The 144,179-nt window shown below is 42.7% G+C and overlaps 3 protein-coding genes, 2 long non-coding RNA genes and 2 other non-coding genes across 8 annotated transcripts; 2 read left to right on the forward strand and 5 right to left on the reverse strand.

The window, feature by feature from the left end:
- Positions 1–3,520: 3,520 nt before the first annotated feature.
- On the reverse strand, positions 3,521–12,148 carry HMGB1 (high mobility group box 1). The gene is made up of 5 exons (XM_066313139.1): positions 11,989–12,148; positions 9,084–9,246; positions 8,659–8,804; positions 7,511–7,685; positions 3,521–5,500 (listed from the first exon to the last, which is right to left on the reverse strand). The coding sequence occupies exons 2-5, from the start codon at positions 9,231–9,233 to the stop codon at positions 5,324–5,326; spliced, it is 648 nt and encodes a 215-aa protein (XP_066169236.1). The 5' UTR covers positions 9,234–9,246; positions 11,989–12,148; the 3' UTR covers positions 3,521–5,323.
- Positions 12,149–21,674: 9,526 nt separating this feature from the next.
- Positions 21,675–41,602, reverse strand: LOC136357668 (uncharacterized). Its single transcript, XR_010742930.1, has 3 exons — positions 41,359–41,602; positions 35,940–36,083; positions 21,675–22,822 (listed from the first exon to the last, which is right to left on the reverse strand). It is a non-coding gene; the product is annotated as an uncharacterized lncRNA (long non-coding RNA).
- A 184-nt stretch (positions 41,603–41,786) lies between these two features.
- LOC136374207 (uncharacterized) lies at positions 41,787–54,394 on the reverse strand. Its single transcript, XR_010745857.1, has 3 exons — positions 54,002–54,394; positions 43,641–43,815; positions 41,787–41,878 (listed from the first exon to the last, which is right to left on the reverse strand). It is a non-coding gene; the product is annotated as an uncharacterized lncRNA (long non-coding RNA).
- Positions 54,395–54,538: 144 nt separating this feature from the next.
- Positions 54,539–71,537, forward strand: USPL1 (ubiquitin specific peptidase like 1). Of its 2 annotated transcripts, XM_066313140.1 has the most exons (9): positions 54,539–54,676; positions 58,870–59,036; positions 59,584–59,712; positions 60,949–61,603; positions 63,723–63,809; positions 64,225–64,354; positions 65,574–65,699; positions 66,355–66,515; positions 68,057–71,537. In XM_066313140.1, the coding sequence occupies exons 2-9, from the start codon at positions 58,938–58,940 to the stop codon at positions 69,955–69,957; spliced, it is 3,288 nt and encodes a 1,095-aa protein (XP_066169237.1). In that variant the 5' UTR covers positions 54,539–54,676; positions 58,870–58,937; the 3' UTR covers positions 69,958–71,537. The 2 variants fall into 2 exon arrangements, with proteins under 2 accessions (XP_066169237.1, XP_066169238.1); XM_066313141.1 differs by lacking the exon at positions 54,539–54,676 and having other exon boundaries at positions 56,395–58,965.
- A 2,771-nt stretch (positions 71,538–74,308) lies between these two features.
- TRNAV-AAC (transfer RNA valine (anticodon AAC)) lies at positions 74,309–74,381 on the reverse strand. Its single transcript has one exon. It is a non-coding gene; the product is annotated as a tRNA-Val (tRNA).
- Positions 74,382–74,628: 247 nt separating this feature from the next.
- TRNAN-GUU (transfer RNA asparagine (anticodon GUU)) lies at positions 74,629–74,702 on the reverse strand. Its single transcript has one exon. It is a non-coding gene; the product is annotated as a tRNA-Asn (tRNA).
- A 6,453-nt stretch (positions 74,703–81,155) lies between these two features.
- Positions 81,156–88,826, forward strand: ALOX5AP (arachidonate 5-lipoxygenase activating protein). The gene is made up of 5 exons (XM_066313142.1): positions 81,156–81,278; positions 84,762–84,861; positions 85,840–85,910; positions 87,233–87,314; positions 87,950–88,826. Exons 1-5 carry the CDS (start codon positions 81,209–81,211, stop codon positions 88,110–88,112), a joined length of 486 nt encoding a protein of 161 aa, XP_066169239.1. The 5' UTR covers positions 81,156–81,208; the 3' UTR covers positions 88,113–88,826.
- The last annotated feature ends 55,353 nt before the right edge of the window (positions 88,827–144,179 follow it).

Consider the following 144,179-nt stretch of genomic DNA (forward strand, 5'->3'; position numbering starts at 1 on the left):
GTGTCTCCCCAACACCAGGAGTGAACTGGCAGCAAGGAGGGAGCTGCTGGGACTGACCCCTCCCAGTTTCCATCAATGCTCCCACACCATCTGTAGTGCTGCTGGCCAGTGTTTAGGGGATGCACATTTTTCCCCTGGGCTAGGATGAGGAAGAGTGTGGTCAATCCCAGCATTTTGGCAAGGGAGACTTTTTCCCTAAAAGGCATTATTTTCATTGTTTTCTTACATTTCATTTTGGGAAGGAGCAGAAGGGGTCAGCGATGTCTTCCCAGACATTTCTTCAAAACCGCTTTTATCCTTGGTAACAAATGCCCCTGCCAAACACAGCAGCACACGTCCTCGGTTTCCCCTCCGTAAGCCTGATTTTTTGAATGGCTTCTTGGAAAAACCATTTACGTGGTGACCTCTTGCTGCTGTAAGATGTGCAGGGAGATGGGTCCTTTCCAGGCATTCAAGCTGTAGTGCTTGGTCCTTCCTGTTTTTACTTAGGAACTTTTGGGAGGTCAGAAATACATGAATTGAGGTTTTGCTGCCTTAATAGGTGAAAGGCTGCTGGAAGCACGTGGATAAACTTCCTCTGTACCAAATGACCGTCATTTAAGTCAAACACATTTTAACAATAGAAGCAAAATTTTAAAAGGTGTAGTTTAAAAAAACCCCACATTTGCCTGTCTGTCCTCCTTGCTCCATGCTGCTCTGCCTCTTGCTGCTTAGCTTGATCTCGAGCACTCCTGCTGCAGGGAAGGCTTGAGCTTCTGATGTGGCAAACAGGTAGACTAAGCTAATTTATGGCTCAAGTCTTTTATTCCATCACAGAGTGGCAAAAGGGAAGCCTCGTCTCTCTTGTGGGTCACCTCTAATAACAATTGCTTCAGCAAGATGGATTTCAAAATTAGGTGTTCTCGAAGCAGAAGCCACACTGTATTTTTCAGCAGCACAAAGCAGCTGTAAGAGGAATCTGACCTTCATTCTTCATAATAAATTCACTGGGGAAAAAAAAATCCATCTTTGTTTTTCAGCTTGAAGTACTGTCAAAAGAAAAGCCAGGGCATGCCACAACATACACAAAATAAAAACACAAGACAACTTCAGCAAAATGATAAAAAACTCAGAGATTTACTTTTCCTGTTTTTTCTTACTCAGAAATTGGAATAGAGTCTGACAGCTTGTCTGCAAGTACATTGTTTTGGAATAAAGGCTGGTGTTAATTTCAAGTGGATAAACTAGGCTAAATTAAGACCACATCAAAGCGTTTTAAGATGTAGAGTGCAATCCAGTAGCTAAGTCTGGGGGAAAAGTTTATCGATACACACCCACATTTAGGCACTCCGTTGGACTTAGCACGTTTGTAAAACGTCCTTGAATGTATTTCAGGTGCTAAAATAATGTCTGCTGCAGCCTGCCAAAGGAAAACGTCACAGTTATTTTCTGCTAAAGTGCCCCAAAAAGATGCGATCTGCAGTCAAGTACAGACTCGTAAGCTAAAAAACATAATGGAGGAATGCTTGAAAATATTTGGCATTTTACTGTTATTAATAACATGATTGGTACATTTGAGTCCTAAAAGCCTGTAGCTGATCAGCTGCCACTGGCGCAGCCTGGAAATGGTGAAAATTAATCATCTCTTGTATTAAACGCTATCTTTGTATTTTGCCATGTCTCCGTTACAGACTGTATTGAATAACTCATTTATAACCCAACACAGCACATTGCCTTTATTCCTTTAATCTCCTGTCAGGCATAGCTGGGAAGGCAGAATGGGAATGTTTATTCTAACGAGCAGGTCTAACCCTTAGGCTAGCAAGAATTAGGAGAGGTTTTTCCCAAGCTCGGCTTGTCCCGCATTCAGAGAACCTAATGCTGTGGCTGCAGTCCACCCGGCTCCTCTTCTGGAGGAGTCACTCAAATCCATCTTCCCACTTCCTAGTAAACCTAGACCCAGCTGTTACTCAGCCTTTTCTCCTTCAGGATGGGCTGGTTACACTGATAAAGGCAGCTGTAAAGAGGCTCAGTTGCAGCAGCACCCTAATTAAGCTGCAGAAATCAGCCACTTCACATCCCTTAGTTCAGGTTTCCAGGGGCCCCTTGGCCTGGACAAAACATTTTGTTTAATAAGCTCAGCTGTTTGCTAGAGCTGGTGTCACCCACCACTGAAAGCTCATCAGAAGGGATGAACATTGTCCATGCATTTAGTTAAACCAGCTTAAAATTACAGAGCATATCTAGCATATCTAGGTGGCTTCAACTGCAGCTCCTTTCAGGACCAACTCGAGATTAACAACCATAAAAATCAGTCTGGCTTCATTTAGCATTCAAGGTATCATAACTCCCACGTATTAACATTCAAGTTCTTTCCAGACCAAATTTTTGTTGTTGTTTGGAATAGCAAAAGCCTTTTCTTTCCCTCTACAAGCATTTATGTGAAGGTTAAAGCCCTCAGAGATGCTTTTTGATAGCAGTATCAGGGCTGTCACTTCCCCTGTAGGGAGCCACTACCTACAACAGTCGCATTTTCACCAATCACGATTCCTCTCCTACAGCAAGCACCCACTTTTTAAAGATCAAGGGGAGGCAGATTCGAGCTGAAGTGTCAGCAGCAACTGACCTCAGATCAAGTAATCTTGGAGTGGCCAAGTCTGACCTATCAGTGGAGAGACTCAGTTTTGACCAAGAGGATTAATTAACCACTGGAGCTTGCAGGGGAGCACAGCTTCAAACAGCAAGGTCCATTCCAGCAACAATCCTCAGCAGCTCTTCTTTAAACAGGGGAATTAATCTACCTATGGCATTCCTCTTCACCAAAGGATACTTCCACTGTTCCAAAGGGTTTTATGGCAGACATAAGCAAAGGCTTCGGTCCTGATATCCACACACCAGCTCAGCCGAATTACAGGAATGCACCAAATGCTCCTGAGAAAACGGCCACTCTGGAGAGCTGGGGAAGCTTTGGAGCATCTCCCAGCCAACACCAGCCTCTGCAGCGCGATACAGGGGTTTGTTTTCCTCAGTAAGCAGCACTGATAATTACATTACCTACCCTCCTCAGGCTTGAGCACACTGTTTGTTACCAAGGTGCTAAAGTCAAAGGCAAGGCCAAGGCCATGCCTGGCTGCCAGGGAAGCGCTCGCTACTCATCGTTTAAGTTCAGCTGAATCCTCTAGGTTACTTCTGTCAACATCAAGCACCGAGAACAAAGGCACAAGATTATGGGGATCTCATTAAGTATGCTTGTTCCAAGAACAAGTAATGTGTCTACTTTCCTCTGAGGACCTGGGGAAAACAAAAAAAACCCTTCAGCACAGAAAATTTATTTGTCACCAGTTACGAGCATTTGAATGTGCAATATCCAGTTTAAGGAGACAAATACGTCTGTCTGTCCTACCCTTTCTATATTGAGACTTTGCAAATAGCATCATTCTTCTGCTTGAAACAGAAAGCAGGGATGTACATATCTGAGAACACCAACACACACAAAAACCCCCAAATCCTTAGGGTATTAAGTGAGCCATTTAACTAAGTATTTAAAACCTCTGCAATTATTAGTTTATTAGTATCATCCAGGATTTCAGATGTTCAATATTTCTCCTGAAGTTATACATAAATGCAAATTGAAATAAGAATCTGAAAGTCAAAATTGTATAACAAAACAATACTCCATCACAAAAGCGTGTAAAATTACAAGAATGCTTTTTTTTTTGTTTGTTTGCTTTTAAACACTGGCACTTAAGAGAACCATAATTTTGTAACCACAAAATCGCCGAATTGTCCCCCAAACTGGTAAGCAGGTATATGTGAAAATAGTTACAGCTGCCAGCACTTGAAGTTTTACTAAATATGCAAAAAACCCCTTAGCTTTGGTTTTGGAAGAGAACTGTATTTGACCAAATTAGACATTGTTGGTATAACCATAAACATTTAACTTTTTAATGCAAAATTTAATAAAATGTACTTTTCCATACAACTATATTTAACTTAAAAATGGGCAAACATCAAGAGTGCGGTATAAAACCTAACAGGAAAAATACATCTTATCTCATTTTCAATTTGAGACAATATACAACTTTGTTTAAAGGGCTAAAACTAGAATTTCAAGAATACAAATATGAATTTACATAGATTTAACAAATAATAATGGTACCATTTATAGAAATCTTAGAAAGAAAAATCATTTCTTGTGGGCCCTTTGCTACCAGGAGTCTCATGGTATAAAGCCCATGGCCATCACCAGACCTGTCACCAAAAAATAATATGGTCATTTCATGCTTTTAACTTTACACATTTTAGGTACGCTCATCACTCCCAGGTGTTCAGAGATTTACAAATATAACTTCCATTACATGGTAACAGAGTCACACCTGTAAATTTCTCTACACCGGATGGACATACACTCTTCCTATGGGTCCTTCTAGGACAAAATTTAACATTCCCTCCCTCCCCACCCCCCAAAGTATTTAGTTTCTGTAAAATTGAACTCTGTACTTCTCAACTCTCCAAGACTGGTAAACCCATGCAACGCAATAGAATATTACATTTCACAAAAATCTGAACAAGTATCAGTTTGCTGAGATTGAATTTTTGTTGTTTCCAGTTATGGAAGAATATTTTCATCATATGCCTATATATTTCTTTTCTTACCCTATCATGATAATGCAGGGTATGCAGATCAAAGCTTTGTTTATCAGCTGGTTATATGAAAGATGAAAACTGTAATATTCCCGTGATCCCATACGGGCATTCAATAAAGCAAAAGATGAGTTCCCCTCAAAAGAAAAAAAAAAAAGAAAAAAAAAAAAAAAGAAAAAAAAAAGAAAAAAAAAGTATGATTCTCAAGGGCACCTATTAAAAGGACAACAATACTAATAAAAAAAATTGTATTTACTTAGAAGCATTCAGAATGTCAACAAAACAGCTGCAACTTTTTTTCTTCCTTTTTGCAATTACAGAGTGGTATTCAGTTAACAGAACAACAATTATTTTTATGATGCATCAGAGACAACTGAAGATGAGAAATGAACTACATCCCCAAATTTAACTAAATTTGTGCTGTGCACCAACAAGAACCTGCTTTATAACTCCCATGCCAATTTACAACCCCCACACTGTACCAGGCAAGGTTAGTGGCCATTGAAATACCACTAAGGACAGGGCTATCTAAAGACACATTCGGTAGTGTGTTAACTATACAAAAAAAGAGACACTGTACAGTTTAAAAACAAATCTTACACAGCCTTACATTTCAATTTTTTTTTCTTTAAAAGGAGTGAGTTGTGTACAGGGGGGTTAAATGCTTTATAGACAAGAAAGAAATTGCTCTAAAAGAGACTTATTCATCATCATCATCATCTTCATCCTCCTCTTCTTCCTCCTCTTCATCATCTTCATCCTCTTCATCTTCATCCTCATCCTCCTCCTCTTCCTTCTTCTTCTTGCTCTTCTCAGCCTTGGCAACTACTTTCTTGCCTCCATCAACCTTCCCTTTGGCCCGATATGCAGCAATATCCTTGAAGAAGAAAAGCAGGAACAATCTCTCAAAGATTTAACCAGCCAAGAGGTCTGAGCAACCTCCACAGAGCACTTGTGGCAGCAGTCACCCAGGTACCTGCCCCTTCTGCACATCCACTGGGGTAGGACCAGGAGCTGTGGCTTCTGCTCTGAGGTGAACTGGAGCCCAGGAAACAGGAACCCTCTAACACAGGAATTACACTGGCATGCTACTACACACTGCTTATGGCTGCTGAGGAATCCCCATTGTTGGGCTTCTGGGAACAGGCTGGAAAAGCTGCTGCCTCTGATGGTAAAGGCACGGCTGAGCCCACTATCCCGTAAGGAAATGAAGTAGGGAGACCTCTTAAGGTCCCTTTCCAGCCCTACCTTTTACAACACCTACAGAAACTCACAGGAAAACCCCCGTTTGAGGCACAAAACCGGGGTTAGCCACCCAGAACACATCAGAATGACCCAGTCTAACAGCTGCAATGTTATGCCTCAGCAAAGAGCAGTTCGACTGAACTCTGCCTAACAGAAGTTTACAAAATAAAAGGTATAAGAACTCGATTAAAGGGTAGACAGTGCCACCTTCTGCATGCAATAAATTTATCCTAGTCATTTGAAATGCACAAAATTCAGTTCCTGTTACAGGGAAGTCAAAACTGTACCTGGAAGGCAGAGTCATAAAAGCAGTTAAAACTTCCCAACTTTGTGCCAAAACAATAAAACAATCAGGCAGAATTGATCTATAAAGATTACACACACCAGTTACAGAGAAACACCAACACATTTACACCGATGGTCCAAATCTTCCAATATTCCCCACCTAACAAACACTACACCAACTAATCTTACTGTTCTCTTGGACTCCCTTTAAAGCTTAGCAGAAACTTTGAGAAGATATGATATCCACTAAGTCAAAGGCCAAGCAGTGAAATAGTGAAGATTACTGCACCTTAAAATTTACACATTTAAGTGTAAGACATGCAAACATTACTACTTAAAATTTAAATATCTGCAAATAAAGATTAATAATTCTATGATTTACAAAACATCCGAGTTGCATTGGCCGTGTGTACAAGCTATTACCATGACACTGTACAGAAAGCACCATGCGTGAAAGCTCAGAGACCTGCAACTTCTCTCTGGCACATCAACAGGGCTCCAAGGTTCCACTTTGCACACTACAGTCCAAAAATTTTGAACCTGGATTTGTTTGCCAGCAGAAGAAATACCCAAAGGAAGGTGACAGCTCACAATGGACACAGGTGCTGTCTGTATATGCCAGCTATAGGTGGTTGCTGACCCCTTGTGAAGCATCATCAGGGGATAGCAAGGTGCATCCCTCCCCTTCCCCTGGCTTCCACATGCTGGGATGGGAATCTGCCTCCAGTAATAAAACCACGTGTAGCACAACCCTGTGCACACAACAAAATTCTACAACTCTAATTATGATCGCAGGGTTTAGCCTTAATAATTTAAAAAACTGTATTACAAGCTCCTTCTTATGCATAATTAACCAAATTCATTACTAGAAAGGACATGGATACTAAGTAGGTCCAAGAAAAACACATGCCTAACACTAGCATCTCCTTTGTGTTTTGTCATTTTCCCAGGAATACATTTTAAAAATTATCTGTATGTTATCACTAATCCAAACATTCAAGGATGCTCACCAGTATGTCCAAAATTAGGGAGAACCAATTCATTCCTTACCAGCATTGATTGCTGCTATCAACTCAATTCAAATTCTGCTGTGACCTCTGGATTATGAACAATGCAGAGCCCACGGTATTTATTAAAGCACCAGTGACAGCTCAAAATTAGAGACAAATGCAAATAGCTCAAGTGTTATGCCAATGAACCATTTGCTCCTGTATACAACCTTTTTCAACAAATCTGATGAAGATGCCATTAGCATACTGTAATTTGCAACATCAGGTATCAGGGTACACAATAAGGAAAAAATTGTCTAAACTGAGGTCTGACCTCCTCAAAGCATCTCCCTAAAGGTCAGTGTTACCTTTTCATACTTCTCCTTCAGCTTAGCAGCCTTCTTTTCGTAAGGCTGTTTCTCATCTGCAGCCGTGTTGTTCCACATCTCTCCCAGCTTCTTTGCAACATCTCCAATGGACAGACCGGGATGTTCTCCTTTGATTTTTGGACGAAACTCGGAGCAAAACAAGAAAAAAGCCGAACTACAAAGTAAAAATAAGAGAAGATTATTTAAATTTTAGACTTCTCTACAGCAGCAACTTTTGGCACCTTTGCTGCTGCTCCTTAAGAGCATTTTGGAAAAAGCACCTAAATTTAGACAGATGTTGGTTACAATATTAGAACTGAACAAGCCACTTAGCAAACTCAATGCACTCTTTTCTCTCAAATAATGCTGCACATCTGGTCCCATATTTGGCAGGATCCCCAGATAGGCAGATTTTATATACCAGACACAGAGAAAAGCTTTAGAAATTAGAGTAAATGAATGATACTAGGGCAGCAATGTTACATCAGAACTGTTAAGAGGTAGGAGGCTGCAATATTTGTTAGGAAAACAGCATTTCCAGACCACAGCACCAGCCCAAGCAAGAACATTCGCTTGTGAAAGAACTTCCCTGCCCCTTTCAGCATTAGCTCAGTTTAAAACACACACATAATACAGTACTGGTGTCTAGCAGGAGGTGAATTTGAAGCCAGTTGTCATTACAGTGTGGCTAAAGTTTGAATTTTCCAAGCTGGTTTTGAGGAAGATCCGGCCACTCACACCCTGTTCTGTATAAAAGCCTCCAATTTTAAACGGACTGCCAATCAAAAATTCTGCTCAAACCAACAGGTGATGAGAGCAAGGCCTGCAGTACTTTACTGCCATATTACACTAGAATTATCCTCTTAACAGACATTAGAAAAATCAGTCAGAATCACACATAGTCCATTTTTTTCATCTATTTTTGCATTTTAAAGGCTGCCATTACTCCAACTTTGATATTGGGACGACCTACCTGAAAATAAAAGCTTAGCATTCGTAACTAAAATTTCAATCTATCTTCACACTACTGGTGAGGAAGACCATGTAGTCTTGTATTTCTGAAGCTGCTGGATAAAATTACCACTTCCTAGATACACACCAGTGTGATGGTCCCAAACAAGACAACCTAAAGCCAGGAATCTACTTACGGAGGCCTCTTCGGTGCATTTGGATCCTTGAACTTCTTTTTTGTTTCCCCCTTAGGTGGTACATAGTTTTTCATTTCTTTTTCATAACGAAGCTTATCAGCCTTTGCCATATCTTCAAACTTCCCTTTCTCCTTAGAAGACATAGTCTGGAAGGCAATTAGAATAAGAGGATACCTCAGAAAGGACACATAAGGATCAAAACTATTTTAAGATTCAAAAATATACCAAAGTCCATTCCAAAACTTCAGCTGGGGGAGCTAAATATAAGACAAGGACAATGGATAGTTACCACTTATCTTATAACTGCACTTCATACTCGCCCCAAACCCAAGCTTCTAAAGAAATAATCTACCAATCTTGACTCATATGTCACAAGAAACAGTTTTTTACGGTTTTGTGGGATTTTTTTAAGCAGCTATTCCTACCTTCCATCGTTCTGAGCATTTTTTTGAGAACTCTGAGAAGTTCACTGATGCATCTGGATGTTTCTTCTTGTGCTCCTCCCGACAGGTTTGCACAAAGAAGGCGTATGAAGACATTTTACCTCTCGGCTTCTTAGGATCACCTTTGCCCATTTTTGCTGATTTTCTGTAATGAAGCAAATGAGACACCGTAAGAACATCTACTTTTAACGAACTAAGGCAGAAAGCAAGTCACGACCAAGGATCGTGCCAAACAAGACCTGCTGGAGCAGTATTCTGATACCACACAATGGGAAAAAGATTATTTTCTAGAAAATTTACTGAAGATTTCTGTCAACCCTGTTTGAGGTGACCTGGATGCCAGCAACCTGAAATCTCAAACAGCCTTTAAAACATGCAGTTATGGTCTCCTGCAAACAAGAACTATCCTTCCAAGCAATCAGAAGGCAAGTACTGCAGTGGAGACTGCACACCATGATTATTACTGGTGTATTAATCATAAGCTTGGGAAGAATAAACTCTATTGAAAAGAGGAAAAGAGTACCCAAGTTTCCAGTCTCAGTGGCATTCTGGATTACTGCTTTCTTTTTACAGCCCATGTTTCTGCCTCTTCCCTGTAGGACCTAGGTGCTTATTTACAAAATAGACTTTTTTATTATTTTCTATGCCATGTGTCATGACCCATCTTCATGTGTACTGCAAAAGCCTACTCTTTGCAGGTATACTTTGAAGTACAGGAATGAAACAGCTCACTTGTTCAAATGGCTGTAACCTGCACAGAGAGAAACACAACGTTTACGTACAGCCAGCAGAGCTGTGCTCAGCAAGAGCACTATCTGACACTTTCAGGGACTGAAAAATACGTTCCTGGAACTTTCACACCCAAGTCAGACATTCGGAGTATTTCTTCATAGCTCCCTGGAAAAAGTCACTCGCACCCTGACAAGCTCTGCTCTTCAGCACAAATTAAAAGAAGGGGGGAAAAAAAAGCGTGAAAGGGAAAGAAAAAAAAAGGGCAGGCGGTGCCTGCCTGTATTGCCACAGAAGCTGTATTTCCTATCGGTTTGGCGGATAGACAGAAACAGATTTCTGCTCTGTGACTAAACACGTCCGGTTTGAAGTTTCTATGAAGTAAACAAGAGGGCTGAGGAGGCAGAAGGCGCTGCTGCCTGCCATGGAGCCGCTGGGGCGCGGGCGGGCGCGGGGCTCGGCCGGCCGTGGGGCAGGCGGCTCTGGGGACACGGCCCGGCACCGCGACCCCGGCGTTTAAAAGCCGCCTCCTTCCCGCCATTTTGGACGCTTCCCCTACGAGGGGGGCAGAGGAAAACTTCAGAAGTCCCTCAAGAGACCTGCTGGGGGTTGGAGGGAAGAAAAAAGAAAGAAAAGAAAAGGAAAAAAACAACCAAACAAAAAACTAGTCCTGTTATTGGGGAGAACATGTGTAAGTTTTATTCCGCGTTCGGGCGAGGGCTCGCACGGCGAGCACATGCCCAGGAGCCGGACACCCACCGGGGCGCGGCTGCCCGCGGGCGGCGACCCCCGGCCCCGGCGGGACAAAGCGTTCTCCCGCCGCCGCCCCCGTCCCCCCGCGGCGGGGGGGGCCGTCCCCATGCCCAGCCCTGCCCGCTCCGGCCGCCATGAGGCGAGGCGGCCCCGGCCTGCGCTCCCTCCCTCCCTGCCGGCCGCGCCGCCGCAGCGGCGGTGTCGGCGGGAGCGGCCGCCATGGCGCAGGCTCCTGGCGGAGGAGGTCACCCGCCGCCGAGCCTCCTTCCATTTTGTGCGCCGAGGAGCAGAGCCGGCCGCTCCCCACCCCCCAGCCGCCACCACACCCCCCGCGGCCGGGCGGGGCGGCGAGCCCGGGCGGCGGGACCCCCGCCGAGAAGGGCCGCGGCGGGGCCGGGCGGCGACCCCCGCCCGCGGGGGCGGCGGTGGCGGCGCAGCCCGGGCGGCGCGGAATGGCCGCTGTGGCGTCGCCCGCCGCCGCGCAGAGAACATGGCTCCTTCCTCCCTTCCCTTCCCTTTGTGTGAGCGCGCCGCTACCCTGGCGCACACGCTCAGCCATTGCAGCCGGGGGAGGGCGGGCGGGAGACGGGGGGAGGTGGGTGGGAGCGGGGGGGAAGAAGATGGGGGAGACTAGCGCGCTTTCGGCGCCCGCCCAAGCCCCGCCGGCGCGGTAGAAGCCCCGGCGGGGACCCTCCGCTCGCTCCCTCGCCCCGCCGAGCTGTGCGGCCCCGGGACCGCCGGCCCCGCGCCCGGTCGAGCGGCGGCTGCTGGAGAAAAAAGTTCCCCCGAACTGCGCCCCCGCCCGCCCGAGCGCCTCCTCTGCTGCTCCGCGCCGCTCGCCTTGTTTTCTCGCTCGCGGCTGCCGTCAGCCATGTTACAGCCGGGCGGCCGCGGGGCCAGCAGCGCCCCGGCCCGCGCCCCGCTTCCCCGCGCTCCCCACCGCCCCGGCGGCGCGCCGCGGCCCGCCCGGAGCCCCCGCCGCCCCGCCGCCCGCCCCGCCGCCGCGGCGACGGCTACGGCGAGGCACCGTGTAAGCGGCTTACGGCGGGGCACGGCGCGGCCCTCGCCCCCCGCGGCGGGCGACCCCCGGCCGCTCGCCCGCCTCCCTCCGCCCGCCTCTCTCTCCCCACCTCGCCTCCTTTGCCTCCCGCCGCCCCGCTCTCCCGAAGTCGCCCGCCGCCCCCGCCCCGCCCCGGCCGGGGGGCTCGCCGCCCGGGAAAGGGTCTCCCGGGCACAGCCCGGCTCGCCTTTGTGTACGGGCGTCCGAGCCGGCGCTGCCCCGCGCTCCGCGGTCATGCAGCGGCGGAGGCACGACGGCCACCACCGGCTCACCGCCCGGCTGCGAGCGGGCGGGCGAGCGGGCGAGCGCGCCCGGCCGGCCCAGCGGCCCCCGGCGCGCACTCACCCGCGTCAGACAGAGTCGGCACGCAGCCCTCGCTCGGCCCCGAGCCCCAGAGACGCTCCCGCGGCCGCCCGCCCGGCCCCAGCGCTGGCTGGGTCGCTGTGCAGCCCGGTGCACCGCAATGGCTGAGCGCGGGATCGATACGCAGCCTCCTCACACTCGCGGCGCTGGTAACATTACTCTCTGCACAGCCCCGCGCCCATTGGCCGCCGCCAAGCCGAGCGCCGCGCCGATTGGCCCAGGCGCTCCCATTGTCCTGACCAGAGCGCGCCGCGGGTTGGGCGCGCCGCGGGACACGTCACGGAGCAGGGAAAGGGCGCGCAAATATAAAAGTGAGCGCAGGGAGCCGGGCGGCGGCGGGGCCCGGAGAGCGGCGGTGGCCGCCCGGCGCTGCGCCGCCGCCTGCCAGGGCCGCGGGCCCCGCCGCCCCCGCCGCCGCCCACGCCGCCACGGGGGCACCGCGGCGGCCGCCCCGCGGTGAGGAGCACGCCGCCGCCGCCCCCCGCCCCTGCGGCCGCGCCGCCCGGGCGCGGAAGCGGGAGCTCAGCGGGGAGCCGAGCCGAGCCCGCGTGTCTCTGCTGCTCCTGCCCCGTTCCAGCCGGCGCACGGGGCTCCCCTCCGCTGCCGCGGCGGCATGCGCGGCTCTGCCCCCTCCCCGAGGGTGGGGGACGTTTGTTGTTTTGTCATTTCGTGGGTTTTGGGTTTTGGTTTTTTTTTTTTTTTTTCCTTTCCTTTTCCAGAAGTGGCTTCAGCACCTGTATGAACAACAGTCGGAAGATACTGGCTTTCTCCATAACCTCCTGCGTGACAAGGAGCAGTCCGCAGGGGTCAGGCAGCGCCCCCTAAGTTCTCAGCAGTGGTGCAGAGAGGGGCCGGCGCCGTCCCGAGCATCCCGGTGCTGGGGCGCGCTGAGCCACACCTCACCTGGCCTTCGCTGTTGCTCCTCTCTCTGCTTTTTTATTGTCATTTGCACCACACGAGGCTGCTGTACAGGACTAGCGAACAGGAAAAATACCACTTAACAGCAGCTTCGCTGTTTACACTACTTTATTGGTGCAAACAACGCTGGGAGGAGCGCTGCAGTGAAAAATCCAAAACCACTGCTCTGCCCCGCAAGTCAACGTCAGCGCACTTGCTGTAGTAACACAAACTTGAGTGAAGACAGGTATACGCTGGTTACAAATATTCGAGTGTAAATAGCTGATTTCGACACCTACTTAATTACCATCTCTCTCAAATCTATCCCTGGAGTTTTGGAAGGGTCTGTGGTCTGACACACAAGGGATAGCAATAGTTTTGCAAGGCATGGAGCTTCATGGAAGGCAGAGATCCTTCTAAATAACAAGTGTAATTTCAAAACGGCCTCATTTGTAAAGAAGTGCTAGTAGATACACGAAGACAGTGATTCTGCTACCTGAAATCATGCAAAAATACATGAATAATAAGGAACACTGGAGTTTCAAGGAAAGTGTTTGTGGTTTCAGGTTTTTTTCTGATTCGCATTTAAAGTTTAAAACCTTTATATGGAACAGAAGAAAACTAAAAATCATTAGTATTTATGAGGTCTAGTGTGCAGAAGCTGATAGCTTTGCACATGCTGAACTTTAAGGTTTCTTCTGTGAAAACCAAACCTGAAAGGAAAGCAAAGTAATGCTTTTATTTCTTGCTCTTGTCTAGAGCTGAACCTTCAGTAAAAGGCAAGTGAGGAGAATTTGATTACATTATACACTCTTGTAAGGGTTTTCCTTCATCTCTGTTATATGCTCAGGCCTGTACAGGTTTGCATATTCCAGTTGGTTTCTTCTGCAACCCCTGATGACAGAAATACAAAAGAATTTACTCATCACTTGCAGGCAGTAGCATTTTTTTACGGAAGCAATATATGTTTCTTCTCTTGTTCATGCTGTGCCACATCCCTTCTGATACTTCACAAACATGCCTTCTTCTGCAAACCTCATTGAAGTTTAAATCTGTTTTAAATTACACTCCACTAGACAGGTGCACTCACTTGGATAACACAAAACACCTTTGACTTCTTGCACATAAGCTCTGCCCACAGAACATTTTGGTCACGACTGCTCCAGGAAAAAAAAAAAAAAAGTATGTAGCTGCAGAGGAAGTTTCAAAACCCCTGTTTAGTAATTTTGGTGTTTTGCAAACTAGAGTATACTTTGGGAAAAGACACACAGATTGGTTGTCATATTGCAAAGCAAGAGTAGAACTAGGATTTCTGTTAGATATGTGTTTTCAAACACTTCAATTTTTAGGATACCTGTCTTAGCTACTTAATTGCAAACCAGTAGAAGTGTTTGTAAGGAGGTTTTTGGTTCAACTTCTTTTCCATGTAAGGCAAGCTGGACTTCAATGCAAACATCAGCTATACATTATCGACCTTTTTTTTAAGCATCCTTTTGTTCTCCAGTTTTCTTTAGAGGTAACAGAGGAAGGCCTTTCCAAAGATAGGACTGTTCTTCTTAACAATGTTTTGCTGAGCAGGAATAGAAAAGTTCCAATGAATGATGAAACGCTTTATTAACTTTTCCTCTCATTTACTATCATCCCCATGTAGCTCACACCCAAAGACTTCTAACATGAACAAGGATGGAGAATTCCAACAAATACAGACTACCTGTTTGGCAGTGGAGCCTGACAGAGAGAGAGAGGCAGAAATCTCATTCTCCCCTATTCCTAAAATAACTGTGAAACACACTGGTGACACTACTCCAGCAGAATATTTGATGAAGTCACAGTATATAAAGAACCTTAGAAAGCTTCTGCCCAGCTGTGGTTGCTGACAGAGGTGGGAAAACACACTTGCATCAATTCCAGAAGTCACAAGATGTGGGGCAGCACACCTCCCCTGGGGCAGGAACGTGGTTCTTCTGTGCCCCCATCTTCTTCTGCAAAATGTGTGTTCTGTGAAGGACACTGCTTACTCCCCAGTGGGATCTGGCAAGAAAGCAGACGATTTCATAGCTTGCTTTGACAACGAAGAGATTCAGTGTCATCACAGGACCTCCAGATTTTGTCACTCTGTCCTCTCTCCCAAGGAATAAGATCATTGTTTCTTTGGGTCAAAATTACTAGACTATTACAGTGAAAATGCCATAGTAACAACTAGCTTGTCAATCAAATCCAAAGCTACTATTAGGCTATTTTTAACAAGATCTGAAAGCCCTTCTCAACAAAAAAGTTACATTTTCAGTTCAAAATGAGAACAAAACATCTGTGGAGACAGGGCACCTGGGCACATGTACTTCTGATGGAGCTGCTGGTAATGTAGATTGTCACTGTTGCTTTTGAACACTTCTATCCCTACAGCGGGCAGGGGTTTTGCAGCGTATTTGAAATAAAAAAAAAGCCCTGGCCATATTTGCCCTTTTCCTGAGGCTGCAGTGCCAGCCTGTGCACAGCCCAGATGAACACAATTCTGTTTCTTATTAGATGCAGACTTGCAACCAATCTTTTCCTCTGGTGTCCTACGTGAAATCTTCAGGAGATAGAGTTAAAATATTTCCTTAAGATCATTTCTGGAAGAGAAAGGCTCGGTTCAAAGGAATGAGATCAGCACGTCTGCAAACAGTATCAATACAAGGAACCTGATTTGCTTTACCTTTCTCTTTGGGTTTGCTCACGTTGTGTCAAGCAATCTGCAAAGGCTGCTGGCCCTCTTCTATCAGTGAGCAGGGTTTCAAGTGGCTTTTTGTCCACTCCCCATGAAGAGTGGCTGACTGACCCAGGTGTGCAAGTGGTAAGTGTGGAGCAGTGGCAGACAGGCAAGGTAACCTCGGCTGACTAAAGGCGGTCTGGGAGAGGCAGGCAGGGAGCAGGGATGGCACCGGGGCCGCTGCAGCATTTTCCTCGCCAAGCTTCACGTGTGAACCAGCTGATTTTTGTTGACATGTGAGCCCTGAAGACAATTCCATCGTTCCTAGAGCTGATACATTCTTAAATCAGGGTCAGTACTTACACAGTGCTTTTATCCACAAAATGGGTATCATCATGAAAATTTGTACACTTTTTGTGCAATTAGCAGATGTATGGCAAAGTACTCAAGCAAACAGATTTTCATAGCAAAAGCATATACCCACACTGTTCAGCTCAGAAAGATAGCAAAGATACATCAGTATGGACTTTTCCTCTGATGACCAGTATACCGTGAACATTTTTTAAAGTGAATATGTGTATAGAATGTAACCATTTTATGGTAAGATTAATAGATTTACTCTTATGAAATACGATTCCTTCAGCATCTTATTCCTTATGCATAAGTACATAACTTCTTTAAGTGCCTCTGTGAAGCTCTCAATGTGCAGTTTCAGACAGATGGAACTGTGTTCAGCTTCAACAGCAAAAAGGAGTTCAAAAAATGTTCTTTCAGGACTATACTATTTCTGAAATCGCTGACCTACTGAGATGCTTGCTTTGCTGAGAACACAACATGCCGTGTGACATCCACTTATCTCTTCAACTTTCTGGAAACATGGCATCAAATATTCAGTCCCCTCCAAAATCTCCAGATCATTTATGTATTGTACACTCAAGCCTACCACTGAGATAAGAGTTATCAGCTACTTCTAATAAACCCAAAATGCTGCTGTCCATTTTCACAGACACTGCTCTAAAGGTGTTAGTACTCCATCTGCCTCAGTCCAGTCTAGAGGTGGGTAAGCTTCTGATGCTGACACCACTGTTAAGACTTCTACACCTGAACAGGCAGAATCCAACCAGGCCTAAGGTTGGATTCAAAACAAAATTTTTATTTCAAAAATATTTCAGACAAAATACCTGAGATGCCCTTTCTTCCTATTTTATCCGGCCCAGAAGATTCAACAGGATATACTTTCTCCCAGCCAGGACTCCTTCAGACAGTCCTCAATGCTCCATGTCAAACTGGAGATTCCTAGAGCTAGGTATAGTACTGGGACAGAGCTACTATCTCATATCTACATGTTTTCTGAAGATACACAACAATAAACATCACCTGACCCATACTCTGATCCTTTATACAGGATTGCGACACAGACTAAAATACCATCTGCTTCTGGTTATGAAGATGACACCTTAATGCCAACACAGTCCCTGATATTAGAAATCCTAGCACAGTCTTATTTCCAGAAACCAAGAAAATAATGTGAATTTCTGGGCTGCTGATATCCAAAGAAACAGGATGCAGCACACACCACTCTATCTATTAACTACCCAGGGCCTATTGTGGATGTAGACTGCGTACAAGCAGTTACAGAACTGCTGCAGGAAACAACCATTTGCTCACAGCTTCAAAAGGGGAACTTGCACAGTTTAACGGGACACTCTTACCCTTTTGCTGAATACAGCCAAGGGAACATGGGTGTCACTGAGTAGTGTCTGTCTCATCCCTTACAATGCAATGGAGTGTTCTGCATTCATTCGAGGGGTTATCCACATACTCAGGAACTTTATAAACCTGCTAACTTCCCCTGGAGATATAGTGCTCAAGGAAGAGCACAAGTCCTACAAGTTATCAGCATTTACCGCTCACTAGGGAGGGCAAAGAACATATCCTGGAAGAGCAGAAGCAGCCTCAAAAGACTCTTATCCTTTCTCCATTTCTCTCCTTTCTGTCCTCTTTTCCTTCTCTCCTTTTCTCCACACTCCTGTGCAAAGATAAGCTGAAAAATGCATTCTGGCAGACGTACCTGCTCACCAAACAGTCATCAGTAGCATTATTTAATGGGAAACTAATTTTATAGCCAGAGCCCCCTCCCCCCACTTCCAAGACGGTTTTCCAGTATGTACTGCACTGCACTGCGTGCTGCATTGGTCAGACATCTACCATTACATGCAGCCATAGCAATTTATTACTAGCTCAGGAAGGAGGATCACCTCTTAATCGGTTGTTCAGAGAAAAGAACTTGTTTTAGTATTCTTATGAAGACCATCTCCAGCTTCTATCATAATAATCCTGTTTCTTCTACCATCTTCTTTCCCAGTGATGTCATCTCCTTATTTAATGGTTCTATTCCAAGATTTCTGAGACTCAGAAGAAGAAACTGAGGCAACCTAGGATGTAAGAAATCACATACTTTACATTGACTAAGCCTGTGATACCAAAAAGCATTCAAGGGAATGCCCACTTCTCTTGCCTTTTCCAACAGCATATGCTTCTACTGTAAAACAGGGCTCTGTGAGCACATCATTGCACAGGGACAACTTCTACCCCAAGGCACCCAGTGTTACCAAAATCTTAGTAATAACATTTTCATTAACACACACAAACTTGTAGTCTAAATCTATTTAGCTCAGTACTTTCTTAACTAGAGGCCATTTGGCTTTCTATTCAGTTCTCATTCACCTTTACATCTTTTCCCCAAGTTTTAGAGGACTGTAAGTCTCTTGCATTACTTTTAAATCTCATTTCTTCATAATTTACCATATTTCCACAAACTTCCATTTTGCTGAAACAAATGAAGACCCTTGTGGAATATGCCCCAAATTTCCCAGAGGGCATGCTGCCACAATGGAAAGATACATTTTTTTTCAAAGTCAAAACTCAAGTCAGTTTGGACAGAAGGTCAATGTGGTGACCTCAAAGTTTTGTCAGACACAGCATTAGACAAGTTTGCATTAAACTAATGGCAGCACAGAGAGTTTAAAGAATCTGAAGTTGAATTTAATGAAAATTTGATGGTTTCCAGGAGGGATAAGTGTGGGGCTGGGAAGGCAGATTCAATTCAGATGCTTATATGCATGATGTGCATGAAATTCATTGGGTAGGCTGAGATGTTTTGACCAGACAGGCATCTGATTAGTCTCCTTCGTGTAAATTTAACTTAACCTTGTTCTGAAGTATTGATGCAAATCAAAATAAATAGCCACCCCTTTGGAAAGAAATACTGAAGCAATAAAACTTTGAAGAGCCTCTTTGAAGCTCTGGATTTTGATTGTTTGAACTTTTATATGATTGAATAGTGACAACTTTTATAACAACAGGAATTCTTAATACTATGTTATTTCTTCTATTTCTGTGATAACAGATCACACAACTGTTCTTGGGGTTTCCAAATATAAGCAAGTGTCTACTTATAGTATTAAATCGATGTATGGGATATGCATATTCACATCCACTTACAGTCTCTATTTCCAGTAACCCACAACAGTGTGTTAATAACAAACATTTTTCATTCAATCCTACAACATTTCTGCACGTATGTATTACTATGCTAAACACAGCACTTACGTTTCGATGTATTATTGTTGATTTACAATTAAAATTATTTTTATTTTCACTTCTAGCTCCTTAAAAACCTTAACATAAATACTTTTGGTATCCCTCCTGCACACCCACTCTTGCTGATTTGTGGATCACCTAAAAATATTTTAATATTTTAAAAATCATCCTTTTCTGTCATCTAATAACTACACTCAGATGTGTAGACATAGACATATTAGGTAGAGGTTTTTGTATCTGACCTAGCAATAACATCAATTTCTAACCATACTAACACAAGAGGAACTAAAGAAGTAATTTTACTTCAGTGTATATGACTTGTAATAAAGTTTTATGGATAGAAAAGAGCCACAAAAATCATCCAGGAATGTTAAAAAATAATGAGAACCCTAAAAAGCTCAATCTGTTTAGCTTTTTCTTAAAACAAACAAACAACAACAAAAAAAATTGAGAAGTAACTTGATTATAGGGTAAAAGCACCTTCCTGGGGAGAAAATAGTGAGTCCTAAAGAGCTCTTTAATCCGTCAGACAAGGCATAACAAGAATCAATGACTGGAAGCTGAAGGCAAACAAATGCAAATTAAATAAGGTAGAAATTTTTTAGCAGCAGGCATGATTACTACTTGTATTATCCTAGTACCTGGAAGCCAAATCATGGATGGAGGGTCTGTTAGGTGCTGGTAAAAAATCCCCAACCCCAAACCAAGACACCTGAAACAAGAAAAAAACATTGATTCCTGCCAAAAGGTTACAAAAAGCTGAAGATGAAGTAACATAATAAATCAGTGCTAATAATACCTGATATGACAGGCAGCAGTTTCAGGCCGTGGTTTCACGATACAAAGTGTTGAGCTGAGATACAGACTTAAGGTGATTCTGCTTATCAAGATTGTTTTGTCCTATTCCCACCATTTCTCTACAGCTATGAAATGTTGAAGACTGATCCTTATTTTAAAACAAAATCGGTACTAAAATCTGGGTTTTCATTTTTATTTTGCAACAAAATGCCAGTGAATACTTTTGCAAGTATTTTGTTTTTTATGAATTTCAGTGAATGGTTTGACCAAATTTTCCCTAACAGCATTCCCACCAGTCCTTTTTACAGGAACTTGCTGCATTACTTGTGAGAAAAGACTGCATATCCCAGAGAAAAAACTGCAAAAGCAAAGCCTGAGATTGTTTTGTTTTCATCATAGCAAATCACTAGGCTTGGTGACCAAATCTCAAGCACCACACATAAAGCAGACATTAAGAAAAACTGAAACTCAGACCATGGTCTGGCAAGGTTTCTCTGAAAAAAAGTAAATATGCTACCAAATTCTAACATAAAAGATAACAATATGAGCTTGTGTTCCCAACACAGTTGCTCTGGCACTGGAGCCTACACACCCACCCTTGGCAGCTTACAAACACAGTAGGTCACTGCAACTTGACCGGGAAGAAGATTAAAGGTGTAAGCCAAGAGCAGCATTTTCTATTATTAAAGTTTTTACCATCTATTTGTGAGATCAAGGATCAGAAAGATAACCCCTGAAATTCATTGTGGAGAGAACAGGGAGCCTCTCTTATTTTTCAACAAGAAAACATAGGAGAAAAACCCACCTTTGATTTCTGTTTCTTGATTTAAATTGTTAGCAGACTACAGCAACACCCCCAATGTCTATTGCACTGAGAAGCTCTGGAGGAGCTAATTTTTGGGGGTGGGAATGCTGAAGAGAAAACAAAAGCTAAAGAGCTCGGGTCAACACTCCACAAATAGTCTTTGAGACTTGGAAGCAAATAGGATATATCCATGGTGCAAAGCAGCCATCCTTCTTCCTTCCCTTCCTTCCTGGAGGTGGCCAGCCTCCTCCCATCAGCTGATGTTCTGCGTTTCCCTGAGGTGGATATTCACATTCACATGCTAGAAGGGAATCAGTTACAACCAGGTCTAAAAGCTTCAATTTTTCTCTTGTTCCTTGTTAAAAATACTTCAAGCTATAGCTACAATAAGTGACATCAAAAGAACACCGCTTCATAGCAAGGTTTAAACACTTCAGAACCTTACTCTGAGGCCTTGTGCACAGTGCTGAATTTTTCCACGGGACTGCAGCTGCTCCGTGTGTGCAGGACACAGCTCAGGAAGTGAATCAGGGCTGTGCATCAAATTGGATTATTTATTGGTTGGTGTATGTGTTGTCTTTAGGAGTTAAGCCAAGAACAAGGCAGAGAACTACAGGAAGACAGCAATGGGCATGTGGTTAAGGCAGTTGAATGCCACACAGAACACTCAGTTCTGCCTCTGCCTTCACCAGCAGCTCCCGTGAGCAAGGAGCGAGTCAGACCTCACACCCTGGCAGATGGCCAACCAACCTTGTCTTCCTCGTTTTCTGGGAGTCCAACCAGAAACACCTTGGACCTTTCACACAGAAATGCAAAGCAGATGATGATAATGGAAGGTTTGGGTACTGAGGGAAAAATGGAGCCGGAGGCACAAGGTTAAAAGGCAGGAGAATCCATTTAATATCATTGACTTTACTACTGACTAAACAAGTGGCTCACTTTTCTCCTTGGTCTAACAGGACAATGGCACTTTTCATATTCTGGGAATATGCAAAAAATATGCAAAAATTCATCCAATACTGTGAAGCTCCTGAATATCATTGTAATAAGCCTACAAAAAAAAAAAAAAAGTTTTCCTGATTCTCTATATGAAAAGGAAGTTTGGGATCTTTTAATCTCTTAATTATCATATACTGCTACATACTTGCTAAAAAATATATATACAATATCAATACATGTATAGAGAACATGTCTGTTTTTCCTCTCACACTCTATTTGTGATCACACTTTATATGTGATTTTTCAAAAGTCCTTTCCATAGCGTCTCTCAGGGCTTTAACTTTAGTATTCACTGAAACTGCAACATGGAATAGGACAGGGGACAGCACTCATTGTCCAAAAAAGATATTCACTGGCTTACAAAAAATAAAAATATCTTCACACTCAGTTGCATTTTGTGTAACCACAGCCATAGGAATAGAAAAGCAACAGGAGAGCTAGTAAAAGGTAGTGTCTTTTCCTACTTATTTTATTACATCAGAGTATCATCACATTGAAAGCTTTCAGTAACACTGGGCTACCAAGTTTGCAAAATAAAATATTATACTTTGTGTCAAGCAAGAAATAAACAGATCTACCTCCATCTTTAAAAATAACCTGAACCGTTTCAACAATTACTCTGACTTAAAAATCCGAGTTAAGAGAAATACCACAACAATTGCAAACACAGGTGATGATCTCCTCCATCTTAGGTAGAAAGCCACTAAACCTAACACAATAATCCGAGCAATCATTAGGTTTAGGCACACAACAGAACAGAAATATTTTAACAGTGTCTGACAACATCCCAAGCATCCAGTGTCTGGACACTACTTGAAGTGGATGTGCATGAGACTCGAAGACAACACCATTTTAAAGGATGATTTTCATCATTTAAGAAGCAAATACAAGGAGAAGGAAATAGAAATTTAGGTTCAGGCCTACAATCAGATCTTCAGAGTGAGAACTTGCAGAATCCCATGAACTTCATCAGGCCTCCAGGTTATTGAGGTCCATTTGAACAAATCCTGTTGCAGAAGTAGGACCTAAATATGTAAAGAGAAAAAGATTGAAATCAGGTAACACAGCACACAGATCTAATTAAAAAGACACCAAACTAATCACAGAAAAATCATCTGAGTGCCTAGACCATGACAAGATCTCTATTTTTACCCTAAAATGCTGCAGCTACAGCAATGGCAACAGTGGTATCTTACACCAAGAGATTTATAGAGCATTAATTGATCACAGCACATTCCCCTTCAGGCAAACACAAGTCCCTGCAGTGTGTTTGCTCACCTCCTGTGTGCTGATGCTTTTTTTTTGTTGTTGTATGTAATTTGTTTTATTATTTTTAATAAAAGAAAGTGGTCTAAAATCAATAAAGGTGATGTATTTATCTTCATCAGCTCTCCATGTAGATTTTCAGCCTCTTATAACATGACGGCCAAAACTCAAATGAGATAATCTCCCCATATTTTTAAACACTGCAAAACTGACAGAATGTAAATAATACTTCTATAATAAGTGTCATTATTATGCCTATCTGAAGGTTGTGAGGAGTTCTAGCTTGGCAGTGTGTCTTCCTGAGGTTTCAGTGAAACCCTGTGGTAGCACCTAGCGTCACCCAACTGCTAATGAGAAAAGAAACTGTAGCAAAAAAATGCCTACTTCATAGTGAGGTTTGCCCACTGAAAGATAGACTTTAACACAACAGGAGTGTGTGACAGAAGCAGTGAAGACACCACAGGAATATCAAGTTTATGGTGGCACGTGGAATCACAGACTACACCGTGGAGAGCTGTGTCATCCAAACTTCCACACCAGCACTTACCATCCAGCCCTGGAAGGGCTCCATGCTTCCTCTCTACCTAAGGCAATCTCTCAGCTTGGGAGGCCATGATGGCCAATTCACCACGCCTGTAAATGTCAGCACTGCACCTTGTACCTTCACTAGCATGAGCTCTTTGAGACAGCCAGATTAAAGACAGAATGAATCGTCCAGGAGTACATCATCATCTTTCCTGTTACGAGAGCAGAGTTATGCCTTCAGAGACCAGCATGTAACCAGACAAATCAATATAAATACACCTTCTACCCCAAAAAATGTTCAAGACAATCAACAATCTCTGATTACTTTTGTATCTCCTGTAGGATGGCTTAAGATGCACCAAGATCCTTTACATAAAAAAAAATTAAGAAGTCTGTAAATTAATTCAAGATACATGAGGACACGAAAATGTTAAATTTACTGAGACATTGATTTGCCTATCGCACTCACGGAGAGATAAAGACTCAAACAGCTATTATTTCTAGATAGGAAAAAACAATATTGCAAACAAAGCTTTCCATGCACATGGACATTAAGAAGCCTTTTTTGCCAAGATGACACTGACTTAGACCATCTATATATAAGGAAATTCATAGATATGCAAGGCAGATGAGATTTCCAAAATTTGTGAAGAAAGGAAATGTCTTTGTCTTTTTAGAATTGATGTTAGGTCAGGACAGATACCAAAATCTTTACTCCCATTTTAATATTGAATACCCAGTTATATCCCATATGTAGGTCTGAAACTGGCATGTGGTAAAGAATCTACAACACCGGACTTCAAATATAGTGTCAGATTTTGGTTATTTTATCTCCAGAGAGTTACAGCCTCAAACCTGGGGTGACACTTAGGCACATGGAGACTTGGAGGGAAGACGCAGCTGGCAGGGCTTAGCCTTGTGCAGGCAGAGGTCCCAGTCCCAGGGCCCAGTGTGCCCTTGGGGCATGTTTGCCCAATAAACTTATGATTTCAAAATATTTTAGCAAGCAGATATTAATTTACTGCCATATCTGGCTATCACTGCTCTTTCTTTGGACAACCTGAAAGTATTGATAGTCCATTAATATCAAATTCCTTGCCAGAGTGACATTTCCAAAGAAAGGCAGGTTTTAATTTCTTTTCCTGAAGCTTTATCTTTTTAATCTGGATGCCTAACTACTCCACACCTAAGAATACCTTTCTTCTTGCTCTTGCAAACATACATTAACAGTTGAGATTTCCACACCTGGCAGAAACTCATTGAAAAATAACAACAACAACAGCAAAGCTGTTTGGATTTTTTTCTTCAGGTTATGCCTCCTTGATACTAAAGCTGCCTCATCTCTGGTTTAAGTCAGAAAAGTACAGAAACCATTCCAATTCACACCTCTTTGCTACCATGTCCACACAACTACACACCACTGGAAAGTTAGCCAAGTCCAGATGTATTTCCTCTGTCCTTTCTCAACTTGTGAGTTCTGGTACATGCTGAAGGGGGAAGAAAAAGATGACTGTGGCTGGTATGGGACCTGGCTATAAAATTCTCAAGCAAACTGAAAGCTTCCTCCTCCTGGGAGGAATTCTTATATCATCAGGCAGAATCAAAATAAGGAACAGAATCAATTAATTATTAGTGAAATTCTATGGAGTATTGTTATTAGAGGACTTGACTTCATAATTTAATTGTAAGGAAATTACTGCATCTGTGTTCACAAAATTAAAAGATCAGTGCCTTCCCAGCAAATGCAAAATACATCTTTTCATGCTAGGAACCCCACTGTGACATTACAAATCAAACTCAACAATTAATGTCCAGTCCTTTGTGGCAGGTGGGGAAATATTCTAAGCAACATTATGTGGGAAGCAGTTGTAGGAGTGAAGAATGTCAAATAATAAATAATACAATTATATTTGAGGACAGATCTTTACAGTTTTTCCTATGAATGACTTAACTGTTGGTGACACACACAAAGCTGCACAGCTACATCATCATCCTGCCTATTGATCAACATGTAACTCTAGCATCACCTTACATCCCAAAGATACTCCCAATCCCAAGACTGATATTCATAATTTGCAGATACTTTCAAAGCAACATTTCCAAGATGGCATTTTACTTAATCCTCCCAATCAGCTGAAGTATTCAATCAGGTTAATCATCATCATCATCATGATGTTTTGATTCAGCAGGATTTTGCTCTTTGATTTAGCAACATTTTTTCTCTCTGTTTTTGACAAACACAGCCCAATATCACACACATTCACTCAGAGAACTGCTGCAAAGACCCTTTTCCTAGTCAATCACTTGGAGAACATGTCAGTATCTCCACAGTTGTCCCTGGCTACTTCTGCAGCATCTACCACTGGTCTTCACTTTCAAGGTCCATCCTTACTTATCACCACCACACCTATTGCTCCTTAATCCTTGCCAGGAACCACAGCTGTGGTTTGCTCATGTTTGAAACCAGGCCAATGTTCATAAAACATAAAGCTGAAAAGACCATTAGATCATACTGTCTAATTTGATTATTATGTCATGTTTGGCTAAAACATTTTAAAAAACCTCCACTTCTTACTGATAAAAAAATAAAATTCAGGGATGCTTCTTGTATCTCTTCCCTTGCTATTTCCCACCTGCCATTCAGTGTCAGGAGTCCAGTTTCCAGCTCCTCTCACACCCACATGGCGTATTTTCAAACAAACCTCTTGTGCCTTTTTCTGTTTTACACCTTACACTTTATGGAAACTCCCTTAAATATCTGAAAACATACTGCATTACTGCTGTTCAAAGCTTTCTCTAAAATTCAGCTTACTAACATGCCCCTACAGCCCCTATGAGCAAAATACTTGACAAGTAGTTATATACACATCACCTGTTTTCAAATGTCTAAAGTAAGCAAGAGTGGGATGTAGGAGACAGATCCTACCCTACAGTAAATACAGAGAGGCTCCCTGAGAGAGATTCGGTTGAAGGAACTCCTGAAACACTGCAAAATGTCCTGTGAAGGAGTCTCTAAATATGCTGTGGAAATGGCCTAAGGAAATCAGTCTTTTGATTTAGTTACGTGAGTTGGATCCCTCAAGTACGAATGTTCCCTCTGACTATTAGCATTTCCCTTCTCCTCTGTGTATATTTTCTACTTTCAACTGTATTATATTTACACTGCTAAGATTTAAAATTGCAGACACTTTTCCAGCACGTCTGTGTGATGCAAAGCATCATTGGAACTAGTTATTTTACAATTATACAAAAAACAATCTTGCACTGCTATACAGTATTTTATTAAACAGATCCTGACCATGCAATTATCATTGCATTACACACATATGCCTGGTGGATGATGCACAGCTCTGTGCACTAACTTCAACTCTGGTATTTACTAAATGCCTCAATCCTATAATAAAGACCTGGAATGTGTTCATGGCTGGCACCAGCTTTTTTCTCCCCACTGTGAATGATGGGCAAATCCTCAAGAAAAATCAACATAGCTAAAAAAGCAGAGAAGGGAGAATAGGAATATTAGGAAGAGTTAGGATATCAAGAAGAATTTAGTCACATAAAGGGTGTTTAGACATTGGAATGGGCTGCATAAACAATAATCAAAAGTCATACCAGGCACCACATAAAAAAGAAAATAGAACAGAACAACTGCTACTGGACATGATCTAGTTCTTGCTCCAGATAACAGAAAGTAAGGTCTTTCAAAGCCCAAAGTAAGAGAAAAATGCCTCCTGAAGGAAACAAACAAAAAAATGAGGACACTGTCAGTCACAGATCCAAATCTGATCAGGGAAAATACTGAATTAAATTATTTGATTTCATTACAATAAATGTCATTAGTAGCAAAGAGTTAACCACAAGATGCTGAAAAGGACATATTTGGTCCTGTATTATGGTACAGTCATTAATAATTCAGAAACTGGGACAACTATCATGGCATAAAATTTGCAGTTATTTCAGTTACTCAGAAACAAGGAAAATTATTAATCTAATCAAAATCAGTAAGTGGACCCCAGAAACACTAAATCAAGTTTAAATGATGATAGATAATTAACAAACACGTAATTCGAATAAACTCATAAAAAACCCAGTCTGTTCTTTATGAGGTTTCAAATTAAAGACACAACTGTAAGGAACTTGGTGAAATAAAATGTAATGTATTCGGCACAGGGAGAGTAACAGTTACGTACAAAATCTCCAGATAAATTGTAATGTTAGTCACTAACATTTAGTCTCTTATAGATTTAATTTACTCACAGTCTTACATTCGCTTATTCACAAGCACTGACACTTATCTGTTTAAGGGTCTGGCCAAGATAACTTACATGAAAAACAAAAGACAAGCACCATCAGCTGTGAGGTCCTTGCCCCATTTCAGGAGTTGTTTTAATTACCAATATCAATTAGACAAGTCATAGAATCATAAAATGGTTTGGTTTGGAGGGGACCTTAGAGATCATCTATTTCCAACCCTTCCTGCCATGGTTAAGAACACCTTTCATTGGACCAGGTGCTCAAAGACCCATTCCAACCTGGCCTTGATCACCTCAGGACGGGGCATCCACAACTTCTCTGGGAAGCTTTTCCCAGTACCTCACCACACTCCCAGTAAAGAATTACTTCCTAACATCTAATCTAACTCTATCTCCTTTCAGTTTGAAGCCATTAACCCTTGTCCTATCACTACATGCCAGTGTCAAGTGCAAGCGGGTGGTAGGATTGCATTTGTTTAATGGAAGTCAATCATTAGACCGGTTATCCCATAATGGGAAAACACACCAGTTGCTTTGGCCCCAGGAAGGAACCAGGAGCCACTTCAGCAGTTTAGTTAAAAATCTCCGCTCAACACATCACTACAATAAAAAACAAAACAAAAAACCCAAACCAAACCAAACAAACCAAACCCCCCACCCAAAAAACCCCAAAACCAAACCAAATCAACCACCCCCCCCCCCCAAAAAAAAAAAACCACCCAAAAAAACCAAACAAAAAAGGCAGTTTAAACAATGCAAGACAATTAGAAGAAAACTAGTGAAACAGAATTATAAAAATCAGTGCTGTGACCTTACCAGAAAAAAAAAATCCCATATGAGGTACAGGTCACTCTTTCTCCAAAAGGATACTAAAGATATGGACAAGGTTCAAGTGTGAACAGTAAAAAACATAGAAAATATCCAATGAAGAGGAATTAGAAAGTTTCAAATAGAGACTATTATGCATGGACATGTAAAGTAATTGCTCTAGAGAGACCAGATAAGACATCAGTATGCTTGCTATATTACAACACAAGAAAAAATACAAAGAAACACTGAAAGTGTGGAAAATTCAAAACTGAGCAGAAGAAATGTTTTTTCACATCATATATAATCCATTCATATTGACTATCATGGAAATTCAGTTATTGATCTAAATAAAATGTCCCTATCAATGACAGTATAAATTAAAACAGTTATTACATAGAGAAGTCGGGAAGCAACTCATTGTAGTTAACATCAGCTGAAGCATTAGGTGGTGTTTACTAGTCAAACAGGAAACTGTATTATGGCTTAAGGAAATATGATAACCCCTATGTAAAAATATAAATTAAAAAAAAAGAAATAGCAACTTGATTTCATTATCGAAATTTTATTCACAATCTCACAGTAACTCTTCCTACAGTTTGCATGAAATACTATTAATAGCTCATTAGCAACAGTCGTTGTCTTTAGAAGGTCTTGAAACAATTAAAGTTTGGACACATTGAGCTTTTATGTGAGCAGTAAAGGCAAATACCTGAAAAATTAAAACCAGCATGATTATGAACTTGTTTACTCCATCACTGCAGGTTCCATCTAAAATACATTTTTCTCTCACTTCCAATGACAGCCAGTTTCTTAGAAGCTTATCTGTTTTTCAAAGACCTGATACAGAACAGGGTTCCCTTGATCACTTTTTTAAAGAGTTATTTTAACAAGGATTCTTACCACAGATCTTGCTAACAAGCACCTATGAACTGACTACTTACTATTCATCCACAGACAAGTGAGCTAGAATTAGCTTAAGCACTGAATCCTTAGCACAGGACAACTACTGCTTGGTTATCCTGATTAGATCATCCTGGTTTAATTTGAAATGCCCATTGCCACTGCACATACTAAGACCCACACTGCCCTGTTGTATTAGCAATTACAAAAACACATAAAACATTATAACCTGTATAAAACATATGCAACATTTTAATTTTCTATCAAAGAGCAGAGTCTTAATTTTACTAGGATAGGCATGGTAAAAATGAAAGAGAGCATAAGGATGTGGATTCATATATTTTGGTTGGTTTTTTTCCCCAACATGTCTCGGAAGGTAAAGAGAATATTATATTGTCTGGAGGTGGGGGAGAAGGAGAGGCTGTCAGCACTGTCAATGCAAGGTTGGGCTAAGTCAGGGGCTGGGTCAGGTAAACAGGGCAGAAGTAAAAGGATGAAGCATCACACAGTACAACAGACAGTAAAAGTGAGGACTCATACATCAATAATCAAGAGAGCACAAACAACCTGCACAGGCAGAAAGCTTGCCTGGGAACCTGTTCTGGGATAGAGAAAATACAGCTTGTACTAGGACACAAGAAATGGAGAGATTTAAAGAGCTACATGAACTTTATATGGTGATACTTGAGTGTAGGCTCCGGTTTTGGTAGAGAAGGGAATTTCAATCCATGGGCAGCTGTGGGTCTGAGAAGACCTTACTGCCAGCAATGACAGGAAAACCGTCTGGAATAAAAGCAATGCAACAGGCTGCAAAAAGGCTGTATAAAAATTCTGAACCCAAAAGGCAACATCATCTGTGTTCTGAAAGCAGCACACCATTCACCACCAGAATACTAAGAACATAAAAATTATTCTCCTTGGTTAACTTACTCTGTTTTGCCGTTTTCATGGGCTGTGTATTTGAGTGCAAGAACTGTCACTTGGCAGATTTACCTTTCAGTTGTATAGTTTCCACCTATGATCATTTTAATAACATGTCCCATTAACAAATACTGTCATTTTCTAAAATAAAAGGGACACTTTGCTTTTCTAAAGCTACTATATGCTTGATAGTATGTTCTGAATGTGCATAACTGGCAATATACCTCATTGGACATTTATCTGCAAAGCTGCCCCACACTTTTTTCCTTTTAAGTAGAAGGTGGGCAAGACCAATAAACTAAACTCATGGGAGAAAAGGTGTAAACTTACTTCATTTAGATGTAAAGGAATTTCTAGTTAAGGACACTTCTTTGCTCATTCCAACAGTACCAAAGCTATTTATTTGGTAATAAGAGTTTCTGGACTGAAACAGACATTTCTCAACTTGTTGATGATTAATGTACAGTTTAAGAGAGCCATTACTTTGTGACAGGCACTACAGAAGCCAAACGTCAGATAATATATCAACTTCTGCTCCACTCTAATTTAATGGTTAGAATTCTTTTTCTTACGGTCTTGTTTCAAATATACTCTACAAAGAGTTCAGCAGGATACACAGTAGTTCCTGTAAGTCTTGTAGTGCGAATATCATGTAGGCATTTAAATTCGACGTATGTTAGCATTAGCCAAAGCACGTTTTTGAATGCGAACACGTGCCACCATCCCCTGCCTAACCACGGGAGGAAGAGCTAAGTTTCTGCTATGACTGAACAAAAGAAACCTGACATGAAGCCAGCGCGGAGCGGCCGGGCGGCGGGCAAAGGTCCCTCCAGCCCCGGGCGGCCGCCAGCAGGAGCGGAGAGGAAGGCACGACCCGCCGGGTCCTAACGCCGCCGAGCCCGGCCAGCAGCCTCCCGACCCGGCCGGCTCAAGGCACCGAGGCGATGCCCGGACCATTCCAATGCAGAAATTCCCGGCCGCGCTGCCTCGAGGACAGATCTCACGGGGAACACCGTAAGGCCACCTGGACGTGCTCATGTGCTACACGGTCCGTGTGCCGGTAACGAGCAGAGCTGAACACTGCCACGGGTGACATCGCCTCCCCGAGAGAAAAGCAGCGAAGGATTCCACGGGAAAAGATAGAGGATGGTATCAGCAGCCCGTGGCATCGATGTTCCCTCTATATTTGTAAGAAACCCTGATCTGTTCGTCAAAACTCAGCCCCTGAGCTTTACCTGAGAGCTGCTCATCTTCCATCACACAGCACAGGAACAGAAAAACGCTCTGGAACAGGTGAGAGAAGTGAGAGAGCAGGACTAACACTGCACATGCTGCAGCAGACACAAGCACGATTCCAGGACCTCTCCAGGCAAACAAAGGAAGGCTCTTGACAAGCCAAAAACAAGGAAGAGAGAAGACTGCAAGAAGTCCGGCAAGGCAGCTTTTACACCTGTCGATGTGGAATTCACCTGCATGTCCACTTGCCGGCTTGCTCTTGTTACTGTGGTATACTAAAAGCAAATGCAGCTGTACAAGATTACCATCCTCTGCACCTTCACAACATTCTTTCAAACACATCAGCCTGGCCAGAGCAGTAATTTCTGATGTATTTTCACTTTGCTATCTCCTTCTTCTTGCCTATACATCAACATCACTTGAAGATAAAACGGCAGAATTGTTGTAACTTTATATGTTTTAATAACCATTTTAGTGCGACATCCTTAAGTGACCTGAGATGACTTGGTCTGGGAGTGCTAGAACGGCAAACAGGATTGAGACAGTTGCTTTTATTGCCTTCCAGTGTTTCCTGTGGAATTGTGATCAATTTTGTTAGCAGTTGCACAGTTTTCATTAATGTGCCTGGTCTTGCTGCCAAAGCTCACAAAGGGATGGGACAAGCTCCCCATCTGTTAAAGTAGAGCTAGGTGAGCAGTGACAACCTCCTCAGGAAAACAAGCAGGACAGAAAAAGTTGCACCCAATATACAGCCATGAGTAATGTTGAGTGAAAGTTTCATACTAAAGAGTGGTCTTCCCATAAATGCATCTGTTCACTTTGGCATAAAGTCCTCCACTACATACTGTGCATGACAGAACATGACCATTATTTAAAAGCCAAAATACCTGACTTGTGATATGTTTTATCTATCCTGTCACAGCAATCTTTCTTACTCCTATCAAAACCACAAAACAAAACCACAGAACAAAAAATTCTGAGCCATACACATACTTTCACTATATAAATCAATGCAGGCTAAGAGTTAACGCCACTATATGGCACATGAAAAAAGCCCAAACGTCCTAAAGACTCAAAACAATATCAAAAAAGTTTTAATTCATATACTTTTCAAAGCCTTTCTTCTCACTGCTCTGAGTGCACATCCCTCTCCCTATTACAGATACTAAAGAACCTGCTCCTAGCAGCATTCTGATGTGAAGCTTCTGTAATGTAAGTGATAATTTGTGTGACTTCATCAATAGGTAAATCTGTTTAATCTTTCACATTCTTATTGAACAATGAAAAATCAAATGAGTAAGAAAGCCAAAATTCAAGGACAGCTAAGGTAATCGGGTCCAACTGGGTCAATCTAACACTAATTAGTGTTTTTACAATGTGGAGAGCATTCTATCTGTGCTATCAACTTCCAAAATAAAACAATTTCTGAATCTGCCAAAATACTTTAAAATATGCACAGGTGGCAATGCAAATCAGACACTTTTGTAGCCTCTCATCAAATAGTCCAGAAATGAATACAATGAAACTGTACCACCTTGTTAAAAGACAAAAAAGACAGCTAAAAATTACTATTTCTCAGTTCCAACTTGGGCTCACAAGACAGACGTAGCTTACAAACTCAGCAAATCAACAGTGTGAGAAAGAGCAATCAAAGAGAGTAAAACACAGCTTTTTGAAAGAACATACATTGAGTAATTACTAGCGCACGCGTCCGAAAGTGCACAGAACTTCCCAAGGATTCAAACGGATATGAGCATCTTCCACATTTTTATGTGCAATGGCATCAAGTTTCACTGAGGGCTGCAGTAGCGAGGGCATGCCTTGAGGCTGGCACATTCATTTAACATATGAGTCATTCAGTGTGGAAACAACATAACAGAAATATCCACAAACCAATGAATTGTGAAAGAACTGTAACATCTTCCCCCTCAGGCCTGCACCTACTAAAGTGTCACAAATAAAGTTAATATCACAGAAATGATTCAGCAAAAGAGGAATTAAGCCGTAAATGACAGGCAACTCTTTTACAAGTCAATAACTTGACTGTTTTGATTTGAAACCATACCAGTCAGTACAGTCATCTTAGAAAAGATCAACAAAAAAGACACTCCAGACTTGACTCTTATAACTACTGCAACTACAGGTAAGATAACTCTAAGACATGGAAGTTGCAAACTAGGTTTTTCTTCACTGATATGCTCCTTCAGAATCTGAGGGAATTTAAGAACTTAATCACCACTCCTTTAGACCCCTCTCCCCCCACCCTTCCCCCCTAAAGAGCTGGTTTAAAATATAAATGAGACAAAATAATTAACCAAACACTTGACATGCAATGAACCTGAGTGAAAGATTAGCCTGGCAAGAAAAAGAAAAAAATTATAAGCAGCCTAGCTTCCTCTCCATTAGCTTCTTACTACATTAGCCCACAGAATTACAGCAGTCAAAAAAAATTATAAGTACATCAAAGCGAGTATCTAAATTTACATTCATATATCTAACATGCATATTTGTCCAAGTGCAGTTAAGGGAACCTAGTATGCCCCTAAATTTAAGTTCCTGATTTGTGTTTCGTATCTTGGCACTGGAATGTGCACACAGTGCTTTGAGGGCCAGATTTTTTCTCCCTCCCACCTTGAAAGTAAAAATGAAAAACTGAGTAATACAGAAAGGGATATCAAACAGTCACTCTCAGTCAACTTCCTTGCCAATCTAATTTCAAATAAGGAGATTGCTTACATTAATCTTTTTAGGTCTAACTTAGGCACTTCTATCAGACCTTTGGAGTGTGGCCACAGACCTCTCAGGAGCTCACCTACCAGGCATTCTCTGTCCTTCCTCCCCCAGTATCTTAGTGAGGATGCTCTGTCTCAGTGAATGCTGCCCTGGGTATCTGTTATGATGTACATCTATACTGTGTAATGGAGTCCAGAGCAGCTGGGCTCTGTCAGCTTGGCTGGTGCTCACCCCCACGAGAATACAGCCCTGTTTTCCTGCTCTCACGGTGCGTCCATGGGAAGTATCTGTGTTAGCACAAGGATGTGTCTGAGCTCTTTATCCTTGCCTCTCAGCAGGGCTCAGGCCTGTGACAGGCCCGGTGTTACCACTCAGACAGGAACCACCACCCCTCTGACCAACACAGCCTATCCGATTAACGCCTAATCTGCCCGTGAATCAGCTCCTGAGCCACCGCTGCCTCCTGCAGCCCGGGACAAAATTACCAGTTCCCGAGGTGTGTCTAAACCCTCATTTCACTGCAAGTAGCACACTCTGGAACAGTTATCTCAGCTAAGAAACTGGTTCATCAGAAACATGGGTAGTGTCTGTACTACTCTTTACTACAGAGCACACGCACATCCAGCACCTCAAAATACGCTTACCAAGAAGCTCTAAGAACTACCAGCTGCCATCAGAACAGTTCTACTTCAATATAAACCACCAGTGGGACTCAAAGAAGAAAAAAAAGACACACAAATGCTTTGTTAATTCAAGAAGTCAGTATATACACAGATAAGAATATCGTTGGTTTTGGTGAAAACAAGAATTTTTGCTTAGGAAATTGCTGGCCTAAGTAATTTCAAATACTTAAATTTAAAGGAAACATTTCTACTACACTGCAGTTACAGTAAAACTTTCACTGGTGATTTTACTTGCACTTTCTAATTGTGTACATTATTTAAATGGTGTGAAACTTCCAACAAAGTAGTACCAGTACAATAAATAAGCATGCTGTCAAATTTTTTTAACCAATACGAGGATTAAAAGTTTCCAGGTATGATTAGTTCATCAATAATTACATGTTTTGTATCTCCTGCAAAGCTGGATGCAATGCCTGTTAGAATATTCTCATGTGTAGTGATGAAATATGTCATGAGAGATTATACTCTAAGTGAAAAAAGCCCCCTTTTTAAAATGACAGCTCAAAAATATTCAGTTCTAAATATTCAGAGAAACAGGCTCACAAACAGTGAGCCATAAATGGCCACTAACTCCCTCTCTAAAATAACTTACTTTTCTAAAAAGATGCTTTTCCTATTTTTATATGCAAGAAGTCAATGCTAAGTAAAGTTGTTGTACAATGCTTCAGAATTTAAAATACTTCATGATAAAGAGCAATCCTCCTACTTTTCACATTTTAGAAGGAAATTTCATCAGACAAATCCTCAGAGAGACACAAACACATTTTACTGAGAACTATCACGTAGTGTTTAATAAATTACATGCAAATTCTTACCAGAATGCCACTGCTTTTGAAGATGCCATATCCATTGTTATCCTTCAGATATCTATTCTTATTCATCATTAGTACCCTGCTTCCTTTGCACTCAAGTTTCGGAACGGATTTCTGACAAGCAACCCACACCTACCAAAATGGTTTCTAGAAAGCAAATTATATAGCTGTAAGACATGGAAAACAAACTAGCAATTTGCAAACCACTGCAAGTGCAATGCAAACACAGCAGATAGAAAATTCAGGCTGAAATGTTCATCCTATTTTACTGGACACTAATATAACCACAACTGTAACATTATACTTTTAAATCACTGGTTCACCTATAGAAAAATTGCAAGAGCAAAATTCCTTTTTATCACATGGAATCTCATATACTTCATCTCACTTGGGGGTCATTTACTCAATGATTTTTATAAAAGAACAGGATAAAGGAACACTATTCTAAACTATACTTGAGGTCTTCTAAGGACTTATGAAAACTGAAGTTCCATTTATGTTGGATAGAGCAAATACACAGAACAGTAAAAAGTCCCTGACCACATTAAAAAAAACAAGTCTCAACAGGTAAGAGAGCACAGGGGAAAAGTCCACACACAGCACAAACAGCAGGACTGCAGTAAATATAACAGTAGCCCTACTTTGCAGGTGGCTTTTGCTTGCAAACAGCATAGAAGGAGGTACAGGGTAAGGAGGGCACATTGGGTGGGAGGAAGCATATGTAGTATGCAGGAACAAAGCAGAAGTGAAGAGGCAGAATGGACAGCAAGAGGTGGAAGAAACAGTCAGCAAGCACAGAACAGAGATCAGCTAATTAAACTTGGGAATGTTCACTGAATGGTCAAAGGTCCCTGGGCTTTTGGCTCTTTCTGTTCCCGCGAGTTAGTCTCTGGCAAGGTCCTTTCTTTACTGCTCCCAGGCATAGAGCAGTATACTTGGACTTATTTTATACTTATTTTCAGTTCTTTTCCTCTTCACAATCCCCTCCCCCCATTTTAAGATGGGATCAAAGACGTCTCCCTCACTTGTAGCTTTTAAACAGAGACAATGTGAATCTACCCAGCAATATTTGTATACAACAAGCACATGCAGGTCAGCCCTATTTGCAAGTGATCCAAGTTCTGACACTGTGACTTCAGCCTTCCTAATTCTTTCTTAGATAACACATAGTGGATAGCAGAAAAGTGAGGCAAGACCCTGATCTATAAAACAGTAGTTGAAAGTTGATAAGAGTACGTAAAACATTATACCCAATGCTGAATAACAGAGTTGTTAGGACTTGGGAGGGCAACAGCTGCTCTATAGGCTCTGGTGCACAGAGCCAGAAGGAAATATTCTAACCTTCACAGTAAACTGTACTTGTTCTAGTGTCAACTGAATAGATTAGGCTTATATTAGAATAGAAGATGCATTTTCATTGTCAAAACACTCACTGTTTAAATCCTTTAGCATAATTAGAGATAAGTCAGTATAAGAGCAAGTCTGCCTACAAAGGTAAATCAAACCCGTGAAACTGAAGGGCTGTAATTTTTTATGGGGCTGTATGGATAAGGGCAAATAAACTAGACTGAAGTCACTTTCATCCGGTGCAATATCTCCAACAGGAATGGTTTATACAGGCATAGAAACTGTAATATAATTAAAAACAATTTCTGGAACTGGGCCAGTGCTCCTAGGTTGTTTCCTTCTATGTGGAAATAAGCTACCAATAGATACAGTTTTATACTGATACAGCTCTATTCACACCGGGAAAAGGTGGCTGATACTTTAATTATGCCGGTACAGATAAAGTAGAGAAACGTCTGATAGAAAACTGACTGTCATAGATATAGTTCTTTTACCTACTGGAAGATAGCAACAATGTTCCTAGTGCAGGAAACACTTTAGAGTACTAATTCTTAACTTAAAAAATAATCCCTCCTGTGTCATTCCCAGAACATCATCAACCTTTGAAATGCTAATGGAATTACTAGAGACAAACCAGACTTTGAATTTCTGCCAGATTCTGTCAGGAGTTCATCTGACAAAAGTTTTCTCTGTGCCACTCAGGTGTCACTATTCTCTTCATACCTCCTTTTCTGTTAAAATGAACTATTTTTTTTTTTAGCAACAATGCTGTGGTAAGTTTGAATCTTTGCAAAAACACTGGCAAAAGTAAAGTGCGTGTATTGGCTTGAAAAATACACATAAAAGCAATTATTACTCCTCTGCCAGACTACAGCTCTGGAAATTACCTGCAACTTGCCAATGACAATAACAGGCAAGTAGTTATCCAGCAAAATTCCTTTAGTTCAGCTGCACAATAGCACTTCCACACTACCTGTACTTTACTTGGTTGTTTGAAACAGCATCTGCCAATTTCAGCTGTACTGTTAAAAAAAAAAAACACAACAAAACGTTTTTGTTTCTAAAGGAACAAAGTTTAGTCATTTATCCAAGTATTCTTTAAAGGAGAAAACAAAACAAACAAACAAAACACACACACAAAAAAAAGTTTTAACCACTGTGTTGTCCCTGGGACAGTATGAATGCTAACTCCGAGACAACAACGTTGAGACAACAGAATCCCCTGATAAAACAAGAATGCATTTTCTTCTTTACTTGTGACTTCTTTACAACAGCTTCCAAAACAGACTCAAGAGAAATGCATTGTTTTTGTCTCCCTGTCTCTGCCTCCCCCTAAAATAAGACCTCTGCTCTCAGGAATCTTTGGATAAAGTGAAATATCTACAATTGCAGCTTACTTATCAAAGGTGAACTATATGTGCCTCACTAAGAATAAGAACTGCAGTGACCATAATCTAGCACATGTACTGGTAGGTATATTAGTTATTGAAAAAAAGGTAAAATATTTACTTTTAATAGGATAAATATTCTCATCTCAGGGATTGATCTGTGAAGAAAAGTGAGGTGCTTAAAAGTAGGTTTTTTTTGTTTGCTAGTTGATAAACCACAGTAAGAAGAAAAAACCTGAAAATAAAACTTAACACTACAATTCTTGTATAGCATAAATAAATGGGAAGGGCATACTTATATAGAAAATCTTGTTAAACAAACATTATAGCTCTATTTAGAAAAATTCTTTCATTGCAAATAGTTAACAGAGCATTTTAAAGACTACCAGCAAATGTAGTCCATCATATACAGAAATTATAATTTCTCAATACTCTGAAATTCTCTAAAAATTAATCTAAAATACTTTTAACTTACAGAAAGCATCTTAAAGGATGCAATAATTAAATCTACTCCTTAAAAATCAACTTCACTGCTCTTTTTGATGGTATTCCATAACATACACAATTACAATTCCACAGCATGATAATGAAGTTAATCTTCAAAGCACTACATAGGCTTCATCACTTCTTCTTGGTGAGCATGTCAGGGATGAGATATCCTCTCTTGGAAGACCCTGAAACTCCCATAGCTGTACTGCAGATAAGGCAACAGACTCTCCTCCTTCAAAAATATAAATCAATCAGCTCAATATGACAACAATAAAAGAGTGGGGCCCAAGAGGAGAGCATTTAAGCTGGATGATCATGACCAGGACAACAAATTCCTGGGCCTGCTCTCAAAAAAATGTCATGATGCTGGGACCCAGAATCAATATAGTACATTGGGTGGTATCCAGTCCTGCCACTGTTGCTAAGCCCTAAGGTAAGCTACACATCAGCTCTCACATGAGCCCTCTCTTAGACAGTCTTGGAACTCAAGTCCCAAGAACAAGCTAAGATACGTCCTTCTGAGAGGGCAGGAAGCTAACTGTGTTCCAAAGAACAGGGGAACAAAAGTATTCCATAAAACTAATACATCAATGGGTTACCCAAAGACAGAGAGAGATACACAGCTTATGTATTGCTCAGATAACTTCTATTTTGAAGTGCTAACAGCACAAACTTACCTACAGTGGTATGAACTGTCTCTTAAAATACTTCTCTAAGATTGAATGTGCTGGCTGCTACAATTTTTTTTTTTTTTTTATTATGAAGAACCTTTAGTAACTGTTGCTCAGATTTTCTGCAACTTCAAGAATCCAAGAGGCACAGGAATTTGCCCCTAGTTGTTTAGTATATTCTGTGGAAAGAATCAGAGATTACTCATTTCTATAGGGCAAAAAAGCCCCAAACCTTGTATTCTTCACTGCTTGAGAACATGCAACTTACTACAAGCATGTGATACTCCTTCTACTTACTTAAATGAATCAGGAAGCTACTATAAAACCACTTGTATTTTAATAGGGTTTTTTAACCAATTGCTTGGCAGGAATAGTTGCTCACTTTCTTAAAGCAGATGATCTATTTCAGATGCAGCTGTTTCTCTCACATTCTATATTGCCTACAGAACTGAACATAGAAAATCCTGAATAGACTTCATTGATGTTAACAGCCCAATGAAGTTAAATATCTTAAAAGGTAATACATGTATTTCTTTGATTTGTTGTAATCTTTTATCTTAAAATACTCTCAATTTTTATTCTTGATTTTGATCTCAAAATACTGATCATTTTATATTATCTTCCTGGTTTTGAAGGTGGCAAGGAAGTAAGTCTGTAGTGGAAATTGGGTAAGTCTTAAAAATAAATACCCAAATCGGTAATGTTTTCTCTTTGAAACACTATGGCAAAAGAAAAACTTTTTGTTTATTTAACAAGGAAAACTTACTGCTTTTTTTCTAACAATTACAGAACTATTTTCCACTTTTTCCTCCTCATCCCCCCCTAAAAAAGCAGAGCAAAAGAGGACCCTGGATGATGAACTAGGACAAGCTACTGAAGATGCCCAGAACAGCTCCTGCTGCCACTGCTCACCATTGCTCTCCAAGTTTCCTGCCTCCAGTACTGAGGCAGCAGCACCTACTACACCACTGTACTTTGCAAGAGCAGAAAAAAAGTACAGCAGCACCAGTTCTGGGTGACTTTAAGGCTCTCTGTTACAAACTACACTGAGCTGTCACAACACAAACTGAGTTACCCTGTCCTTGGAGAAAGTGGGGACTAGCTGAAGCAGGAAACAAACCAAGTTAATCCCATGATTTGAACAGAGTCCCTACCACTTACTCTAATATGGAAGCTGTTAGTTCTAAATTACACATTCATTACCAAAAGACATCTCTGTCTTTGCAAAATGGAAACCACAGTCGTTGGACCAATTACACACATGTTGGAAAATGTGATTAGAACTAGATATTCGTGTTTTGTGTCAGTATAGAAGTCCTCTTTAGAAACAGTACTGCTGAAATGTTAGATAATTATATAAGGCTCAAACTGTAACTAAGAAATCCTCTCACAAATATAGACATGTCTATTTTAAATTAAATGTTAAGTGGGAAATATTTATAGTTTAAGTTGCACACTTTGCTACTTAATTATCATAATTTTAAAAAGAAGACACCTTTAATTTCCTCCTCCAAAGAAGTTATTTACCTGATTTGTAGCTTGGGAGTCCCCAGTAGTCAGTTCTGAGATTCTCATCCCACTGAATGTCAAGGACCTAGCATTTCAAGGATGAGATTTCAACATCAGTTATTGACAACTTCACTTTGCTTCACCAAAGATAAACCAACCTTCATTCCCACTCAGGTCAGCTCATTGATTTCACAGAAAACACATTTAGAAAGCAGAGCTGAATGCTTTCAGAAATTCCACCCATGAGATAAAAAAGGGGAAAAAAAAACCAACCAGCAAAAAGGATATAAATATATATATGTAAATATATATTTATAAAATGTTTGAGACTTCTTGATGCATGATGAATCAAGTATTTTTGTATATTTGTGTGTAAAGTAACAAGTGACTGAAATTACTGTTAACTGCTCGCTGAAATGATATCATCTCAAATATCTTACCTTCTTTTCAAATACAGGACTCTGTTCTTTGACAAAACCCCAACTTTATCCCAGTACCAGAGGTTGCATTTGGAAAATAACAGTTCTGCTGTAAGAGTCTGGAAAAAAAAATATCCACTTGCTGCTCTCAGTACCTCTATTATAGACACCATAAGCATTACAATGAATAATACTGGACTTAGCTTCTGTTTTACTCTTGTCCTACTTTGGGTTCAATGGAACGGTGTTCCATTAAAGTTTGGCTTCATGTGCAGCTAGAAAAGATTCTCACTAACAGGACTTATTAAATTTAAGAATAAATATTGTTCTTCAATTACATTAAAATAATTTTGGAAACACCAAAGTTCCCAGTTTTTATAATTTTGTATCATTAAAATAAAAAGTAAAATTTTATCTGGTAAACACTATTCATAGCATTCATTCCGCAAAACAGAATGGACCTGAAAATATAAGCACTATCTCCAGAATTAATCCTGATTTGTGACGATTTTATTGACATGCATTTCAAATTTTAGAAGTACACTAAAGCAACAGCCTCCTTTTCACTACTGCTGTTCCTATTTGGAGCACATTAAAGTTCAAAAGGTTTTTTTAACTGGTTTCTGATTTCTAATTATCCATTACATTTATAAAGCATTTATTTAAAACAGTATCTTCATGTTTCCTATGTATGAGGGGACTAAACAAAAGGCTTACACTCAGTGATGCTCTTTCTATGTCACCAAAGTTCTCAGCATCAGTACTCTACCAGGAAGGCACTGATAGGAAGTCAAACATGCATGAAATCACACAGAACAGGAGCCTCTGTTTCCAGACCCAAAAAGATACCACAGTAATATATTTGAGAAATTTAAAATCCATTTAATTCTGCAAGATTTTAAGCAAGACAAATGATACTGTTAAGGCTGCTCAGATCACATATGCATCTAGAAAGATGCAAGTGATCCAGTAATTTCATTAATAATTTTTCTAACAAAGTAGACAGATATTATTTATAGAGTCTTGATTTGTGTACCACCAAAGAGGCTGAAAACCTGTACTCTACCTGATAAGAAGCATTTGGCTGTTGGGGTTTTTTCCCAAATTATCATTTATTTGGTTGCTGGTTGGAACACCAAACCCATTGCCAGCAAGAGAATCCCCACAGTTTGCAATGAGAACACAATAAATTCAAGTGCTGTTTAAACAGTCACAATTGTTTTCTTAATTCACTGTTAATAGTTCTTATTGAATGTATATTGCACACAGTTCCCATACAGAACGTGACTAGAAACCAATTTGTGTTGTGAAGTCATTATTAAGTCCTAAAAATAACTGGATGCCTTGAAAAAAAATAAACACAACACAGAGAAACATTTAGTCTAAAATCAAATCCTATTCAGGTGTTACAATACCAAGATTTAAGGACATATTTTAGAAAAAAATAAAATCAAAATAATTTTTTAAAAATTCCAAAGCAGATTTTTTCTAACGTAGAAAATTTTCCAAGTTGTGAATACCTAACTGTGACTTGAGACCTAATAACAAACATTTTGATTCAAAACAACAACCCAGGCTTAGGAAAACGTTGAATTTATATAATAAACACATACAAAAAGCCTGAAAAAGGGAATTGTGTCATTAAGATCCTAATGCCCATTGACAGCTACTCCAGAGATAATAAACGGTGCTAGAATTATCCTCCAGACTATTTCCCTCCATTCATCTCCTAAGTATGTGTGCTCCAATATGTGCCTTTTAATTTCAACATCATGTGTTAAATGACCAACACAAAGGCTCTGACAGGACACAGCATATATGCAAATGTAAACGAAATGCTAGCATACCAAACCCAAGCCAGTACAATTTGAAAAAACTTACCTGGACTTGAAAAAGCATCCTTGAACTGCATCAGTGCTAATTCCTAAATGAAGACTCTTCCTTGCAAATAAGTGAGCTTTCTTCAGATCATTATTCTGTGGCACAGGCTCCTCCAAATGGCAGAATGAATGTATTGCCATTATTGAAAATTTACAGATCATCTGAAGAAATGGAACTGAAAGCAAGAAACACAGCAACTTTATTTTGTGTAAAGTGACTGAAAATGCTTTACTTAGTTTTCAAGAACTTGTTACTTAACAACAGCATTTAAAACACATAAAGGATATGTATATGCAGTGTTTGATAAAGGGCAAATGAATTCATTAAACCAGATGGACAGTTCATCTAAGCAGAGATGCCCAGATAAGAAACATCCATTTAATGCTACTGCAGAACATCATTTCAATACATTTTAGGGATGTTTCTTATACATTATAGACTTCTTCCCTTCAAAGAAGCTTTCACCTGGGTACCTATAATGATCCATGTATTTTTGCAGAATATTTGCTTGTAATATAGAATTATCTTCAAGTTACTCCTTCTAGCATGAATTATTTTGTAGCTAGAAACACCAAATGTTATCTACCACCACTGTGCTAATAAAGAGAGCTTTAGAAGAACTGACTTCAAGTTTCTCACAACTTTCGCTGATTTTAGAGAATGTATGCAGTATTTTACTTGGGTTGCTTTCTTGAGGGCAAGATGAGTCTCAGATTCTAGAGGCATAATCTGAGGAGCATCTGTTCTGGTAAAATGCCAGTTCAAAGACAGAGGACCCTGCTGCTTGTTCTGATCCTTGGGTCATGATCCTGTGTCCTGGTGGAGCCACCCACTAGACCAGAGTGAGGAACTAGCTTGGGTTAGAAATCGCTGCTTGCTACAGACTCCCCTCGAAGTCAGGATCGATATTCTGATTCAAGTCACTGCATGATGGCACAAATCACTGTGCTAATACAACAGGAGGGAAAGTGAGGGGACAAGACCACACAGCTGATTGCAGCTACATATGTCAGCACTTAATAAACTGCTGTTGTCACCTGAGTGTACATTCCAAGGTAAATCACAGAAAGCAGCACAGCATATACTGCTGGACTGCTTTAACTTTCAGTTCCACCTCTACACCACTGGTCATCCTCCCCACAATGGCATAAAAAATGAAGACTTGTAGAGCCTCACCAAAATTGCCTGGGGTACAATTTCCTGTCCAAGACCATACACTGCAAGTTTAAGGTGGGATGAAGTAAACAGGATGGTGTGCAAATTCCAGCTCTGCTCTTTGTGTTCAGTTTAAAAGTACAGTATGTACAGCACTTGACAGCTTCCGGTCTTCTGGCACAGCCTCTCAACCTAACGAGATGCATTCTTCTTAGCAGATCAGCCACTTCATCCTTTAGAACCACTAAATGAATGAATAGCATCAAGTCCTTGTGACTTAGCAGTCTTTAGCACTTTATTCTAGCATTCAGTCTTCTGCTTCTCTAATCCCATAATCAGATAACAGCCAATCAACATTATTTGAAAAGAATAAAATGCCCACAACATCCCTGTGGTGAAGAGCAGCACAAAGAAATAAGTCCACTCCTTCCTAGAACCTCTTATTCCTTTTAGTTGCTTTCTATACTCCCTAAAAGCCCAAGAGACCTGCCAGGTCCTTAACATATTACTTGTGATGTTATACTCCTTGTATTTTTAAATAAAAGCATACAACCATGTGTTTTACTGAAATACACTGTTACCAATAAGACATGACAACAACTATAGCCTGTGACTGAAATTAATTCAAATATTGGGAGGCTTAAAATGTTACATAAAAATATTTTCAACTGCATGCAAGTGAAAGTGATTGGCATTTTCCAGGCAGCAGTTTAGAGATTTCCTCTCTTATCACCAACTTCTTTCTTAAAAGTAAGTAATTAACAATGCTAAATGAGAACAGTTATAGAAGTATCAATGGGTACAAATTTTATCCAGACAGAGGAAGAAAATCCATATGATTCCCTGCACATGAGAACACACACCTCAACTACACATAAAGTTTCAAATTTACAGGCACTCTACTCTGGACTAATTCTAGAACAAGTCAACTGTATGCTAGGAAAGAAATCATATACTAAAGAATTCAATCTGACATAAAACTATACACAAAGAATTTGAAGCTACACACAAAAAAAGGTATGAGTGTATTCCTCTTACTGTTTTAAATCTTAAACTTGGGTGAAATTTGCAACTCCATGCTACAACGTGATGCTATTAGGTAAAATAACGGCAGTGACTTACTGGAGTTTAGCTTATCCAATGGATGGATTTCTTTATAAAGGAAGTATCTATTTGCATAATACAAGTGTGATAATCAAAAATCATTCTAGTTAGAACAGGCCTCAGAGGTCATCTAGTTCAATCTCTGCTCAAAGCAGCATTAATATGTGAATTCTCATTAATGATACAAGTTGTACTCTTAACCCTGCAGACCACTAATCACATGTAATCCTTAATCAAAAGCACTCAACTGCCTTTGATAGGATTACTTATCTGCAGAACGGTTTGTGGGACCAGTCACTTGCCACACATTATTCCTAAGCATGGAACATTATAGCACTTCCATCTCTACTCAGAACCAGTACCACACTTGCATTTCACTTTAAATGTCTTCTAATCAGGTACTGTTATGAGAGCAGTTTTCCAAGGGGATGTGCTGTACAGGAGTAGATTTTGATAGATGACAAAAGGATGGAGTGAAGTAGGGGGTCATGAACCCCCGCCAAAGCAAGGTAGAAGCACAGGGCTGGGTCCTGGTTTCAGGTAGTTCAACTGAAATAATCCACAAGCAATAATAAAAAAGGTTGAAATATTTGGTAAAACCATGGTTACCCAATGACACAAGCTGAGTTACAAAACAAATTTTCTTTATATTTGCTCAGTAATGTCCTCTGTTCTGAAGCATGAAACACAGTGACAATTTATCTACGCTGTGTCACAATATGTGAACTCTGCCAAACAAATAAAAGAATAAAGAAAAGTTAATCTTCTCAATAATGATTTCATTTGAACATTTAACCCCTGCTATTGTAATTAACATAAAATATTAATACTGTGGACACCACTGTAAACAATATAGACACTATTTAAACGGTAACAACAGTAACAATAAATAAATAGCAAAATATGTAGGAAAAAAAAGGAATTTACTTTAGCAGCTTTGTTAACCTTGGTCTTAGGACCACTCAAAAGGCATTTTAAAACACTGAGATCTGGGGTATTTTTAAATATACTCTAAACCTTTTAAATTCTACAGTTCCAGACATTATTTACATGCCTTCCCCAAGCATTCAATAGTAGCCACGGCTGTTTGCTAGCCTGCATAGAGGGCCTGTCCCTATCTGACCTCTTTCACTTAGACTACAGGATTATCCAAGAATTTTCTCTTACATATCCAAAAAAGAGTTGAATTACCCACCAGTGTTTAAGTGGCAGAAGTTAGGTCCCAAGATGGTACACCCACATCAACAACAAAGCAATGAAAGAAAAGGACATGGTTCAAAAATGCAGGTAGGAAACAGCAAGAGACAACAAATCAAGCTAGCCATTCTAAAGCAAAAAACAAGAGATCAGTCAGACTCTCAAACTGACAGAGCATCTTTGCCAGCAAATTTTTACCTTAGATATCTTTATTTTATACTTGCTTTAAGAAACTTCAGTATTTTTTCTAATCAATACAGGTGACTGATTGATTCTACTAAACATCGAAGTTCCCTTTTAACCATAAACTACATTGCTTTTGTGTTTTAGAAAGAAAATAAATTACTTCAGAATAGTTGCTTGCCACAAGAGGAACCGCATTTCCATGTTTGCAGCCTTTTATAGGAGTGTTGTGTTTGGCATTCTAAGCTGAGAAAGGAAGGTCAATACCTGACTGCCAAGCAACAAGCCCCTGTCTGGGCACCGTGTCTGAGGGAAGAGAGAACAAACCGCAAGGAGATGCTCCGTGGTATGCCCACACCTTGCTAGGTGCTGCTGCAGTGTAAAAAGCAGATGATTGGTTTTGAGTTCCGGCCAAGGTGCAAAATTACTTTACTGAAAACAGGTTTTGTGTCAATTATACCATATTGTGCACAGGGAATGACATCAGTACACCATAAAACTTCTGCATTAGCACAACACAGGTTATATAAAAATTACCGGTGTGGCTAGTTAATAACATTTCTGATGTAAGGAAAAAGCACTATCAGACTGAAAATGACAATTATGGCCATTCTCTTCTGTTCCAAAGGCAAAGGTAGAAATTATGCTTCATATAGAACAAGTACTGAACAGTACCATAGCTTTGGAACATCTCTCTAATTTTCAAATACAAAGAAAGGTTGAGAGATTGACAGGGAAGGAGACATACAATTAGATGCACTTAACAGGCCAATGGATTGCAACACTTGAGAATGAGAGGGGCGCTAAATTTACTTCAGCAAACCCAAACTCAGCAATATTTAATTTCAGCTAGGAGTTGAACAATTGATACTTTAGCCTAGAGGGAAAAAAAGGTAGTAATTTTTGGTCACCACCATGATCCCATTCATCCACTCCTCACACCCCCTGTCAACAGAGGGTCCAAGAATTACAGAAAAAAAAACCCTCTAAAAACAGTTTGGAGATTTAAAACAATAATTTATTTAGAAAAGGGCAGTGGTCACCAGGCCCAAAATGTCTCCTTTTTGAGGGTGAAGGACTACATGCATTCTTCAGCAACTAGCATGATAACAAACTCATGATAAGGTGATTCAGCACCACAAGCAAATAAAAACTGTCATTTAAAAACATCTATGTCCTACACCTTTAATAAAGACAAATTATTTTCTTCCATTAGCCCTATCTGAGAAATGACTTCATATACATACACATTTTTCAGACATTAAAAAAAAAAAAAAAAAAAACAGAAACACCGCAGGATAATTCAGAGACAGGAAAGATTTTGCAAGGGCTTTAAGCTCCACAGAATTAGTCCTACCAACTTTAACAAACTCTAGGCTCATGCAACTCTGAAAAAATCAGGGAAGTATGCAATATGCTGGCAATTCCAGAAAGAGGAGACAGGACAGGCATTTAAAACTCTTCAGAATAAGCATCAGTCTTTCTTTGCATTTACACAGCACTTATTCAAAAGAGATGCAAGAAGCTGGAGTCTCTGTTCACACAGTGTAAAGTGGCTGTAACAATACCAGCATCCTTACAGAGGACATTTAACACCAAATGAGATTGCAGAAAGCCAAATCCTCCAAGACCAAATAAGAAAAGAATCGCAAGATAACGGTGATGAAATGTAGCTCAAGGGCTTCAAGTACCAGAGGGGAAAGTCTCTAATGGACAAGTAATGCTACATCAGTATAAGATTAAATAGATAAGGAAGAATGGAAAATCTGTCACTTTCAAACTTCATAAAATAGATCATTGCTCTTTTTTACTTTGTCAAAACCAACTGACATCTTATGAACTTAGAATCAGTCTGCTTGAAAAGACTCCTTCCTTCTGTACCGGAATACATGAAAAATATCTTGAAGAACATCATGGGATGTAAAAAGAACTGGCCAATTTCTTGGACAGCGAGTGTGTTACTTAATATTCTTTGCTCTGCTAACACAGGAACCAGATTCTGCAGGCAAGATATTTAGAAATTTTTTTTCCAATATTTACAAGGGTTCAACTTTAACGAATATGTTCGATTATCCCTTCTTTTTTCAAGAAAACAAAACAGCCTTTGAAGCTACTTTGAAGACAGAATGAAACAACTAATACTCTTTTTAGAGGTATTATTATATTAATTATTATTTACTTGCATAGATATGATTTGGTATTCACTTCTGTTTTATAAACACACACACACAAAAGAGTGATAGCACCTTTTACACCATCCCAGTTTTCCTAAAATCCAGTACAACACTGTCTTTAGCAGCTATTGCTGAAAATCACTCTTCTCAAAACGAGCAAAACCTTACTGATAATACATCTTAGAATTCTGCTATAAGTCAGTTATTAAGCCTAAAACCACCTTAGAAATTCCAGACTTTCATACAGAGAAAGAGAAAAACAGTATAAAGGCCAAAGAAAAAGGAGAGTCAAATACAACCTGCCTAAAAAGAGCAATTAATGTATGAAACCAAAAACCGGCATATCACATTTGGCAAGTATTAACTATTTGTTCATTTAATTTCAAAACACTTGGCTTGTTGTAATCCTCCTTACTTTGTAAGTCTTTTAACCAATGCAACTCCAAACTTTCACATCAGTTTTTCAAGTCCTTAACATCAAGCTAACCAATATCTTTGCCCTACAGAGACACAAATTATGTTTGACTGTTGTAGTATTACCTCATGCTGAGTCGGATCCAAATCCTTCCATCAACATAAAGCTGTATTTTCTATTTTCGCAAACTTTGACAAGAGTAGCAATGCAACACCACAATGCCACAGAAAGATAACCTAAAAACTGGAAGATTCCTAAGGACACAAATGCACAACATAACCACCGTGTTCATATCAGATATCACCCAGCTTTCCACACGTTTCAGAAACATTTCATCATTGATATTTTGCCTCTAGAAATAATTCTGAAAATACAAGACATACTAAGTTAACTCTTGGCTACTGTTCCCTACTAGAATGGGGTCAGATGCCTATGGGCTGTAGGAAATGGAGGTAAAATAACTTTAATAGTATGAAAATTAAGAAACTATTTCTGAAGGCCAGTTGGGATTTCCAAATGGAAAATTTTGCAGTGATTCCTGAGAGCACTGCATCAGGTGTCAAGTGTTCAGCTTCTCTCTTTCTACACAGCAAAAAATGCACTCCTGTTAAGGATGACAAAATAAGAGACACTCTTATAAGACCCAAGAAGAAAAAAAGTCTACCTTTACCTCAGAGCAATATATAGATTTCTCCTGTTCTGTCAAGGCTACAGGCACTACAGCAGGGAAAAAATGCAGCACTTCTTTTTTTTCCCCTATACTTTTGAAAATGAGTCATAAAATAGAAGAGGTTTTTACTCCAGAAAATAAAGGGTTTAAACAGGCAGCAGCTGACAAAACTACCTGGCCTCTTATTTTAGCTGCTGATTTTAGAATCTCAGTCTTAGAAAATATCTCCCTCCCTTTGGTTAAAATACAGCAATGCAATAGCCAAAGGATTCTATGTATACATATCAACATCAGTAATGTTACTAATGTGTGGACCTAAAAACAGTTGAGGAATACAAGAAAGCTCACAATCACAGTCACCTTGACTTCATACACAAAAAAAAATTGTGTAAGTCAGACAATGGCTTTCTTGTGGTCTGTACTTGAAAAAAACCTAAGACATTTAAGCATTAAACAGAGAAAAAGAGGTACATATACCATTAGTTACTTTATTATTCTTACACTAAAATTTAAACTTGCAAAGTGCCATTTTGGAAATGTTATGTTAGGTTTTGGAAAAAGGAGGAAAGTTAAGTGAAAGTAAAATCCAAGAAACAAAATCTTCAGAGCAAAACTTTTCAGCTGGTACCTCCCAATCCATTCTCAGTTTCTCAGGGACCATCATGCAGCAACAACATGGTTAGAACTGAACAGCCAGGGGGTGTGTAATTTGCATGGGAAAATATTTTTAGAAGACACACATGAATAGCATATGCTCTCAGCCTGAGTACAATTTTCTAAATATATGCCCTGAATATTGTTTTCCCAACATTCTTAACTATGTTCCAGATAATGGCTTCTGGTATACAGATTTGTTACTCTTTGAAAGCACCACATATATATATCAAGCCTTAAACAACACTCATTTCAAGAGTTCATCTTGGGGTTTGGGAGGAGACCCTGAGTCTTCACTGTGTCTGCCTAATCACAAAGTTGGCAAATTATGCTTGAACAGAGTGCAACAAGAGGATGATTACCTGATTCAGGAAATTAAATCAGACATGGATGTTCATTCATTCACTTGACTGAACCAAAGAAGCTTCAAAAATTGTATCTTAAAACCATCCTAATTATTTCTATGCTATGAAAAAAGTTCCAAAAGGTAGGTAGAAATTGATAAAACAAGAAATAAGCCATGTGCTCATGCACTGTTAGTTAAATCAAACCCAAATCTAGTCAAATCAACACAACATGTGAGACAAAACTCCATTTGAGCAAACAGCAATCTAACTAGATCCCAAAGTCATTACTAGTCCACATCTGGAACACTCAAATAAATTCCTAGTGACTGTGGACTTGGCATCATGTTGTTATTATTAATATAGGACTGTTTTGTTCAGGAAAAATGAAGTTCTATGGTAAAATGAGATGAAAAACATCAGTTTCTTTTCTTTGCCAACACACAAATTCTATGCCTCAAGCATATGGAAAAACTCAGGTTCTGGATTCTGTCTTTGGCACAAGCTTTCCTTTAATCAACTTGAATGTCAAGGAGGAAAAAAAATAAAGGACACCAGTAAATCCTACTGTGGTACTTAAGAGTATATAAAAAATACCTGAAATCACAGAATACTTTGGGTTGGAAGGGACTTTTAAATCTCATCTAGTCCAACCTCATGCAATGAGCACGGATATCTACAAGACCAGGTTGCTCAGAGCCCTGACCAAAATGACCTTGAGTGTTTTCACGGGTGAGGCATCTACCATCTCTGGCAACTTGACAGTTTTTCACCACCCTCATTGTAAAGTATTTCTTCCTAGACCCTGCTAAAATGTCTGTCCCCAAATATAGGTTAATACACAAAAAAAGTTGGAGGTGGGAAAGAGGGAAGGAGGAGACAAAGAGAATGGAGGCATTAGGTAGCTTTAAAAATGGTAACAATATTGAGTCATGAATTCTACCTTATCACAGAACTAGGATCTAGTACTATAGCTTTTTCAAAATCAGCCCATGCTAACAGGCAGGAAAAACATCTATTTAATCTTTCTGATGCTTTGAGGGGCTACCTAGCACAGAGGCTAGACAGACTTACAGGAATAAAGTAGATATTTATTAAAAAGGCCTTCAAAGGATACACTTTGGGCAGTACAGGAGCCTGGCCAAGGTTACACCCAAGATGGACAATGGGTCACACACTTTCACACTTTTGTAAGTTTTGATCTATTTACATTTTGAGGTTAATTGTTCAATCAGAGCTTCAGGTTATGAGGTCCCATCCTCTCAGATGGCTCTCCTCAATTGGCCACTGTTTAAACTTTTGGGCCTGAAGCTGCAGGTTCTCAGGTTGGAAACAGATTGTTTTATGTAAAATACATTGTGAAGAGAACTTGCTAACACTTTATATGAAGTTCAGAGTTATATACCAATGAAGTACAGAATCTGGAAAATATGAAAGCTAAAACTTAAGGCATCACTTCCAGAGCACAAACACACACACCTTTTACCACATTATCTCTTATGCTGTATACACTTGAAACAAATGTTTGTGGGAGGCCAAAACAAAACAGCAGACTCTAGTCACCCCTGGGAAAAGGTAAAACTTACCTAGGAGAAGTTAAAAATTTGTTATTGAAATTAATAAACAGACCTTATATAAACTTTCATATTAATGTACAGAGCTTATATTAATTTTCATATATCCACAGTATTGTAATCATAAGTAAGTACTGCTAGGGCTAAAACCACAATACTCTGAGAGTCCCAAAAATGCCAGGAGAAAAATCACTGCGTATGTACAATTACCTAAGGAAACTACTACATGATATTATTAGGTAGACTGCATTATTTTACCAGATTTAGCAGCTAAACAGAGCCACTGGAAAAGAAATTAAATACTTATCAAATGCACTGCGTGTACGTAGGAATACCCATCTCAATGACCGCGGAGCAACTGAGTTACTTCTCCTACTCAACATACCCAAAAGTGCCTTACACTCCTGATGAACGTACACAGAAAAACCCCCACATTCTCCGCCATCAAAGCACTAATGAAGCAAACCTCAACACGAATCTAAAAATAAGTACTCGTGACATACTACTTCGCAAATTTCACTGCAGTATTTCTGCAGTCGGGCATAAAACCTCTGCCAATAGAAGAAAATACTCTCAAACATTAATTCAACCTCCACAACATTGCTGCACAAATGAAAGGAATAACCACAGCAAAAAATTAGATTACGGATGTTACGACAGACCCGTTATAGCAGCACATCATTTCACAATGCAAACCATACAGTGCTAAGCGCTTTTAAAAAACGCGACCGGCAGCAGCGTGTTAGGAAAGCAGAGGCAGGCACAGAGGGAAGGTATTTTCTGTGCTATCACTAGAACAATCTCCTGACTCACTCCCTCCCGCAGCCCGGGGAGCAGGAGGCTGCGGCCGCTCTGACAGCTTTCCTGACGCAAGAGAAGCGGAGCACTGACCTAAATGCCGCAGCTGCTGAGCTCCTGGCAGCTCAGCTCGAGGGAAAGGGGCCGGCACGGAGTCAACGCCAGCCACAAACACTCGAGCTACTGCAGCCCGAGTCTGCTGGCGCAGAGACGCTCGCCGAGACCCCCGCATCACCTCGACCTCTTGAGCCTGAGACCTCCAAAAACGACTGCGAGGCGAGCTCTAGGCTGAGATTTAGAGCAGAGATTTTCAACAGGGAGCTGCGCATCCCCGCAGCGCTTCGGCGGCAGCAGCAGAACCGACCGCCCCAGGCTCTCGGGCAGAGAGTCACACGGGAGGCACCGAGCCTCGGACAAGGTTAAACCCCACCCCGGGCGCGACTTTAGGCAGGTATTCAGTGCCCCGCAGGTTAATCATCAACCCGCGGCCCCTCCCGGCCCCGCGGCCAGCGCTGCCCGGCCGCCGCCTCCCGGCCCCGGCCGCGGGGGGAGCAGTGCGGGCCCCTCCCTCCGCGCCGCCCGAGTGAGGGAGCGGGCGGAAGGGCGCGGAGGAGCGGCGGGCTGCCCGCTGGCTGCCGGGAGCGGGGCGGGCCCGCATGGCGGCGGGAGCGCGCCGGAAGCTGCGCGGCGGCCGGGCGGGGGGCGGCGGCGGCTACGCGCGCTGGGGTCCGGGGCCGCGGCGGGAGCCGGGAGCGGCGGCGGCCGCAGGTGAGAGCGGGGCCGCCGAGCGCAGCGGGCCCGGGCTCGGCCGGCGGGGAGCGGCGGGCCCGGCCTGTCCCGGTCCCTTCGGGGCGGCCGCGGCGGAGAGCGGGGGGGTCTGGCGGGTCCCGAAATGCCGACTGAGTATTTCATGTCACTAGCAGCGCGGGGAAGGAAGGGCGCGGGCCTTCCGTGCCTCGCTCGTCAGAGATGCGCCCGGGGAGGGACCGCGTGTGTGTCCGCACGCGTCCGCCCCTGGCACGGTGTTCTAGTGCTCGGCGATTAACTCTGTGAACGCCTCTTTTCTTCTGCGGTCTTTCCGTAGCGTGTGCACCGCTCTGGATGTGGAGTGGGAACTCAGGAGGCAGTTTACCCTTAGGTTTATCTGAAAAAGCCGAGCACGTTTCGTGTGGCAGGGAGGGAGAGCAGCAGCCCCGCGCCGGGCCTGCCCCGACGGCTGGTTAGGTGGCATCCACGCCCCGTGCCTCTCATTTCCACTGCCGTGGGACACAGACCGCCTGCCTTCCTCAAATCTTGCCTCTTAGCTGCAGCTATAATAAACTGCGCTAGTTTAGGCGGTGTTTTTCCTTTTCGCGTTTTTGTTTCGGAAGGACTGAATGATGTGCCGGCAAAACGTGGTCCCTATCCCCATATGGGTCATACACCCATAAAAGCATTTAATGTATGGAGATCTCAGGGAAGTCTGCCTGTAAAAGAAACTCTTAGAACAGTGGAGTAATGATGTTGCACTCTGGTTCGTTTTGCAATGTCATTGGCTTTATCTTTATTTGCTTAGTCTATGTTAGGCTATTTTCAGAAAAGGAATTCATATTGCTCCCACACCACGGAGCCTTGCGGTTCTGCCCAGTACTTGCAGGCTGTGCTGGAGAGACAGTTGCTTTATCACAGGAACGATGTTACTGTAGCGTGTAACAAAATACATTTTGTAGCCAAAGCTGTCAATTTTTCAGGTATGGGCTGAGATTTTGATATTTGTAGTTATGAACTCAGATAAAGAAAAAAACCTTAGTACTTTGATTTTTTACTGTCTAAAGAATGGAACAGTAACTAACAACTTTTTTTTTTTTTTCATATTTGTGTCTTTTAATCTTTTCAATATCCCCTTGATGAAGGAAACGACTTGTAAGGTGATTTATCGAAAGGTTATTTTTAAATGTCCTTTTAGCCTTTGAAGAAGGAGATATTCTCTTCACCGTAGTGTAATCACTGTTGTTGCTTGCCTTTTGCAGTTTGTAACTGATTTTAGTTCATAAGGTACTGTTTCACAAGGTACAGTTATGATCAAAAAGGCCCAGGTCCCTTTTTCCATAGAATTGTTTGATGTGATGGTTTGGACTGGAAGAGACCTTTAAAGATCATTTAGTTCCAACTCCCCTGCTGTGGGCAGGGACACCTTCCACTAGACCAAGTTCTTCTAAGCTCTGTCCCACCTGACCTTGAACATTTCCAATGATGAGAAATCCACAGCATCCTTGAGCAACCTTTCCCAGTGTCCCACCATCCTGATTGTAGAGAATTTCTCCCTTTAATCCAGTCTAAATCTGCCCTCTTTAAATTTAAAATCACTGCACATGGTACTGTCACTACAGATCCCAGTAAAAGTTTTTTTTACTCTTTAAATCTCTTCCTCATAACCCTTTTTTAAATACTGAAAGGCTGCAGTAAGAGAGAGCTCTTCTCTCTGGAATCTGCTCTTCTCTAGGCTGAATAGTCTGAGCTCTCACAGCCTTTCTTCATAGGAGAAGTGCTCTGGACTCGCTCCAGCAGGTCCACATCATTACTCAGTTCCCAGCACTTCAGGTGGGATGTCACTGGGGCAGAATCCAGATCCCACAGGCAGTCTCTCTTTGATGGAGATAATAAAGTATTGGCCCCAATATGGGCCCTTGAGGGACACCACTGATTTGTGCTTGATACATTGAGCTGAATCTCTTTGGATGTGGCCATCCAACCAGTTCCTTAGGCATGGAACTAGAACTGTTGTTCTATTTCAAATCCATATGTCTAATCCTCCAACTTCTCCTTACTTTCTATCTGCTGCCCTCCCTAGGTCATTGGAGTTTTCATAGGCAAATTTAATTCCCTGGAATAGCAGAAAAACTGGTGCTTTACTAAGTTTTCTGCTGTTTTGTGAGTTCATTTAGTTAATAAAAAGTCTGATGAGGACATGAGCTGTCAGGGAAAGTGGAGGGAAGGGAAATAAAGAAGTGATGCCCCTATTCTGCAGCAGCAAGTTGTTAGATCAACTCATCTACACAAGGAAGCTTAGCCAGAGCATAACGATAATTAAGTCACATCTGTAGCACATTTTGCATTACATTTTTCAATATTCAGACTTAAAGAAGGAAAGTAGCATTAATTGTTTAGAGCACTACCTAGTAAGGTTGAGCATGCATTCCCGTGTACTTTCCCATCTGTAATGCAGTTATTGCACGTGGCTACAATGCAGCAGTTCAGTTGTTGCAGTACTTGATGCAGCAGTCTTTTACTTGGCTGTTCTTCTTGGCGCTGTTGATCTGATGCGCAGTGTTTGTACATTGTGCAAGAATCACCAGTACCTTCCTGTACTGTTAGAAACTTTGAGGAGTACAGGCAGGCCTCTTGGTACCACTCTGCATATCTAATACTGGCAGACCCATTTTATTTGCTCGTTATGTTTGTCTTTGAACTAAAAGAATAATTAATTTTTTAAAATTATTACTGAATTCGTAAGAGAAATAAAAATTCTTTATTTCAATATTGTGGTACTATTGCCTGGGTGATTATAGCTGGGGTAGGTCTTGTACCTCTCGGAACATCTTATACATCACAGTATTTAAGCTTTGAAAAGAACAGAAGTAACAGAAACGGAACACAACCAGAAAAAAAACAAACTTGCTTTCCTTTTGAGAGAGCTGTTAACCTAAACAGGGCCTTGCAAAGAGATAAATATGTTTTATAAAACCTAGGGGTGTGCTTAAAATGGAATAACCTCAGGTTCTTAATGTTACTAACCTTTTGAGTGTGTGTTGAATTCTTGTGGTGGGAAATTTCTCAGGAGTTTTTGTCATGTGATCTGTTTTTTATTTACTCTGGAGCGCTGAGACTGCTTCCTGCCAAGGAATTGACTTAAAGTCCCTTGAAAAATAAAGTTATGTATCTTAGTCTGATATATCCTATGATAAAGGTTGTTATCTGTACAGCTTGTATAAAACAACTCAGCTTCCTGGCTAGACTAAATACATGATAACAGAGTTGAGATGCAGTGTGATAGTGCTGCTGCCACTGTGTGAAAAGTCGAGGTGCTTGTCTTTCCTTTATCCTCCAACAAGCTTGTATACCTTGAGCTAATTCATTAATTTTCACCTTGCATGAGCCCTGGATCATGCTGTTTCTTGTGTACCCTACAACATTACTTTGAAAGCTAAACGTGCTCTAAGGCACATGGATTGATATTTTTATGTTCGTGCCTTCTATTACAACCATTAGTTTCATACATCAGGAATAATACTGTCTGTACAAGCTGCAGCCTGATAATTCTGAAAAGTGCTGCTGGAAACACTGGAAGTATCAATAGGATATCACCTAATTTTGACCCACTCTTAAGTTGCCATGGGGGGTCTGATTTGAAATCTGAGTGGTTGTGTTTTTCTGTTGTGCTTTTTAAATTCATGCTCTGTTGGTTTTTAGCATTCCATGCAGTTCTGTAGGGTCTCTTGCCAAATATTATGAGTAGGTTCAGGTTGAACTAGTATTTACACTGATCTCAAGAATGCCTGGAAATTTTTTCTTTCTTTGTAAGCAGTTATTGCTGTACTGTATAAAAGGGTTGGAAGGACATCATGGTGTGGGAGAGAATGTTTTTCAGTGAAGTAATGAAAAAGGAACAGTTGTGGCTGAAGGAAAGATACTACATTGATTACTTTGCAATTCAGGAATTTCCTCATGCATTTTGAAGAGATGTATATTTATTCTAGTTAGATTCAAGTCAACAGGAGTGGGATTGGGTCCCTGTAGTTTTTTAATTTAAAGTTTTGAGTTCACAGTCTGCACTGGAACAAAAAAAAAGTATTTTCAGTTTAGAAAATACTCTTCTGAATTAATTTCCACAAATTATGCAAGCTGCATTGTTGTTGGTATTTTTTTCCCCAAACTTCAGTCTAATTTTTCTTTAATTGTTTTATTCGCTTCTTATTTTTCAGGAGTCTTTGAAAAATCCTTAGTGGTCATGACATTGTTACAAGTGACATAAATTAGCCAGTGACTCAGAATGATGGATACCCAGAAGACTACAAATGGTTTGCAAGTGATTGGAGAAGGGACTGGTATAGGGAATTCGACACTCCACATGGTGGGGTATTTGGGAAAAGTCAGTTGACACTTGTTTTACATATGTGCAAAGTTCATATTTTTCTCTGTTTTGAGAGATTTTTAATTGGTCTTAATTTTACAAAAAAAAAAAAAATCGAAATTATTTTCCACGGAAATCTATAACAATGGCGAAAGATTATTCTAAGTAAATATGTGCCTATGTTTTTTACTGGCACTATTTTTACAATTGTTTGCATTCCTATGAAAATTGATTTGTCTTTCAAAGATCTGAGCTTGTGTTCCCTGACAATAAGGTTCCTGTGGTTCAATTCAAGTAGAATAAAATGTGCATAATTGTGTTGTTAAAGACACCTTATTTGAATATTTAAGTAAAAATATATATTTGTTTAAATCATGCTACCATACAAATATATTAAAAATAATAAAGAAGAAACCAATGTGGTTTGCTTTTTTATATTGTATTGTAATGTATCTGGGAGTTGAACAATGATTTTGTATCTTGATAAGTATGTCTTACCTTGGGATAATGTATGAAATACATAAACTTAGGCTGCTTTATCTTTCTTGGTTTGTTTTTATTTTAGAACTGTAATCCTGCGGAAAGAACTGCACATGAGTATTGTCCAGTCTGCAAAGAGAAGGGTCAGATCCAAGGTTTACGGACTTACCGCCTTAATTTTGAAGAGTCCATTTTCCTTTGTGAAAATCCTCAGGTATTACGTTAATAAAGAGTTTTATTTATGCAGAGGCCTTTACCTTCAGCAGTTACACCTCTCTAAGCCCATGATTTTGTTGGTGGTAAGCAGACTGTTGAAATAGGACCCCTCTGCATCTGTATGCTGCAGGATTTTTCTTACCAATAGGGAAAAACAGAACTAACCTGTTCATATGCAGTGTTTGGGCACTAAAGTAGCTACCCTAAAGGATTAAAAGTGTAAATTAAAATGAAATATAGGAGGGTTCTTCTCATGTAACAAGGGACCACAAGTGGTACTAAATAAATTTTTGTACAAGTCAGAGTAGAAGGTGAATATTAGATGATCATGTAAACAGTGCATAAATCTAGCAGATCTGAGTCTCCCATTTTCCCTTCTTTAAGTCTGGGTATAGGTTTATAATTGCAATTACAATGTTTTTCTTTCTTTACCCCCCCCCCCTTTTAATTTTAACCTTAGCTGTATTTCTTTGCTGCTTAATATTTGAGTTGTGATTTTGCTGCCTCTCCCTTCACTGCTCTGTGTGTGGGGAGAGTAAAGTGATCCCAAACAGACTGGTGCTCTTAAATTAGTAGAAACTAGACTAGGTATGGGTCTCAGAGTTGGTTTTCCCATTCTTTCCTGCTTTTAACTAATTACAGTATAGTTCTGGAGATTGGTAATAGGGATTTATCTATGTTCTGGTTGCCATCTGGTCATTGAGCTAGCCTGAAAGATACCCTGCCAGTTTGGACACCAGTAGTCTCTTAGGCATGAGATAATAATGTCAAATCTGTACTCTAAAGGAATGGATTTAGCAGAGTAAGACAAGAGGACTTCCCTTAGCAAAATTAAGTTGTTTGCAGAGGTTGGAGGAATTTACTTGAAAAGTAGTGTTGAAATGTCACTACTGATACATTTATTTCACAGTTGTTTATAAGACAATGGAGGGATAACTGACCCTTCCTGTCATATCTATGTTGAATATATGTATTGATTTAATTAAAATATCACTTTACAGAAGTCCCTGTGGCTGGTTTGGATGGGGATCTAAGCAACTTGGTCCTTTAGAAGGTGTCCCTGCCCATGGCAGGAGGTTTGGAACTTGATGGTCTATAACGTCTTTCCAAACCAAGCCATTTTATGATTCTGGGATTCAACTGCATTTTAAAATTATGTTTTGTACTTTCTTTAGTTCTTGTTCAGCTGAAAATGCTTTGTAGATTTCACTGTAATCTTCTTTCTTTCCTTTAGTGTATCTACCCACTTGGTTATAAACCATTAAACAGCATAATTATTTCCACTGATTCAGAAGATCATCAAGTTCCAGCTACTCACAAGAAAAGAAAATTGAGTGATACCAGTGACTTTTCTACTGTTGAATCAGATCCAAAAAGAGCAAGAACTAACAATGTCAATGTTGAGCACACCATTAATGCAGACTCCATTGTGAAAGGCTACCAGAGCAGTTTGTGTATTCCCAAGGCAAGCCTACATGATGTATTACAAAATGACCAGCAAAACTCTGGCAACCAGGAGGGATCCTGCATGCAGAAGGTGGATTTTGAAACAACCACCAAGACCAACAACTACCAAGAAAGTCCACCAAAGACTTCTAGTCCCAAAACACAACTATTGCCAAATTCTGAGCTTTTATCAACAGCATCTGAAATTTCACTCAAAGAGAGTAAAGATTCCAGTAATAACAGAGATTTGTGTCTTCAGTGGAGAGGCATACATAATCTCTGTTGGTTAGATTGTATTTTGTCAGCACTGGTGCACTTAGAAACATTGAAATCTGCTCTAACAGAAGAATACAACAATGGAAAATGTTTACTCCAGAAACTCGTAACAAAGTATAATCAAGCATCTGTTCTTCTGAATACCTGTAAAAGGAGTAAAGTAAAAGGTGAGTCAATTTAGCTGCTGTTTCCTCATAGTCAGACTGATTAGCTACAAATATGTGGAATTTAGCACAGTGCACTTATATATGCCTCCTTTCTATTTCAAGATCACAAAAAATACAACTATTACCATGAGTTTGCAGAATAGTGTGTTTAATCTAGCAAAATCCTGGTAACATCTGAAATTGTTTTTCTTGGGGCAGACATGCACTCTCTAAAGGCATCAAACACCAAGCATCTCTTAAATTTTTTTCGTCATATCCAACATAAGGATAGTATGAATTATTTATGTAATTCACTCTAACTTTGTTTCCTTCCCCTCTGTTGGTTAATGTGTTAGGTTACTGTTCTAACCTTGATCTTCAGAACAATTTCTGTTGTGGTTTATATCCTTGTGTAAATGGGCAGTTGCCTTGTTGCACAAAAAATAGTAAATTTGAGGACGTAAGTTCTTGTGTAGCTCAGCTGTGCTCATTGAAGGAATGCTTCCCCTGAGGTCTGCAAGCTGCTGTAGATGACAGTGTTCCCTAACCTGCTTCAGTCAGAAGTAGTCTAACACATTAACCAGGATCATATGGTCTGGAAAGGGTTAGTGCGTGCTCAGTAACCCTTAACGGGGTTAACAGGTCAGCTCAGCTTAACACATTGGAGGACTGTAATTGAGGAGGATGTGTCACTGTATTCTACTGGTGTGGCCTTTGGTCATTTTCTGTTCTGTTTAAGACTCCTAACCTAGGATCACTATTTCTCTTGGACTGGACTTTTGGTGTCATAAGTCTAAACTTGTAAGGTATGATCTATTACAGAAGGAATAAAGCTCTCTGGTTAGCCAGTGCCTCTCCTGAATTTCAGTGGACATTTGCTTGGACTATGTGTGTTTAAGTATATAAACCACGGTCACAGAACAGCCGTAGGTAACTTGAATAAAGTTCTGTCTTTCCTGGGAAAAATAATGTGTATCAAAAGTGGTTTAATCCATGTTACAAAACAGGGAGAAAACCCCAAAATATTCTGGATGATTTCATGTACTGTGCTTGCCAGGAAGTCAGGCTGCTTGAGTTTAGGTGTTCAGCTGTTACTGGGAAGCCTTCTGCCATCCTAGAACCTGTCTGAGATGTTTTTCTTTGTTGGACTGTGTTTGCAAAGGAGCTCTGGTGTGCAGTAAGCCTTAAATGGGAATGTTAAGTGTTGGAATACAGTGTTAATTTGAAAGAAATTAAACCTTTTCATTTCAATTGCAGAAAAACAAATTAGTTTATTCAGGTTAACAGTGGATAGGGAATTGAATGAAGAGTATTTTTGTGGAGAATAAGTGTAGAATTGGTTCTGCTCTTCTGTGTAATGTTATAGTGTATTTTGCATACAGCTTTTTTAAAAAGCAAAAGCAATATAGCTGCAAGAAACTTATTTTCTTTTTTCTATGTGAGAAGAAGTCCACATATAACTTATGTGGTTTATATGTAATTAGCAGTTTCAACAGCTATTCTAAATATTTCCTTTAATTTCTGCAGGTTATGATCATGATTGTGTAGTAGAAGTTATGTTCTTGCTTGTGCCTAAAGTATGTACTTGTGTTTAAACAACGAGCAAAATTAAAATACTAAGATATATAAAGTAAGAAGTTATTTTTAGATTTAAAAATATTTTTACTATTTTAAAGACTCACTTAGGAAATTGGTATTTAATCTGAAACAATATATTTAAGTGTTTTATTTGAACTGTATAACCTTAGAAAGCATGTAAGCAAATTTTTGTGCTTTTAGTCTTAATGCTTAAGTTTTAAAGTTTTAATCTCTGAATCTTCAGGATTTGTAATGTGTGGTCACAGTATCCTTAAAAAAAATTTAATTCAAAGCTGTTGGCACAGGCTCTTAGTCATAATTTAAGTCAGAGCAAGTAGTTTTTAGTCAGCAGGCTGCAGTAAACTGTAACTTGTGTAAATTCTTCTCTGATTTTCAAATCTATTAATACCAAGAATTGGTTGTTCTACCAACAAGTCTTAGGCAAGTACGGGTCAGTATGAAAGTCGTGGGTTTGCAGAGAGGAAGTGCAGGCTATACATGTATGTAAAGGCGTGGGGTCTGTTACACATGACTACGTTAAGACATGTATTTTTTTCTTCAGATGTTCTTCCAAAAGCAGAATCTCAGCTCAATGAAATCAGAAATGTCATGTTTACAGAACTTCAGCCTCAGTTGAGGTGTGAATTGGGTAAGTAATTAGAGCAGCACCTCAGTAATTACTTTCAGGAAACCCTTGAGGTAAAGCTTTTTATGTCATACATAAAAGTATGTGTGCATGTATGCATACAAGAAAGTTTAGAGACACATTTGTTTCTATTGGTGACTTGCACATACTCTACAGTATGATCAGCTGTTTTGCCCTTTGCCCATTTTGACTTTTTAGAGAGCAGGTAATCTTTGTAATTATGCCATAGTTGTGAAATTGTCATTGATAACCACCTAATAACATGGATTAATCCCTTTGCTGTGAGAATTACAAATAGAGCCTTGAAATAATAACTGAAATTTAAATCATAATAATAGGCTTATCTTCTTCCTTTTTGAGGTACTGAAAGGTGATTTCAGATATTTAGTGACCATTTTTTTCTGCTCCATCTTTGAAGGTAATGTGGAGAATCCAGTGTTTGCACTTCAGCTACTCTTACAGGTGGATCAGCAAGCTGAGAAATTATTCTTGCATTCTTTTTCATGGAAGTTTGAATGTGTAAATTGTGGCCACAAATATCAGGACCGGTGAGATTTTTATATAGCTGTTCTACTTTACCTACCTTTTTAAGTCTGTATATAGTAGTTGGTTTTCTTCAGATTTCCAGGTTTAAGCTTGTTGTTGAAGTTTTACATGATCTGCTTTTTCATTTGCAAATAGTTCACTGCCATTCCATGTCTTAAGCAACCATGTTATCAACTAGTTAAGAAAGAAACAGTAGGTAACCATGTGAGTCTCTGGACATTCTCACTCTGATATTTTGCTGAGAGTATAAAAATTGTTGGGGTTCTAAAGAATGTATGCCTAGTACACTTCTGCTTTTGAGAAATATCTGGAATATTCACTTGGGTTTCAAAGAATCAGAGATTCTCTAACATAGGTTATCTATTTTAAAATAGTATTACAGGGGATTAATTTCTTGAGAATTGATTTAGTTCTGTGTAGCCACAGGTACAAGCTTGTCATTTAGGGTCCTTTTAGAGTCAGCAGGAAAAGAGAGACACCTTCAGAAGACAGCTCATTTTATTTGAAAAACATCTGTTTTCCCTCCACTGTATTAGGTTTATATAATAAAATTTTAGATCCCCAAGTAAAATGAGATTAATTCTGTTAGTCTGGAAAGTAAATATGTAGCCCTGGCTAACAGGATGTCTTCAAGGGCCTTTGTTACAGTCTGTGCTTTCTTATAAGATTAAAACTAGTTTTGGTTGAATGTAGAGGAAGTCCTTTCTGTGGCTAATGAATGAATAAACTATGTTACTTCACTGTAATATCCCATACATTGTATTTTTGTACAACGGTGTAACCTCTGTGTAATCTGCTGTGAACGTACTGGTTTTTAAAAACAAGACCTTGTATGACACGGATTCTCAAGTAATTTGTTGCTGCTTTCTTCTCTCCTTGTGATTCTGTACTGGCTAGTAAATTATGCAGATTCTGGTACAAGCTCTGTCTTATGTAGGAAAGGAAACCAAGATAACTTTAAAAGGGAGAAAAAGCAAATAATGTGAAACTGAAGGCCACAGGGCTGCTGAAAACAAGTGACTGATGCTGTTTGGCAGAACTGAATTCAGGGCTGACTTGGATGTGATGCTGTCACAGTGAATTCCACACAAATGACATGAACAGGAATAGAATTTGGGTTTGCTATAATATTTTTATAACTTGTTTCCTGGTAAAGTATGCATATTTATTGTTTTCTGATCACAAACTCAGTTTACTCTTTTAATGTGTGTGTGTGTCCAGATTGAAGAAAACACTAACAACATTTACAAATGTAATTCCTGACTGGCATCCACTTAACGCTGTTCATATTGGACCATGTAATAACTGTGGTAATGCATCTCAAAGGCGACAGATGATCTTGGAAAAGTAAGTTTGAATATGTAAACGTAAAAGTAACATACATAAAGTTCTGAGACTTCATTTATTGAACCTATGACTTTTGAAACCAAACTATTACTGTGGGTTTGCAGAGATTCTAAACCTTAAACTCCAATCAGTACTCACTTTTAAAGATTTTAGATCATTCTTAAAAGCTGAAATAGCAAATTGTGTTTACTAAACACATAGCAGTGCTTAACATGCTGATCAGCACACGTGTCTGAGCTAGGTCATAAATACTTAACTATCAAGTAGTAAATAAAGACAACTGATATCCAGTGTCAGCCTTTTCACAGCCTCTGCTGTGGATATAAGTTGTTTGATCATTTGTTTACTTATTTGACTTGGGAACAATGTCCCTTGCTACTGTGTTTATGGCACAGGGTAGTTTTTCTTCAACTTTTCCTCACTCTTCAAATCCCTTATTTGGTGTTTGTTTTTTCTCCCCTAATCTGTAATTAAATGGAATATCCAGTTGGGATATTCTTTTCCCTTTGTGCTTCCTGTGCAATCTGAAGAGTCTGTGAGGAAGCAGAATAGTAAGGGCAGAATTACATACTCTTAGAGATGTCTTACTTTTTCATTAGGAACTTTTGCCACTGTTTTATTGTAATAAACTGGTTCTTTATTGTTTCTTTATCAGACTACCCTCAATATTAACATTACATTTTGTGGGAGGCTTGCCACATAACAACCTGGAGAAATATTCGTTTCAATTTGAGGAAGTCACCTACCAAATAACATCTGTTGTTCAGTACCAAACAGATAAGAAGCACTTCATAAGCTGGTCTTTGAATCCTGATGGTAAGAATCACAGAATGGGTCGGGCTGGAAGGGACCACACGGGGTCACGGGGTCATCCAACTTCCCTGCTCAAGCAAGGTCATCCCAGAGCACATGGCACAGGATGGCATCCAGATGGTTCTCAGATATTTCCTGTGAGGGAAATTCCGCAGCCTCTCTGGGCATTCTGCTCCAGTGTGTGCTCACTGCACAGTAAAGAAGTTCTTCCTCACATTCAGGTGGACCTTCCTGTGCATCAGTTTCTGCCCATTGCCTTCTGCCCTATTGCTCAGCACTGCTGAGCAGAGCCTGGAGCTGTCCTGACACTTCCCTCTGGATACCTACAGACACTGATGAGGTCCCCTCTCAGTTGTCTTTTCTCAAGGCTGAACAGTCACAGCTGCCTCAGTCTTTCCTCATAAAAGAGAGATAAGATAGATTTTATGGTTCTTATCTACCATAATATTTCCTGAGTCTACATGAAACGTTTTATGGGTTACTGCAGTAGTCTCAGCCGTTGATATATAATAACAAAGATTTCTTTTGTCTGCATTTTAACCTTCATATTAAAATGTTGTGAATAACTGGAGGGACTCATTTCTCAGAGTGGAGATTTTCAGTTGGTTTAACTGCACTCTGCTGTCTTACAGTGCATTTACTGAGGAAAGTAATTTGGCTGTAGAGTTTTTTTCCCTTCATAACTTCATAAAAGTTTAAAAATGCAGTCTGACCATGATTGTGGAATAAATAGTACTGTTTATTTTTAAACCAGTGATTCATCCATTCTTGGCTGGAAGCAAGGTAACCTATGGTACTATGAGCAATTAATGAAGTTATTTTTATATGTGAACTTTATGGCACCTCAGGGGTGGGAGGCACAAATCCATGCTAGAAACATTACTAATGGTAAGATGGTTGTACCACTGGTAGAAGATCCATAATCAGAGAAGGTGGAAGGCTGATATTTTGATAATCATGGCCCTGTAGAGAGCATGGGGTACAATCTTATGAAGTATTGTGACAACATGAAAATTGTGTAAATCATACTGCCAGAGATAAAAAAGAAATGTGAAGAGGAAACAGCTGGGAAATGCCTAGTTAAGAACTTCCTATATGTCATATATATCTGTTTTTAAATTCTTGAAGCTGTAAAATATTCTTTCATGATCTATGAACAGTTTGCAGGTGATGAGACAAGAGTGTTAAAATGAGCAGTCCCTCCTACCCAGGCAATGAAAAGGTCTACAGAGAAACTTAATTTGAGAGGTGGTTCTTACCTCAGACTTGTGAGGGTATTTTCAGACAAGATGTTTCAGCCAAAAAACACCCTTAGCTAGCTTTGTTTTATGGTTGACCTACTCTGACCTGTAATAATATTGCTGCAAGTTCTTCTTGTATTTGATCTTTTTACAGTGGAAGTCTCCCAGTTTTCTCTGGAGAAAAAAACAACTCTATTTTCTGCTTGTCAGGGGAATGGGTTAATAAAAATACTTGACAGGTGTGAGGATAGTGACTTCAATTTTAAGAGTCTCTGAGTCTCTGCACTGGTTGCTATTTTTCAGGAACTTGGCTCGAATGTGATGATTTAAAGGGTCCGTATTGCAAGAGACATAAAAGATTTGAAGTTCCTCCTTCAGAGATTCATGTTGTTATCTGGGAAAAGAAAGCATCCTGTGTGCCAGAAGAACTGAATTCACAGTTCCAAAGTAAAAATAGTGAAGATTCTCCTCTTAATAATGTACATTCAAATTCCACGGTGTTGCATTGTGGTTTTGATAACATTGTCAGCAAAGCACCTGCAGAACACTCCAAAGAGGATTCTGTGAGGGCTCCAGAGAATAAACAGCAGCACGTAGCTGAGGACCAAAGTGTTGTTCATCATGGTTTAGAAAATCTGGCAGACGGTGATCTTGTAAGACTGATGCTTGATGAAGTTCTAGTTGACTTGGAAGATAAATCACTGCCTAATGGACTGATGGTAGGAAATAACCTTCTTGATGGATGTGCCACAGCACAACAGCAGGAACCAGCTTTTTCACTTAGCACTCCATATACAGAAGAATTTGCTGGAACTAGTCTAGCTATGAACAATGAATCTATGTTACATGAAAATTCCAGTATTAGCTTACTTCTAGAAGAGTTGAACCCAGTAAATATTACTCTTCCTGTGCCCAAGAAACGTGACCCTGATTCATCTGACTCATTGCCTTCTCAATTAAATGATGGAACTAATTTAGCTAACAGAGAACATGGATTAAATTCAGAACTACTGCTAAACAAGAAGATTTTAGCAGTAGAAAATACTATACAAAAATCACCTGACTTGAAAGATGCAAGCCAGGCTGTAATTAATTCTAAAGCTGGCAGTTCTTCTGGTGCCAGTAATTCAGTTCAGCCTTCACACAAAGACCAAAAAGGAGGATTTGTAGGAAGCTGGGTAAAGAAATTATTAATCAAGAATAGTTCTTTTATGCCTTCAAGTGCCTCAGCTCTCAAGAATGAGAGAAATTGCAAAACTCCCTCTGTGCAAAAAATAAGTGACGTTCGGCTGCCAATTAAGGGCGCAAGTAACTTTGGTGGATTTCAAAGCAGAGGTATAAAGACAACAACTGAGACCCCAAAGTTACTGACTCCTCAGAGTAATAATACTCATCCTTTATCAAATTTCAAAGGATTTTCTCAAAGCACTTGTCTTCCAATAGCAAATCATACCACTACTGTAGGTCCAACTTGGACTAAATCAGAAAGTAGGTTGAGTACCTCGGGTAAAGTGACTCAGTTTCCTTCACCTGGCTATAACTCTGGTAAGGCAGAAGAGTCAGACAGTGACAAAACAAAAAAACTTCGCCTAAAATTGTTAAAAAAACTTAATGCTAAAAAGAAGAAGTTGGCTTCACTGGATAGATTAGTGGAACAGATGAAACAGGAAAAACCTGTGAGTGGAGACATAAACACCCCATTGCAGACAGAATCTCAAAATGACAGTGAATTATTGCAGAGCTTTTTAAGGGAGCTGCAGTATCAGATTGATGTCACAGGTAATCAATCTGAATTTAATGCAAACTCTGTGCCAGGGTGCACCGGCCATGATAAGGCTGATGAAATACTGGCAGAATTACTGTCCCCTGCTTCAACTGGCTCTTCCTTGGAGGCTCCAAAGAGCGAAGATGAGCGTACGTACATGGAAATGGTGCACAGCAGCGTGGCCACGACCGTGCCTGATAGGAACACCAGTGTGCCACAGGCAGCAGTGACAAGTGAGGACCACAATTACTACAGTCCTGTAAAGGACACTAATTCTGAGCTTGATGCAATGAACAAACAATGTGTGAAAAAACTTGCTTTTGAAAGTCCTACAAGAAATGATATCCTCGAAGACCTGTTCTCAATTTCAGCACCCAGCTCAATGGCAGCTGACATAGATTTACCTCATTTTGATGAAACTCTGTTTGAAACTTGGTAAATACTGAGTTTCTTGGGTGTTTTTTTCAGTATTATGTATATTTTGAAACAAAGCACTACTAAATTATATTTTTTAACTAGTTTAATTGCACACTGGCTGTACTTGAACAATTTACATTTGAGGGGTTTTTTTTCTTAATGTAACAAGTAAATCAGGGTTTAATGAATTTTATTTTTCTGTAAAGCAGTTATTTTAGCTGTCAGATATGATGATGATTTTTAATTAAAAGCTCCTATGAGTCTTAAATTTTGCTGCTTTTTAATACGAAAAACTTCCATACTCTAGTGCGTTTGAAAAATAAAGTTCCGTAATCTTGATGATGTAACAAATACTAATTATGTAGCAGTGATTTTACAGGACCACTCAAGTCCTGAAGTTATTTTGTCCAACATTAAAAAAAAAAATTAAAAATTACCTTCTGTAATCAGGGAATTTTCCATCCTCTGATAGGAAGATTCGTAACATAAACATGAGGCTGGCATTCTGCTAGGCATTCAGCTCCTTACAGAATTACTGTTCTACAAGCTCATGCTGATGTACACATGCCCCTTGGATCCAAGAAAAGATGGATACATGGTAGAAATTTTCCTTTTTAAAGTTACAGCACCTACTGAGTGTTCATCCTGGGCAACTGCAAATATAACATGGTCGAACATCTTCTGAGCCAGGTTATTTTTTAAAGTAGAATTAGTAAGATTGGGTCCAGCGTTTGCATCACTAAGAAAGAATATCAGATGCACATGTTAGTTTTTCACAGCTGCAAAAACATTTAATAAAAGAAAGGGTTCTTAGAAACAATTTAACTGTAAGTTAATGCCTATTACTGTTGTCACTTGGAGTTTTTCGTGACTCAGGCATGCACCCCCAACCATATGTGAGATGCAAAGGAGAGGCAAGGTCAGTAGGAAGAAAGTAATGGAAGAAAATGGCAAGACAGCAGTGAGTAAGCAGAGGGATTCACACCTTGGTGTTTCTGGATTTGTATAGCTTTCATTTTGCAAGATTGGAGTCTTTTTTTAAATGCATAGACACAAAGCTGAGAGCATTCTATGCAAAATTGTATTAGCTGTATGTTGTTCTTGGAAATGAGAAGGATTTTATCAGCAGGTCTTTATATCAGACATCTTTAGAGGCGTTCTGTATTTTTTCATTGTTTTAGATCCCAAGTTCAAAACACTAATGCTCGGTCTTTTTTTTCCAGTAGATGCAGTTGAACATAATGCTATTACAAGGCATGGCTACAGATTCTAATGTTTTTGGATTGTTTGAACTAGGTTTAAAAAGTGTTTGAAAGACTACCAATAGCCCTGAACTCACAGTGTCAAACTTATTTCTGCTGCAATTGGGTACATTGTTATCAAACTGGTACTTCCAGCAGCAAATGTTTTCATTTTTGAAATTGAAGTTATTGTGAAGAATTTGAGTTTCTTTGTTTTAAATACTGTGCTAATGTTACAACAGGAAAAAAAAAAAAAAAAAAAAAAAAAGAATGGATTCTGAATGTTAAGGGCTGGTGTACTGCTTATGAAATGTTTGCCCATTTGTGAATTCCCTAATTAAATCAAAAAACCTGACCAAAATGAGAGTATGATTTATCTATGAATGGGTTGCGATGACCTGCAGCTGTGACATGGGAACTCCTTCTCCACTGGCTTAGGACACAGCACAGACCCAGGGGTGAGTAAAGCAGCGAGGCAAGGGTTGCTGGTGCAGAATGCACAGGGCAACAGGAGGAAGAGACCCTGCTAGAGGATGAGGAGGTCCTGCTGGAGAGGTTTGTAACAAGGTTCACGGCAGAGGAGGGAGGGTGTGGGGGCACACCTGCTGTGCAGATATACCCAGACAGAAGCAAGGACTTCTGGTCACTGCTGGCACTCCCTCCACAAACTTGAAGTTGGGAGAGTTTGGTCTGCAGCTGCGTGGGATTCACTGTGGGTACAGGTATATATAGAAACCCTAAGAGCAAACAAATATCACTTGAGATTAAACTAGGTATGAAAAGAAATCTGTAGGTGCTCTGTGTTCCTGGCTGTCTTTTTTTCTGGAACGGAAAACTAAAGATGATGCAGTGCAGATTTGTTTGTTTCCATAAATGTTTTACTGCCTCCGGTCCTGTGCAAGTGAGAATTCAGCTGAGGTTGAATGAAAACCCCATGACTGAAGAAGCTGGTTAGAATTTGAAATGTTACTGGGTTTTATATTAAGGGTAATTTTTAAATTAAGCTCTTAATTCGCCAGGAAGAGAATACGAAGTATTGTAGTGGTTTTCTGTCAACTGGAAATACACCAGGTGAGCATGTAGGAAGTACAGGTAGTGATCAGAAGCTGGCCACTGTATTATGGAGATTTTATCAGTGTTCTAGAGTATATTTCCCAAAGTCTAATGGCTTTGAGCACTGTCATCTTCACCACTAAACCATGTCCCCAAATGCCACATCTGCATTTTTTGAACACTTCCAGGGATGGTGACTCCACCACTTCTGGGCAGCTCTTCCAATTCCTAACCATCCTTTCAGAGAGGAGTTTTTTCCTAACAGTCAGTCTAACCTCCCATGGCACAACTTGAAACCATTTCCTCTCATCCTGTCTCTTGTCTAGGAGAAAAGGCCTGCCCCCACCTGGCTACACTGTCTTTTCAAGTAGTTGTAGAGAGGAATAGGGTCCCCTCTGAACCTCCTTTTCTCCAGGCTAAACACCCTCAGCTCCTCCACATCTTTCACTCCAGACCCTTCCCCAGCTCCTTTGCCCTTCTCTGGACATGCTCCAGCCACTCAGTGTCCTTATAGTGAGGGGCCCGGAACTGAACGCAGATTTTGAGGTGTGGCCTCACCAGTGCCGAGTACAAGGGGACAGTCCCTGCCTTGGTCCTGCTGGCCACACTATTGCTGATCCAGCAAGGATGCCATTGGCCTTCTTGGCCACCTGGGCACAGCTGGCTCATGTTCACCTGTCACTGACCACTACTCCCAGGTCCTTTTCCACTGGGCAGCTTCCCAGCCACTGTCCTCAGTCTGTAGCACTGCCTGGGGTTGTTGTGACCCAAAGGCAGGACCCGGCACTCGGCCTTCTTGAACTTCACAAAGCTGGCCTCAGCCCTTCAATTCAGCCTGTCCAGATCCCTCTGCAGAGTCTTGTTACTCTGTGTCTTCTGATTTGGGAAAGGCATAAAATCGTGGCACTCAAGAATTTGGAATCTTGAGCCTGCTCTGCAGATGTTGCTGTGATTCAAATCTTACTACTTGATGACACATTCAAACACTTCTTATAACACAGTAAAGGGTGAAAAACAGGGCTGACTTTTTGCATCCTGCCTACAGTATACCAACACATCTGCAAAGGAGCTGCCTGGATAGATTTCTAGCTGTATAACTGCTAGAATACTGTTCAAGAAATCTACTGTGGTGCTGATTACAAATCTGATTTTTATCTTCATATTTTTCATGGCTGGGAATTGCCATTTATTCTTCCATCACTGTTTTTTGCTTTAAATAATTATTCCCTTCCTGACAATATATCAGAGAGATCCATTGTGTCTTGTCTGTGTTCCTTCAGCAGCTGCTCTTGATGTGAGCCCCTTCGTGCTCAGAGCAAAGCACATTACCCTTCGAGCAGCTCACGCTCCAAAGTGTGTGCTGTGCTTTGAAGTCCACCAGGATTCAGTCTCGAAGGGGAAGAACTTCCAGCCTAAATATAGATCTAAGACAGCGTGCAGACAGAGCAGGAGAGAAGGTTAGTGGGGTAACAAGGCTGATGGAGTTTGAGGCATTTTTAGTTTTACGCTGCTGTGCACAAAGGAGATGTCGTTGTTTGCGAGGGAGATGCTGGAGCTGCACAGCCCAGGAGAACACCGCGGAGTCACAGGGCCCACAAAGAAGAGGAAATGCTGGGAAAGGAGTGTAAGGAAGTAGGGACTGCGTATCTCCAGCATATGTTTTCGCGGAAGAGGCCGAAGAAACCCTCAGATGCTTCTCCCCTGGGTCACCTGGGTCTGTATCACTCTTTCTACGGAAGTTAATATCTACAGCGGCTTCTGTAACACCCATGGCAAGTGCTTGTAGTTTTTCTCAAGTTTCTGATGATGTTCAGACCGTATCAGCTGAGGCTCCTTTCCCCTCCTCTGGGCGATCTTTCCAGGGAAAAACGCGTTTGCCGAGAGGTTTGTGCATGGGCCTGAAGCAGAGTTTCAGCACAGCCCTCAGGCCTGCTCCTCCCTCCGGCCCCGCCGCAGTCCCGGAGGCCGCTCGGCCTTGTCCCACCCCGGGCGGGGATGTGTCCCATGCGGCCGCCGGCGCGTTCCGAAGGAGGAACCAGAAACGCGTCCGCGGTGACCCGGGAAGGGAAAAAAACGAGGTGTTTCCGCCCGGTTTCGAACCGGGGACCTTTCGCGTGTTAGGCGAACGTGATAACCACTACACTACGGAAACTGCCGGTATTGGGGAGTGATCCGGCAGTCCCCCTAGACCAATGGACGGAGCACCCGGAGCCCCGCTGTGAGCGCACACCGCGGGTGAGACTCCTCCCGGCGGGGCAGGAGCACCGGGGTCACCAAGCCAAAAGTGGGTCACCGGCAGTTCCAACCGGCATAAAGGCGGCGCGGACCGCTTACAGCCGCCGCCTCCTGCGGGAGGGAAGGAAAAAAACCGCACGCTGCACCACAAAAGAATTGCTCTGCGTCCCTGGGTGGGCTCGAACCACCAACCTTTCGGTTAACAGCCGAACGCGCTAACCGATTGCGCCACAGAGACGCGCTGCGAAGAGGCGCCGCCGAGCCAGGGCTGATTCCCGCGGCGGCTGGGGCGGGCTTTGTGTCCCTTTGTGTTCTCGCTGCTCCCCGCTCCTTCTGGGGGCTGCCTGCTTCGGGGTTTTTAATCACCAGCTTTGGGGCTCGATTGCTTTCTTAATCTGAAAAACGGTCCTTCCTTTGCTTTCCTTTTTGTTTTCTCTGTAGGCTTTTCTGTTTGCTTTCCTGAGGGCTTGGGAGTGGACAAGCAGAAAAAGGCAGTGTTTGAAGTTCTGCCTGTTGATGCAAGTGGGAGCCTGAAAGCTGCTTGAAAGCTGCTCTCCGGGACAGCTCAGCTGGCAAGAGGAAGCTGATAGTATGTGCCAAGGATGAGGAAGGCAAAAATTAGCATTGCCCTGTTATTAAGGGGGTCATGGGATCCAACATCTTTCCTTCTGATAATTACAGTACCAAAAGGAGTGGTTGTGACCAGAGACTTGAAGAACAGAAGACAAAATTCACCCCACAGTGATTTTTGATTCAAAGACATTTGATAATTATTTCAAGAGCTAATGGAAAGCAGGAACACTTACAGATACGAGACAGGGAGAAAGAGATTTCTCAAAGCAGAGTGGAGAGAAAGATCTGTGAATCTGTTGCCCAGGTAGCCTCACCTCAGCTCTAAACAGTCTATATAATGAATTCTTAGTCAAATTGTAGCCACCTAAAAGGCAATAAGGTGATAATGGCAGCAAACATGAGCTACAAAAAACAAATCAGTAAGGAAGATATACCCTAGATGTATGAGGGCCAAGTCTGGGAATACTTAAGCAACCTGCATGTACATAAGTCCATTTGCCCTGGTGGGATATACCCACAGGTGCTTAGAGAGGTGGCAGATCCACTGCAATCTCTGTCAGCTTTGATCAGTCATGGCAATGAGGGGAAGTACCCAAGGATGGGAATAAAGCAACATCACCCTCATCTTTCAGAAGGGCAAGAAGGGTAACTGGGGGCACTACGGGCTGGTCAGCTTCCCCTCAATCCCTGAGAAGGTAATGGATGAACTGATCCTGGAAACCATCTTGAGGCACATCAAAGACAGTGAAATCACCAGCAGTTCAGTATGGCTCAGACAAGGGGAAGTCATGTTTGACAATTTGCTAGACTCCCATGGTGAAGTGATTGGCCTGGTTAGAAGAGAGGAGGGCAGTGGGTATTATCTGCCTGGATTTCATTGAGACCTTTGACACTGTCTCCTGTGAGATCCTTGCAGAGGAGCTGTTGATGTGGGTTGGATAAGCAGACAGTGAGGTGGATTGAAAAGTGGTCAAACTGTTGTGTCCAGAGTGTGGTGACCAGTGGCATGATGTAGTTGGATGCCTGTAACTAGCAGTGTACTCCAGTGATCAGTATTGCACAACATTCCATTAATGATCTGGATGATGGGTCAGAGTTTACCCTCAGCAAGTTTGCAGACAGCACCAGACTCACAGGAGTGGCAGACAGAGCAGAGGGGGATGCTGCTACCCAAAAGGACCTTGACAGGTTGGAGAAATGGGCTGATGGGTACCTCATGAAGTTCAACAAGGAGAAGTGTGAAGTCCTGCAGCTGTAGACAGAAAAACGTCATGCACCAGGACATGCTGGGGGCACTCATCTAGAATTCAGCCTGGCAGAAAGGAATTTGGGTATCCTGGCAGACAGCAGATTGAACACAAGCCAGCAGTGGGCCTTTGTGGCCAAGAAGGTGAATGGTACCCTGGGTCACACTAGACAAAGCACTGCCAGTGAGTCAAGAGAGGTGATTCTGCTCCTCTGCTCAGCTCTGGTGAGGCCACGTCTGAAATACTGTGTTAATTTTCTTGGTAGCTGGCATGTGGCTCTGTTTTGAATTGGTGCTGGAAACACTGCTGATCATAAAGGGATGTTTTAGTCACTGCTGAGCAGGACTGATGCAAAGTCTAGGCCTTTTCTGCTTCTCACAACACCCCACCAGCGACTGGACTAGGGGTGCACAAGAGTTGAGAGGGGACAGAGTGGGGACAGCTGACCCCACCAGGTCCAAGGGTTACCCCATACTATATGGGGTAACCATATGGTATGGTGCTCAGTGTATAAAGCTGGGGGAAGAAGGAGAAAGGAGAGAACATTTGAAGTGATCGTGTTGTCTTCCACAGTAACCATTATGTGCCGTGGAGCCTGGAAATGGCTGAACACCTGCCAGCCTGTGGGAAGCAGTGAATGCATTTACTGTTTTTATTTACTTGCATGTGTGGATTTTCCTAACCCTTTTCTCAGTTTTATCCTTCTGATATTTGCTTGCATGTGTGGATTTTCCTAACCCTTTTCTCAGTTTTATCCTTCTGATTCTTTTCCCCATCTCACTGATAGGGAGTGAGCAAGTGGCTGTGTGGGGCCGGGTTCCGGCTGGATTGAACCGTGACAATGGGACACAGAGGGGGAGGAGGAGGCTGTGCCAGGGGACCTGGAGGGACTACAGCTTCTGTCTTCCAGCTCTGTTTTGAGCTGAATTTGTACCAATGGAATATGAAGACAGTAAGTGAAAGGAAGAAGCCTGTGAAACGTGGAGAAGGAGGGGATTTTGAGGCGGTGCTCTGTTGGCTCATTCTCTCGGCTGTGCAGAATGAAAGCAGCATTTTAAAAACTGCGGCACTGCCCTTTTCTTCATGCTGCACTTCACTATTTCCAGCTCTGTTCATGCGCTCTGCTGGGGTTTTGTCAGGGTTCAGCAAGGATGCGATGCTGAGACAGCTGATGTGACAGCAGGTAGTCACTACATTTGATGGGGCTGTGGGGCTTTAAATTTGCAAAATGCTAATATTAACCAGCCAGTCCAAGGGGCGTGTGTCCCCTTGCATTTATGACAAAGCATGACAGCTGGGTGTCACCTGGCATTCATATGTGGGAGCTTCACACGAGCAGCCTTTATTTTATCAAGAGACACACTTTCCCTGGAGTCCTTTCAGCTGAGCTCTGATCAGAGTGCACAAGAGGAGAGATGAACATCCCACGAGATATTTGTAGATCTGTGTTCCTAGTCCTTTCCTCTTCACCGTGAAAGCAATTCTACAAAGGGATTATTTTGACTGGCTGTTCAAGATTCCACAGGAGGAGATTAATGTGCAGGAAGCCTCGCAGTGCAACTGGAAAAGCTCGCTGGCTCTGCACATTTTCGTGAGCTTCATGGCTCACTGTGTCAAGGTTATCTTCCTCAGACAGGACGATGTGGATGTCAAACAGCCATGCAGCAAAAGGGCTGGGTTGTGACAGCAGCTGCTGAAATGCTGAATTGCCTGTGCCTGAAGGGGCCTGACCACAGCTGGGGGCTGCAGAAGGCGGAGGCACTGTTCTCCAAGGTGTGTATCCCTCCCCCCACACTTTTTTTTTTTTTTTTTTTTTTTTTTTTTTTTTTTTTGGTCTGCTCAGGAAAATCCCTTATTTCAAATGGAGAAGTGAGATATGATGGAGGTGTTTTGCACTGATATTTCTCCCAGGTAGATGGGGTTTTCCAGTGGGGCCAGCTTTGTCTTATCCAGACAGTGATCCTGTGTGTGTTTAGGTCTCAGGGAGAGGGAACCATTTAGCGTGTAGACATGGAAAAAAAACTGTTTGCAGAGTCATTTCAGCCCTCCCTTGCCAAGACAATTCCCCAAATTGCAAAAATATTGCTTGAATCTCCTTATACCCTGCAGGTATTCCAGTGCCAAGGGGTGTGAGTGTTGGGGAGGATATATTCCTCCCCACAAAGGAGGGCTATACAACAGTGTTGCCTTGCCATGGTAAAAGGACTTCTTCCATGTCTCACATACCATCTTGATTTCCTTGTTTCTTCTCAGGCAGAGTCCTCAGAGTGATGCTGCACTTAAAAAAACAACCAAACAACAAAAAAACCCAACAAAATAAAACTCAGCCGTTCGTTTTTTAAGGCAGCCATACCAAAGAGGTTCTTGCTGGCAAAGCTTTTTTCTCCCTGAACACCAAGAAATCATTTTAACAAGCCCTGTAGTTGATGTCATGTTTTTTTTAACTACAGGGAGGAGTGTGAAACCCTGCTTTCCTCCACGCATACATGTGGGATGGCTTTGGAGCAAACCTGGATAAGAGGAGGGAACAGGCAGGGTTTCTAGAAAAGCACTGGGGATGTCAAGTGCCAAAATGCCAAAGCAGGGCCAGAGGACGGGGAAATCAGAAGGGGCAAAGCAGAAGAGCAAAGTGGGGATGAATGTGTGGTGAGAGGCACTGAGCAGCAGCAAAGCAAAGAACTGGAAAACAAGGAGCAGGACAAGGAGAAAGTAAAGGCATCAGCAGCTCATTTCTCACGATGCAGCCAGCACACAGGGAGAGGGATGGGAAGTTGGGTCAGCCAGCTGGAAAGCCTGCTGGCATAAACTCCTGGTGTGTTGTGGGTTTTTTGTTGTTGTTGTTGTTTTTTGGCTTTTTTTTTTTTTTTTGCATTACGGCAACTTCACACCTCAGCAGCCTGATTCCTACCCTCTTTTATACAAGAGTTCTGCTGAACAGAAGTCACCTCTGGGAAGTCTTTGCTAGTAGGGAAGCGCATGTGTTTTCTTGGCAAGTTGGTGCAGGCTCATGTGCTTGTACTGCCACTTGTAAATCAAAAGCAAGCTGCAGGCTGCCTGGTGGGTTTGCACAGGCACAAAACAGGTAGCAGAAAGAGAAGGCTCAGTGCCTGCTGCAGGAGGATGACTGGGAATCTTCCTACCACAGATTCCCTGAGGACCTGCGCTGTCCCCTTCATCCTCTCCTGTCAGCAGCTTCCTCCTGCTTGTCCATGCCCATGCGCAGCTCCTCTCTGTACAGTCATTACCCTGATCTCTGCTTGGACAATATTCTTCTTTTGACTTAATTCAATAATGGCTTTTCGGTGATGGGTTTTTCTTCTCAGAAGATTAGTAGGTGCTTAGCATTAAATACCATCCCTAAATACCAGCTACAATCCTGTGCTCAATAGACCACAAAACATAAACATGGATGTTCAAGTAGGAAATACCATATTCTGGGGGAAAGGAGAACTTTAGCCTGAATAAAGGTATTCTCAAAGAGCTGTTGTGCATCTCTTTTTGTTCTTGAATTTGACGTTTTTTTACAAAGCAAATCTGGCAAAAGTTAAAAATCCGAAGAATAAAAAAAATCACAGCCTAAATCTAAATCTTGATATTCTTTATGGCCTTGCTTCTCACACAGTCGTATCTGTATGGACTGCAGAGAAGGCATCCCAGGAATACAGCCTTTTCCTATTCTGATAACTATGTCACAGCTCACAGTGTTAATCACATACCTCTCAGCCAGTTCATGTCTGTGTATTTGTTTATACGCAAAGTATATGATAATTTTCCATATGTAAGACTATGGATTATAAAAATTTGCATGATAGAGAGACTGGGTGAAAACACCATTGTAAGTAAATGTGTCCCCATTGAAAAAGATGGGTTTTTCAGGTTGGCTCCTGTTGGGAACTCCCACCTGGTTGTGTCCCACCCAGAGAGAGAGCTGATTTGCCTGTGACAGTAACTGGTGAGTGATCTCTCCCTGCCCTTATCTCAACCCCTTAGCTTTTTGTAGTATTTTCTCTTTCCTGTCCAGCTGAGGAGGGAAGAGATAGAGAGGCTTGGGTGGGCACCTGATGTTCAGGCAAGGTCAACCCACCACTCTGTCCAGCACTGCAGCCAGTGCTTCAGTGCCAGCTTCATCAAGGGGGTGGATCTGAGCTGTGAACATGCTGCAGCAATTGTGCTCAGCTATGTTGGGCTTCAAGCACTAAAACTGGGGCACAACTGTGAAGTCTGAGCCTGTGTATGCTTGTAGCTGTCACTGTCTTTGTAGGGTGAAGTTATTTGTAGGGTGAAGGATGCAGGATCCATGCCTGGTAACAAAAGATGTATTTCTGTGCTCACCAGCAATGCTCACAGCACTTGTGCACGGCCCATTCCAATATGCCAGGGCGTTCAGGAGCTCTGGCTTGTGACGTGCAGGCCTGAGGTCTCCTCACTGGTGACACTGATGGAGATGTGATCAGGAAGAGCATCTGCATGAGAGCAACACCGTTGCTGAGGCTTGTCAACATTATCTCTTCTCTCAGCTACTTGTGGAGTGGTCGGGTACTTGCTGACAATGCCTTGGTAGCCTGACTGGTTTCTTCCAGCCTTCTGTTGTTCCACACAGCTGGACAAATGCTCAGACATTCTTTAGATATCTGGGTTTTGCTTGTGTGTAGGAAGGGCAATAGGTATCTTTCCCCATTATGTATCCTCTTAGATCACAGACGTGTAATCTGTTTTTCCCCTGGGCTTCGTCTGTACGTGACGAGTGAGCGAGCCTGTGGTTATTGGTCTGACAGGCACAAGAGCAGAGGGTGCTGCCACTCTCCTGTGATGCCATAGGAAGTGTTTCATGATTCAAGATAAGACCTTCACTTCCTCGTTCTGTGCTCGTAGCACTGAGCTGCCACCGAGGCTGCACCGTCCCCCCAGACAGCCGACTCACAAAATGGACCAGGAGACCCTGGGAAGCATTGTCCTGCTTGTCATCGTCACCCTGATCAGTGTTGTCCAGAATGGTAAGACAAAAATGAACATTTATTTAAGGGATAGTAGGGAGCTAAGGAAAGTTCTAGATGAACATATGCTGAGCTGATATTTGGCTAGATAATCTTTGGTTATCTTTGGTTTAGAAACAGCCTTCTAAGAATGGAATTTTGTGTGACATTGTGGCAGTATCCTGACAGTCACATGATCTTACTCTGACATTCTAGAGTGAGTTCGTTATACATTTCAGCTAATGTGGGGACTAATATGCTGTCACAATATGCATTTTGATTTGATGACTAAGACCTCCTTTTCTCACCTCGGTCCCTACTATGGCCAGCCAGGGCTGCTCTCAGGCTGGAGCCCTGCTGCCATGGGCAGGGATGGAATCTCTGTGGGGCTGCAATGGGTCAGACCTTTGCATGGAGCTGGGTGACGGGGACAGAATTGGAGGAGTCTGTGGGGGCTATTTGTGGGCAGGCAGCTCTCCTGCTTTCCTGCATCTCCAAGTCCTGCAGTACAACTAATCTCAATTACCTGTGGTCCCAAGAACACTATACATTTCCTGTGATGGCGAAGTTTCCTTCTCTAGCTCTCAGTCAGACCTTGTATAGTCCCTTGTATAGTCTTCAGGATTTTTTAAATAGAACAAGTATTTTTCCTGCACAATTTTGATTTTAACTTCTTCATCCTCTCTTACAAATACTTACTCTAGCAGGAAGTTCTGCCCAGAATACAATGAAAGGATTGAGTTTTGCCTCAGCTGCACTAAGTTTGCCCAGGTTCAAAGAGATTCAGCAGGGAGATGGGGGCTGGTGAAAAATCCAGAAATCTTTAGTGAAGGCTTCTTATTACACGTGGAGATTCCCACTGAACACAAATTCCTAGGAAATGGGCTATTCTTGGGCTGCTGCAGAGAGAGGGAAGTGGTGGGAGCCTGGCTGCCAAGGAGAAAAAAAAAAAAGAAAAAAAAAAAGAAAAAAGAGTTGCAGACTGGTTTAGTTTCAACATAGGCACTAAATGCCACATCATTTAACCCAATACTAGTAAGTGCACAGTGTGTGACATCACCAGAATATGGCACATTAAGTACAGCAGAGCACATACCATAATTAAGAAAATGTGTCAAATATACATTTCTTGCTATGTAATCGTATGACTTTATATACAGGTTTTATTTCCTCTCACTTCAATCTATGTGCTTTTATCTGTTTGTGAGATTATTGACCCAACTGCTACAAAGGGGAAGTAGGATGCTTGGCAGAGTCTGCCGAGCACGTGAGGCAGAGAGCCCTAAACCATGATTTCAAGCTTTGCACCATCTGATTTCCTCTTCCCAAGTTTTCTGTCTAGAGAGACCAGACCTGATATGCAGTCTTGCAGTGAACGCAATTATGAAGGCAGTAGAAATGTTTGTCGAGGGGTATCAGGTGTACTGAACTCTTGCTCTCATTCAGCAAAGCACTTGAGCCTCTCCTTGACTGTCTCTAAGCGCATGATGTCAGTACCACGTAAATTTGTGATTAAAAGCTTCTCTGCATAGGGTGCAGGACTAGAAAACAGCTTGAATGCTATTATTCCTAAAGATGGCAGTGGGCTATGGTGCTGCCCCAGTCTGGTGTCCATTTACTGTCACCTTGTTCATGATGGAATCTCCACGTCCTACAGAATGACTCATGTGGCCGCATACCATTGAGTGACGCATGCAGCCTGAAGTTTTGTTTTTTTACCAGAGAGATGTTGCAATCCAGCAGCTTTCAAGGCAGTTCAGTGGTCATTGCTGAGAAGAGCAGTACAGAGGAAGCAAAGTGGACAGAAATAAGGGGCACGTTTGCAAGCACTGGCTATGTGGGATCATCAGTTCCCAGTTTCTGCTGGCATGGACTTGTGAAACAACCAGGGCTTACACTGAAATCCTGCACGTTACCTTGATCAGAGTGGGACTGCCACTGTTCAGGCTCTGGGCAGTCTGGGCAGCTTTGGAGCCTCAGGGTAGTATCTCCTGGAAGAGCTGAGGTGAATTAAACCTCTCCCAGCCTTGCTCTGCTCACTCTTCTCGTGATGGCTTGTGAAAGCACCCTCCTGCCTCCCGGCATCGTGGAGTCTCTCTGCAGCAGCAAGCTGATATTTGGGAAGTGGCAGCACCTGCAGCAGTGGAGAGGGAGATAAATAGCTTACTTGGCATTCTCAGAAGCTTTGGTATTTCCTAGAGATTTCCCATGCATGATAAAAGAAAGGGAGGAGGTTTGCTACCTCCAGTGAATCCATGTGGTCCCAGACCTGCAGGAAGTGGTTTCCCATTGCTGCAGCTCAGCCCTGGACAAAAAAGTGCTGTTCAACTCTGTTCTCTTTAGTTAGGTCCTCTTAGTCGCTGTGGGCAAGGTAACCTCTTGCCAAGGGCTGTACTGGTGTGCAGGTGGAGGTGTTGAGAACTCTGTGACATCGGATGGTGTCTGCTCTGGGCTCCCCAGGAACCAGCCAGTGCACTGTGCTGGTGGCAGTGGGGGGGTCTGCAGCCTGGCTTAGAGTAGGGGTGCTGGCTTAAAGCACTGTGGGTTTTTCTGCAGAAGGACTGTATATGCCCAGGGGATTCCACAATTCTGGGAACCGAAAACTCAGTAGTTTTTATTAAAGACAATGGAAGTACAAAAGAGGCAACTCTTCAGATTGCAGGGATGAAATCCTGCAGCTTATCTAGTTAAAATTTATTGTTATAATAATGTATTTCCTGATGGAATATCTTTTATGTGTATATATTAGGTTAATACTCCAAGCCATAGAGTGATCTGTATGCACTTGAGATAGGGTGCACAACAACAGAAAGCTTGCAGCTTGTAGCCTGCCAGAGCTCTCTCTGGTGTGTTTAGACATATGATTGATGGTCTCTGGTTTAGTGTCATCAGATAAAACATGTTTGTCAAGAACATGATACATTATCTTAAGGTGCTGCATTTTTGCAACAGCTCACACTCTGACACGACTCTGTTGCTTAGAAGGAGGATACACACAGATCAGCCATTAAGACCAGGCTTTCCTTAGGCCTTTCTGAGAAAAGAACCAGCCCTGCAGGATGTCCTTGGTTTGGCAAGTGGGTTTCACTAAAAGAGAATAGACTCCCTTGTCTCCCTACTCTGTTGGAGGGCAAGATTTGGGGTTGGCAGCTCTGACTGGGAAGCTCTTTTCCCACTGGGAGCTCAAAGGACAGAGTCAGGGCAGTGCTTCTGCAGCAGAGATGCAGAGACTGCCCAAAGTGCAATGTTGGGATGAAGCAGGGACTGGAGGTGAGAGCCTGCTCTCAGTCACACACAGATGTGTGGGGATACATGGAGGGTTTGGTTAAACCTGGCTGACAGAGCGAGCACACGGGACACATCCTTCACCCTCACGCACCTGTGTCTTCTCCTGCCGTCTGTCCAGCATGGATGCTCCTGGGAACAGAGCTGAGCCCACAAAGCCCAGTTTCTGCAATATCTTCAGATGACATCTCAGACTGAATACTCTGTGGTTTTTAACAGCTTTTTTTGCTAACAAAGTGGAGCATGAAAGCAGACACTGCAATGGGAAGGGCTTGCAGCGGCAGGGATCCTCCTCCTTCGACCGTGTCTACACTGCCAAGTAAGTAGACAAGAACCGAGAAGTTAGTGAGGGCAGAATGGGATTCATCATTGCTCTGCATTAAAATTAAATCCAAACCTTTTGGGGGGCCATGGGTGGATTCCAAATTCCCTCAGATGAAGGCTTTGTACATAATCCCTAGCTATGTTCAGATGAGGCTTTTGGATATATTTGCTGGCTGAATCCAGCACCCCTCTTGCCACCATGTACTGCATCTATATAGGTCTTGCAGCCATCACAAGTACTGTATCCTTTCATTTGGGACCCAGTTCACTCTTCCCTGCTGGAAGTGTGTCACAGGCACGGCCAGAGTCCCAAGGGCTCAAAATGAAAGAGCCAGCAGAGACATCAACCTGCTGAGGAGCAGGTAGGTAGCAGAGCTTGTACAAAATCCCTTGGTCTCTGGCATCTCCCTTGGCACACAGCTCTCCACTTCTCCACTCCTTTGCCACATACAATCACTTTCAACTTCTTCACTTCTCCCCCTCAGAAAGCATTCACAGCTAAAGGAGGCAGCTGGAAACCATTCCTGTTCCCCTGCAAAGACACATGTTAACTCTGTGAGACACTCTTACTTGTGATGCAATTCTGCATTTGTTGATTTTATCCAATACCTTTATTAATATGACTCAATTAAAAGGACTTTAGGCCAATAAAGCTCACAGCATCTCATGATCAAACAGGTTAGGGAGAAAGTGGCTTTCACAGGTGCCATACGGGCAGAGGATGGTTTGTTTTCCTCATCAGGCAGCACAAAGGCATCCATTATCTCAGTGAGGAAACAGGGAAGCAGATGTGGGTGAGGAGCCCTGCCCTTGGCAGGTCAGGGGCCTCCCACCACTCTGGGGTAAAAGTCTGCTCTCAAGGGCACTAGTGCAGCCAAAATTCACCTGCCACCATTCTCTGCTGGTGAAACATACTGATTTTTTTTTTCAGTTTGCTTGTGGTCTGATTTCTCTCCTATAAATTCGATTCTAGCCAGAACTGTGGACATGCATACCCTACGTTTCTCGCTGTGATGTGGTGTGCTGGCCTTCTCTGCAGCCAAGGTAACACTCTTTTGTTTGTTTGTTTTTTCCCCTTCAACCTGGGACCACATTCAGCGAAGGATGGTGAATTCAGAAGTTACGCTTTCAGGGACCTACTGCAGCAGGGGAACCTCTCTTACCCTCCTGTCCTGGAGTCAAGCATGCTGCTTGAGTATCAGCACACTCATGGCTTGGCTTATGTCAACAGGTGTGTTGCCAGACTTGTTCCAAGGTAGACCAGGCCTGGGACATTTTCCCATACTGGAATTATGGATGAGTTGCCTTTGTTTTGGGTGAAGGGTTTAGTACTTGGTTGCTGGATTATTGCCACATTATTCAGTTTTGAGACAGGAAATGGGCTCAACTTATTAAGTAGCTAGAGCTGCCAGCTCTGCCATGTGCTGAGGGCAACCCAGGACTATTGACCTACATTTCTAATTGTGATCCCCTTCAATGCAATGTGAGTTTATCTAACATTAAGGTGAGTGCAAAGTTGGGGTACATATCTATTCTTTCTGGGGAAAAAGGAGTTTCCTGACCAGGAGGGGAAGCAGTTTTGCCTGCAGTTGTGGGAAAACCTAGAATTATGGGGGAAAGCCGCTTTCTATATGCTCTGAAGTTACTACTGGACCACAGTGTAACCTCCACCTCCAGTGAAGTATATCTACCAATGGCCTTCTGTTTCTGGTGGGGACAGTGCCTGAGTTGGCACACTCATTCCTGAGCCTGGCACAATCCACACTGGATTTCACAAAATCATGGAATTGTTTGGTTGAAAAGGATCTCACAGACCATCTCATTCCAGCTCCCTTGCCAGGCACAGGAACACCTTCCACCAGACCAGATTTCTTGAATCCCCATCCAGCCTGACCTTGAACACTTCCAAAGATGGGGCATCCACAGCTTCTCTGTACAACCTGTGCCAGTGCCTCATCACTCTCACCATGAAGAGATTCTTCCTTAAATATAATCTAAACCTGCTGTCTTTCAGCTTAAAGCCCTTTTCCCCTTGTCCTATGAGTTCATATCCTTGTAAAAAGTCCTTCTCCAGCTTTCTTGTAGGCTCTCCTCTTTAGGTACTGGAAGGATGGTGGTGAGTGTGTGCTCTGCAGTGGGCATAGTTTGGGACAGGATTACACCCACAAAGTCTTCAGAAAAGCTGGAGTGAGGGCAAGGCAAGTGCTGTTTCCCTTGCAGAGGTCTCCATCCCAGTTCCAGTGCTTGTCCCATAACCCAAGACTGCAGATTCCCATTTCCATTCCAGTCCAGGCAGCGGATGGGGACAGTGCATACAGAGAGACCTGGGCTGGTGTTTTTAATGCCTTGTTTTTTCCTTTACTCAGCTCCTGCTGCCTTTGCTGGCCTGATGTACTTGTTTGTGAGGCAGAAGTACTTTGTGGGCTACCTCGGGGAGAGGACTCAGAGGTAAGGACTTGCAGAGCCTCTGTACAAAATCCAGAATGTGTCCGCAGCACAGCTGGATGCTGCCACTTCCACAAGCTCAGCTGCTGGCTTGTGGTGCTGCCTGCAAGAGCTGCTGGCTTTGGGTAGTGCAGGAAAGCCCCTCTCTTTTGGATGAATGTGGGTAGCCGTGGGAGATGTCAGATGTGCAGCAGCACTGGGGTCAGGGGCCTACAGCTCCTGCTCAGAGGACTCTCTACAAACACAGGTTTGCATGTTTATGCCACTATTTGCACAAGATTATTCTTTTCTATTAATACTTATATTTTATTTCTATAAATAAAGCAAATTACACGCATGTGAAACAGAGTTGTCCCACAGCCTATAATGGATGAGAACACCTTCAAGTTGCTCTGGACAGGCACTTTTGTAAGCAGCAGCCTATGCTGAGCACAGAAGGCCAAATTCAGACCCAAATGAATCCTGAAAATTACGTTTCAGTCCTCTCAACTACCCAGCAAGACAACAAAGAAATTTGCCCCCTTTCTCAGCCCCTGATATCTTTCAGTTGGTCTCAACAGCTGAGTCCAAAGTCTGAGGGTTCTCATGTGAGATGATGCATGTTAACAAATTGCTTTCTCCCATTTCTGTCTCCTCAGCACTCCTGGTTACTTGTTTGGAAAGCGCATCATTTTGTTCCTGTTCCTCATGTCTGTGGCTGGAATTCTCAACTACTATCTCATCTTCTTTTTCGGGAGTGACTTTGAAATACACATTAAGACGATAACCAGCGCGATCTCTCCACTGCTGCTCATACCCTAACTCCCCACAGCACTGAGGGGGTCAGCACGCTTCATAGATCAATGCCCAGAAGCTGCTATAATTCAACTGTTTAAGAAATGAACCCATCACCCAGTGAGATTTCTGTAAATCTCACGCTTGACAAGCTCCGTAGTTTGATTTAGCCCTGCTTTTTTCTTCAGGAAAAAGATTTATCATGAGTACTTGGCACGTCCAAGGAATGGTAACAACTTCCAGTTAATTCTTCAGAATTTTTTTCCTTAAAGTGCATCTTGCAAGCTAATTGCATGACTGGAAGGGGCATTGCATGCTTGCTTCATAACTGTGTTGCATTTAGCTTTTGTCCCAAAACGCAGGATCCTTCCAGTGTCGTTCCTGACTGGTGGGTCCCCTAGTCACACTCAGATGCAAGAACAGCCTTTCACCAGCATTCCACACACCCCTGCCTGCACAAAGGCATGGACCAGCCTCTTCACCTACCCTTTCCCTGCGACTTGTTGATGGCCAAGCTCTTGCTGTTGCAGGAGGGTGGCAAACAGGCCCCTCTCTGGTCTTACTCGATAAATATTCATGTGCCAAACACTCACCGCGCTGATCTCATTTACACTCCAGCCTCTTTGTTCTCCCAGAGCTGGGAAAAGGAGCGGTGTGTAAATGAGGAGCTGGTGTATCGCCGGTGAGGTTGGGTTTGTTTTGATTTGCTTTGTTGAATAAAACAGTCTAAAAGCGATGAAATGTGTCTGCTGCCATCCTCTTCGCCCGGTGCGTGATCCCAGCGCTCCGTGGCTCAGCAGCGTGGCTGAGAGCGGAGCGAGGGCAGGAGCGCCGGGCTCTTTGTGCCGGCTGCTGATCTCCCTGGGCACGGCAGGACCGAGCTTGACAACTCCCCTCTGTGAGAGCCTTCGGTGTTCTGCTTCCAGCTCTGACAGTGCCCCGCAAGCCCACGGTGGGGAGAGCTTTGATTAGTGGTGCAGACCGAGGCAGGCAAACAGGTCGGTGCAATCTTTTTAAGTATTCCTACCCTACGAGTGCTTAAGCTCTTAAGCCTGTCTGATTGCTGCATGCAGGATGGATAAAGCTGTATTTTATGACTCCTTCGGGAGGGAATGAGACTCCTTGCCAGGTGAGAAGAGGGTTTGCAGAGCTATTCAAAAAAGCAGGTGCAGAAAACCATCTGCCTTTGTACCCCACTAAGGCTGGAGGGTTTTGGTGCTGTCTCACGGGTCAAAGGTGCTTGTGCACGCTGCTCTGCTCTGCAGCTGGCAATTCACATGCATCTTTTTCTTTTTTTATGCCTTAGATGTGAAAGATTTGTAATAGACACACTTATTGCATGATGATTATAAATGTTCTCACTGATTAGAATAGGTAATTAGAAATTATCATCTAGCCTTCCAGCCTATAGCTGCTGAGACACCTTATTCCCAGGCAGGGCACTCATGCTCCTTCCCTCCCATATAACACTCCAAATACTCCTCACACCATGCTTTTCTGCCCTAGCTCTCTTCATTGCTCATGTCAGCTGCCTATCCTTGGTGGAGACCCACTACCCTTCTGCCCCATGGTGTCAACCCAGCGAGGGAAGGCAGCACCCCAGGAGGAGAGGGGTAACCCCAGTGGTCTGGAGCTACAGACCACTGTATTGCTGGGATCAGCAAAGGCTCATGCTGCCACCACCTTTAGCCAGTTCAGGAGAAGCTTCACCAGCATCAGTCACTGCTCTCCAGCCTGTTTGGCCTCCCTGAGGTCTGGGACTTGTTAATGGAAACCATCACTTGTGGGAGATGGCTTTCCCAATGCTATGTGTCCACCTCACAGGTCTCCTCAGATGGTTGAGTCTCTCCTGGGGCTTTTTTGTCCTCTACATCAAGAAACAGCTCACTTGAAGTCCTACTTTCCCTTGTTAGCACAGAATCAGCTCTCCACCAGCCAGCTATAAAGGGAAGAAGATTCAAATGTCTGTTTTGGGTCGGATAACCTGTCATAGCACTCTATTGCCTCTCCATTAGACTTGATGGTCCTTGTGGGTCCCTTCCAACTCAAGATATTCTGATTCACTGTCAACTGGATGGTTGGTTTTTACAAAATTGTGCTTAGGTATGATCAGGTCATCTTTCAGAGGAACCAAAGCCTATCTTTTACTGTAATGTTTTATTTTGCAAGAATATCTCCTACTTGCTTCCTCAGAACCTTTCTGATAACAAAAGAGATTAAATGTAGGCAAAATCCCTTTTCCATCTATCTGTAAATGGAAATAGTGATAGTATCAGACAAACATAAATTGATCACTATGTAAATTCTTGGTGAATGTCACACTGTTTTCCATATTACAGGCAGGCCTTGTGGTTGCATTTGCCTTCCCAGTCTTTCTGTGAAAGGAAGACAACATCAGTGATGTTTGGGCTTTTCCCACAGTCTTACACAGCTCCACTTTTTGTTTTCAGCAGCAAAACCACTGTTATCTTGTTGGTACAGTTGTCAGGACTTAGCACACCATCTACTCAGAAAGCTGCACACACAGGCCCTTTGCAAGGGGGTTGGACTCGATGACTTTTAAAGGTCCTTTCCATCCCAAACCAGTCTATGATTTTATGATTCTACAGATAAACATGCAAAAATACAAACACCACTGTAAAAATTTGTTCTGGGGTCACATACACAAGAACCTATGAGGACCTGCTGAGCTGCACTTGACTTGGGGATGTGATTGGTGGCAGAAGTGGCAGTCCCCTCTGATGGCTCTTGCTTAAGGCTGGCTTAAAAACTCCAAGGGACAGCACACACGTTTGGTGCACTGCACACAATGGCAGCTCCTGACCTGGAGCCACAGCTGTATATGAAGGGCTAACACTTCCCAGTTCTGCTGGTCAGCAACAGTGTGGCCAGCAGGACCAGGGAAGGGATCATCTCCCTGTACCCAGCACTGATAAGGCACTGGAGATCTTAATGCTCTCTACAACTACCTGAAAGGTTTCTTCTCCCAAACAGCCAAGCAATAGGACAAGAGTGTTGGACTTGACAATCCTGGGATAACAATTGGACTCAATGACCTTTTAAGCCTTCTCCAGCCTGGATGACGCTGTGATTCTATCACTGTGCTGATGCTGCTCGTTGTCCCACTCGCCGTGTTGCCAGGCTGTGGGCTTTGCTTTGCCAGTGGTGCCCTGGCTCACTGGCACAGTGTGCCACCACCATGCCCTGTGGCTGTTCGTGCATCAAAACCCCAGGTGCACAGACAGACATTCTGTCCATCAGTGCCTATAGACACAGTGTGTTTACTTACCTTTTCTTTCTTTCTTTCTCTCTCTCTCTCTCTCTCTCTCTCTCTCTCTCTCTCTCTCTCTATCTGTGTGTCTAACCGTGTTGTAGGTGCTGACTCACGTGGGTGCTGGAGGCTGTCAGGAAGGCAGGGAAGGCAGGGAAGGCAGGGAAGCAGGCTGCTCAGGCACCAGCCCTCTCGCAGCTTGCAGGCTGTGCACATCAGAGCCTGCGGAGACTGCTGGAAGCCGGGATATCGCAGGTTGCTTTTGATCTGCTGACAAAGGCCGGGAACGCATGCAATGTATCTGCCACAGTAACCGCGTCTGCTTCCTCACAGCACTACAACCCTCTAGTGGAAACTCGGCCCATCGGCACGCCGCTGCTGCTGGCCGTGGCACCAGGCGTCCCCGCAAGGTTTGAAGCCTGACAGCAACGCAAAAGCATCCACATTTCTGAATAGGTGTATTGTTACTATTGAATGCTGGGTTTTATTATTCTTTTAAATACGAGATCCGCTCCTGAAGCAGGACCCCTCCCCTACCTGTGCCAAAGCAAGCAGCCTTGCTTGGCACAGGATCTGAGCAAGCAGGTAAGATCTGAGTGTGATAAGAAACTTGTGTGCACCAGCCACAAGGGCTTCCTGCAGTATTTCCTAGATTCCCAGTTTCCCAGAGCTTGAAAAATCATCCTGTGCACTATCAGCTTAGTCTAGGTCACACTTCTGCCAGGTCAGGTTTCTGAATGTGTCTCTGAGGACTGGGAAAGCAATTCTGCTGGCAGGGAGAAAAGACTGGCCGTGGACACCTTCTTCAACTCTCACCTGCTCTGAAGTTACTCTCTTCTAGCAGAGTAGCAGGTTTAATATTCACAGAAACCTTTCCAAAGCCCTGTTGGGATGGGATAGTGCAAGGCACAGCACTGGCCCAAGGCAGTGGTGTGCCACTTGCAGATGGCACTGGGAGCAAGACTAGGCTATGCTTGGAAAAAGTCCACCCATGATAAGTGAAAGGGCAGTAAAAACTTAGAATAGTGGTAAAATCGTTCATTGTGTGATTTTAAGTTGGTCTCATGTTCCCACTGGAGGGAGCAGGATGAGCATTCCCATTAAAAAGCCCCTTTTTGAGGGGCTCTGCAGAGCCCCGCAGAGCCCACCAGCACCCTTGCATAGAACATGCTGACTCCTGGAAGAGAGAAGGGTGTTGTACACCATGATATCCTTTTGGAGCATGCAGGGGACAGAAAAAAGCTTCACAACCCCTTTGGGTAAAGAAGACTACTGTCCCTGGAGCTACCAGAGAGCATGCAGGACACCTCAGCTGTGGTTCCTATCAAGGTAGTTCAATACTTCAAGGGATGAGGGTGAAGAATCAGCCATTGCATTGCTGACTGGCTGCAGTGGAGCAAAAGCTGCTCTTAGCAGGACTACTGTGATCCCGATGTCCCATGGAGAGAGGAGTGGTGAACTCTGCCCCTCATTGTACCTGCCCTGGCAGAGGGAGACTGTGGGCTGGAAAACATCAGCTCTGCTCCATCCTGCCTGCCAGAACATCTCACTGCTCCCAGCCAGCACACAGAAATGCAGAAACTGGCAAAAGTGAGATTTCTGCCCCAAAGGAGAAACAGCTTCCATAGTGAGATGTTTTTCCCCTTTAGAGGAGAAATAAATAACTTTTCAATTTCAGCTGCAAGGATCTTCACACTGTGAGATGATTTCATCAGACAGAGGAGCTTCTGGGGCTTGGTGCTGGCTGCCTACTGAGCTGCTCAGATGCTGTCCTCTGGGAGCTTCCTGCTCATCCTCAGGGGAAGGGAACCAGAAACCAAAGGGGCAGCTGTGACATGGGGTGCAGAGAGGAAATGAGATGTGTTTTCCACCTAAGGAAATAAAGGTGTGATGATGTTGCAGTGGACTTAAACTCGCAGTTATGGCAGTGCTGTTTCTGCCATTTGGGAAGTGACAGGGACCTACTTGTGTGCCATGACTTCTTGCAAGGCCAGGGAATGCTTTGGGAGGCTTTGGAGTAGCAGGCTGCTGCCTGCTGTGCTGCTATTTGCCACCACTTGTATAAGCATACGATTGATTTATTGTTCCTGTGTTTTCCCAAGAGAGTGCCACTGCTGCCTTCATCCTCAAATAAAAGTTTTTTGTGCTTTTGGCATAGCACTTCCGAGGGTGTCAGTTTGATCCAGCAAGAACCCCCTTGGTCCTCTGGGATTAAACAGAACAACATGGTGTCTCCTGGCCAGCTGCTTCTTGCTATTGATTTTGCTGTGACAAAGGAATTTCTTTCCAAAGGGCAGTGCCAGCCTCCCCACTGCCCTCAGCAGACAGGAGGGGGTGGTGGAAGTCCCTGCCAGCAGCTGTGAGACTGCAGTCGTGTGTCCCTTTGCTCTACCACCCCTGTGGGGACCACACACCTTTGCTGGTGAACAGATTTACTTCATTCTCTCAGCCCAGGCAGCTTCAGACACAAGCCAAAGCAGGCAGTCATTTATCACAGTTGAAGCTGCAGCTCAGTCCTGAGCTATGTTAACAATACTGATGTTTCTTGGAGTGTATCTTGCTCCTCTTGCCTTCAGCAGAGGCACTGCTGAAGAGCAGAAAATAATAGTTTTCATGGCATGACCCCACTGCTTGGTTCAACTCTGACCTCATTCCCCAAATCTCATGTACCCACTCTCTCTGCTCCCTTCAGGATACTTCCCAAGCATTCCTTTCAGCGCCTGCTTCACTCTATTCATCCCTCTCTGTGTTTGTTGTCCCCTCCATATCCCTCCTAATCAATGCACCTACTGGCAGAACCACCTGATAAGCCATAGAGGGGTCTGATCTGGCTGAAAACAACCTTTTTTTCCCCCTTTACTGGCTTGTTTTTAACTTACCTCAACGTCCTGCTCCCCACTGCTGCACATGGAGTTCTTAACAGAGGTCCTTGTGAGGCTCTCATCGTGTCCCTCCTCTGTGGTGTAAATGCTGTGCTGATGTATCAGTCTCGAGATGCTCCTGTGGGGCTTAGGTCTCCTTCCCCTAGTTCACACCAAGTCACCACAGAGTCCCCCAGAGGCTACCTTCCCTTCTCTCCCCTCAGGGTTTGCACAGCATCCCATGCAGCACAGAAAACATGACTGACCTGGGGTTCTTGCCCAGCTTGCAGCCTATGCTGCAGATCTCTGACAGCACAGACCCTACCCATGACATACTAGTGACACTGCTCACAGATGTGAAATAGCAGCAGGAAACTCTGCCCAAGCTTGTTATGGGGACCAAAAACCCTGCTGGTCATTGCTCATCCCACCCACGGCTGGCTTTGTTCCTGGGCTGCCGTATTTCAGAATAGTATTTCCCAAACAGGGTCTTTCATTTGTAAGTTTGTGGGGGGTTTTCTGACTGAAATAGAGGGATGTAGCTCTTCTCACAGGGCTGGCAGCAAGCAGCACAGACTTGGCTCAAATTTAGAGGTTGCTAATAACACATTAGCTCAAACTCCTTGGCAAAAATCAGCCAAACTTCTCCTGTTCACACACAATTCTCACAATCTTGGAAACAGTCTTTTATAGCAGAAATGAAAATCAGAACGGGAAACAAACACTGATACACTCCTAGCTGTTCACAGCCCAGCCATCCCAGTGAGGTGCCCTGAGCCAGCAGGCTGTTTGCCACCGTGAGGTGACAAGTCCCCATCCCACCGGAGCCACCACTTTTCTGTGGGATTGCATACACTTCCCCAGGCCTGACATTTCTCAGATGCTGCAAGCCCAGAGCTCATGACTTATCACATTTGCACCTCAGTAATAGCTACCTCCAGTATTTCACTGTAAAATGTGTTTGGAAGAGGCTGACCTGGTTTCCAAGGTGTTGAGTGTCCTGCATCACCACTCACTCTGTGGTGGGCTGATTTGGCATGCTGAATCACCCCTTGCCTCTCTTCCCTCTTCTCTCCCAGATCCCCTGTGACACATTCTGGTTTTCCCCTGCCCTGTGTGGTCTGAGGAGCTTTCAGATGACAGCATACTCAATGTGCTAATTTGAAACAGCAGGATTCCTCCAGGGCTGCATTCCCAGCACTCATCAGGCTTTGGGCACAACATGCTGGGTGTTTGCTTCCTGTGGGATGCAGAGATGCTCATCTGTGACCATGGGCATTCTAGACCCACCAACAGCTACGTGATGCACAGAGCTGCCCCAGGGAAACCTTTTATACTGCTGGGGATGGGGTGTGAGGGGAGCTGGATGGGTCTTCCATGTGCTGCCAATTAGGAGGGCAGGTAAGGTTGAGTTGTGAGGTCTCACATCACATGAAAACACTGTGGCTTCATACGCCACTGGGCACATTTGATATCTTGCAGGCACTGGAAGGAGATGGTTCATAAATTTGTGTGCTTATCCAGACTCTTGCTTTCCCAGTCCTGATCCCAGTGACTCATCCCCACCTCTGCTTCAGCACCAGCACTTAGCAAATCTCTCCTTGAACAACTCCATCCCATCAAATGGCAGAAGACCTCTCGTTTCTACAGGTTACACCTGTCTCCAGAAAGAGCCTGAGAGCCTAGATTTCTGTAAGATTAATTGCAAGGTGGGAAGTTGTGTTCAGCTCTGTGCAATGTGTTCTGCTCAATGTAGCTGAGGTTGCATTTGAAGAAGTCCGAGTAGCTGTGGTGTTGAACTTGGGATCAGCGTAGGCTTATCCTGTGCAGGCTGAGATGTTGCTTTTAAATACAGCCAGAATTAATAGGCCTGGGGAGCATAATTTTGTTTGCCTTGTGCTTACACTTAGTCACAGGGACCTTGCACTCAGCCACCATCAGAGGTAGGATCATGTTGAGAAGCATTTTTGGGTTGACTCAGTGCAGCTGATGTTATGATGAATTTCTGCTCCCTGTCAATTTTGCAAAGTACACCACAGCTGTCCAGCAAGGCAAGGGGAGCAGAGTGGTGATGCATGCTGCAAATCAATTAAGAGACACCCTGCCAAATTTGTTTCTTTTTCAAACGATTCAGCAAATGACTACAGGATGGTACAAATGGCTTTTATTAGTGTAGCATGAAAAATTCAGCACTGTAAATGAGAGAAAGATTAGTATACAGGCCCTCAAGACCACAGCTGGGCAGGGCTTGTTCTCTCTCTCCACCATCTGATGGCCATGAGTCACACACAAACCTCAAGCCTGGATGGTACCAATCTGCTCCAGGGTTTGCAATAGAGAAGTATCCCTCTCTTAACATGTCCCAGTGGAGGAGACTTCTCTTCTGGCCTGGGGCACGGAACAGCTCTTGTGCAGGAGCTCCTCACAGCTGCAGCTCTAAGGGCAGTAACAGCATCAAGGTGGGAGTGAAGACTCTCCTCCAGGCTTGGGTGAGGGGACATGTCCTGGGACTTGCGGTGATGGGAGCAGCAGCCCATGGAGTAAAGCATCCCATTGTCATCCCCAGTCCACTCAGGGAAGCTCACACAAACCTGCAGAGTCACACCCCCTGCATATCCTGTGCTCAGCCTCCTTCAGCAAAAATGCCACCAAATCCAAGCAGGCTCAGGGCAGATACAGGTCAGATGTGTGCCTCCAGAAGAGCCTGAACAAATCCAGGGGCAGCAGCTGTGAAAGTGTAGCTTGGAAGAACATCTGGCAGTATCCTTAATGCTTCCTCCCCTCCCTTCTGGGCTGAGAGAACACAGAGGGTGATGCAGCAATTGTTTCTTCAGCACAGCCTTCATTACAGCTCTTTATTATAGTGGAGCTGTTCCAAGCCTGAGAAGGCAGCACAGCCCAGGAAGTCTTTGTATATGGACAGCTTCCTAACCCTAGTTCAAACCAGTCTGCACTGGGTTTTGGCAAGTGTCAGTTGGGAAACATTTCCTACAAGTTTTAATCAGAACATGTCAGTGTTTTTTACTGTTGCTTTGTGGAGTTTTCTAACCCAGATGGCAAATTTCAACTGGATTTTTTCCCATGTTTGGCTAGTGTAATGTATGTAATAGTATAATAGTTTTACACTGGAAGAGTTTAATGTTCTTATTGGTCTTTCTTGGTCTTTCTTGGTCAAGACAGTTTTTTGGTCTTTCTTTATAAAACATAGCAGAAATTTGTAGATTTGCTTAAGGTATCCATTCCTACCATAAGTGCCCTGTCAGAACTATACAAGGGTGCATAACTCATTCTTTATTGTCTTGGTTTGGGAAGACAGGTATCTGCCAGGGAAAGCTGGATTTTCCCTTGGAATGGAAAATGTAAACCCCCCCCCCCCTTTTCCAATTATAAATTTGCAGTTAGAGGCTCTTAGGCAAAAGATTTGGGAATAGAAATAGCAGTTCTTTACTAGTATGTATAACGAAGCAAACAAAAACAACAACTACAGCTACTATTAATAACAAAAACAGTACCAAGAACCTCGAGGACTTTGCTTCACAAAACCCCAGGGCAGTTTGGTGCCTTTGTAGGATGCTCAGAGCACCAAGCTGGAAACAGTGGAAAAGTCCTGGGCTGGTAGCTGGAGTGGCAGGATATTTCAGCAGGCAGGGGCAGAATGTCCTGGCAGGGGCAGGGTGATGTGAGGTCACACTGTAGCAAGAGGAGCAGTGCCAAGGAAACCACGACAGCGGGGCAGGGCTGGTCCAGCTCCCGCAGGGTGGCAGAGAAGCTCAGAATTCCAGGGTGAGAAGATGATGGTAGATTTCCCAGGACTGGACCCCTCCAGCGACACTGAACTCCTCCCCCAGCAAGCAGCAGCCCAGCTGTTCTTTCTCCCCGAATGCCAAAAAACAGAGCCCCAAACTGCCTCAATCTCTGTCCTTCACCTGCCCCAAAACTCGCGTTATCTCCTCCTCCGAGCTTTGGCCACCCCTTTGTTTTGATTGAGTACTCTTAAGTATCCAACACTTAGTTTCCTTGGTAATTTATGGTGACAAAATTCTTTAGAGTAAAAAAGAAACAAACCTAACCCCCAACATTTATACTCATCATATATGTAGGTAAAGATGAAATTATGACATCTATCCAAAGTTGTGGGGGCAAAGTACTGTGCGGCCTCAGTGTGCCAGGACACCATGCTGGTTACTTGATGGAGTTTGTTGTTTTACCACTGACAAAAGTCTAGTGACATGGAGATTTTAGGTACAGGATTAGGTGCACCTTGGATGGAAGGTGCAAAGAGCACTGAAGCAGAGTCAGTATCAGCTTCTAACAAAGGACCTCTCTGTGCAGTAGCTGTGAGGGAAGCAGACCTGTGTCCTCTGGTCTGCTGTGTCCCCTGAGGACCTGTCACTGTCTGGTTTCTCAAATATTGTCATTTTTTGGTTTGGGTAAGACAAACTCAGCTGGGATAACTCACACCCTCCTCTTCTGCCTCGGCACATGTTATATCACTCAGGTCAGTGCTTTTTCAACAGGTCTCAGGATTTAGTGCCATTCATATTTGATTGGGCAGAGATCCCCAAGGAACCATTTGAATAGCAGAGGATATGAGTACAGAATATGAAGGGACCACCTGGGCCATTAAACCCAGTCCCCTGTTGTCCCTTGCAACCACATAACAGACATTTAATCCAGAAAGGTCTGGATTAAATGGAACTGCCTCCATTCCTCCTCCCCTGTGTGGTTGAAGCCTGCAACATGATATTAAAGCCATCACGGAAAGCACATTTTTTGCTGCAAAAAGGCAGAGCTCCCAGAAAATGGAAAGTCTCTGGTGTCTTTGGCCATAATATATTGCTAGGAATAACACAGTTCCTAGCAATAGCATTTCACACTGAGCCAGACTTGGCATTTCCCCAAACACTTTCTCAGCCATTCTAGAGATTTATAACTAATAATTGCATAGCTGGATAAATAATTAGACTCTGAGGTTTTGTCTTAGCATTTTCCTTATAAATAAATCCCTTATTCACAAGCTATATTAAAATACCTGTCGGTGGTGTAATGTGCATTTCATATCGCACTTGCTTATTTCCTGCCTGGGTACGTTGATTTCATTTCCATTATCTGTACTTTATTTATGCAATTATCAGACCTGTCTTTCATCAGAAGCACACATATTCCATCTGTATAGGTGTAAATCACTATGTTGGAGATGGTTCACATACACAAACTGTTGTGGTTTAACCCCAGCCGAAGACCAAGCACCATGCAGCTGCTTGCTCACTCCTCTCTACCCCCATGGGATAGGGAGGGGAGTTAAGGAAGGGAAAGAAACCCTGTAGGTTGAGATGAGGACAGTTGATAACTGAATCAAAGTAAAATATAATAATAATAATAACAACAATAATAATGCCAATAACAGTAACAATAACAATGAAGAAAAATAATAAAACTCAATTGAAATAAACAATGAGTGATGCACAATGCAATTGCTCACCACCTGCTGACCAACATCCAGCCCATTCTTGAACAGCTATCAGTCTATCCCCTGGTAAATGGCCTCCAGTTTATATACTGGTCATGCTGTTCTATGTTATGGAATATCCCTTTGGCCAGTTTTGGTCAGCTGTCCTGGCCATGCTCCCTCCCAGCTTCTGGTGCAGCTCCTCCCTGGCAGAGAATGGGAAACAGAAAAGTCCTTGACTTAGGGTGAGCAATACTTAACAAAACCCAAAACATCACTGTGTTACCAACATTATTCCGATATTGAATCCAAAACTGTATCAGCACTGTACTGGCTACTAAGAAAAAAAATATCTCTATCCCAGAATAAAACAGGACACAAACACATATAAAAAGAGTAACAGAGAAGTGAGTCAGCACAAGGCAGAAACCTATCCTGAAATGATAGGAGTCGTTCTAAATTGCATCTGATTGCCCTCAGTGAATGCTGAATTATGGCAGAGCTATGGCAGACCATGTTGTTCCACTGAAGGAGCATTTTACAACTGGAAGAGCTGTGATCCCCAAGAACAAACTCAAACCCCGCAGAGGAGCTGTTGGCTAATGTTAAAAGGTACTTAGAGACAAGACAGAGAGAGCTATTGCAGCACTGCACTCTCACAGGACCCTGTGTTAGAAGACATGTATTAAACATCTAAGAAAGTGAGGGATAAAGAAGCACAAAGAGCACATGAGCAATATATTCACCTCTCAGAATATTTCACCACTCCCATTTTCATTGTTGGCATGCCCAGAAGCTGGACAGCTACCTACAGTCAGGACAGGACAAGAGATACCAGGTTAGATTTATAAAATGACAGGCACCCTCAGCACTGGAAACAGATGAGCATGTCACCTTCCATCAGCTTGAGGCAGATTTATGGGAAGGAGGATGTGGGAGGCCATCAGGGCTGTTGCTCTCCACCTCCTTTTTATGCTGTCTCTGTATGGCACATGCACTGGCCCTCATCAGCACCACAGTCATATGTGTCCCCATTTTAATTTCCACTACTGTCAATCCCTGCTGGAGCTGTATCCTCCCTCTGTGTCTCCACTCCTCTCCCAAGTTAGCCAAAATCTCTTTTGGGCAGTTTGCAGCCCACAGTAATTGGTCTCTCCTTGGGAGATGTTTGGAGGGGAGCAAGCAAGGCAAATGTTGTCTGGGAGCAGGCTGACTCTTATTCAAACAGAAATGTAAACTCAAGAGATCCAAAAGACCCCAAAGACTGTGTTTTCTCTACACTTGATTCTCCTTCTATTGCATTCCACAACAGCTGGGTGCTATTGTAAGCTAAAAGTGATGGAACTGCATCAAGAGCGATGGGGAAGACATGTGACCATTGCTGAATCCTACAGCGAAGACTGAGTATAGCCAGCATGGACCTGATTCCATCTGACCTCTCTCATGAAAACTGAACTCACTTCTGTGCCAATAAACTTGATTTCATGGTTGTGTTGGGACAAAAGAACAAATAAAACACTAGCTTCTGGCCCAACATCTCATGCCTCAGCTCTGAGCCTGGACAAGAGTGACAGAGAGATGATGTGCAAGATATATTTCTTAATGGCACTAGTTTATTTCGTTTATCTGAAGACCTTTAGCAGAACACCAGCAAGTTCCCATAGTAAAGCAAGTACTTTAGACAAGCATTGCTTTTCCTGTTGAATCTAATGATGGGCATATTTTGCACGACACAATTGTAAAACACAGACTCTAATGGGCTGAGTCAGACAAAAGCAATCTGTAAGAACTCATTAGTATTTCCTCCTAAGCACATTTTTCTTTCCTCCATTGGGCCCAAGCCTTGCAGCAAGGGTAATAGAGACACTTCTAACAATGCACAGATGGATGCATGCATACAAATGGATACGAATCTGCTGAAATTCCACAGAAAGTGGAAGGGCTGTGGAGCCAGCAAGCCAGGCTTGGCTACACGTCTTTCCCTCGCCACCACCCCAAACACACACCAGGCTTCTGAGTTCTCTGCAAAATTGAACATTTTCATATTGCTGGCTGGCAGGAGGTTCACTCACCCCTGGCTGAGGGGCACTGGGGAGCAGCAGCTCCCCCAGAGCCAAGGCAGGGCTGTCAAGTGGTCATGGTAGTTGCCTGGCTGCTGGAATTGGGCCAGGAGTTTCAGGAAAGACATTAGTCATTCTACTGACTATAAAAATCTTCAGTAACTGCCAAGTGCTTTCCTGATCCTATGAGGGTTTATTTGGTTGGGCTTTGTTGTTTTTTTTTTTTTTTTTTAATTTCTTTGGCCTTGAGTTTTGGTTTTGATATTACCTTGTGAAAATAACTGATTCTGTGAAACACCCCAGAGAACCTCTGCCTTCAGCAGCCAAACCTGTTCTGCCTCACTAAGCTGTTCTGCCCCACAGCCCTGCAGCTGCAGCACAGCTCTGCTGCTGCACAACCCTCAGAGGAGCATCCCTCAGAGAGCAACCACAGACACTGTTGCCACTGCCCTGCACTCAGAGAGGAGCAGAGTCAGTCTATTCTTTATGCCACTGGGTGCTTTCATGGGTCATTTAACACTATTTGTAGAAGGGAATAAGGGGGATGAACTCACCTGTGTTTATCATGAACTTTCACACAGTTTCAAGGACTTTCTGTCTAGAGACCCTGCTGGTCCATGCAGACCTGTGCAGTAAGATGTGATCAGGACAACATGGTGGGAACCACCAAACTGTTCTTTGATGAGGTGGCCTGTGGGACAGTAGGGCTGGAGGACACTTCATAGGGGGCTACTCTGTCTGGAGTTAGGGAATTGTACTTCATAACCCATACAGAAGGCATTCCTACTGATGTTAAACTATATCCTCTCCAATGAAGTTAGAGAAAGGACAGAGAGGACAAGTAAAATGATCAAGGTAATGAAGCAACTTCTAAGGAAGGCTCTGGAGAGAAGGAGACTGGGGGTTATGACTGACATTTGCAAAATCATGAAGGCAGTGGATGAGGTGATTGCAGAATGGTTATTCATCCCTAGAACTAGGGGAAGCATGATCAAACTAGTGGTAGATTGGTCTAAGATAGATAAAAGTGCTTTGTTGCATTTAAGGTAGCGAACCCTCCTCAGAGCCCTGTCTGAACATACTCATGGGAAGAGCTAGATGGACCACATGCAAAACTGAACAAAGGGGCAAGCCAGAAACTGAGCAGTGCTTGGGTTAAAGAAGGTCAGGGTCCATTACCCTTTCTTTTGTTAATCATAACCATGTGTATGTCTCTACTGTATATTCACCAATAATTTTTATATAAGCTTTGTAGGTACTCATGTATTTGCCTTATTACAATAACACGTCCTCAGCCTGTAATTCTTGCAAAAGAAGCAAAATAAGAATTAAGAGCTGTGATTTACAAGAGTGAGTGAGGCAGTGTTTAACCTAGCCAGCTAATTCTTCTTTAAATCTCTGCTGAAAGCCACAGGCAGGCTTCCAGAAAGTAAGCCTTTCTTCAGTATTTCCTATAATTTGAACAAGAGTTCAGCTAGAGTTCTGAATTACTGAGGAAAATTGGTTCTTCTCTGTCTGGTTTCCACCAGTTCTTCCAAGATCACACGGAAATTGAAACTGACTTCCTAAAATTTCAAAAACATGCTCTAGCCATTGGAATTTAGTGGGAAACATTAGTGCAATAACCTACCAGCACAGTTGACTACAAAAGAAACTGGACCTCTATCTGCAGTGTGCCCTGAGCAGTGTGAGAAGAAACAATTGGTAGATCATGTATGAGGAAGAATTCCTCACCCACCCAAGTTAGTGGCAGACACCAGAATGGTTTGGGAACTCCACTTTCTGTTCAACCTACATGGAAAGAAATATGGAAACTGCCAAACCAACCCCCCCCCCCCCGCCCTCACCTCCAAGTCAAACAAAAACTTTGTCAAGCCTAAAGGAAACATGTTTGCTAGAAATGTTGTTGCTTCTACCCATGCACATTTCCAGTGAAAGGGCAAGAAACATCCTGGGGTAAGTATGCTGCCTTTTCAGTACCCTCAGTAGCTATTCCTGAGCATTGTAAGAAATTTGTTGTGGCTGAGGTACAGCAGGTTGCTTTGAGCTGCAAGTGGAGCCTGGCAGAATGCAGAGAGGAGAAATTGCTGTACAGCTCGAGATGGTTAATGTGAGCATTAACCTCTAGTACCCACATCACTGGGGGTTCAATTTAACTCACTGCAGAAACCCTTCACTCTGGAAATGTTTGTTGCGTGTAGATTTGTTTAACAAACTTGTGGAGAAAGCTGAAAAGTGAACATTTGTCATTTCTCAGGGCTGCTCAATCTATAATCTTTGAACAGTTATTTTGTAGCTGTGACTTTCAGGCAGAGACTAGAGCAGAGCTTCGTGAAGTGAATGTTAATACTGAGCTGCTATGGGCTTGGGAGGAAGAGAGGCAGAAATCTGGATAGTTACAGCCTTTGGAGAGACAGCCATTTCATAGGCTGGTCCCAAACTTTTACAAATCTGGGCAGTGTCTACAGACTTCTGCTCTGCTGAGAGCCCTGATGACACAAGCAGGAATTTTTCACAGCAGCAGGGCATCTTTCAGAAGCCTCAATGGATCGGCTCCTCCCTCAGCTGTGCTGTTTGTGGGAGGACATAGAGATCAGTCCTGGAAACTTATCCAGCTCACTATTTATCTTCAGAAAAAAGAAGTGAGAGTTTATTCCTGGTCCATATCAGTTTTCTGACTCAGAGATGGCAGTCAATAAATCCTCAGCTGTGGAAAGTCCATGAGCAATTAGCAGCAAAAGCTGCTGAAGGTGACAGTGCTGCAGTGAGAAATGTTTGTACACCTACAGCTTGAAAAGTTTAAATTTTGGCCAGTACTTTAGCAAAGGACTTAAAGTGATATGCAGGTCAGCAAGCAAGTAAAGTGATGCAGACCAAGAATCTTGTCCCTCCCTCACAACTTCCAAAACATGAACTTATCACACTTATAATTAAAACTAAACTATCTTTTCTCAGTATATCCACATCTTAGATATGGCATCATCAATTCAAGGAGTCTCCCAGCTTCCCATGAGATTTCAACCAACAGATGGCAGCAGCCCTATTCATAATGGCACTACTACTGCAGCTTTTGTTCTCATCCAGGCACATGGTCGCCAGGTTCCCTGGGATGCTCTGGACCTCACTGATGAGCCTGGTGGTCAGAAGGACACAAGAAAGGTCCCAGTAACAGAGCAAGTAGCCATGAAACACAAAGAGTCTGGACTGGGTGCACTCTCCAGTGCTATCTTAGGGACAGAACAGCTTAAATGGGACTGCAGATGCCTGAGAAAGCACAGCTGAGCTCTGTCAGAGACATTAGACACCACAGCCCCACGAGCTGCATAGCAGCTGACATTCAGCATCACTGCTTTTTCATACATGAACCCTGCATGGTTTATGTGACATTTATTTAGGCACTGCCTCCACCGTGTTTGCAAAGCAGCACTTGGCACGAAGCAGGTGTGGGTGGTCCTTTTGGTCAGACACCACAGGCACTTCTCACTTCTACTGGCTCCTTGCCACTTGTCATGTAAAAGCATTTGGCCATTCACAGACTGCCACAGGCTTTTCCCCATGAAAAACAACTTGAAACTCGATCTCCTCACATGCAAGTTTTCTTTCTCTGAGAGCACTTACCTTTTATACCCACTCTTTATTTTACATGTGTGATTAGATTGTCCATGCACATCAGTGACATAAAATCAATTTTTTTGTGGTTATTCAACAGAGTCTTCACCCATCTCGTACACATTTTGCTGTATGAGCAACATACAGCCCCAGGGCTAGAGACAGTTTACTAAAATATTTCCTTGACCTGCCACACTACACTGGAGAAGCGATGCAGTGGATCTGAGAAGCTAGGTGCTGCAGGGCTGGCTGTGGCTGGCTGAATTCTCTCTCTTCTTCCTGATGGCATTGTGATGGTCATGTGCCTCTCCTGGGCACTGGTCACTGCACATCTCGTGGTGAAAGGGTAAGCATGGGGATGGACAGGAAAAATGCCTCTGGTGGTCCTGTCTTGGTCTTGGTCATTCCAACACAGCTTTCCTTCAGCAATCCCAGACTCCTGAGACTCATGGGAATGTCTGGAGCGAAGGAGAGTAACTCTCACTGGAGGAGACCCAGTTTAGAGAACATTTAAATCAACTAGACATACAGAAGTCTGTGGGACCTGATGGGAGGCACCCATGAGTGCTGAGGGAGCTGGCTAATGTAGCTACAAGGCCACTCTCAAATATGCTTAAAAGGTTGTGGTGACCAGAGGAAGTAGCTAAGGATCAGGAGAAAGCAAATATGACTCCTACCTTCAAGAAGAGCAAGAAAAATCTGGAGAACCACAGTCTGGTCAGCCTCACCTCAGGACCTGGGAAGATAAAGTAGTAAATAATCCCGGAAACCATTTCCAAATATATGAAGAAGAAAACCATGGCTGGGAGAAGTCAGCATGATTTTTGAGGGTTATGAGAGTGAAATCATGTTTGGCCAGCCCAAGAGCATTTTAAAATGAGATGACTGGTGGATGAGGAGAAAGCAGTGGCCTTTGTTTACCCTGATTTAATCCAGTCGTTCTCCACAGACAAACTGATGAAGTTCAAGCTAAGTGTGTGAGTGCTAAGCTGGACTGAAAGCCAGCTGAACTGCTGAGTTCAGAGGACTGTGATCAGTGACACGAAGTCCTGCCAGGGGCCAGGCCCTGGTGCAGTACTCCAGGGTTCCTACTGGGTCTGATACTGCTTAACAACTTCATTAATCAGCTTAACAGCTTCATTAATGGGATGGAGTGCACCCTCAGCAAGTTTGCAGAGGATACAGAATGGGGATGAGGGTTTGATGCATCAGCTGGTTGTGCTGCCATTCAGGACACCTCAAGAGATGAAGAAATGGGATGGCAGGGATCTCACCAAGCTCAGCAAAGGGGAGTGCCACGATTTCCCCCTTGGGAGGAGTAATGATACGGACCGCACTGGGGAGCAGCCGGCTGGAAGGACACTTGCAGAGAAGGACTTGAGGGTCTTGGGGACACCTAGCTGACCATAAGCCAGTGGTGTATCCTTGAAAGAAAGTTGGCCAACCTCCTCCTGGGCTGCATTAGGAAGAGTGTCACTAGTAGGTCTACGGAGATGAACATTTCCATCTGCTTAGCCCTGGTGAGACACATCTGAGGTGCTGTGTCCCAGTCTGGGGTCCTCAGTACCAGAGATATGTGGACATACTGGACAAAGTCCTCGAAGGACCATGAAGGTAATTAAGGGATTGGAGCACTTCACATACGATGAAATGCTGAAGGACCTTGGCGTGTTCAGCCCAGAGAAGGGCCTGGCTGACTTTTCTTATTGGTGCTAAATGAATGGTTGGGAGGTAATTAGAACAGCTGGAAATACAGAAAATACATTTTTTTACCCTACAAGTGATCCAACACTGCAACAGGTTGCTCTGAGAGGCTGCAGTCACTGTCCCTGGAGGTATTCAAAACCCATCTGGATGTTGTCCTGGGCAGCCATCTCTAGGTGGCTTTGCCTGAGCAAGGCATGGGCTCGAACTAGATAATCTCCAGGTGCCTTCCATCCTCAGACATTCTTTGACTGTTGTATTCTTTAAATAACCTTGTTTTAAAATTAAGTCAAATGCATATTTTTCCTGAAGTGAGAGCCGAAGCCAAGGAATGACACAGAAAGATGAATCAGTGGAATCTTATGATTTCAGAAAATGTTTTCTGTGATTTCTGTGTTCCTTAAAGTAATTGTGTGAACCTTGTTCTTAACTTTATTCCTTGGAAACCAAAAGCCTGCTTAATTCCAGTCCACATGAAAGCCAAACCTGCCAATACCCCGGACACCAGACCAATAACCTTCCTCCTCCATCACCATTTGGGCTAAATAAAATACACTAGGCATCTTAATTAGGTATGTGCAGTCATCTTGGAAGGCACATAGAAAATGACCTAATCCATAATTAGCTCACCGAGTCTGGATTCTGTGGGAATTTCCTTACGCTCTTGATTTTGCTGCATACATTAGTGTGCCTCTGCAAAAAAAACCTCTGAGGCTGACAAGAATACACAAGCACACCCATGACTGCACTGTCCTTGTCCTTCTGCTCTTACCACTGGCCTGTGGTGCTCCATTGAGGGGCTTTTCTGGAGCTCTGCTCATGAGTATCCCAGGCACAATGGGGCCCTCTTGACTCTGCTGCACATAAATACATCAGACTGCTGCTCTCCATCTCGCTTATGCAATCCCCAGGGGAGCACTAGTGGTGCTTGCCTCAGAAGAAGGATAAGAGAAAAGCTTACCTTACCAGTCCTCCCTCCCGAGCCAGTTACAACTCTCACCTCTGCCCCGAGAGGAGGACAGTGCTCAGTGGCCATTGCAGAGCCTGTCTGTCTTTACCTGGAAGGAGGGAGCCAGGGATATGCACTGGTGTGATGTTCACAGGGAAGGTGACAGCAGGGCTCACAGTCACAGCCACAATACTCAAAGAGAAACAAGTATGCAGTCACAGTACTCAAAGAGAAATGTGCAGCCCTAGAATATGTTTCACCCTTTTGAGCAAAAATGAGGCAAAAATAAATCAAAATAAACTTTCCAGCTTCTACAGGGTCACTGAAATGCAGCCCAGCTGTAAGAACATCAAATCATGCACAGTGCATAGCTCATTTTCCCCTCTGTAGGTTAACCAGGGAAGGTCACAGCAATCATGTTTAATAAAAGAAGGTTTCCCTTATTTCCTGGCACTAGCTCTGAGCAATTGGCCATAAGGGCTGCTTTCAAATCACTCCCCAGTTATTCTGTCTCTTTTCTGCTCAATATTCCTTGAGGCACTTGCAGCCAAGAAGATTATCTTGCTCAGGTTTTTTTAATGAAAAGATTATATTAATTTAGCTCAGATTTCAACCAACACACATTATAAGTCTCTACAGATTGTATATTAGCATGGGAACTTCAAATACACAATAATTGATATATATTACATTCAAATAAAGTCTCAGGAGGGTAGCTTCAAGTGCCAGTTAAATTCTACTGGTTTTTTGAAAGTCTAATCGTGGTATGAAAATAAGTCACTGGGAGAAACTCTCCCCACACTAATGAACTGTTTCACTGCTTTCTCCTTAATGCTACCTTCTGTTTTTTTCTTTGACAGCTATGCTGAACATCTGGTTTGATTATCAGCAGATCTTTTAGGCTCTAGTTCTGGCTAAAAATGGTCTGTGAGGTACCAACTGTCCTTACTTCATGGCTTGCTCATCACTCAGAACACAGCCTCTTCTCAGAAGCTGTTGAGCCACATTACCTGTGGCTGTATCCATCCTTCCCAAGAGCAACCACGCTGCCCGTGTGCCCAGCCTAGCTGTGGACTCTCCTGAAGCTCTGCCTGCAGGATGATCTTGCCAGCCTCTTCTCAGGATGGCAGCAGGATCCACAGGCACCTTACTATTTGGAGCCCCCACCTTTGGGGTCTTCAGCAGGGCTGCTGCTCTGGGCTGGGCACTGCCACCAAGCCTGCAGAGCCGAGTTAATGCCCACAGGGAATGACTCAGGCAGCACAGGTGTCACTGCCGCCTACCCAAGGAACTGAGAGCTCTGGCAGTGGAGAGTGAGCTGCAGCTTGTCCTCAAAACAGTGCTCACAGGGGGTGTGTGGTCCTGCACATGACATCAGTACAGGCTCCTCAGGAGACTGGCCGTGCACGAGCCTCAGCCACGGGTGACAGTGATCTTGGGGCAGCTTGGTCATGGCTGGGTTGAGATGCTGGACACAGAGACAGCATCTGCAAAAGAAGGGAACCAGACAGACATTTCCCAAGCCAATGCCCTCCTGCTGACAGATGCTGGGAAATACCCAGCTCAGTGTCCCCAGGAGCTGGAGGTCCCTGACATTCCAGACCCACCTACCAGCACAGGTCCTGAAATAGCCAAGGCCTCCTTATTCTCAGTGCCCTGGCTTCACTGATACAGCTCCAGCCAAAAGCAGCCCATGGACTGGAGGGATTTCTGCTCCCCCTTCCTCAGCCTCTTTTGCATATTATTAATAGAAAAACACACAAAAGTCTGTTTTTTCAAGTCAGCTTAGGAGCAGCAGAGCTTTGAGAGCTGGGTGTTCCCTGGGAATGTCTGAGGGTAGGGTATGAGAGGAGGAAGACAACCCCTTATGTGTCTATGTCTGCACTTCCCCATCATAAGGCTGTCTAGATCCCATGGACACTTTTTCTTGGAAGATTTTAGTGGGAACCATGATTCAGAAGCCTCAGTCTGCAGACATCAGCCTTCCTGTACTGCTGGTCTGCATCTTTCATCCCTGCTGCCCATGCCCCAGCAACCAAAGTTTCCACCCCAGCCCACCCATGTGTGGACCTCACTGCTGCTGACCTCATGCCAGTTTCCATCCTGCCTGCACTTAGAACACTCTCTCTGCTCGTACATCTCCTGTGGCTCACGTGTTGTATCCTGCAAATGAGCAACATGTGCACCAGCAGTTTTAATAAAGTTAGCCAGTGGAAGAGATTGGAAGGTGCCTCACACTCTTCGTGCCCTAAGGAACTCTAAAACCAAAAATATTTCAGGAATTAATTAAATGCTTGTCCATGGTTTTATTTCCAACACCAGGTTCAGCAGCCAAGGTTGATCACCAAGATTGTAGCTTATTGTTGATAAGCTGCAGTCAGAGGTGGAAAACTGGGAAACAGCATGGCTACAGCACAAAAAGTGCTGAGGATCTTAGTGCCCAAGAAACAAGGCAGGGTAGGGAAAAGCCAGGAGGTAAAACACTCCCCTTACTGAAGTCAGCTAGAAACAGCTCCCATTAGGATGTTTCCAAGAAGGGTCATTCCTGAGGCAGGGATCCATGCAAACAAGTCAGTAGGTGTCATTGCAATGCCTTCAATCTCCACTGGAAAAGCGGTGGCATGACAACAAAGTCTTTAATGCACATCTGCCTCTGAAATCCCAGCACCTCTGCAGGATGATAAGCAAAGTGATAGAGCCCAAACTGCTCTAAGTTTCTGAGAAAGAATTTAAATATTCATGCAGGCAATAGGATCAGAATTTCGGGAAAATAGGATATTACAATTTAATAATTCTTGACACTGCTAAGCACTCTTACTCGACTTCAGGCCACAACAGGACAGCTGAAATCACCGTGTCCCACAACTCTCAGTTTTAAGAGATAGTGCAGTGACAAAATGCTGACACTCAGGTGTGTTGTTTTCCAAGATGTGCTAGTCATATTTTTTTTTCCACAACACAAAGATTTGGAAAATAGGAGGGATGTTTCAGAATACCTTGGCAGAACAAATTACTTTGAACTGATGCATCTGAAATGTTGGGATGTATGAACACAAGCAGGTTTATGGAATAACAGTGCCATTAGTTCCAGAAGGATAAGTTTTGATAAAATGAGGAGTTAATTAATGCTTTTAAGAGCTCTCAACTGTGGAAAAGGTTGGCAGTATCTTTACTCTAAAGAAATAAAAAGTGTGTGCATTAACTATGATGAGATTTTGTTCTAAGCAAAAGGAAGATCACCATGGTCAACTGGCTGAAAAGTTATTTTAAAAACAACCACCAGGAACAAAGAAAGAGCCAGTTGAGAGTGAAAGGAAAACATGGACAACAAAATATTTCCTCTTGGTTAAGAAGTACTGGGAAGAAATAAGCATTGACATATCAAAGTGAATTAGAAAGAGAACAACAAAACAATAAAAATATGGCAAAAAGCTCTTAGAGCAAAGGGAGCTACTTACAGTCAGTACAGGATAAAGAATAGAGACTACCCATGTATAGCACCCAAAACTAACACCCATTTATAGGCCTGTGGTGAGAAACTCTCTGGAATACAGTGTGCAATTCTCACAGATCAGCTCCAGGGAACGTCTGAAGCCGAACAAGTGCAGGGTGTAAATACAAAGAGAGAGAGAAAAGGGCTTTTCTAAAAGGGAAGCTGACTGCCAAAGAATCCCAGACAGATAGCAGAGGGCAAAAGAAGGATCCTGTAATAATTTTTCAGAAAAAGCAGTGAGAAAAAGTAGGTCAAATAATTTTGAACCTAGCTCATGCAAATCTTCTCAAAGGATTCCTGAAGGTGACGTTACTGTAGACAGTGCATTTCTGGTGCCAGCAAGGGCAGAGCACTGGCTGCAACAGACCAGGGAGTATAATCAACACAAATAAATTTATACAAACTGATTGTAAGGAGGCTCATCTCCAGTAAAAGCAGCACTATATTCTCTCTTAAAGACTTCCACTGTGTGTCAGATAGAACTCTGGTGTTGTAATTCTTTTATTGAAGTATTTCAACCCAATGAGCAAAATTCAAAATATCTTTGACTCATGAAAGAGATTTTGAGTGGTTTCACTCACCATGTCCAGTACAACCTGGTTACTGACTTTCATGAAGACAACCTCTTGAAAACAGAGAAAGCATTGGTTTGGTCTGATGAATTTAATAAAAAAAAATCTCTTAACTGCAATGATTTTCTTTTCATTTTTCCAAGATTTATGTATGCTAAGTACAAACGTTGCTAAGTTTTCAGCTCAGGTTTCCTGCATTGTCCTTAGTAAATTGTTTGCAACACTGAATTCGAAGGCATTCAGTTTCTCTAAAGAGTTATTTTGTTCACTGATAATGGAAATATCTTGAACCTTTCCTTTGCATTATTATCAAAACAACCAAGGAAGAAAAGGGAAAAAATCCAAGCAGAGCCCCATCTCAGCATCTGGGGCTGTGTCCTGCATATACCTGGGGTAAAGTCATTACAGAAAAGCCTGTCCCGCTTGAATGGTGCCCTACACTTTTCTCTTCTCTGTGAGGCTGCCCAGCTCCACGGACTATGGATTTGCCCAGGCTTCCCCTAGGACTGGGACAGTAGATCTTGCTATTACTCTAGCAGCTTCACACTGATTAATGCCACAGGGTCCAGCAGGACAAATCTGATCCTGACAAAGGCTAAATACCCAGTTTCCCTTCTATTAGACTATCCTGAGCACATCAGGATATTTGATCTGACTTTATGCTTCAACCAATCTTCTGATGTATTGTGGAAGGACAAGTGATGCCTTTTCTGGCATGAAATTACAGTGGCTGACAGCAAACCCTGTCAGGTGTGAAGCGTGCACTCTCACCAGGGTGGGTGGACATTGCCTCCATTTCTTGTGTTATATGGCTGCAGGGGTTTTGATTCATTATTGGGTCATTTAAACCCAGATTTATGTCTCTTAGAGCTGCAGCATTGCTATAATTAACATTGTGTGACTGCATTTTCTCCCCCTCTCCACCAACACATCGTGATGTTTGGCAGGAAGGACATTCTTCTCTTCAGGAATCTGATTAAGAACAGCAGTTCTGACCTGGAAGGTGCAGTGGGCTTTTTTCTGCCCTGAATTGAGCAGCACTTTTGCTGTGCTCCCCTCATTGCCCTGTGGCACTACTGGCAGCAGCAGAGCTAAGCCCCAGCTTGGCCTCACAGCAATACTGGTGGAGGAAGCAATGAAGGGGAGGGCTCAGCTCTACCTCAACCACAAACCAGAAAGTCAGGTGGGCAGCATAGCAGAAAGGCAGGCTAGGGAGAAAGTCTGTCATGCGTTTTCAGACTAATTTAGTTTGTCCTTGGTTGTCATTGCAATGCCTTCCACGCTCATTTAAAAATACATTTCTGCAGGCTGAGCAGCGACTAAAGTGGAACAGCATAGTCTGCTATGCTGCAGGAGGCAGGACAATAGAAACATATCCAGTTTTTCTTCTTTCCCAGAGGTGCTCCTGGAGCTGCAGATTTGCTCTTGGCCATCAAGACATGACTGCCAGCAGCTGCAGATTTGCTCTTGGCCATCAAGACATGACTGCCAGCGCTTTGGACCTGTGCCCACTCCAGCTTCCCTGAGCTCGGTGCCCCCAGCTGCTACAGGGGCAGCCAGGAGCTTGCTGACAAACCACCTTGTCCTGCTCTTGGCCCCATCTCGTGCACGATTTGGTTGCCTTCAGTTAAAAACTCTGCTTACATAAGTAATACTAAAACCCAGCTTTTCAAGGAGTTGTAGCTTCATTATATCCTTAAGGTACTTTAGCTCTTAGAAAGAGTAGTTCTTTGTGTAAAACCACAATATAATAGTGAAGTACTCCAGCCTTCAGCTCATGTATCACAAGTTCCTTAAAATCCAGCTATGTTTAGAAAGAAAATTTTCAGTTATTTAACATTAGAAAGAAAAAGATTGAAAGCAATTTTTTCTGCATGAACAGTCTGTGGATGTTGGTTGGTGTTCAAAATCCTCTTTCTGAAACGTTTAACGTGAATTCTCAGTGATGTTGTTTTGCTTCTATCACATATGCTCCATCTGTAAGATTTGAATCACTCTTGAAGAAAACAGGAGTATCTCCATGGCGACAAACTCCTGTGGTCTGAAAAAAAGATGACAGTATTTTCTCTGTATTCTTATATTTTTATTTTGTGATTCCCCTCCCCAAGATGAATTAGCAATGATAAACATATAAGCATGGTCTTTAATATTCAGTATAAACAAAATCTTCCTGAATGTTCAAAGAATCTGTCCTCTCTTATGAACACCAGCAAAAAGTTATCAGCATGCTGCTATGTAGTGAGAACTCTGCAGGAGGGGTGCATGAACAAAAACTGCTGCAGTCTCACCCACACGAGAGCTCAGGAGCTGGAGAATTTTGCCTCCTTAGCCTTTCCTTATGAAAAATTAACACAGAAGCACCTCTCTCATAGATCCTCCCAAGATGAAAACACACAGTATTCTGTGTGTTTATACACCCTGGTGAGTGATGCCTGTGAGGCTGCTCTGAGCAAGCAAAGAACAGGGAATCCCCTTGAAGAGGGGGCCAGGCTTTGCCCCTCACTATGATGACAGCAACACTCAGAGGTCGCTCTTTTTTCCATGACCCACTGTGCAAAGGAGGAAATGGAACATTTGTCCCAAGGCCTCACATTCCTAGTTACAGACTTTGAGCTGTTTTTCTCAAATCACAGAAGATTGTAAAAGACAGAATACCCGTCAAAGTCAGGATGAAAAAACACCCAGCCTCTTGTACTTTGCACCATCTTGGAATGGTTGGTCTCAAAAACATCATGGGATTGAACTGTGATTTTAGCAGAAATTCAACTTGCATTACATAAGCAAAGTAATTCTAGCAGCTGGTACGTTGTACAAATTGTGTGAATAAAACTATGTGGGGTTTTAACTGGAAGATTATATGGTGCAAAATGGGTGGCAAAGAAAGCCCAATTGTGTTTTGCTCTTCCAGCACTCTGTATTTACATTGATCCTGTTAAAAACATTACAGGATTCCCTGTAGGATAGCAGCCAGCTGAGCTTATGCATTTTCTTGTTGCTCCTAACACATTAAAAAGCAAATTCATTTATGTTAAAGCGTCTCGTAAAATATTCCAGATCATGATTTTTCAGTGAATTGCTTTTCATGTGAAGTTTTTTCAGTTTCTGTAATTATGATAGGGTGCACGCACAGCCAGTTCCCTAAGAAAATGGCCTTGGCTTCCCCTAACCTTATACAAGTTTTATAACAGAATATTTACACTTATTCAGTAGGGTAGCTCGTGATTTATACAAGTTTGTCGTTGAGAGAAAAGAAGTAAGGAGAAGGACCACAGAATTATAAGGGTCATGGTTTAACCACAGCCAGCACCTAAGCCCCAGCAGCTGTTCACTCGCTACCTCAATGGGATGGAAGGAGGGAATCTTAATGGTAAAAGTGATAAAATCTTGTGGGTTAAGATGAAGGCAGGTTATTAGACAAAGCAAAAAACTGTGCATGCAAGCAAAGCAAAGCAAAAAAAGGAGAGTTAATTCACTGCTTTTCATGGTCAGGGAGGTGTTCAGTCGTGTCCAGGAAAGCCAGGCTCCATCACAGTGACTTGGGAAGACAAGAGCCACAACACTTAACATCCTCCCTTTCCTTCATCTCCTCCCAGATTTATATCTGGGCATGACACCACACTGTCTGGGATATCCCTTTGCTCAGCTGGGGTCAGCTGTCCCCACTGTGTCCTTTCCTAGCCCATTGTGTACTCCCAGCCCACTCACTGGCGGGGTGGCATGAGGAGCAGAAAAGGCCTGGATGCTGTGTAAGCCCTCCCCAGCAACAACTAAAACATCCCTATGTCATCAACTCTGTTTCCAGCACAAAACCAAAACACTGGTCCATACCAGATATGTGAAGACAATTAACTCTAACCCCAGCTTAAAGTCAGCACAATAGGATAGGGTTTTTTAAACTTTGGATTCTGTGGGGGAAAAAAATCCTTGAACAAATTAGCAATTTGTAAACATGAAAATGAGTAAGAGATAAAATTAATTTGTCAAGGACAATCTGTCAAATTAATCTGCATCTCTTCTGCATGGTAGGTCTTGTGAGTAAAGGAGAAACATAAGAAACATAAGTTATACATCTAGAATTCAGCAAGATCTCTGCTGTCTTATGTGAAATTTTCATTGGCAGGAGAGTAAAACATGGGCTAAATGAAATTGTGACTAAAAGGTGTAAAAATAATTAGATCACATACTGGGCTGAAATTAAAAACATTAACTCATCTAATGAGCGGATACATTGACTGTAGGACATCTGCTGCCTGTCCTGAACCAAAGTCCATTGTGTTCTTTCATTTGCTATTGACAGCAGCCCCAAGCACTCACCCAACAAACCTGCCTGGCAAAAAGGCAGGTGCAGTTGTGGCCGTTTGAATCACTGTCTAGACTATGCTGATGGTACCAAGTAATCTCCATTGACTGTAGTAAGAGCTGAGATTCCTGTCACACACACAGACCCCCACACATTTTTTTCTTAGTTAAGAGTGAAGTTTGTGAATATATATATATTTCAGCCAATTTTTAAAGAAACTGTTTTTGACATTCAGTAGTCTAGGTCCAATAGCAAACCATGAAAGAGAGTAAGAGTTTTGCCCTACCCTTCATGATAGAAGAGGTCTTCAAGTTCTTGGGCTTGAAATTTCTTCATTTGTTTCATTTTATGGTTCTACTGTTACTGACAAATGGAGAATACTAGCTCCGATTACCTGTTTTCTCCCCATTATCATAAAGCATCTCACAGACAAGGTTAGGTAATCCTGCCTTTCTCCAGACACAGAAATACATTGAAAATCAGTGCAAAACTGAGAGCAAGAGCACATGACTTATCACATCCACCCACCAAGTCTTGCTGTCCTGTGACAGATTTTAACTGCAAATTGTCTTTTTCCTGTTCTAATAGAAATCTGCATAATTTAATGGAGGCACCAGGCACCAAAACACAGAAGAAATAAAGAGAGAAGGGTGGAGAAAAAGAAAAACTTGTAAACTACTGCATGTGTATTCAAAGTACCATTGTCTCGCACTTCTCCTTGGGGATTCCTGCTCTGGATACTTTACTTAGTAAAGTGTTTGGGATCCATTCATCTTAGATGGAAAAGACTCAGCGGCTCTTTCCCTCCTGTCATTACATAGTGCTTGATCATATTGTGCAAATGTTTGACCCCCAAAAGGAGCAGAACCAGAGAAGAAGAAAACAGTCCTTCTGCCATTATTAAAGCATTCAAGTTCATTAACATCACAGGGGGGAAAAAGCACAAAAAATGGAGGCTTCCAGCCAAGCAAAATATATTATAAAATACTGAGATTTTGTGAGCAATGAGATATATGATCTAGCATCACTCAGCTTTCTCATTTCCAAATTGCAACGAGATCTGAAATTGCCCATTTTCTCATCATTTACCGAGGGTTAACAAAAAGAACCATTCTTTCTCACACTGTGCTCCCTAGAGAATTTCTAAATCATGTGATTTTGCCATTGTGGCCCTTTTTGCTTTCAGAAATGTCTGGTAAAATGTCTATTGTCCCCAAATGCCTGTTAATTGTGCTCAGTTTACTATGAAATCATTGTTTTTCCTTTTAATGGCTTCTCCTGCAAATCAGAGATCAGCTCATCTGTCTGAGCTTACGCTTTCTTGCACATTAACAACAGTGCAAAAGGAAGCTAAATTATGCCCACAGTTATTGCAGGCAGTCATGATCTTCCAGCTAATCTCAGAGTAATGTCATTGGAATCCCATTATCTTCAGCAGTAGAGATTAGGCTGATTTAAGCAGTTATTTTCCATCAAGTTCCTCCTCTACCACATACTGAAGTTGCAGAGCTAATACACAGTGTTAACAACTTTCCAACACAGATCAGATCCAGTGCTTCAGGGAAGTGCTTGTTTTCCTGGCTACAGTGACAGTGCACAAGTGTGTGCCCAGAAGTGGGGTGTTGGCACTAATGCAAGCAGACAAAATTCATTTGCATTGAACTTCTGCAGTGCAGAAGTATCTGATTTAAAGGTGGTAAACACAAGCCATCACTGAATAGATCAAAACTGACCATGAGCAAGGCCAGAAATGGGAGTTCTTGCAGTTACATCAGGGAGGTCCTGGCACAGTTTTTGTTTATTTTTTTTTTTAGAAAAGTTAGGTTGTTGAAGTGGGAGTAGCCCGAATATAACCCTGCTCCTTCCTGAGGGTTGCAAGAATGCAGTGCTCCAGCATGCTGTCCAGCAACAGACAACCTCCAAAAGTGACTCCAGGTAGGAAAAATGTCTGTGCATGTATGGGCACTGCACGTTTCACACCCCAGCACCACCTGCCTGCACCTCCCAGCCCTTGGCTGCAGGCCTCCTGGGACAACGCTGGACCTGCAGCAGGGAACTGTACACTACTCACCACTAAATACTTTCCTTTTTTAGATTAAACTGCTGTTTCATCTGAGCTGGTAATTTGCACTCCTAAATTATATATCCCAATTAAATCAAAAAGAAAATCTAAAGTAACTATAAATTGATGTGAAAACCAGAAAAGTCAGTGGAACCTAAAACCTATGGTACATTTTTAACATTTCAGTGTGCACACAAAAGCTATAAATATGTCTCTAACAAACTCCAACTGCTGCTGTAACAGAAATGTGTTCATTAATGATCAGGAAAGTTGTAATTGGGTATTTAGGCATTTGCAGACTTATTTTGCCCAAGAGCACTCAATTTCCTCTCCTTCTCCCATAATTTTCTTCAACTGTAATTTAAATTCCTACTCCCTGCAAGACCCATGAAGTGGTATGGCATTAGCTACAGTTTTACTCAAGGCACCTGCCAGTTTGCCAAATCAAAGCTGGTTAAAACATACTGCCAAGACATGTCCAAGAGCTCAATCAGTTTATCAGTCACATTAAATTGTAGTCCTTGAGCATGAATGCTTGGATACTTCAAGAACAGTATTGACGCTTCTGTATCTGAGTAAATTTAGCCATAAGTTAGCTTTTCTGGAGTTAAAATTCTCCATTTGTTCTTGTTACAAACTGAAGTTTACATATGAAGTGTATTCTCAGTTTAAAGCATCACTCTTGCTACCACAGACCAAAAATTGCACTTGCTTGGGTAGTACATGGGAAACCTCTGGCATCAGGGAGATGGTGTGGAAGGAAAAAATCCTGTGTCTCCAAGGCAGCAGAAGTTTGTAAGATGGGAAACCTGCCCCTCTTTAAGGTGCTTTCTGTGAAAGCTCAGAAAACTCCTTCTCAAATTAATTTTGCACACTTCCAGAGGCCACTAATGGATGTGAACACTGATGTTTTCTCTGGCAGCTGCAAATAGGGGATCATGCATGAAGCCTTACTGGAGCCAGCTGCGGGCCATGTGGTTTAGCTGAGCAATTGAAATACCTGGATAATGCACTCAGTGTACAATGACTGCATCTTCTTACCACCTCATAATCTTGAGGTTTTCCAACAACAGAACCTCTGTTCTGTTTCTGAACACAACCAAAGAGCAACAATTCATTAAAAGACTTGTTAAGTTGACTAGAATATTTTCAGTGTTGTGGAATGGCTTTCAGGCCAAGAAATCAATGAAACCTTTCCAAATATCCATAAATTACCTTGAAATATTTCTCAATAATTTGAACTCCTGCCCAACCCTGTTGAAGCCAACAACATTAAACAGGCATGGTTGTAAGACAGAGCTCAGCAAAGGACACCAGCCAAAGGGGAATTTTAGGAAGAACAAGCATAAGTCTGAGTAGGGCTCACAAGCAAAACAGTCCACGGTGGCCCTGGGACACTTCCAGCAGAAAACCTCCTGCAGAAATAATTTTAAAAGATCACTTGAAATTTTACCAGTAGAGGGAAACAGAGCACCTCTGCTGTAAATTGCTCAGAGATGCAGGGCTGACACTCTTTCTGTGATGACGAGCTGTTCTCCTGTCCCTTCTGCTGGTCACCCACTTGCATTCTGCAGCTGCACACTTGTACACAGGCAGCCTCATTCCTGGGGACAGCCGAGGGCCCTGCACTGGCCACGCCATCTGCTCAGGTCAGAGGATGAGCAACGCCTTTATCCTCTCGCTGCCCAGGCTTTTCTCTTCCTTTTGGGGATTGTTTGCCCTTGGTATGTAAATTAAACCTTCAAAGTTTGTTTCGTGACTGTAAGGTTCTAAATATCCATTAAAGCACTTAAATACAAGTAGCTTAATCTTCAAAGCTGTTACATACCTCTGCCTTAATGGAATTTGTGGCTACTTAGTACTTCTCAAAATCCGGCCCCTAAATGTTTACTTCATCACTCATGTTTGGCATTGGGATCCTGCCTAGAGATACAGCTCTGCTTGGAGCTGGGTAGGTTGATATGTTTTCTTCAATCTGTCATGAAATATTTAAATGCTTTTATATTAAACCTATAATTGCTGTTTTCACTTGCTCTTCAGACTCTGCTTTTTTCATAGATGGGATTTGTGGTCCACAAGTTTAGATAAAAAGGTATTATATCTGTGTCTTGTATGGTATGAGCATAGCAGCAGTTCCTTGCAAGTTAATTCCTTGCAATATTATGAAGTCTCAAAGGGAAAAATAATTCCTTGGCTTCCCTTGTTTAGACCCTGTCTTTGGCAGCTGGATAGAAATAGCATGGTCAGAGGAATTTTTGACTTGTGTAAATGTACGTGCAATTTATGTATCATCACCCATCCCAGCTTTCTCTTCCTTGTTCCATGTTCTGCAGTGGCATCTTCATGTCCTGAAAAATTGCCTCTGTTAGCAGTGGTAAAGAAGGGAAGCTGGCAGACAGTGTTTTAAATCTGCCATCATTAGTGCAGCAGTTTCACAGAGCTACGTCTGACCAGTTGTTTTAACGTACAACAAGTTGTAAATAACTTTTTTAGTGGATTTCATTTCCTGAAGTCACACAGTGGCAAGGGAGAGTGGGAGGTCAGGGGGTCTGGGTCTCCCATCACCAAAGTCAGGTGGGGTTCTACCTTTGGCCAGAGCAGTGCCACTCACTCCAGGTTGGAGCCAGGACTGACTGTGATGGGCACCCAGGCCTTAAAGGCACTTTTGGATCCTGAAATTGAGAGTGCTCCTTGAAGAGACCTAAACATGCAACCATCTATCTGCACACACAAAAGGCAATAGCCTAAATTGATGCTTTAATTCCTGAAAGACACAGCCTCACAGCAAAGTGGTCAAGAAGTGTGAGTCATCATTAGTGGAGCTTTTACAGGTTCAGTTTCACTATTGCGTAGCTCCATGCCCATTAGTATGGTCTTCTTCTTAAAGGAGTCAATATTCTACAAGCATTCAACTCTAATTAAAAAAAAAAAAAAAAAAGTGTCTCATTAACAGGATTATCATTCTGTAGATGATTTTTCCAAGAATCTAGGTTATTTCAGGGTTTAGTCTCACCACTAAAATTTCCTTGCACTGAGAAATTGGTCTTACAGAGAACCATTGAGGAATTACTGGAAATGAGAGAGTCCGGAAATGTTGCACAGGAAATGTGTGTTTTTTCAGTTGTGCTTTTACAGGTTTGTCAGTGAAAGGTGTAGATGTAGCACCACATCAATATTTTATGGGCAAGAATCTTTATTTTCACTCTTTCCTCTAAACTATATCATTATAAAAATCACTTCTTATCATGATAAGCTTGTGCATTGCTGGGAAAATGTTGAACAAATGATACATCACATGAAATTATTGGTATCATTTGTTTCAAAGTGAGAGTAGCAGACTGTTCCAGTATTGGCATTTTTACAGGATTTTTTCTGTAGTTTTGTTCTGTTTGGCTTTAATAACAGTCTGTGCAGGAGTGTGTGAGAGAAATAGTTACAACTTTTTTTTTTTTTTGAGTAAATTATAAGCTACAAAAAATACAATAGATAGGATTATATTAAATTACCTCTGTCATCAAGCCTTTTCTTCTGCCTGTTATCTTTTACATTCAAAGCATTGCTTATTTGATTCATTTTTGCATCTTGTTTGTTGAGAGGGGAAAAGAAGAAAATTTCCTTACACTTCACTCATTTCAGCTGATCTTCTTTTTCGTGAAGAATTATTGTATTACCTAAAAATAAATTTGGTATTGACAGTGGCAGCTGTTCTACAACATGAATTAGGTGACAGAAATCATAATATTGGATCAAAAATAATTTCTTCCAAATCACTTTGTCTGAAAATCCATTTCCTTTTTAAGTAATCTAGATCATGCTTTAAGATTTTTCCTTCTAGGTACAAGGACAAGGAACTTGCTTTCTAATGGAAGAAGTGGAGTTTTTTCCATTTTCCTTTGATAATAAGGGATAAACATCAAATATATTACATGTATAACAAAAAGAACATCCTCAGAGCTGGAAACAAAAATTAACAGTATTGTCAAGATTTTCAAGGGCTGATGGATAAAGCTGGAATACAGCTTCATCAAAAGCCTTTTATTCATCTATTTAGCTCTTGTATTGACAACTGAAAAGAATAATTTTATAACTTCAAATGATTTTTTAAGCATCTTCATTTCTGTATGAGTTTGGCAGAGAGATACTTTAGGTAACAGAAACTTAATTATATGGGTTTTTTCTTTTTATCATAAAATATGCACCCCTTAAAAAAACCCACCCAAATCCCCCCCCCAAAAAACACCCAAAACAAAATAAAACCCCCCAAACAAACAAAAAAACCCTCCATAAAACCAAAAAAAAACCAAAAGACAAACCCCACACTCAAACCCAGAAAGAATGTTCTCTTCCAAAGCAATAGCTGATGGCAGTACTGATGATGTTTTGCTTAACTGAGCTCTGTTGCTCACCTCCCATGGTATGAAGTCTACAGAGAAAATAATTTTAAGCAAGCCATTAGTATTCTTTAAAAATGTCTAAATAGACAATAAAGTATCCTAAACCCATATGTTTAGTATTTTTAGAAAAAAAAAGATCCTAGACTCTGGCTATTCTTTCTTTTTTCTTATTAAAATCACCACAATTAAAAAAAAAAAAAAGCCACAAAAAACCAACCAACCAACCAAAAAACCCAAAGAAAACCAACCAACAAAAAGACCACAAACAAACAAAAAATAGTCCACCTGGTAGCAGCCTGCCCCAGTAAGAGTGTGTTTTGTTGATCATCTGGGCAGCAGCAGTACATCCCTCCTAGTTCTCCTGATTCTACTGCCATTTGCTGGAAGTTGTCATGAATGCTGACTGCTTGATCTGAAGGTTTTTTATATTTTACCACCTATTTCTCCCATATCCTGAGGATTTAAGCAAACAGTAAGGCAGATTTGGAGACCCGAACAAAAGCACTTCATATTTCACTAAACTGATATATATTCAAAGTAGTTATTCATTGGAAGATGTACCTTCCTATGGCGATAAGTTTCAAAAAAAAAAAGTGCTTTGCAATGGCCAGGTGGAAGCCATCTTTGCATCTCCATCTCTGCAAAGGTTATCATATCCTTCTTAAGTGCTTTTAGCTTGTAAATTATTCAGATGGAAACATTACGTTGCATATGATCACACTGAAGAGCTGTGAAAGGAAGAGTGGTGCACAGGGACAGAAAAAAAGTATGGAGAGACTTTGCAAGTAACCTCTTCTGTTCCTCAGAATCCCAAATCTGCAAGGATTTCTGATGTGTACAATACAAGAAATTGTTCTCCAGAAATTTCTTAACTTGATAGGGAGCGTTCTCCTCACCCTGCCATGCCATTACTTCTGCTGAAGCACTGTAGCAGCAAATACAGTTCATAGCAGATGCTTTTGGGGTTTTGTGCTATTTGGTTAACTTCATAACACTAATAAGTTTAAAATTGGAGCAGCTTTCTTTTCCCTTCCTTTGTTCCTACTGTCTTGCCTTGTTTTTATTTCATAAGCTCTTTGTAACACCTCAGACAGTGGAGCAATACAGACTGCCAAAGATAAAATAAAGTACCTGGTATCACTCAGTTCTCTGGTGCCTGGCTTATTTTGGACATGACACAAATTCCAGCCTATGTAACAACGGCTTAGGACTCAAGGATTTTTGGCCTGCTTGTGGTCTTGTGCATGAATTTCATGCTAACAACTCAATGTGGCAGTCACGTACAGCCTCCCTCCACCTCCTCCCCCACTGCTGGTGTGTTAGGAGAAATAATTCTCACTCTGTGGCTGCAAAGGATAACAAAAAAATATCCCTGTAATGCATGAACCAGGCAGCCCTCACTGATTCAAGCCCAGCTGTGCTGATCAGCTATGACACTGTGCCACAGGATGGCCTCACGTATGATCTGAAATATGGACCACAGCTTCATCAAACTATTTTGTAAGGATGCTCATGGGCATGATTTACAGGAGACAGGGATCATAAGTGTGTTGCTAGTTGTAATCTCTGCTCCAGTGTGTATCAGGGATGTTTGGGTTTTATTCTTCTGCATGCTGGAGCCTGGATGAGACAAGCTGGTTTTTGATTGTAGGGATTGGAGCTACATGCATATTGTTCTCAATTACACAGTGTGTTTGATTACTAACATTTTAGAAATCACTCACTCCTCTTTTGGCAAAACTGATTCTTTTCTGCAATCTCTCAGCATGAGCATTGTTGTCACCTGAAAATGAATTTTCCAGGATTGTGTTTTACATCACAGTTCTCTCCTTCCCCTAATTTATTTTCCACCTGTGTTTCTCATAAATGCAGATAGAGTACATGCTGGAAAAACACCAAGCAGGGCATCATTCTTTTGCTTTGACTATTAACATGTTCCTGTTGATAGTAGCTGCTGTGACAGGTGGGAGCCCTGAAGGTGGAGCAGGTTCCCACTGAGCTAGTGACTCCATAAACCCAGGAAATTATGAGCTACACCATGGGAGTTTACACCAGAGGTGGACGCAATAGGTACATATCAAATACACGAGCACAAGAAAATCTATGCAATATGGTCAAGGAGGGGGTACAAACGAAACAAGCTTAGTGAACATAGAATGCCTTGGTTGGGGAGGGGCCTTCAAAATCATCTAGTTCCAACCCCTCACCATGGGCAGGGACACTTTACACTGGACCACGTTGCTCAGAGCTCCATCCAGCCTGGCCTCAAACACCTCCAGGGATGAGGTATCTCCAGCACCTGCTCCTCTGGGAAAGCTGTTCTGATCTCTCATTACCCTCGCAGTACATAATTTCTTCCTAATGCCTAATCTGAACATGCTCTCCTTCAGTTTGAAACCACTCTCCCTTGTCTTGTCACTACATGCTCCTGTGAATTGTGTCTCATGGTATATGCATTAGAGAGTACAGGAACTCAGCCTCACTTCAAATCTGCAAAGAGCTTCTGGAAAGGAAAATGTGTGATGAATGCACTGTGGATCCCTCAACTCCTAAATGTCTCTTCTGTGAAAAGGACTTGGCAAAGAGGAATCAGACAGCCAGACACAGAGCTGTCACAGGCAGTTTGGGAGAACCTAATTACCAGTAATGTGTGAAAAAACCATGGGTTTGGCATGCTAAATTACATGGCTGGCTGTTCAGATGCAAGATGGAGTATAAGCCAAAAAAATATCCAAATGGCTATGCAATTCTAACTCCACTTAGTCCTAGATATTGGCTCTTCAATGAGCAGTTCTAATCTGATAGAGGAATCAAACCTCTCGTTTTCATAGTATGAGCTTCCTAAAAGGAGGGGTTGCTGCTCAGGCAAGTCATTCCCAGACACTTGCCTGTGTCAGTCAGGCCACAAGCCAACAGTGAACCACCAAGTATGGAGCTGAGGTGAAACTGTCTTTTTTCTGACTGAGCTCAGCCTCCAAGTGATGGAGGAGAAAATAAAAGAATGTGTGGATGGCCCGGAGCTAACACCGAGAAAGAGAAGCTGGGATGTTGGAGCCTACAGGATTGTCTGAAGAAAAGAAATGCTACTGAGGATGTGAATCCTCTGGCAGCAGATGCAGCCAGACAGGCATAGGAGAAAATACTAACTGGAGGAAATTTCTGTCCATAACTGTTGGCTGCTTCATCTTCTGAGTCAGGCTGGGTTTCTGAGAGGACACAGTGACATAAGCTGCTTCTTGAGGAGTGACAATGCTGAGGCTGTGTGCAAGACCTGAGTATGCATGACATGAATAACAGACTTCCACAAGCCGAATCTCTCTGAATAAAGAAGTGCCATCTCTTTCTTCAGCCAATTATTTATTCACTTTCAAGAAAGCAGGATGGGGTGAGAAAGAATAACAGCAGACATTGGTATTTGAGGGCAGAGCTAGAATTTTAATCTGCCTGTTACTCACATAGCAAAATTCTTAATATAAATGTTAAGTATTGCATGCTCCTGTTGCGATGGCTGCACGAATAGGCATTGCTGCTGCTGGTGTGAGGCCCTGCCTTGTCAACACCTGGCTTTGGATGCAGTCAGGGTGTCCAAGAAAGAGAGGAAAAGGGGTCAGACAGCAACTCTACCTCAGGGCATCAGCATAAGAAGGAGTCAAGACTGGGATGGATGTAGCCTGGGATTAAAAGGAAGTTAAAGTCAAGTCTGGCTGGGACCTTCTGCAAGGGAGATAGAGACACCACTATCAGAAGCAGCAGTTGGAGCTGTTAGGGCTGGGCTTTGCAGTCACTTGGAGATGCCTGTACAATCCTGCTGGGACTGCCTTTGGAAGGGGATAAGAGCTGAGCAAATTTCCATCACTTTCAGTATTGCCCCCTTACTTCCTGCTCTCCTCAAATGCCTTCCCTAAGGTTTCCTGTGCAGAATACAAAAATGTCTGCTGTGGCCAGCCCTTTTGTTGCTTTCATCCTGCTGCCTCTCCTGCAGGATCTACCGAGGTCCTGGTTCAGCGGCTGGATCCTGGCTCTGGGCTGTTTGTATTGTGTTACTGATGTGATGGCGTGGCTCTGGATCGATCCCTGCTGATGCCACCTGCAGTGTGTGTACTGATAATGAGGCCAAGTGCTGCTCTGCCCCATCACTTACCATCTCAGCATCTTCTTAATTACTACTGCTCAGGGAGCTTATTTGTACAGTAAAGTATTGATGAAAGCAGCTCTGTGGAAATTTGAAATTTTTGTTTGTCATCCTCTTGAATGAATAACAGTGCATGGAACACTTGCAGCAAATGCTGTTGTCTCCCTGATCCAAAGAAAGAGAGGGGAAAACAGACAAAAGCACTTTCCTTGGGTGACTGCAAAAGGACAGAAAATATTTTGCTTCTCTATAATCATATTTTATTTTACTAGGAGCTATACACATATTAAGAGTGACTGAGCACTGGAATAGATTGCCCAGAGGGGTTGTGGATTCTCTCTCACTGGAGATATTCAAGAACCATCTGGATGCAATCCTGTGCCATGTGCTCTGGGATGACCCTCCAGCAGGGAGGCTGGACCAGATGACCCCCTGTGGTCCCTTCCAGCCTGACCCATTCTGTGTTTCTGTGTGCAGTGAGCTCCCAGCAGCTATCAGGAGACACTCAGCTTGAAATGAGGAGATGGCAGTGGAATAAATATAGGATGCTTCCTTCCAAGTATCGTACCCTTCATTGTCTTATTTTAGGAGTAAGTATAAATGGTATCTTGCTTGCATAAATATAGTCAATTTATTTAAGAAAACAATCTGAGAGGAAAAGAAGTGTCTGCTTATTAATCCAGAGCTGCTCCTTCTAGAAGAACTAACTCTAGGTGCTAGGGCAATGTACTGCACAGTGTCACTGTAAGTGTGACTAGGACCACCATGGGTGGCTTTTTTCTTTAACACTTGCTTTCTTCTGTTACTCTGTAACTTTAGACAAAAAAATGACTTGAAGAATTTCAGAGGCTGCATTCTGTATTTCAGGTACGGGTTTGTCAGCAAAATTGATATCTCTATTAAAGCATGAGAACAAATGTCCAGAGTGGGCCAAGCAGGGAAAGAGACAACAGCTGTCAGAAGGGAAAGTTCCTTTGTGTTGGAGGAGGAAGCCTGGCACTTGCCTAGAAAGGCAGGTGTAGGTTGGGCACCTTACACAAAGCAGGTTGCAATACTGCAAAAGAAGCAGTGCTATTCCTTTGCTCACCCTCCAAACCGTTTCTAATTATGTAGCTAAATACTTCCCTTTTCCTGCTACTGCTCAGGAGATGAAAAGCTGGAGCTGGGCTGGGAGATTCCTGCATGGCTCTGGGTGGGGGGGGAGCAGGGGTGATAGTGACCTCTGCCTGTGCTCTCAGCTATGCCCCAGCTCAGGATGCTGATCCAGCATGGGAATTTTGGCAAAAATTAAAGGCATAAGGATTTAGTTTGGCAAATTGCTTGCTGTGGAGTCCTGGGGATAGTGCTGTGGCCTTTTAAATAATAACTAGACAGCCCTGGTTTCTGGATGACCTGACATGATCACATCTTTGGAAAGTGGAGCATGGAGTGGTGGCTCAGTCTGCCCCGATGGCCACGAGGGACAGCAAAGACAGGAGGAGACAAGGACTGCCTGGGGAGGTGACACAGCCTGGACAGGGGGCAGGACTGGGGGAAGAGGAAGCAGTGCTCACCCAGTTTCTCCACTTTTTCCATGGAAATTGCTCTGTGGACTGGACTCTGCAACAGGCTGAGCCTCAGGAAGAAGAAAAAAGTGGAAATGAGGACCTGAAAGATGGAAAAGTGGAACAGAGAGGTGAGAGAAAGGAGCAAACTTAAAGAACCAAGGAGAAGGAAGAGTCAGAAGCCACACAAGATATGCAAGAAGGAAGAAAATAAGCCCAAATCAGAAAGCAAACTTCAGAGGTGGCAGAAGAGTGGAAAAGTGAACAAGTGAACAAGTTGGTCACTTTTCAGGTTAGAGTATTCTGGCAAGGACATTTGCACATTTCACAGGGGTGTGGGGGCTGCGGTGGGAGCACTGCTCTGCACCTCCAGGTGCCTGGGGACATTCTGACCTGCCAACCACTGCTTGAAAGCTGTTCTTCACCCACATGTCCCAGGAGGGGCTTTTCTGGGTATCCAGAAAAACTTGTGACATTCTTTTGTACACAAGATCCATGGCACCTTTAAAGCACTTTACCATACTTACACAGACTTTTCACAAGCTGCTTTACTCAACAATGTATTCTAAGGAGACTGAAACTACCATAATTTGTTTTGTACTGCAGAAAAAGCCCTGGGCTTCTTTCTTGGATTTTGTTTTCCTTCATCATTAAACAGTAATTACACCACTGTATCCAGAGGTCTTAAAAGTAGCCAAACAGGTTTTCATTTTATTTAATAGTATAGCCAGGCTAAAAGAAGAAGGGAATTAAGCCCAGTTGCCATGAAGTGCTGGAGTCTGGTGAGAGGATCCTTCCCAATGTCCTAAGATAATACAAAGCTGGAATGTATCAACTACTGGAATAATGAAATCATGATGGATTTAATAAAATTATTGTTTTTCTAGAGACAATTTTTCAGAAGTGCAAGCTCACATTAACACACTCAATTATGAATGATCCTTAAGCAAACCCAAAATAACCTTTCTCAGAAATGTGTCTTCCACTCCCAGGAGCTGAAAAAAAAAAGGCTATAGGTCAATGCCTGTGGAGGAGTTCAAGTGGATAATAAAGAAGTGCATGAGTCCACATAGCACTGTCCATGAACTACAATTTTTAAAAGCCTGAAGAGCAGAGCTGCTTTTTGCTAAGGCATCGCTCTGTTCTGTGGACCTAATCCTGAGGACAGGAGATCCTTCAACAGCCCTATAATGTAGTAGACACTGAATTGCCCAGAATACTCTGTAACCCATAATATTAGCAATTTAAAAGATGGAAAACATACATTTTCAACACACATTTTCCCTCCATGTCCAGAGTGGTCCCTTATTTATGGTTATGAGATGTGGGAGGGTTTCATGTTTGCCTTAAGTAAAAACTATAGGATGACTGCAAACAGTCTTAAACAAAATTGTGTTATATTCATATTTGCGTTGTCATGACAGATATGATATTTTAATGTAAAATGAATCTTAATATGATCCATATTTGGGGAAGAATGTTGTTCTTAAAATACTGATACTTGTCCAGAAATCAACATGAAGACAAAGACTATGAAACCATACTATTTCCTGCTGAGTAAAAATCTGCTGTGAGTACAATCTGCTACTTTCTGATTCAGCTACTCTGCACATAACATCTGTCTCAAAGTTTTATCATACACACTTTTCAGAGTCATAGACAAGTTGAAAAACATTTCATGGAAAAGTCTGCATTGCAACAGGGAGAATTTAGTGTGTGCATGCATGTGGGACAGCTTTGGAGTCTTGTAATTTGTTTTTTCTCACTTGGAGGACAAGCCTTTCAAGCAAAAACAGGAATAAGAACTGCAGCCTCAGAAGTTCATAAATAGGATTTTAGTAACATTTGCAGTATATTAGAGAGGAAGTATTACATGAGATTCAAATTTCACATTAAAATTCTCCTGTAATATGCAATTTTTCATTCTATTTTAGATGAGGTTTTGCTTGGGTTTTGTACAAATTGAGCAATATGTTTGGAAAATTATACTAATTTCCTGATCCTGCTCAAACAAAGGCAGGATCAACATCACTGTCCCTGCTTCTTTCCCCGTGCAGCAATAATCACTTGCTAGATGCTGTTGTAAAAAACCACAGAAGCCTTACCATGACCCTCCCAAATGCAGCCATATGTTGTGAAGACCTGAGGTAAGAGCCAGACCCACTGCCAAAAAAGGGGGTTGTGGAATAACTGATTTGTTCGTGCCATAAGTGATGAGCTGGATGCTGAGCCCAGGTGGATTTGACATCTCTTTTTTCTCCACTATATTTAATAGGATGCTGCTATGCAGCACTTGGCCTGGTGAGAGTCACACACTGTTTGCCTTCCCTCTCTGGAAGGTGTCTGGGGTGTCCCCTCGGCTGCTGGAGAGGACAGCCACACACAGAGACCTGACGTGGCAGCAGCACCTTGTCTGCTTGTGGAGCGTGGGGGCGGCAACTCCTTGTGCTTTTTCAGAAGGCTGTGAAGGAGAAGCCCAAGTGGGTGTTGAATCTCTGTGTTTCACAGTACAACTAACTCCTTCTGGGAAAAGAGCAAGTGGTTCCTCCTTGCACTATTGGATCCCCCTGGCCTTGATATAAATTTAAGTCTCATGTGATGTTCCTCCACAATATGCTGTTGGATGTATGAAGCTGTATCGTTAAATAGGTCACTTTGTCTCTCTTCATTATAATCTTAATTTTATCATTCTACCCACATTATGTGCTTGGGTGTTTATTGACCTTAAAGTCAGACATATATGGTAGTGTATGAGTACATCCTGCCCTTGATGTGAGTGAATGTGAAATGCAGCAAATGCCTTTTGAGGGCCTGCCTCAAAAATATTTGGCACTAAGACAAGTTCAGTACAAACGGGAGGTGACACTGATTGATGATACCAGCTTCCTCATGCCTAGCCATTCCTTGCTTTACACTGGGGATGGAGGAAAATATGTTGCCTCTCCCAAAGAAAGGCATTTGGTCTTCTGCTGGGGGAGTTGGAGGCCATTTGCCTGAGGAGAGCACTGTGTAAGTGGGTTTTCTTTCAAATGACAGAAAGCGGGGTTGGACCCAATGCAAGAAAATGTCCCTGTTAACTACTGTGTGGTGTATCAAACAGCCTGCTGCTGCAATAAAATATTTATAACTAATCATTTTGTTAAATGAAACGTGTACTTCATGACACCTTTTATAATTAACAAGCCATGTTCCAGCTAATTTTGCACATTGTGTTTCACAGTTTATTACCAGGTACTATGAGGAGACATAATAAGTGCCTACAAATAACCACCCATATTAAGATGTAGTATTGCAAAGAGAAGCAATTAAGCTCCTGGGAAGCTTAGTGTAATTTGTTTGTAAACAAGTGTAAGGTAGTACCTCTGCCAAACAAAAGATTTGGGTTAGTGGGATGATAAAGCAATAAACCTCACAATGCTTGAACACGTTATGGTGGAGCTACAGTCAGGCAGTAATGAGGATGCTTTAGCAGAGACTTTAATGAAGCTGGATTTTGCTGACAAACAGTGCTTAAAGATACTGGTATGGTTAAGCTGTATTTAATGATGCATTAGATGTCCTGAGTGCTGGGATTAACACTGAAATAATGGTTCATGATCTCTGTAAGACACTTTCAGTGAACTTTGGTCACATGAACGTATTCAACATTCACCATTAACCTCTCTAATTTGCAGATTAAAGACTAAAGTAAGAGGCTTGAGGGTGTTGTGCTGAAAAGAAACCTCAAACACCTGTCATTCACATTGTCCTCAACAAGTCAGAGGCTGTAGATAAAAAACCCTGAGATTCACTTTAATCAAACCGGAGAGACCACAGCAATGCAGAGAGCTAAGTCATCACCTAAATTTTACTGCTGCACAAGCACAGGACAGCCACTGCCATCATTTTCCATGGCTGCCTGTCAGGACAAACCTAGTCAGGATGGGATTATTCACTGTGCTTCATCTTCTAATCAAAAGCTAGAGTAGGGTTAAACATTAAACTCAACATTTTCATATTGCAGATACGGTTTGAGGAGACAGCTCCAAATGCTAATTGAAGCATCTTATGAGGAAGAATTATCCCTTGATTAGAGCCAACAAAATTGGTGTCTTGCTCATGTTATCCCTGCCTGGCAGAACAAGATGGGTGCACAGCACTTAGGCTGAGCAAGGCAGGAGAAAGCCGGGTCTGGTGTGCCTGAGCAAGCCTTCCTCCATCCATGCTTCCCCAGCACTCCCTGGGGAGGGATAGAGTGGGGAATACCCCTCTGATACACACAGATGCCCTTCATCTCTCTGTTGTGTGCTGGGCTGGCTGGCACATGCAACCCCCATGGCAGGGGTACAAGGCACCTCACACCAGTCCACTGCCACTCAGGTCAAGCCAAAAGACCGCCAGGGACTCTGCATGCTCACTGCCAGGCGTGTGCCATGGTCTGGGGCCCCAGCACTGCAGGACTGGGCCTTCTGTGAATTAACCAGAAATGTGGCATCTTCTGTCTTGCTCTGAATGTAAAAGGCGGAGGCTGGCTCTGTTGCTTATTTGGAAACCGGCAGTCCTCATATAGTTTTACTTTTATTGGTGCTCTGGGTTCAATTTTTGCAAATTGCTGAGAAGTTTTGCCAAACTAGTGGCAAAACTTCAGCTCTCAGTGGTTTAATCGTTGGTCCTTTGGTAACAAACATCTACATTGTGAATTAACCATCTGAAAAATTCTGCCCCACACTGTTTGTGCCAAATCCCTACATCCTTATTTGAGATCAGACACTGAGGGGGGAAAACAAGTTTGCGTACATGATTTTCTTGCAAAACATTTCCTGGCTGTTTATTTTTTTAAGGCTGTGTCAATATTTGACTCACATTCTCTGCAGGGGTAAGCATTTGTGTTTAAAATACAGTGCAAAGCCAGGTGAAAACTTAAGGTCTTTGATGATGCTCAGTTTGAATACTGACAAAGTTATTGTGAGTTTTCACCTAATTTAACCTTCTTCTCTTTGTCCTACCTTAGCTTGATCTGTCTGCAGCATTACTGGTGTTCCATGGGCAGTCTTGCTCTGGTTGGGTATACCCCTCATGGTTGGGTATTTTGATGTTGGATGAGTTTGAGTTTACCCTAAAACTGGAGGCAGAAATGCTGAGGAGACATGCAACTGGATGGAAAAACTCCTATTTTTCCCCTTCATGCTGAAGCCAGCAGATGGTGCTTACTGCCTTTGCACATTTCTTGGAGAAACCCTGCTTCATCCGTCAGTTAGTTTATGGTATTTACCAGGGAACAGCAATAAGACTCACAGCTACTCGTCACTTTATAAAGAGATGAAGGATTGGGTTCTGAAAGCAAAACACATCCCACAATGTTGAGAGCTTTAGCATGTCAACTCCCTACAATTTTGGATGTTTTCAGGAACTGTTTTCTCAAAATGATGCTTTGCTGCTATCACAATAATTGATGCAGTTTGTGTTGCTGTTGGGAGTTTTTTCTCTTCAAAATTGGAAATAGGGAAGAGGAGAGCAAGTCATACTAACTCCTCAGATGGGTTTTAAAGTGGAGCTTACAGAAGCAGGCTGTAAGGGACAAGTTATACCTCTGGTATGGGATAGCTGAGGCCCAGGGGAGCCAGCTCAAGTTGGGATGATTTGCAGGGAATACTGAGCAGCACTTTCAGGAGGGGTGCTCTGAGACCTCTTCAGCTCAGAGGAAAAGGACAGTAAGCTCTCAGAAAAGCACCTTCCCAACCCTTCCCTGAACTGGTAAAGAAGCACTATATATCCTCACCAGTGAGTGTGGAAAGTAGTTTTGTTTCCATGTGTCCTCCCGTGTGTTTTGGGAGACTTTTACACCCTGAATATTTTCCCAGAACAGCTATAGCTGTTCTCCCAGTGTGATTTATATCAGCCCTCTCCCAGCATGACTTACATCTGCTGAAAGGTGCATAGAGATTGAGTTAAATGGTTTTAAAAACCTCAAAAACAGAGGTTCTCTGTCATGTGGTAATGGATAGTGTGAGCAGCAGTGCTGAGGATAAAAGGCTCAGTTACACATTTGCACTCCTTTCTTTTGTGCAAAAAGCTTAACTTGTACATTTTATTTATGTATGTATTTCACCTATGTATTTCCTTTCTATGGACACAAATCAAACCAGGAACTTACCTGGCAGATTGCACCTTTCTGTGAGCATCTTTTATTCAATATTAATCTCATTCTCTTCCTTGCAGCTGAATCATTATGTCTACATTAAAGCAGTAATTTCTATTTCCAGCCACAAGTCAACAGCTTTACTACTAGGTGACAAATTTGCTTATCTTTAAAACCAGTAGGAATTTCTTTCAAGATAATGTGTGTCCATGCATTTCTCCCTGCTTCCAGCCCCAGCACTGTGTCTGTCAGTGTTATCTGCATTTCTAGGAGCAGCCTCAGGTTTAAACTTTTCATTTGATGATAGAAACTGAAGAAGTATTTTATTTTCTTTTTTATTTTCTTTTTCATTATGGATTACCTGATGTACAAATACAGCTAGGCTTTCTACATGGGAGGGCAATTTCCAAACCCATCAAATTTATTAGAAAAGTCAGCAAGCTGGCAGCTGGGCTGTATGAGTTTCCTGGCCATTTTTACCACATTTGGCAGCTAACCCTGGAAATTGAGAGCTTCAGGAAAGCTCTGCTGCTCAGTGCTCTACTCTTTCCGTCCTCAGGTTTTCTCCAAATGACTTTCTTTTCTCCCTGTGTGTTTACACTGGAAGCTTCGTGAAATTACAGATATATTGGTGTTTTCCTGAGGCAGACTGCTATCACTGCCAATAATAAAGATAAAATATAAATTTTTCTGATTATTAATACTTTTATGATTTGATGAAATGTGGGTAGTGTAGAATCAAGGATTTTCTATATGATACAGGAGAAGAGTGTGGCAAGGCTTGAGGAAACAGGCAGGGTCTGGCCCGTTGTGAATCCTTACTGAGGAATTGATGTATTTCAAATACCTGGAACTGATATCCATGGCAGTAACAAAAACAAACTTTTGGGATAACTTTCATTTTCCTCTGTGCCCAGGAGTGCTGAACATCTGCCCTTTAATCTAACATTCTATCACTGTCGGAAAAATGGATATTGGAAACAAATGACAGGTGGTTACTGAGGTATGATAAAGCTACAACTCAATTTTTGGTTTATGCCATGTGCAGGCTGACCCACCTTGGTCCTTGAGCAACCAATCCACAAGAAAAAGGCTTGCATAATCAGGGTTTTTTTTCTGTCCTACTTCTGGCAGAAAGTGTTGTTAGCAAAGGCAAAAAGTGCTCAGCAACTCCGTGGCCCCACTTCAGCAAAGCAGAGGCAGCTCCTGAGCACTGAGCTCCATAGGAGGTGTGAAGATGGCCTTCTTTGCTTTGATGTACTGGAGACGTAGAAAGGTCTCTCAAATCTGCTTTGTCCCCAAAGATATCCATTGCGGAGTTCTCATTGATTTCAGTGAGACAAAACCCCCCACTGTTTACAGGTAAGTAAATAAATTTATTTCACAGGTGGAGAAGTCAGTGCTCACAGAGCTCTGCAATATGAAGACCTGAGCACGGTGAGCTCAGTGTTGCCTTGCTGTGGTGTTCTTTAGCACTCAGCCCAGACCTTCCCCCATCCAGGCTGTCTTCATCTGCCCACAGGAACAAAGCGAGAGGAATCACGTTTCCTGCAGGTCACCTTGGGTTTCCATAGTGACTATTTGAATGTGATTGTCTTATCAATCAGAACCTTCTTTACTCTCATAAGCAACTATAAAATCTGCTCCGGTTTCTATAGCAACCATCTTTAAACCCATATATTTATTTTCTCTAGGCTTAGCTGAATTGTTGGAAATAGTTCAAATTAACTGCTGGTGCAATATTTCTTATATTTTTCCCTTAAGCTATCCTTCACTGTCATCCAGAGCAACAATTATGACAAGGCTACCGTCCTTATGTTTTGGTTACTTAGAGACCCTCTTTGCTGACTAACCACATGAGCAAAAAACACATGAGGAGCACAGTAAATCCAAAGCCTCTGGAGTTCAGTCTTTCCCTTCCCAATTCGGGTGCCTATGCCATTCCATCCCCATGCACTCAGGGGAAAAAAAAAAAAAAGCGCTGTTTTGATACCCCAAATCTCTTCTTGTAATAATATGCAAGAATAGCATCTTCCCTTCAGTAAGCTCAAAGCAAACCACAGCTGTTACTTTACAGCAACCCTGTGAGTTACTCAAATATTATTGTTGGTGCAGCACAATGTGCACAAGGTTAATGGTCCATTCACACTCCAAAACCAATAAATGTCAAGAAGTTTATGGGGTTTTTTCAACCTAAATGTGGTAACTAGAGAAAGGCTGATACCACATTATCCATGGTTTCTGTTCACCAGGCAGCAGGTACACATGAAGTTTTCTGTAGAGCTGAGACTGGCACAATCACAATATCACAATCACACTTTTACTTCATGATCTGACCATGAACACCCATTGCTTTCAGTCTCAAAGCTCATCTTCCTGATGCCATGGTTTAACTTGGCAGGAAGCTAAATGCCATATGGCCACTCACACCTCCCCTCCAGTGGGACTGGAGTGAGAAAAAAAGTAAAATTCATGGGTTGAGATAAAGACAGTTTAATAGAACAGAATAGGAAGGGATAATAGGAACAGTAAAAGCAATAATAATAATAGTAATAATAATAACAACATATACAAAACTAGTGATGCACAATACACTTGCTCACCACCCACAAGAATGTGCCTAATTAAAGGTGATGAAGTTATTAATAGATAATTATTCTGCTCTGTGGCAGTGTTTTCTAGAATCCTGTTGATAGCAGCAAGTTGCAGGCATACCATATCTGCCTCAGTGCAACTTCCAGCTTACAAGGGAAGAGAGGCCCTCTGCTCCACCTGTGGTGCTGCTTTCTAGATGCCCTGGGCTTTTCTTTCTCCTTTTTCTCTGTAGTAGGAAAACAATTTTGGTTTTGTCATGAGATGAGAGACTTGTTTATCTTTCTCCTAAATTTTAATTTTTCTCTAGAAATGTTTGGTCCCTACAGTGTCTCCATCTGCTCTCCCTTGATCAGAGCTGCTAGGTTATTGGTAGAATGCAAATTTGTACCTGTTCTGCATGTGCAGAGACATCAGCAAAGCTGCAGTCAGTCCATCTTGCTTCTTAGGGAAACAGTCACCAATGAAATTGAAGGAGTTCAAGGAAAGGTGAAAAAAGAGCAGGAAACTGGGGCTGTGGTCATATATTAGGGAAGAGCAAAAGAGTTTTGTGCCAGCTGATGGGAAATTCCGTAACTGAAATCCTATGGGTATGAGAGGAGGAATACATCGAGATAATAAAAAGGAGAGGAGTTAACTACTTCTAAAATTAAAAAGGAGGAATGTGTAGTGACTCAGGATCACACTGCTGAATTCACAAAAGGTGGTTGGTACTGCAGGAGCTTGGGCCCCTGCTGCTGCCTGGCAGTGCTCAGGAAGGTCTCCAGGCTTTTACAGGGTGTACCATTGGTGGTCCTTATGCTGAGCTGCAGATTAAGGAGAGGAAGGGGAAAATGGGATGCCTTGAGGCTGTCTGTGAGAGCTCCTCCAAGGAGAGCTGTAGGGGATCAGACCATATTTAGAATCCCCAAGGCAGTAAATGCATTTGTGTTCAGTAAGGATTATGACCTGTTTGTGATACGAGGAGGGCAGTGCCTGACTTGCTGGCCCAGGGGCTGTGGTGTGCCAGCACAGAGCTAGGGACAGAGCTGTGGTGTCCTGGCTGCCAGTGCAGGGAGGGAGTCACTGGTGTGTGTGCTGTGAGCTCAGGGCCATGGCTCTGTGGCACTGCTTTGCTCATGGCCAGACACCCCAGAGTACAGCACAGCAGCTTGTTGATCTCAACACAGCAATTCCTCTGCTCATACAAACCCCAGAGTAAAATCACTCCTATAAGGAAATATTTTGCAGAAACACAAATTCTTTTCTGAGGGAACTTTCCTGGAGCTCTTCTTCATCCCTAAATTTTCAATCCCACAGCATTTTTTTTCCACACAGGTGCCCCTCAGGTGCACAGGGCTTTCAGCTCTGTGCAGGATCCTGCAGCACTGCTGCATGCTACCAAGGCACTTGCAAACCTGGTTACAAATCTGCTGGGTGTCAATCAGAGTGGGGATGTCAGGAGCCCAGGAGACTTCGGGTTTGCAGGGGAGATGGCTGCAGGCAGAGATGGGGAACAAAGAAGCCATGGAACAAAACTCCCCAGCAGAAATAGCTGCTTTCTTCAGGAAAACACTTGCAGTACCTCTGCCTTCCTTCAGTGAAGGGTTGCTTCCACTGGCTAAACCTTCCTGAGGAAAGTCTCACAACTTCATTCTCCAAAACTTGGGACCACTAAATTTGACTTGGAATGGTAAGAAACTCACAGGTTTGTATAATAATGGCTTCATGTCTAACATGAAGCTGTTCTTATCTAAACTTCAGCCAATGTGCAGGCACGTTCAGAAGCCATACAGCACCCATATTTACCTTCACACATCTGAAGATACTAAAATCTTATAGTCATAGAATGCTCTAAAATGCTGTGTATATCCACTGTTGAGGTCTGTAAAATCTGTTTCTTTCTATGCAGAGTACCTGAAATTGTCTAATATCTGAATGTGTAACTTGCATATAATCTGTAAAAATAAGCACATGCCTGTAGGGGAGGGGAGTGCAGGTGACCTTGTCCCTGCTAAGTAACAGCTCTGTTAATTAACTAATACAGCCTTGGCCCTGATGAGTAACAGCTACATCCAATAATGATAAGTGTGATAAAAGGGAGTGGGTTAGCTGGTGAGGGGTAGGATTTATGAGAGAGGGGAAGTCTTGAGGAAGAGGGAATGAGAAGAAGAAGAAAAAGAAGAAGGTGGTGGCTCCTGGGGAGGGGGAATCACTGCTGTGAGCTCAGTCTGGGTCTGCAGTTAGAGCCCTTGTTGGAACCTGCAGTCACAGTCTAGCTGGGTAAAAGCCTGCAGTCGGAGTCTGCAAGCTAATGCATGCAGTCATACTTTAGCAGGAAATAACCAGCCCTCAGAGGCTGCAAGGGAAACCTACAGTAGGAGGTTGCTGCAGCCAGTTAGTGAATGGTTGGAGTCAGGATAGCTAAATTGTAAAGAGGAATAAACCAGGACCCTTTTCATGCTGTGATAAACAGGAACTCTGTGTCTTGGCTTATTTCTACTCTCTAACAAGAGGGCTGCTGCAACACATGCCCATTGCTGGCAGTAGATGAGTGTTTACTGATCTGAAGTTAAGTACTTATGAACTGGGAGATGCTGGAGTTGAAGCTATCATTGCAGTTTTATCTTGTAAATGCTCCAAAGAACAGTGTTTCTTGCTCCACTTCCCACCTCCCTCCCCAGGCAGGCTGAGCTTTTCTTCCTTCTCTTTTTTCTGTGGACTTCCAGAGCTGCTGGTTTTCAGCTCACACAACGACAAGCAGGGATGAGCTCTGTGCTTGCTTTCATGCACCTGGCATGCAACCTCTTTGTGTCACTGTGGAAACTTCACTTTCTGAAGGTGAGGAGAAGGGGTGAGAGAGACTGGTTTTGCATTGTGGTTTTCCCCCAAAGCCTGTGGTTGGCCTGTGAGAGCACAATTCAAAAAATGACAGCAGGATTGCCATATCGGAGGCAGATAACAACCACCTTGCTTGTAAGGACTAAGAGCCTCATTGCCCTTATCTCAGTTTTCAGAGCCACTGAAGCCCTGTGTCTTTCTTTCTCCTGTTTGCTTAATGTATTGGGAAACTGATGCTGAGCAGCTACACACATTCCTGTCTTCCTTGGGGCATGTACAGCACGGCCTGCAGTCCCTCTCTGCTTCTCTTCCTCCCTCCCTCCCTCAGGAGCGTGGGGGCATAGGCTGTGCTTATTTAACACCCTGCTCTCTAGCTGCACATCCCAGGCATCTTCTCAGCAGCTGCCCCCAGGAACATGACTTTGTTATTTATGCTGCTCCCACTCCCACTGTGCTGTGTGGGTCCAGAGCCTGCTGTGGGTTTTCCCTTGGGTGAATGACTCAAGTGGCAATGAGATCCAGCAGCTGTGCTGGATACTGCCACAGCAGTTTCCACTAGATTAACCCTGGAGGACTGCCAGTAAGAGAGAGGGTCTGGCGTGCTGCTCACTGGGCTCTCACATCCCTGCAAGGTGACCTCAGATGACTTGACTTCCAGCCTTCCTCTGAAGCATCTGAGCAGCTCCCACAAAACCAGGAGCAGTTTCTGTAGGAGGGACTGCAGAAAATCACTGGACTTAGAGCTAAAACTAGCTGGCAACACCACTGTCTCCATCCCACGCTGGAAGAGGGTGAGATGGGCTCTGAGCACAGTCACAGAGCAAGTCCTGCAAATTATGTGATGGTTGTCCTGTCCTGTGATACTTACCAGTGTGCAGGGAGACTCAGCCTGGGTCTGGGCAGCTGTCCACCCAGCAGGGCCTGCTTAAATGTAGCCTCTGGACAAACAGATCCAAGTTCCTATTCACCCTCTGGCCAGTGTTGACATATTGGTCAGGGACCAGAGATCAGAGCAAAGGCGACATAAGGACATGCTTTTTCCATGATGTTCAACAGAAAAGAAAGCCACAGCATGAAAGTGGGGACAAGGGGTGAGAATTTCAGCAGAACCTTTGAACTACCTTTCAAAGTCCAAGCTTTCTTTAATTTCTTTTTAAATTTTATTTAAAGACATCTGAAATGTGGGATTTTAAAATAAGGAAGAAGTTATTTGAGCTCCCTGATGCCCACAGAGAGGCAGGAATCACCTGCTTGACTTGATAGCAGTGGGTGAAGCCACGTTTCTTTTTATATTGGTTACACCTCTGTAGGCACTATTGTTGGTGCCTGCAGCAGAGAAGGCTGTTTGAGTCCTGTGCTGGGCTGGCTGCAGGAGGCAGAGACTGAGGCCTGAAGAAGCGGTCACAACAATAGCTGCCATCTGAGTGCTCTGAAGAGGGACAAGAGGTTCTCAATTTTCTGGGAAACTCAAAATCACTTCAAGGACACAAATGAGAGTGGGTTGAGCTTTTCTTTTTCTTGCAGAAGGAAAGTGTGATGAGATCTGTGATTGCACCTATGAAGAGGTGAACAGGAGTAAGCAAATTTTTCCCTGACATTGTGTAAGTCTTGTCCCAGGGTCAGATGCATCTGGTGGGAGTTTATACTGTAAGTAACTGTGCCTTGCTGTGGGAGGTTCCACCCCTGAGACATTCCTGAGGGATTAGTCAGATTTGTATGCCTCAGAAAGAAATGTGTACTGCAAAGAAAAGAACAGAAATACACCCAAGCAGAGCTGTGGTGCAAGCAGAGGGAGCTGCCCAGCCTGCCTGGGGAGGCTGAGGCTGTCCATGGCTGGCTCTGCCCATCTCCAGAGTGTGTGCAAGTCAGACACAGCTCTAAAAAAATAAATTCTCTGTGCTGTTCAACAGAAAACGAAACTGGGGCTTGAAGATGGGGATGAGGGTGGGAAGTAAATTTGCAGACAGCACCAAGCTGGGCAGGAGTGTTGATCTGCTGGAGGGCAGGGAGGCTCTGCAGAGGGATCTGGACAGGCTGGATCAAAGGGCTGAGGCCAATAGTGTGAGATTCAGTGAGACAAAGAGCTTGGTCCTGCACTTGGATCACAACTCCAGGCAGCACTACAGGCTGGGGGCAGTGGCTGGGAATCTGCCAGGTGCAAAAGGACCTGGGGGTGCTGGTCACCAACAGCTGGACATGATCCAGGGTGTGCCCAGGTGGCCAAGAAGGCTGATGGCATCCTGGCCTGGATCAGCCATGGTGTGGCCAGCAGGACCAGGGCAGGGATGGTCCCCCTACTCTTGGCACAGTGGGGACACACCTCAGTTCTTGTCTTCAGTTCTGGGTCCCTCACTATGAGAAGGACACTGAGGTGCTGGAGCATGTCCAGAGAAGGGCAACAGAGCTGAGGAAGGGTCTGGAACACAAGGCTGATGAAGACCTGCTGAGGGAGCAGGGGCTGCTTAGCCTGAAGAAAAGGAGGCTCAAGGAAGACCTTATCACTGTCTCCAACTGCCTGAAATAAGGGTGAGGCCAGGTGGGGAATGATCTTGTGTGACAAGTGACAGGACAAGAAGAAATGGCCTCAAATTGCACATGAGAAGCTTCAGATTGGATATCACGAAAAATTTCTTCACTGAAAGAGTGATCAGGGATTGAAACAAGCTGCCCAGGGAAGTGGTGGACCCACCACCCCTGGAAGTGTTAAAAAACGGATAGATGTGGCATTTGGGGACATGGTTTGGCTGTAAGCACAGTGTTGCTTGGCTAACCCTTGAACTCAGTGATCTCAGGGATCTGTTCCAACCTTAACATTTCTATGATTTTATAAATTTAAGTGGAAAGTTTGTGCTACTTTTCAAAATCCAGACTTCGTTTCTTTTTTCTGTCTTCCTTTAAGGAGAGCTGAATTGGTGGTATTTAGTCTTGCATAGCCCACAAGCAAGAACCTATTGTGCTAAGCAGAGGACCAAGTGCATCAGTAAAAAGTTCTGTAGTTTCCAAGAGGAATAGTAATTCCAGAGTGAAAAATTATAACTAATCCATCCCTTTAGAGATCAGTGGGTAAATTTGCTCATGTTCGAGTACTTTAGTTAACAATGTGTAGGTTCCACATCTCTTTCTAATTTTGGAAAAGTGTGTTGGCAAATCAAAGACATCTAGAGCAGTGTCCTGAATGTTTTTCTGGCTGTATTGTGGCTGTTGGGTGGGAATAATATGTGCTTTCTGAGTAGAAAGAAAGACATGATCTATTAGCATAAAATAATGTGAAATTGTTTTAAATGAAAACCTAGACTTGATGTTTAGAGCTTGGTGAAAAATAAAATAGACCAAAAAATCCCAGACATCAGTAGAACTGTTTTTTTGGGCCGGAAACCAAAACTGTGCTCATGATACACAAAGCCTTTCCCCAGGGGAAGTGGTGTTACCCTGTCCATCTGCCCTCTCTGCCCCACTGAGAAGCCACCCAGCTTCCTGGCTGTGGGCTGACTTCAGAAGGTGGAAGCAATTTTTTCGAGGTCAGCTTGACTAATCAGCCCAGAGAGCTGGGTGGGTGTGTCTGTACATCTTTGCAGAAACACCATGAGGTTTTATTGTCCTCTGAATGCAGAATTGTGGACCATTCATTAAGAAATTAAACCTGTGCAAATTTGCATTTGCCAGTGGTGAGGGAAGCATCCAGCTGCCTTTTGTTGGGTAGCCAAACTGATGGCTACAGATTTAGGATGCAGAGAAGAAAGGTTTGTTACTTGTGCTGATGTGAAGGGTGTGCTCTTTCCTTATGAGGTCCAGGATTCCTTGATGAGCACCCAGGGAGGCATCAGCATCACTGACCACAAAAGAGGTTTTGACTGTTTGGTGACTTGCTGAAACCAAATATGTTGGCTTCAACAAATTGGGCAATATTGGAAATGAGACTGAATGGTGGGAATATAATCTTGTAATAAGTTGCTGGCTATTCTGGGACATGCTTCTTGCTCACTCTCTCTTAAAAGCAAAAGCAGACTATTTTATCCAAAATGGAGGAGGGGTAAATCAGAAGATTATAATCTCTGAAGTGGATTTCCCATTTTCTGCCCATCTCCTTTTGCTGTTAGAGACACATTGGCTGCATAGGGGGGACCTTCCTGTTTCCCAAGCAGGGAACATGTATCAGAGGCAAGG

Source organism: Sylvia atricapilla, chromosome 2, assembly GCF_009819655.1.
Source record: "Sylvia atricapilla isolate bSylAtr1 chromosome 2, bSylAtr1.pri, whole genome shotgun sequence".
NCBI lineage: Eukaryota > Metazoa > Chordata > Aves > Passeriformes > Sylviidae > Sylvia > Sylvia atricapilla.

What these genes read in the sequence shown, in the direction of transcription:
- HMGB1 (XM_066313139.1), bottom strand. Translation starts at nt 9,233, where the DNA reads ATGGGCAAAGGTGATCCTAAGAAGCCGAGAGGTAAAATGTCTTCATAC. An exon ending in AATGCACCGAAGAGGCCTCC is followed by an intron (nt 7,686 to 8,658) that starts GTAAGTAGATTC and finishes TTTACTTTGTAG; the next exon opens with TTCGGCTTTTTTCTTGTTTT. An exon ending in TGAAGGAGAAGTATGAAAAG is followed by an intron (nt 5,501 to 7,510) that starts GTAACACTGACC and finishes TTCTTCTTCAAG; the next exon opens with GATATTGCTGCATATCGGGC.
- USPL1 (XM_066313140.1), top strand. Translation starts at nt 58,938, where the DNA reads ATGATGGATACCCAGAAGACTACAAATGGTTTGCAAGTGATTGGAGAA. An exon ending in TGGTGGGGTATTTGGGAAAA is followed by an intron (nt 59,037 to 59,583) that starts GTCAGTTGACAC and finishes TTTTTATTTTAG; the next exon opens with AACTGTAATCCTGCGGAAAG. An exon ending in TAAAAGGAGTAAAGTAAAAG is followed by an intron (nt 61,604 to 63,722) that starts GTGAGTCAATTT and finishes TTTTTTCTTCAG; the next exon opens with ATGTTCTTCCAAAAGCAGAA.
- ALOX5AP (XM_066313142.1), top strand. Translation starts at nt 81,209, where the DNA reads ATGGACCAGGAGACCCTGGGAAGCATTGTCCTGCTTGTCATCGTCACC. An exon ending in GATCAGTGTTGTCCAGAATG is followed by an intron (nt 81,279 to 84,761) that starts GTAAGACAAAAA and finishes GGTTTTTAACAG; the next exon opens with CTTTTTTTGCTAACAAAGTG. An exon ending in CTCGGGGAGAGGACTCAGAG is followed by an intron (nt 87,315 to 87,949) that starts GTAAGGACTTGC and finishes CTGTCTCCTCAG; the next exon opens with CACTCCTGGTTACTTGTTTG.